Source organism: Patiria miniata, unplaced genomic scaffold (genome assembly GCF_015706575.1).
Source record: "Patiria miniata isolate m_02_andy unplaced genomic scaffold, ASM1570657v1 HiC_scaffold_24, whole genome shotgun sequence".
Lineage (NCBI taxonomy): Eukaryota > Metazoa > Echinodermata > Asteroidea > Valvatida > Asterinidae > Patiria > Patiria miniata.
In genome coordinates this window covers 5,108,156-5,217,278 of record NW_024037063.1, presented here as the reverse complement: position 1 = coordinate 5,217,278, position 109,123 = coordinate 5,108,156, and the positions used below count along the sequence as shown (strand labels likewise).

At 41.2% G+C, this 109,123-nt stretch overlaps 5 protein-coding genes across 6 annotated transcripts; all 5 read right to left on the bottom strand.

Annotated features, from left to right (window-relative positions):
- Positions 1–3,848: 3,848 nt before the first annotated feature.
- Positions 3,849–16,815, bottom strand: LOC119732094 (short transient receptor potential channel 4-like). The gene is made up of 14 exons (XM_038205482.1): positions 16,437–16,815; positions 14,867–14,985; positions 14,036–14,143; positions 13,502–13,789; positions 13,168–13,275; positions 12,646–12,833; positions 12,165–12,301; positions 11,522–11,661; positions 10,209–10,735; positions 9,444–9,639; positions 8,801–8,977; positions 8,483–8,536; positions 7,809–7,930; positions 3,849–7,490 (listed from the first exon to the last, which is right to left on the bottom strand). Exons 1-14 carry the CDS (start codon positions 16,756–16,758, stop codon positions 5,162–5,164), a joined length of 4,815 nt encoding a protein of 1,604 aa, XP_038061410.1. The 5' UTR covers positions 16,759–16,815; the 3' UTR covers positions 3,849–5,161.
- A 1,561-nt stretch (positions 16,816–18,376) lies between these two features.
- Positions 18,377–34,797, bottom strand: LOC119732093 (short transient receptor potential channel 4-like). Its single transcript, XM_038205480.1, has 15 exons — positions 34,366–34,797; positions 31,613–31,731; positions 31,070–31,177; positions 30,207–30,494; positions 29,138–29,245; positions 28,442–28,629; positions 26,960–27,096; positions 25,217–25,356; positions 24,398–24,939; positions 23,941–24,136; positions 22,804–22,983; positions 22,277–22,315; positions 21,151–21,272; positions 20,293–20,905; positions 18,377–19,883 (listed from the first exon to the last, which is right to left on the bottom strand). Exons 1-15 carry the CDS (start codon positions 34,670–34,672, stop codon positions 19,080–19,082), a joined length of 3,891 nt encoding a protein of 1,296 aa, XP_038061408.1. The 5' UTR covers positions 34,673–34,797; the 3' UTR covers positions 18,377–19,079.
- A 2,640-nt stretch (positions 34,798–37,437) lies between these two features.
- LOC119732092 (short transient receptor potential channel 6-like) lies at positions 37,438–51,543 on the bottom strand. The gene is made up of 15 exons (XM_038205479.1): positions 50,950–51,543; positions 47,450–47,568; positions 46,930–47,037; positions 46,167–46,454; positions 45,792–45,899; positions 45,096–45,283; positions 44,596–44,732; positions 44,101–44,240; positions 43,278–43,816; positions 42,138–42,333; positions 41,506–41,685; positions 40,733–40,771; positions 40,069–40,190; positions 39,169–39,781; positions 37,438–38,754 (listed from the first exon to the last, which is right to left on the bottom strand). The coding sequence occupies exons 1-15, from the start codon at positions 51,254–51,256 to the stop codon at positions 37,510–37,512; spliced, it is 4,329 nt and encodes a 1,442-aa protein (XP_038061407.1). The 5' UTR covers positions 51,257–51,543; the 3' UTR covers positions 37,438–37,509.
- Positions 51,544–53,719: 2,176 nt separating this feature from the next.
- Positions 53,720–67,229, bottom strand: LOC119732091 (short transient receptor potential channel 6-like). Its single transcript, XM_038205478.1, has 15 exons — positions 66,605–67,229; positions 63,752–63,870; positions 63,229–63,336; positions 62,455–62,742; positions 62,086–62,193; positions 61,390–61,577; positions 60,882–61,018; positions 60,386–60,525; positions 59,563–60,104; positions 58,442–58,637; positions 57,799–57,978; positions 56,997–57,035; positions 56,336–56,457; positions 55,439–56,051; positions 53,720–55,031 (listed from the first exon to the last, which is right to left on the bottom strand). Exons 1-15 carry the CDS (start codon positions 66,918–66,920, stop codon positions 53,799–53,801), a joined length of 4,329 nt encoding a protein of 1,442 aa, XP_038061406.1. The 5' UTR covers positions 66,921–67,229; the 3' UTR covers positions 53,720–53,798.
- Positions 67,230–68,693: 1,464 nt separating this feature from the next.
- LOC119732394 (transient receptor potential-gamma protein-like) lies at positions 68,694–82,763 on the bottom strand. 2 transcript variants are annotated; one of them, XM_038205879.1, is made up of 15 exons: positions 82,173–82,761; positions 81,455–81,573; positions 78,166–78,273; positions 76,546–76,707; positions 75,773–75,898; positions 75,275–75,382; positions 74,816–75,003; positions 74,292–74,428; positions 73,910–74,049; positions 72,968–73,536; positions 72,431–72,629; positions 71,767–71,946; positions 71,447–71,485; positions 70,831–70,952; positions 68,694–70,265 (listed from the first exon to the last, which is right to left on the bottom strand). In XM_038205879.1, exons 1-15 carry the CDS (start codon positions 82,414–82,416, stop codon positions 69,650–69,652), a joined length of 3,057 nt encoding a protein of 1,018 aa, XP_038061807.1. In that variant the 5' UTR covers positions 82,417–82,761; the 3' UTR covers positions 68,694–69,649. The 2 variants fall into 2 exon arrangements, with proteins under 2 accessions (XP_038061807.1, XP_038061808.1); XM_038205880.1 differs by lacking the exon at positions 75,773–75,898 and having other exon boundaries at positions 82,173–82,763.
- Between the last annotated feature and the right edge of the window lie 26,360 nt (positions 82,764–109,123).

Below are 109,123 nucleotides of genomic sequence, written 5' to 3'. Positions count from 1 at the left end.
TTGAGATTTTTTCCATCAATACCTAATTTTCTTAGCGGATATACTAAATGCGCAACAGACAAAACATTAATTCCTTTCGTCACAAAGCAATAAAAGGAGGATTCGATGTGTTACGATGTAATATGGGCCGAGAAAGACATCGATATCAGCAACAAATATCTAAACATGGCAGAATGCTCTGTGATCTACGCGTGATTGCAAGATACAGTATTATCTCAAACCACCTCTGCGTGTGCACGCCGTTGAACTGACAGCATTAAATGAATGGACGAACGATGGGTGTAGGCCTCCGTGTACAAAGGTTTAAATTTGCATTCAAAATCCTTTATAACAGCATTCCTGCCTCGCTAACCACCCTTTTTCATCAATGTAGAAAACACTCAATTGCCCTATTGATTGTAGAAATACTTCAATGTCTGAAACATTTTCACCAGAACGCACTCACAGAAAAAAAGAGGCACGCTTTCTGCTGTTTATCCTCCGTATTCTATACCCGATTATTTCTATTCATGCCCGACAATAGATGCTAGAGTAGCCGTAAGTATACAGTGAAAGGAAACTCATTTAGCAACGCTTGATGAAAGCATGAATCATGTACATGTACTATTATGCTTAATCATTTGACTAGGACAACGGGTACTGACCATCGTGAGGGATTTTTTTTTGGGGGGGGGGGGCGGGAGGGGGAAGCAGAACCACACAAATATATACATAAAACAGACTGTATTCTTTTTATTGCAATTTATTAGAATCTCATTCACATGTTATTCGTTTTGGAAAGCACTGTTATTAAATAATACCTTCAAATGGCAATCAAAAATAACAAGATGTAATACGACTCAAGAGGGCGCTATGCGCTACCACTGATCATTCTACATGTACATGTATTTAAAGGGAATATACAACATTTGCAAACATCGAAAAATAAAACTACCAAGTTTTTGCGAAATACCTTAACAGGATGTTGGTAAATGACAGTCTAAAGCATCCTGTAAAATTATGGCACCTGGTATACTGTCATTTTCAAGAAAAGAGGTATTTTTGTATCAATTTCCAACGCTGATCGGCCGATCAGCGTTGGAAACAACTGGCTTTTTTTCAAATACTGGCCCCAATTGACCATTGCACTTGTTTGCAATCGATTACAAACCTATGAACGGTTACGAGCCAGCTAGACTGGTTCCCTGACCTTACAATTCCCCAATGTATGTAAACTGCTCTGTTTCTTCTTATATGGAGTCAGGGAACCAGACTACAGGAAAATGATCGTTTTTCTTGGTTTTTATAGCATTTTCGAACCCAAAACCTCCAAAAAGTCAGTGTAACTATATTTGCTTTATATTTCCAACCCCCCAATTCCATCCATTTCTGAAAATTACAGCAAAAGCAAATGATATATATTCCCTTTAAATGACCTAAACATGCAACAGAATCTTGGCTCCAAATTCTTGATACATGTACATGTATGTTTTATTGTATTTGAAAATAAAGTCACGATGCAAAAGGTGCCAACACAAGCCCTATACATGCTAATTGCCACATTCCATTATGTTTCGTACCAAACATGCAAAAACAGTTCATCAGAAGAAGCAAGTAAATCATCTCTCATCTTCCAAATATGCGACTCGGGTTTGAATCCTAACCAGAATGACAAGCAGATTAAATGTTCAATCCTACCTAATTTTTTTTCCCAAGAATATTTTTCTGGGGTTTCCTCAATACTGAAATATTAAGCATTTCTTATCCTTACTTCACAGAATTCTTTCAACAACAAAGTACAGGGGGTATCAGGTTTTATCACTAGAATGAACTTAAAATTTGTCAGACCTCTGACCCCTGAAGCATCAGTATAAATGAGGTATATGTAGTTTTAATTTGAAGAACAGCAGGGAAGAAATATATAAGGTCTTTGATGGGAAATATTCTATGTGTACATGCAGAGTCCCTAGAAAATATGCAACCTAATTATATAAACCCCAGGCTAACCTGTTGGACTGCTGAGGACCAATAAAAAAAAATGAAACATAGCTTCATTTAAACAAAAGTGTCCTTTCAATCAGCTGATCTTACCCATTTTTGTAGCCATGACAACTGATACAAACTATACATACTTCACACTGTCTGGTAGCAGTCCACTGTCCAAGCATCCAATTCCAAACCCGAAGAAAGCAAAATCAAAACACAAACCTGCAAAGAAAAGGGAAGGAAAGATATATTTACAGTCTACGCAGAGAGCATATACTAAAATCATCTACAATTTAATACGCAATTTTTGTTAAAAACTTTTTTTAACCCTTAATTCACATGTATTCACGGTATTGGAATTTAGAGCCTTGAAACAATGAGCTAGCGAGAACTATTATCAAAAAATATACCAGTGGCAGTACTGTCCTAATCAAGCACCAATTTGTGAATTGCACCAGTGTGAATAGAATTCAAGGGAACAACTGATGGTTCTCAAAATATTGGCACCATGCAACTCTATTTTCCAGCTAAAGAGTGAAGTTGGCCTAAACAAAAATAACTAGCATGGTGCATAGTCTAGAGCAAGGAACAGCCTACAGATGCATGGTGGCAGATCAGGGCATTTTTACTGACGTCACCTAGGGGCCTATAATAGTTGCCATCATCACCAAAGGAATACCGAGTTTAAGTATTACCACATAATTATGAGTAATTACTAGCGGTACCAGGTACGGTCAATAGCACGGTGCAGCATGAAAATTGAAATGGTCAACTGTCACTGTCCTGACTGTGTAAAAATATGCACGGTTCTGTAGTCTGGTAGTGCACAACAGTCACTGACTGACTGTGTGGATGGCGTGCTTAGGGAATTTCAGATTTAAAATCACTACTTTGTACTTAGTTACAATTACATTAACAAAACGCTACATTTTGATAAATATTGAATATCCTTAACATACCTTGAAGTGCAATGTTACCCAAACCGTCCACGCCTCTAGGGAATGTCACAAATGCAGGGACAACACGGCATAAACACATAATTTAATGCACATCACGTCGAATATTTAGATCTGGCGGGTGTTTGGAAATAATAGTCAACATTAACAACGCCCTCAAGAGTTCGCGCGTCAACCAGCTGGCTGGCTTAATGACCCGTAAGGGAGGTGGGGCATCGGAAAAAATAAGGGGGAGGTTTCCAAGCACGCACACACGTACACTAGCATATATATCTACAAGTTAGTTGCATTTTCAGCACTGTTCGGGTGACTTAGAAATCTGACCTATACCAGTGCTGTCCCAACTTATGAATTATTAAATACGGGGAACAAGTGGGACGTTCAGGGGCGATCGACGATGTGGGTGGGTGGGTGGGTGGGTGGGGTGGGGGTTTGGGGGGGGGGGGGGAGGAGTAACCGCCCAATAATGGTTATCAACCGGCACAAAAATCTTGAACCTCCAATCGTTGAAGTTGTGGCGACTGGAGTCGCTATATATTTAAGCAAACAAGCCAAGCAATTCTCCTCAAGAAATTATTAATTATCACGATCATCGCCAGAAGGGTGTGTCGAGGTCCCAACCATGACCCAACATCTTTAATTATTAATTATCATTATGTATTAAAAAAAATAATGGTCTTTTTAGAATACTTTAATGTCGAACATTATGTATCAATGTTTTTTTTCAATGATTTCTGTTAATTGTAAATTGTAAACCATCGCAATTCAGTCTTCGGACAGCGAGAATGGTATGAACAATAAAAATACCTTCAATTCAATTCAATACGCTACATACCCATGCCATTTTCCAAAATTTTGATTTGTTTTGTAACCAAAACCTGGCATTTTATCTGCCTTACCTAGTCAGACTCATTAATAGACACCTAATGTAATGTAATAAAATGGTTATGTCTGGATGTAAAACACAATGCATTCTTTTTATTACTATGTGATTGAAAGGCGTGTAGATGTACAAAACACGGTTCTTTTTTTTTATCTAGTCTGGGTAGCATTTTAACATTTTTTAATCCACATGTTTGTATATGAGTCTTTTTAGAATATGTCTATGTTTTAACATTATGCATAAAAAAAATAATGGTCTTTTTAGAATACTTTAATCTCGAACATATGTATACATGTTTTTTTTTCAATGATTTCTGTTAATTGTAAATTGTAAACCATCACAATTCAGTCCTCGGACTGCGAGAATGGTACGAACAATAAAAAAAACCCTTCAATTCAAAATTCAATTCAATTCAAATTAATTGTTTTTGTCTTCCAAGTTATTCAATATCATGAAAAACGCAATATCAAATGGTGTCATCAAGTGCCGTCCGCATTGAAAAGCGCCCTCTGTTGTCACAAATTGTCCACCCCCCCACGCTGTTAACTTTTGAGTAGTCGATTAAAAATCCTCATTTTGTGTACATAAAACAAAAATTACAATATTTTTTTTTTGCAAAACCCATGACAAAACTGTCAGGCATTCCTTTAACCTTAGATTCTCTAATAATATATGGTGGAAAAATGAAAGAGTAAACATAAAAGCGCAAGAGAAAACTTAAACTGTAGTCGAAGTTTTGATTGGGGGGGGGGGGGAATGACGCAAAAGGTAGAAAACTTGAAGGACCGGTGTGTTTGCTATTCCCACGTGTCTCAAATGTCTCCCATTACTCCAAAAACTTATAAGCGACTTTCAATAAGCAGTATAGAGCCTATGGTAATTAAATTAATGACTTTTCAATATTGCCTTTTTTTTTACCCTTCACCCCGACGTATTTTTTTATTAACACTGTATACACAGTGCTGTCCCAAATGATTGTGGCAACAAAATCACTTGAGTGGGACTCGAACCCATCGACGACCTCCTGCTATAGTGCAGACGACTCAACCGCCGACCTTGCTGGGGTCGGTGATGTAAATTCGATTCAATCTTATTTCAAACCACATGTATATAGAAGGTTAATATTTCAATTCTACAAAGACTTGGTAGTTTTGTATCATTTTGTTATCCTTCATCAACCCTTCGTCTAGTACTTGATGTAGCCCAGTGTTCTATCATTTTATTCCATTAAATTTCTGACGGCAGAAAACAAAATTACGGACTATCCAAACATTGTCCTCTACCCTTGAACGAGGCTCAGCCTGAGGTGGGTGTTCTAAATTTAGGTTCTTGTGCAGTTTGAGCCGAATTAGTGGGGCTAGGGTCTCGGTGGTTGGGTACGTTTCAGTTTCCGGAGCTCCTCGCTAAGCTCACCAACCTGTCGTATAAGCTGGACCTTGTCTTCGTTGAGTGCGCTTCTGTCCTTCCGGAGTCCTTGGATAAGATCCTGTAACTGTGCTTCTTGTTTGTCTCTCGTTATGTCTTTGGACGAGTATTCCTTCTTGAGTTGGTCCAACTGTTGCAAGAGGTTGGCCTTGTCGTCGTTGAGTTCCCGAAGCCTGTTTGTAAGGTCAGTGTTGTCTTGTCTTAAGTCTCCGATGACACCTTGCAGCGATGCTTCCTGCTGGTCTCTTGTGGACTCCTTTGCCAAGTGTTCCTGTTTGAGTTCATCGATCTCTTGTTTGAAGTCAGCTTTCTCTTCCATGAGTCCCCGCATAGTGTCTTTGAGGACGAGCCTGTCTTGTCGGAATCCGCGGATATGATCTTGCAACTCTGCCTCCTGCTTGTCTCTCCTCGCTTCCTTTGCCAAGTGGTCCCGCTTGAGTTCACCTATTTGTTGTGAGAGATCTGCTTTGTCTTCCTTGAGACCCTGGATTTTCCCCATGAGGTCTGCCTTGGCTTGTTGGAGTTCTCGTATAGCGTCCTTTAACTCTTTCTTCTGCTGGTTTCTCGTCAACTCCTTGGCTGAGTGGTCCTTCTTCAGCTCGTTGAGCTCTCGTAAGAGCTCAGTTTTGTCTTCCTCTAGTCCCTGAAGTGTGTCTCTGAGGACATTCTTGTCTTGTCGAAGACCTTCTAAGACATCCTTCAACTCTTCCTCCTGCTTGTCTCTCATAAACTCCTTCGATGCGTGGTCCCTTTCTAGTTCGTCAATTTGATGTAATAGCTCAGCCTGGTCTTCCTCCAGTACCTGAAGTGTGTCTGTAAGAACTTTCTTGTCTTCCTCAAACCCTTTGATGACATCCTGTAACTCTGCCTCTTTCTGATCTCTCGTCATCTCCTTAGCCATGTGCTCATTCTTGAGTTCGTCCATCTTGCGTAAGATTTCTTCTTTGTCGTCACTGACTCCCTGAAGTGTGTCAGCGACGATAGTTTTGTCTCTTTGGAGGTCTTGGATTATGTCCTGCAAATCCGCCTCCTTCAGCTCTCTAACCAATTCCTTCGCTGAATGGTCCCTCTTTAGTTCTTCGATTTGTTTCAAGAGATCTGCTTTGTCTTCCTCCAGTCCCTGAAGTGTGGTTATCAGGGAGTCCCTCTCTACTCTGATTCCTCTTATGACATCCTGCAGCTCTTCCTCCTGCTGGTCTCTGGCCTTCTCTTTTGCTGAGTGGTCCTTTCCAAGTTCGTCAATTTCTCGTAGGAGCTCAGCTTGGTCTTCCTTGAGTCTCTGGAGTGTCTCTGTGAGGTCCGTCTTGTCTTGTTCCAGTCCATGGATGATGTCCAGCAACTCGTCCTCGTGCTGGTCTCTCGACATCTCCTTTGCCAAGTGCTCAGTCTTGAGTTCGTCCATCTGTCTTACGATATCGTCCTTATCATCACTTACTCCCTGAAGTGTGTCTTTGACGACAGTCTTGTCTCTTTTGAGATCTTGGATTATGTCCCGCAATTCAGCTTCAGTCTTCTCTCTCATCATCTCCTTCGCCGAATGGTCCCTCTTCAGCTCGTCTATCTGCTTCAGGAGGTCAGCTTTGTCTGCCTCCAGTCCCTGAAGTATTTTATTCAGGGAGTCTCTCTCTTCTCCGAGTCTTCGAATGACCTCCTGTAGCTCTTCCTCTTTCTCTGAGTGGTCGCTCTTGAGTTTGTCAAATTGTTGTAAGAGCTCAGCATGGTCTTTCTTGCGTCTCTGAAGTGTATCTGAGAGTGCAGCCTTGTCTTGTTGGAGTCCTTGGATGATTTCCTTTAACTCTTTTTCCTGCTGGTCACTCCTCATCTCCTTCGACGAGAGGTATCTTTTGAGTTGGTCATTCTCTTGTAAGAGATCGTCTTTGTCTTTACCGAGACTTTGCAGTTTGTCTGCGAGGGCAGTCTTGTCTTGTTCAAGTTCTCGGATCATTGCCTGCATTGCCTTTACCGATGCATCCCTCTTGAGTATTTCATTCTCAGCTCGGAGTGCAGCTACGATTTGTTCTAACTCCGAGGAGTGCTTCTCCCTGTGATTCAGTTCATCGGTCTGCTCCTTGTGAAGATCATCTGTTTGTTGATGAAGGATACCCAGAGTGTCTGTCAGCATAGACGATTCGTCGACAAGATTCATCGCCCTCTCTTTCACTGGATCCAGATCGTACAGTCTCGTGTTGATATGGTTTGACTTGTCGTTCGAAATGCCGATTGTCCGAATTATTGAGGCAAGTCGGTCCTGAACACCGAACCTAAATTGAAAAACCAAAGCATAACCATTTTGAAGATTTATTATTAACCATTATTAAGATTTATTTAAAAACGAACAGGATAATATTAATCCAGAAGGAAAGTTGCCTCTTTACCGTAAACGTCGATGGTTGGTAAGAGATCTTGAATAACCATGGGGATTGCAAAATAAAATAAAAGGGTACTGTTGTTTCGAGAAGAGGGCACAATTTTGTCAAAATGCTCTGACCGATTTCCAGAGCAATAGGATAGTCTAAGAACCCTTAGCAATTCAAAGCTTAATATTATTTAAACCTCAATTATATTTCTTCAAGACTTACTTAAAGGCAAGGATGTCATTCCTGAGTGTCTGCAAGTCTCGTGGCCGCACACCCTCCGAGTTCTGGGACTCAACCGACAGATGGGCCTGGATGTACCGACTGCGGACCAGCTTCAACACTCGCTGTGATTTTGAGGGTGACAAGTATACAAAAAAGAGATCAAGGATCAAGGAAAAACCCAGGATTGAACAAATAGTACAGCAGATTGGTGATAAGATTGTTCAGTTTGATGAAGAAGGCATGACATTTGACACACAGTCAGAGTATATCATGGGAAAGATATTTGGCTTGAGGGCCATCGCCGATTTGTCCGTTGGAAAAAAATATCATAGAATAACAAGACATTTTCAAACTTTTCAAAATGGCGGCCATTGCATGTTGTTCTATGCTATATTGTTAGGACAAGTCTGCGATGACTCATAGCAAAATATCTTGTCGATGACATACCGGTACTCTGACTGTGTGCCAAATTTCATGCTATTATCATCAAATGAACAATTCCATCCTATTGTGCACCAATCTGCCTGACTAAAACAGGACCGAGTAGTGCTGCCAAGCTAACAAATAAAGTGATGCAACCGACCTCAGCAGAATAAAATTCAGAAAAAGGTCTTGTTTAATTTGAAGATCCATTTTGATCACAAACTGATAAATTGGTAGCTTGTAATGATTACCTTGTAATCCTGAAGTTCGCTGTCCTGGTGCATTCTTTTCTGTAACGAAAAGGGCTACAAACGGTAAATGCAAATTAATGGATAAAATTGATGTGCACGACGAAATACCCTAATGTTGTAGGATTGTAACCCAACATTAGTATTTTTTTTGACTGTACGAACCCTGAATCTGAAATGTCGACAATAATTCGGAAATTTTATAATCGAGAATTCGGACCTCCCACGCTCCCATTCAGAAACGAGATGGTTTTGTTACTATGATGAAGACGTAGTTATGCACAGAGTTAGTAGGTTAATAAAAATAGTGATGACACTTACCCAACCACTGTCGCGTCGTCTGCCACATGTTGAGCATTTGCAGACGTATTTAAAGAGATGGCACAGCGTCTTGACTGACGGGATTAAGTTGAAGGGTGGCGGGAGGGTTCCCACGGGGCGCAGGTAGGATGCCCATACTGCAGCACGGTGAAACTTCCACTCCGTGTCGGCGTTTTCCTGCCGTCAGATAAAATAAAATTTAGTTTAAAAGAAGTTGTTGTCCAGATGGCTAACAGTTGAGAACATACTCCACCTGTGTTATTACTGTGTTACGGTTGAAGTCCTAAAGCAGTGTGTAGAGACACAGGTTTTTTTTAAGGATGCTCAATAGGGGAGTCAGGTTGGCGCCGTGGTTACTGTCTTCACCTTCTGGTCCACATGTGGATTGGGTTTTCAGTCTCTAACTGATTCCGTGGGGTTTTCCCCAGAATGTTCTTTGGTTTTCCTCCCACCTCTAAAACTGATATTTCTTTTCAATGTCTTTTCTCTATACAGGTTTCTTCAGGCTTTCGAACAATAGTGCCTAAGGCACTTTTAGAGAATCCTTGGTTTCATTCCCAGAAATAAATAAAATAAATACTACAAAGTTTCACAGATGATCGGTGCTCTTGAAATTCTTTACTTTTGATCAGATGCATCTTACCTCCGTAAGATTGTAGGTGTTGGACAGCATACCGATGAGGGCGTTCAGTAGGACCACAACGGCAAAGATCAAGTAGCAGACAAACAGAAAGGTTCCCACGGTCTCAGCAACCGAGTGCTTCCCAGTCAACTCAAGTCCCCTGGGCCCCACGAAACCATACAGGGCCCAGTACAGATCTTTCACGCTGACGAAGAATCTGTGACAAATCAAGATTATTATTCAGTCAAACTAACCGTTATGTTCAAAAGACTGAGAAAGGTAGATATACTGTATTAGTCAGAGTTTTGAACCCCTAGGAAATCATCTCATTGTGATCGTCAATCACAAGTCAATCACTTGTCAAAAGGCATGTCAAAATCCCCATCAAATCACAAGCTATTCAAGTTGCGATAATGGTTTTCTTTTGCCACTAGTTATTCGCTGGTAAGGGTACAGTAACCGTTATGAGAAAGAAGTTTGACTTGACTTTTGATTAACTTGTGATTTCACTTGTGGGGATTTTGACTATAACTCCATAAAGCATCTATCTCTAAGAGATCAAGAACTTCTTAGTGGGATTATATGAATGTAAGACATACAACTGCCAGGAACTCTATAGCTTTCTGTTCCCGAGTCAACAAGTACCTCCCTTTCACTGAAAGAAGCATCATTCAGTTAGAAAAATGGTTTATCTAGTTGTTAAGACCATCCTCCTATCTCCTGTTCAGGGATCCTTTATGGAAGCCCTCAAGCCTGTTATCAATAGAGAGTGCTAACTATACTTACGTTGAAAACCCCACAAGTAACTGGCAGCTTCCCGGCTCCTCCCCCTGCTGGATGCAAGCTCGCATAACCGACTGACCGGCAGAGTAGAAGTTCTGGAACAGACCGATGGCGAAGGCAAACCAAATGATCAAGAAGATGCCGCAGAACTTCAGGATGTCACCCATCATTTCACCCAGGGAGATACGCAAGTGGCCAACAGTGTCGCTGACTAGGAGGAGATTCAACAGGCGTAAGACTGACACCGTGATGGCGACGCCAAACAGTGTTCTGGCAACAACCAGCGGCTCGTACTGATCGTGCTCGATCGTCTCCTGCAACGAGAGCGGCAATATATCCAATCCTTGTATCGTAGAGTTCCGGAGTCGACAGTCATTAGATAGCACCTCCATGATGTCATCATTCACTCCTGCAAGGGTGGTATCATTTAACCTTCCCCTTAGAGAGTCAGTAGCCTCCATAACCTGATTTCGCAGGTTGGGGAGTGTGTTGTTGAGTGTTTTGTCGAGTTTAATGACATCGGGAGAGGTCTGGAAACAGATACCAAGAAAAGAGCGCTTTAAGAACATGATTACGATAGTAAGACAAGATAAAAACTACATAACAAAGAAAAGTATTATCATGCAGGCATTCAACTGGGAAGTAACAAAACAAAGACGGGAATTCCAAGCTTTACATGACTGTAGACAACGTTTTTCATTTGTTTTTAATGCCATAAGTGTAAAGTGACAAACGAGGAATTCAGCTGATTCGAGGAAAGATTATCTTTAACTTGCTTTAGTTCAAACCACAATTACCAATCATTGTAGCATGAAAGAGAGTGTAGCTCTTATATTCAGTCATATGTTTTAGGTAAGGGGAAATCAGATTGAGTTTGGAGCTTTTTTGTCACAGAGGATACCCCAGGGTTTGTATGACTTTAATATGCACTTTTTACTTGCTTGCCCTTAAATATGCACTTTGTAACTCATTGGACCACAACAACGTTAATTGTTCCTCGTTATGGGTAGTCAGTCATCAAAAACCTATCCATTTGCGTTGTTCACACAACGCATCGTTGATCCTTAGAAAAAAAATATTAACTCTGCCTTGCGTACAAGGACAACGACAGTTAACCTATACCAGGAAAAAAAAACATGTTGACACACATCATTCATTTAAAAAAAGTACGTAGACCCCACAGGTATGTGACATGGATGGGGGTTTCTAAAAACAACACAAAAGAGTCCTATTGGTGAAAAAAAAAGTGCAGAGAAAAGCTGTCATGCATTAGCAAGTAAAGCTTTTTTTCTGTTTTATAATTTCAGAAATCTTACTTCGACTCTGCCAGTCCAGTGCAGGCAGAATACCACGACACACAATGCTATGATGACAATCTCGTGGAGGTTCATGTTATCGGATAGGTACTTATTGCGTCCGTACCTCCGAAAGATCTTAAAATGCGACCATGCCAAACCTGAAATAAAACCAGTGGTACACTGATGTTAATAATTCATTCAGGCAAAAGCACGGTATTGCCCCTTCTCTAGTGTTGAAGCGAAGAGCAGTAAAACTACTTATACATAAGTCCTCAAAATTCATCCGAAGTCATCCAATGCATTTAGTATGTCCACTTCCCCAATGTTGAAGAAGAGTCCATCACAAGTACCCTCAAAGGTCCTCAAAAGTTCACCACAAGTCATTCAGTCCCTAGTCAATTGGAATGTGATAACGTCATTGCTTTATTTCTGTTGATCAATTGACAGGAATTGGGAATTTCACTTGTGACGGACTCGACTAAAATACAGTTTTTGAACATTTATTTCATGTTGGTAAAGATACATATTCACTGACAACCAGAAGGTCATAATAGTTGAATGATTAAGTTACATTTATCCTGCGTAAAATCTGCTATAGTTACCGATAAACCTCGATCCGCTCTTAATATCAGCATTTTAAGCGAAAAGTTCAACCACGTACCAACTATCCAAATCAAGATGAACCAATAAAGCACCTCCACACTCCGTGGGTAGCTGTGTCGATCTAACGCGTTGATCACTACGATAAAAACGAGGAACGTAAAGCCAGAGCCAGCCTTCATCATCATCATGACGTATCTGCCAAATAAGATTTAAATTGTCACGACACTTCAAGACAAAGTAACAAATACCTCGGGGTTCAAACTAAAAATCATCTAAACGTTGAATGCAAAGGGCCAGGGGTACATTATTTGTATACACGCGGTTATCGTCAGTGGGCTGCGCTCTATAAAATTTTACTCCGGTGATGATCACAAGACAAGAGCCAATAATTATGTGATACGCTCGCGCACGTCGCATGTCCATCTCCGAAGTTAGTGCTTTTGTTCAGGAGATTTAAAACAGAAAATTCGACACATGGCTGCCAGGAAACATGTTGTAGCATTGACGTTACACGTGACATAACATGACGTAACACTTACGGAAGCCTTGCAAAGGTAACGACTCTGCGCACGGGAACAAATAAGTACAGAAGGCATATGATTGGATAGCCCAAGACGACCAGAAACGTCAGTAGAACTTGATACCAAATCCCTCGCTCGTTCCAGTCAAGAAGATTTCTGTAGAACTGGACAATGATGGCCTTCTGGGAATGAGGGTGAGCTATGAACTGTGTTTTGAAAAAGAAAAGAGAAACTTAGACAATACATTATTGAGAGAAGTAGAACGAGACTATAGGCGTGCCTTCTAGAGCTGATCGAACCTAAAAGTCGTAGGTTAGGACATTAACATACAAAGTAACGGGGAGTCAGTCAGTCAGGCAGTCAGTCAGGGGCTCAGTAAATCAGACTGGCCCTTTGGGTTCAGCAAAAACAAAACACAAATGTCAAACTTTCACTCTCAATGAAAAATCCTTATGTAAAACAACTCAACGAATTTCCAAACGAAACAGGCGATTTGGGGGAAATGGAGGCTACCGTGCCTCTCTCGGTCGCGTTACACACCTCTTTCTGTTCATAATCGATGGCCTCGAACAGCTTTGCCAGTGGATGTTGCTTCCCGTCAACGTCTCTGTACTTGTCCGTGTCGTGATAGCGGAACAATGCCAGGATCTAGAACAAAAAACAAAGACATGACAAAGAAATAAATTAGATGCATGTCTTACTAAAATTTCGGTGAAACGAGGTTTTTGTTTAGTTGGGGGAGGGGTGTTGGTCAATTACTATAGGGCTAGCCTAAAGGTGTGCTAAACTTTCTGTCCATGATTTTAAAGGGCGCACTTCAAAATGAGGCAGTGAAGTTGTGTTGATAAAGTGGTCGAGATCAAATTGGTTTTACCTCTTCCGTCGAGGCGGACTCGCCCAACAATCCCCCGGCAAACACTTCCAACCCGCGCGCCATCTTGACGTACTCGGGCCCGAAGTCCTCCCACGTGTTGCTCAGCGTCTTGAGTTTGGCGCTCATCTGGAAGGCGTGGCCGAAGATGTCTGTCTGGGTGGCCAAGATGTAGGCAGGCTGGGAGATGGCGCGGTAGATGTGGAGGGTAGAGAGGGCCTGGGTCAGGGTCACATCGGCACCGTAGGATAGAGAAGGCTCAGTGATGCTGGAGCCCAGCTCTAACAGAACCTTGAAATCAGATGGAAACACAGTCTCAGAAGAAGCACGCATCGTTGTGATCAAATCAGCAAGTTATCTCCAAGCAGTCCTAAACCTAACAATAAGTATAATCTTGTTGGAATGTTGTTGTGTGACAGTTTGGGAATGCAAAACATCCCATAGCGGTTCAATATGTTTGTGTATATGTATACAGGATTTTGCTTCTTGATTTTCAGTAAGAACGGAAATAAATCAAACACGAAAAACCTTCACCACCTTGACTGCTTCAAAGTTGTTCTTCTGAGCAGCCAGTACCAGAGGCGTTATGACGGGGTGGAAGTCATCGTTGTCAGAGTGACCGTTCAGGATCGATTCCAAGATATCCTGGGTAACAGAGAAAGTTGTGATTAGGTCAAATCACAAGTCAACCGCAATTCAATCAGAACTCAATCACAAGTCAATCGCAAGTCAATCACAAGGCAAGTCAATCACAAGTCAACAACAAGTCAATCACAAGTCAATCACAAGTGAATCACAAGTGAATCACAAGTGAATCATAAGTGAATCACAAGTGAATCACAAGTGAATCACAAGTGGCATATCACCTAAACTAATGTCATTCTACTTGAGCCGGGAAGACTTGTGATTGAACAGGACTGACATGTCACTAATCTGTGATAGAATCGTGACACAAGCATATCTCTGGTAACTTAGATTAAAAAAGGAATGCAGCAAAGAACCTAAATAATTACTGCAAGAGGTGCCTGCATCTATAGTGTCGCACACTTAAAGATGCTAAATTTAGATTATCTTCTTTTTTTCTTGAAGTCTGAAACGTTTGTGAAGTTCCGTTGACTTAATAGGTCTAACACAAGACTGACGCGTGAAGCAGTTATCAATATATCATTTCAATATTCACTGTAGTCGGACACTATTTTCAACAAACCTTGAAATACACAAAAGTGCAATCAAGCTATTGAACTGGAAAGTGTGCCATTGTAAGTGAGATCTACAGACGGACGTGCATGAACCGTTTCGCTGACAGGCCTACGTGCGAGATATTTATAGCAGTGTATAGTTGAGAATAGGAATAGTGATTCAGCTTACTTCTCGTTCTTGAATATAGCAACATATCGACTTAGTTGCTACGCCACATTCCACGTCGATTGCTCGTATGAGAGCATCTCCTAGCGGTATGTCGTACTTGAGTAGAGCATTGATTATGTCTGTAGGTCAGAATGGAAATGATCGAAGATGAAGATATAAGCTAATAGACTTTGATGAATTCAGATTGTCTGTGGTTTCGTTTGTTTTTCGAATCGTAGGTATACTTTTAACGTGAAGTAAAATAAACCTTTAGGGCCTTAACATAAAAAAGTGTTTTGTCCTGAAGGCTTGTGTACTGGAATATGCCTATCAAGATAGCATGAATAATTTGAAAACCCCATGCGATGTTATTCCGCTTTCTGGAGCAAGTCCGAATAAGTTCAGTTAGTTGATTCAACAAAAGGTTGATGTAAATTTGATGACGCACTTTGCAGCTATGCACTAAACATCAAAGTGCCATGGAAGTAGGTCTTATCATCTTATGTCCTCACGAAACTTTAACGTACTGGCTCCAGTGGCGTAGCCACGGGGGGGGGGGGGGGCACACAGCCCCCCCCCCATGCGCATTGTGATAGGTACAGCTATTGGTAACCAGAGATGCGACTGACCTCGATAGGATGACCCCGAAGTTGAAAACGTATCTGAAAGAGCTCATTTGTTGAGGCTTTCTTTATCAACAAAGCAATCATTATTGCTCGCCATCACAAACTGGAATTGTCATGGGCAACCCTTGAGATACACCTACTAATCATTTCAAGGTGCAAGTGGTTACTTCCATTTTTCAATTTAATTAAATCTATTTTATATTTAAGCCAGCCAAGCTAGCTTTATATGACTGAGTTATTTATTTCACTGCTTTGGCAGTCACGGTCAATGATCAGATTATGTGTTCAGACTCAGCCGGCCTTTGCCAATGATTGAAGAAAAAAAACCTCAGGGACAATGAAGGAATCTAGTTCAAGTTTTGCCCTCAACCGAATAAAATATTCCAATTGTAGTAGGAACTCATTTCTTCAACTGTACAAACAGCTAGCGCAGGTAGCCTACCAAACATTAAGTTATCACGAACATATCCCTTGCGCCATTTTTAATGTACATATAGGCCTACCATTGATGAACACATACAAAATTACCATTAAATACTTGCTGGTTTTTCTTACGGCAAAAGCTGCAAACTCAAACAACATTGGAACAAGCAACAAACAAACGAAAAACAACAACAGTAGCGGCAGCTACATCTGAAGAAAAAAAAAACAGTACAACATCAACAGTAAAGATAGCAGTGACAGAGAGTGGCGTATCAAGAGGGAGGGGCAACTTGACCCCTGGCGGGCTTTGGAGGCATTTTTAAAGACGGTATTAAGACGGTTCAGCCGTCGATCAGTAAAGTCTTTATTTTGCCCCCCCCCCCCCCCCCCCGGCATAATAAGCTGGATACGCCACCGGTGACAGAGAAAAAAACAGCAACTTCAACTGCAGCAGCAACTAAAACAGCTGCAGCAGCAAATAGAAATGGCCATAAAATAAATCAAAAAAATATATCAAATCAAATCGAATCTGAAAATCTCACCTATATAGCCATCCGTAATGGCGTCAGCATACAGAGTGAGATTCTCCTCACTCCTCCAGTCCCGCAACCATCCTTCTTCTTTGAACTCCCCCAGTAAATCGTCCAACCTGCGTCCGTTCCCCGTCCCGGCCATCTCGCGCACCTGTTCGTACCTAGCCGCCTCTTCCGAATACTCGGCTTCAACAGGACACGGCGAGGAAACATCCCCGTCAAACGAGGTGACAGCCACCGCAGCAGGTTTGCTGATCGCCGTGCCATTATGCAAGTACAAATCGAATTCCTTCAACAGCCTTTCCAACTGAATTCTCTCATACGGCTCCATGACAGTTTCACTGCGTGTTTACACCAAGAGTCTGGACTTGCCAAATGACAAACTGAAACTGAAGCTCATGGCCCGCTGAGCATCTATGAACTTTTCAGAGTCTTTTCCACGTACGTGAAAATTTTGCTGGCTTCCGAGTACAAAAGCTTCGTGATAATACAGAGGGGGAAAAAATTAGGAAAAAGCCTTTTCCCCGCATGACTGATGAACGTGTCAATGAGGAATTTAAAGTGGTAGACACAGATTTCATTGAGTTCATATTCACATGTAAATGTTTTATTGTTACCATTTGACCTGAATCCAGATTTCTGGGCGATACTCGATCAAGTAAAATAATGTAGGCTACATGTCCTCCCCTCCCCCACTCGGATTACCCTAACCTTGGGGATTGTAACTTTCACAGTGATAATTCCCTACCCTGGGGATTGCTTGTACAAACGTATACATACAATGCGAGTCAAAAATAAAGTGACCGACTTAGAAAACAAATAATAAAAAATAGGCCTATGTGGCTCGCTCCATTTCATAAAAATAACATAGGGATAAAGTATTAAATGTTATTGACTAGTATTTGTGAAAATTTACGTCATTTTCATACAGTTACATATTCCCACGTTATGCCTATTTTAATATAAAAAAATTATTAAAATATCAGCGGTCTAAACCGTCCTACGAGTAAAAAAAAACACCATAATATACAATGAAACATGGCCGTTTTCGCATCTCAGAGAATGAACCAAATCTTGCAAAGGAAACCAGACAAAAATCGACATCAATCTTTTTCAGGGATACAAAAGTTGACTGCATGTTCTTCAAATTCAAATCACAAAATCTAGCCAGTAAAAATGAGTTTCATTATTAACTCAACTGCCTGTGTGTAACCTAAAATCCTCACTCAGCTATAAAAAAAATATGTTCTGTTAGTAAAAATTCTTTGAGTAACTTCTAAAAGCATATGGATCCATTTCAGTAATTCTTCTTTCTTCAGATGAGTGGACCAACATGCTCTTTTGAGACATCATCGTTGGTGCATCAAATTTGATTGCTTTTTAGGAAACAAATCATTAATCCCGGTCGCTTTCTTTATTAAATCATCCTGCTAGAACGATTTTTGTTTGCATTATTACTTAAAAAAGGACGACCAATTAGTATAGGGCTTTTGGCCTTAAAAACGTGGAGAAATAAGATCAGCTCAATGTTTCGGTAACATAAAGACACTGATTGTATATTAATAATAATAATTATTAATAATAATAATTATTATATTATAATGCTTATAATACGCTTTGTACCAAAGGTTTCAAAGCGGTTTCAGTTTGTATATAGCTACTATCTAGACGGAAAGTTGAAACTTACAGATATGTCATCTTTCAACATAATTTTGTCCATGTTAGAAATACTTAATAAAATATTATACCGAGTACATGTATATGTATTCATATTTGTTTTAATGATAATTAGAGGATAATTGATCCTTACTACATAACAGTTCTTTGCTATATAAAATTCAATTCATATTACTTATAATTAGTATAAGTATTGTTAGCGAATTCAAGCACAATAAAAAGGACGACATGAGACAATACATGTACATTGTGAGGAGTCGAAAACACATATTGGCTGACAATACTGGCATATGTAATCTCAATTTGTTAGTTTTATCTTAGGATAAACTATTTGTTAATTATAGCAGAAAGCGGTATAACAAGTATCATATCTTAACAGTTATAAAGGACACAGACCCCACTGTGTGGTATAAACAATTAAAAAACTTTCACACCAAAATACATCACTTCATTCAAAGACAGTATACAAATACGTCTATGGATTTTGGCACAGCCAACAATTGCCGAGGTATATTGCAACAACAACAAAAACCTATCGTCCGCAATGAGATTTTATAATGAGAGTGATTCGATCATCCCGTTTGCCAAAGACGAAAGCGTGGGTTTACAATAGGGTCGAGGAATTACAACTGCCAAATCACTGGTTCTTCTTCAGTATCTTGTTCTTTTGATTTCGTCTCGAGATCCTCTTGAACTTGTATATCTTCAGTCTTCTCGATTTCTCCAATAGCACCTGCCTCTTCTGCTGGATTTGATTCTGGAGTTATTGGCAGATCTATTTCGACGAAGGAAAACCCAGCTTCACTACTTGTCGATATGTCAGGAACCTGCTCTGATCGGTACTCTCTTTCTCTTGTGTCTTGAGACTTGTGTCCAACTCTTGTTCTTGATTTGATTGAACCTCCTGTTTTTTGGTTACTCTACTTGTTTGGCCGGGGCTGTGTCTGGAACTGTTGGCAGATCTGCCGCTTCTGCCTAGTGAAGGTCTTGGGATGGTGGCAAATCTATATCTTCGAAGGGTGATGATCTTAGATCATCCGTGGTAGCATATTTGCTTTGCTCGGACGGTGGTGGTGCTGCCTTTCCAACTTCGACATCAACATCTAGATCTGGAACTGATTCAGCCTGGTGTTTCTGTATCTCGGCTTGTTCGGGCAGGGCTTCTGCCTCTAAAGGCGTTTCCTTGGCTTCCAGGTTTTGCCCTGCATCCTCATCTGTTGTTTTCTCTGGACTTTGTTCCGATACACTTTGTAACTCTGCCTCGGTTCCTTTGAAATGATCAATCACTTCTAAATCTGCCACCGAATCTGGCTCTTCTTTGGGTGCCTCGGCACGTGCGGACTCGGTTTCTGGATCGGGTAGGAAGGCAGGTGCTTCGACTGAAGTGGTAGGCTCTGTCTCAGCGCTTGATCTTTGCTCTTGTTCTACCTTGGGTTCTGGTTCTTCTTTTCCCACTTGTTCCTTTGTATCTAGGGCTGGATCCTCAATCATTTCACGCTGTTGACGCGGAATCTTGACATCCTTTGGTTCTAGAGGCATTTGATCAGATTTAGAATCTACCTGCTGAGCTGGACTTGCCATTTGTTGCTCGCTTGATTCCTTTTGTACCTCGATTTCTTTCTTTGACGTCTCTGGAACTCTCGCCGCTTCAACATCTGCTTCTGGTTCTGCCCGTAACTCTTTTTCTTTCTCTCGTTCTAGAGGGCTAGGATCTTGTTTTTCTCTTCCTGTCTGTGGTTGCTCACTTTCCCTTGTCAAGTTGTCTTCATATTTTCCACCCTGGAAATAATTGAATTGGAACAAATATTACTTCTTATCACAAAAGCACGAGAATAAAATAGACGGGAAAATCTAGACGGAGAATATTTCATAAAATTGATATACATGTACATGTATTTTAGAGTTTCAAGGGAACGTTTTTATTAAGTTACTAGAGTGTGACCAAACATCCTCAAATAAGGCTATACAGTCACAAGAAAGCTTCTGTGAATGTTATTATTTGTGAACTTATGCTCGCACCAATAGATATTTATTTTAGCATACACATTTTTTTCTTTGATCACTGTTCAGGTCTCAAAGACAGCTCATTTAGTGACCAAAATGCTACCAGAGAAAGTAAACATTTTAGCCGTATTATAAGTGTAGTAATGTCAAATAGAATGAATAAGCTTCTGGATTATAAACCAACCGCTGTCAACCCCTCTCCGAGGTCAGTAATTTTCTTCTCGACCACGTTAGCGATCCGTCGGAAGAAACCAAGGCGTTCCTGCTCCGGTTCATCAGGAACCTCTACGGTGGGTGCAGGTATCTGTTGTTTGAGTGTGGCCACCTGGAGTTGCAGTTTGTCCCTCTCTTCCATCACCCTCCCCACATTGTTGATTAGCTCAGCTTTGTCTATTCGAAGGAGTTCAAGCTCGTCCTTCTGGCTGGATTTATCCCTCTCCAGTCCGCTGATGAGATCGCCAAGATGCGCCTCTTGGCGGTCCCTCTTGGCCAATTCAGTGGAGTGACTGGCCATGAGCTGTTGTATCTTGGCCTGGAGGGCGGCGTTCTTGTCCCGTAGGTCTTCAGCCTCCTGGTCCCTGTCAGTAATCTCCGTCGTCTGTTCCTCTCTCAACCCGTCTACCTCTCGGGACAGCTCGTCGATGTTCTCGGTCAGCTGGATAGCCTCGTTGACCACCTCGATACTCAAGCCTTTCAGCGGGTCCAAGTCATCCAGCTTTCGGCGCAACTCGGACGACTTTTCGTTGGACAGGATGAGATTATTTTGGAGTGCCTCCAAGCGGTCTTGGGCAAAGAACCTGAATGGTGAAGGACATCAGGCGTCAACTGGTCTATCTGAAACCCTCTGACACTTCAGTTTCTCAAAAGACTATACGGTAGTTTTACCAAAAAAGGAGAGCACAAATCCTTTCAAATTTCGTAGGGTAATTAACATGGAACAGCTGTTTAACACGTTGTTGGGAAGTGAGTATAAAAGGCATCAATGATTGGTCACTGTAGTTTAATAATAAGTCTATCACGTGGTGTAAAGTTGCCAGGTTACCTGAATGAAGTGACGTCATTCCTCAGTGATTGTACATCACGTGTTCGTGCTGCTTCGGAGTTCGTGGAGGTCGATGACAAGTGATCCTGAACGTAGCGGTCACGTGTCAGTTTCAAGGCCCGCTACACGTGGGCGAGAAAGGAAACCATATAAACTCACCATTGATAAACGTTCTTTTTCTTTATCCCTGTTACCACACTACATTACAATAGACTTTATCTAAAGCCCATATTAGATTGAAAACGATTTAAACTCTTCAAGTTCTGGAACTGGCGAGTTGAAAGAAAAACTAAGAATTCAGGTCATTATAATTGAAAATTTGCAATAAAACATACCCTATTATTTGTGGCTAATTTTGAAAAATTGGAAGCGACGCTTGGAACGCACTCCAAAATAGTCTGGCACTATCCCAATCATCAGTTACAACTTATGAAACGGATTCAGGGAACACCATCGAAAGTAGCTTCCTCGTGAATAAGGTTTATGTATATTCTGATACAGGCCTTTCTTTCAGCATTGGCGCCATTTTATATGGGCCGCCGCAAGCGCACAAATGGCTGGCATCATATTTTCCCAAAAATTCCTCATAATGCCCTCAATACATAGTAAAAAGGCATGTGTAGGAATTGTGCTGTAGCTTTTTTGGCAATGTTGTAATTCAAACAATCAACTACTTTGTTGGTTATCTGTAATAACTCTTCTTCATTTTTGCATTGTTGGACCTTCCATAGTTTTGCAACCCGCGTTTGGCAAAATGTGCAGTTTGCCAACCAAGCGCAGAAAGATCTATTAAAGTGCTGTCTAATGGTACACCCATGGAGGAATTATGTACACCTATAACACTAAAGCCCGGTTTATACTCGAAAGCGAAAGTGAACGCGAATTTGTGACGTCATGGCAATTATTCGCGCTGCGAATACGTAAAATTGAACATGATTTCAACTCGTGCGCGAGTTTCGCAGCGAATTAATGCTTCATGACGTCAAATTCACATGAAGTATTTTAAGACTTTACGGAAATTAGAATATTGACAAATGTATAGTACCTGCGACTCATCGCCAATATGTTTTGATTCAATACTTTCCTGAGATGTTAAAATATAAGTACAAGTGACGTTTATAATTACCATGTACCCGGCAAGTTCTGCTTTGGAGTATTTGTCTTTCTGGGGAAAAAAAATGCAATGTAATTTAGTAACATTCTGCAAACAGACATACGTGGAAGTTTACTAAGTCTGTACATTTTTTTTAATGTGTTCATTACAGAGCTATTATTCAGAGCAAAGTTTCAAAAGAAAAACAAAAACTTCTGGCAACATTTTATGACTGTATATATTTATTTAATTAATATGCTTACTGCTGTTCACACTTATATAATTAAGTATATTCAAAATGATAACACCATATTATATAACCTATGGTTCTTACATACATTTATATACATGTAGTACATCAAAACTAATGTCGTGTATATCATTTATGATTGTTATATATGTGATTTCTAAACATTGTCATAACTAGATTTGCAATATTGTAATTAATGGAAATAAATTTTGAAGAAGAAAAAAAGTCTGTACAGCAGCTGTCTTAACAGCCGGTATAGTTCTGTTCATTTCCAGGTTAGATGAAATGGTTAAACAAAAAAAACACTTACCCGGTCGACTTGTTTTCGTCGTGCGCATTTGAGCCAAATTCCTACAATGTATCCGCAGAAGCGGAACAAACTCTTAAGGGACGGGATCAGGTTGAAGGGAGGCGGGAGTGTTCCCACGGGGCGCAGGTAGGAGGTCCAGACAGCGGCACGGTGGAACTTCCACTCTGTGTCGGAGTGCTCCTAAGCCGTGGTCAGATAAAAAAAAAATACAGGGTGAGGAAAACAAAAACGAAACCCAAATGTCAGGACTATCGTTTTAGTAAAATGCTACATGTAGCACATTCAAAATTGAGGATATGAAAGTCCAATCTTTCTTGAAGTACAAGAATCACTCAAATCACTCAATAATTTTCAAGTTTATACGGAATTTTAAACACAATCACCGTTTAAAAGTTTTGTCCATGTATCACAAAAAGGTAAGTGTTAATTCAGCAAAACTAAAACAAATCACATATAGATGTGTGTGAATTGTTTTCGTTTTTCTAAAAGAACACACACTTTTTTTGGGTGATCCATGGACAGGACTTTAAAGGGTGGTTGTTGTTTTTTTAAATTCCGAGAAGAGTATAATGAGTGATTTGAATGATTCTTGTGCTAAAATAAAACGATATGAATTTGGCTTTCATATCCTAAGATTTTGAAAGTGTTGCATGCCGAACTTCACTAACACAACGGTCCCAATATTTGGGTTTTGTGGTTTAAAAAAAAAAAACTCATCCCATTGCAAATCAAGATATATTCACGTCAAACAGATCTTGTGTCTAATTTGAAAGTCAACTCGGATTTCAACTCTCTTACAGGCCCCACTCTCACGGCACTGATTACAGTAACAACCCCCTCCCCTCCCAACTACTGCATCAATTTCACTCTTGGGGTTGGAGTATGCCACAGGCTATAGCAAGGATGCTTTAAGTTTAACAGTGCTTTATGGAGATAACATTTCGTTGTTAGCAAAGCCATTATATAATTTTCGAGGTACGGCGAAACACAAAGAGGGCGCTGTTTTGGTTACTTACAAATATGGGGGGGGGGGAGGTTTGAAATAAATATACAAGAGTTTAACCAAATCAAAGAGCGCCGGGATATTCTTAAAACTGCTGACGACATCAGACATTGTGTTTTTGCTTTCCACTTTACCTCTGTTAAGTTGTACGTGTTGGACAGCATACCGATGAGGGCGTTCAGTAGGACCAACACGGCAACGATGTGGTAGACGAGGAACAGGAACGTGCCGACAAACTCGGCCACGGAATACTGGGCATGCAGCACAAGGACGTTGAGGCTTATCTTCCCGAACAAAGCCCAGTACAGTTTACCAATAGCATCTGTAGGTCTGCGAATTGTAAAATCAAACATATACAAGGCTTGTTTTGTAAATGTGGGAAACTTCTAGAACCTATTTTCTTTTAACCTTCTATACCAATGCAGTAGTAGTATAATTGAGTTAAGCGAAAATTGAACGCGGATATCTTTTGTTGGTGCGATTTTTTGGTCCTTCTCCGGTTTGTCTAAGTTTGTATCCCCTTGCTTGAGTGAGAATTATGTGAGGGCGATACCCATTAAAAAAATGTAAGACAGTGCGCAATTTACTCACGTTGAGAAGCCGGTCAAGAATGCGCAGTCTTCCCAACTGCCACCTTCTGCAAAGCACGGGCGTGATGCCGACTGCCCGGCAGAGTAGTAGTTGCTGTACAGACCGATTGCGAAGGCCATCCAGATCACCACAAAGATGGCGCAGAACTTGAGGATGTCCCCCACCATGGCGCCGAGAGAGATGCGCAGCGGGCCGACCGTCTCGCTGACCAACAAAATATTCGTCAAGCGAATGAAGGACATCACAATGGTGACCGCAAAAAGGGTCTGGGCCACGATGACAGGCTCGAACTGGTCATAGTCGACTACTACTTGTTGAAGGGGTGTCAGGGATGGCCTTTCAGCCACGTTGTTCATTACACCTGTTAAGGGGTGGCAGTTGGAGAGAACCCCCGTGAGTATCCCGTCGACACCCTCGGCTAGAGTGTCGTTGAGGCGGCCTTGGAAACCCGACAGGACTGTCGACACATGGTCCTGTAGATCCGTGAAGTTACTGCTGTCGATGTGACGGGCGGAGCGACGAAGCACGGTATTTGATAAAATCTGTAAGCGAATTTGAACACAAGTTTGATGTTGATTTTGACACCTGATCACAAAGTGTTTCTAGGAGTTAGGCCAATATTTGATGTATGCATGGAACATGTCATTTGTTAAGGAAATACAGTGCAGTTAGACGAGCTTTCGATTTTGAAACGTTCTGTGCAAAGCTAAAACGTAATATCTTTCAATGAGGTGAAACCCGCCGTCTTAGATGTCTCTGCAACACACAACTCTTGGAGAACAAATAAAAAAGCTTCATTAATTATTTTGATGAACTTACATTGATCTGTCCATTCCACTGAAGGACGAAGACCGTGACGTACAAGGCTATGATGATAGCTTCTACGATGCGGATACTATCAGACAGATATTCTTTCAGGCCATGCTTCATTAGCTTCTTCATGTGTTGCCACATCATTCCTGATGAGTGAACCAGTCAGGCTATTAATTGACGTTGTGGACTTTAAAGACAAATATACTGCATAACCAAACGTTCCAATGTAACTTTATTTGCCAGTTAATCATTTAAAGTTGGGTATTCCTTTACTAACCCTCCTTTGCAAACATTCATTCAGTGCCAATTTGTCCTTTCAGTCAAAATTAATCAAGTGACTGTTTTCAACAGTTAAGAGCTCCCAGCTAACGGAAAGGAGGTTTGACTGGTTGTGACTGTTTATGCCACTTGATACAGCTATGTTTTTACTATGGGTGATTGATAAGCCAGCTGTGCCTACTTCCTGCCTATTTTTACCTGTTGAATGAATTAATTGACTAGCCTGTGTAAAAGGCATGGCAGGGTAGATGATCGATTTTTTTTTTACTGTGACTGTTCAAACAGCAAGATGGTTAAAAGAAAGGTTGTGTCAGGGTGTCCAAACATTTCTGGTAAGAAATCGGAAAATAAATAGGTATCCCATTCTTGAATGGTTTCGGGGTATCCGTGTAGCCGTCACAGCCCTACACTCTGGGAAGACCTTAGTCAAATTAGACCCAAGAAAAGTCCAACTGGTACCCAGCTGTAATCAGATGGGTTCCAGTTTGACAAAATATATGCACTGTCAAAACTAGGCTCAAATTGTTCAGCAATGCCATTTGCCAAACATTGGTTTGCAATTACTTCAACTCTTGGTCAATTTGGATAGAGAATTTGCCCAATTTAGAATGTAGTCAGTTGGTATGCTGACCAACATTGGGCTACATACCAACCCATTCGCTAAACAGGGTTACTATTGTTTAAGCGTTCTTAAGAATCCCGGGACATACCGTTATTTTGTTTTACCGTTTTGGATTTCCTCAAAAACAAAAGCCGTGAACGAACCATTGACCGTTTTGTCGTTTTACAGTTTTGTAAAACGGTCAAACGGTATTAAGTCACACACAAAAATACTTTTTGTTGTTGTTTTTAATTGTAGAAAGCGTTAAACGGTTAGTTGCTTTATTTTTAGCTATTGAAGAGCCGCGTCGACTTGAACTCCAATTTCCTTCAAAATATCTGCAACTCCATCAAACGTCTTACCATCCTGTATCCATTGTGTAAAGGAATGCCCTCCCTTGCAGTTTTCCAGCGCCATTTTTGCTTGCAACTCTTTAAGCCCCATCAACTGAATCGCATGAGAAGGGGGTCATGGTCCGCGCCAGGAATCACACCACGCATTAATTATGCCGAGCCAACACTCGTGTAAAGCATGGTCCCCCTCCACCCCCCTTGTCAAGCGCCACAAAATGCCCCACGGACTGTTAACTATGACACTAAAATAAAAACAACAGTCTGTATTCAATACTGACCGTTTTGCTGTTTTTCAAAGTTATTTGTGTAAAACTGTAAAACAAAAATAATCGATCGTTACGCTATAATGAATTTTACTAAACTTATAAAACGGAGAAACCGTATTTATCTTAATACCGTTTGTCGTTTTATAAAACTGTAAAACGACAAAACGGTCAATGGTTCGTTTATGTTTCTGTTTTTGAGGAAATCCAAAACGGTAAAACGAAATAACGGTATGTCCCGGGCAGCGCTCACCGAGTATCCAAACCAGAAGCAGTGCATACATCCCCTCCGCTACCTGATAGTTGTTGACCTTATCGATCACAGTCAAAGCAATGATGAGGGTGAGGAAGGTGATTCCTGAACCCGAGGCCATCAGGAACATCACGTACCTACAAATGAAACCACAAATAAAGTCTAATGAAATAATAATTGTTTTGGGTTGTAACTCTTCGTAATCTGGGCTTTTAATAACAAACACAATTTATTAACAGAGTTATTGTTGTTAACGCTTTGAAGGCTCAGAAAGTTCAAAATAGTTATATCATCAATATTATGTGTCACAGTTTCTAATATGCATTCGTTAATCTTAAAGTAGGCCTTTGATTTTTGGTTTCGATTTTAGGGTGGGAGGCCTTTGAACTATGTTTAGCACCCCAGTAATCTTTCCTAGTGGTATCATTCGCAAGCGAATTGAAAATTTAAATTACTGAGCAGTTCTTCAAGCACAAAATCTTTTAACCTGAAAAAAAAACGGTTCACATGTATATATTGTAACGGACAGCTTTTATTTACACTTTTGTTATCGCTTTGGTTCCTAGCTGGCGCCGGGGGGCTCCGACTGCGGATTGTTTGGCGTGTTGGGCCGCAGGTGTGCAGACCCAACCTCGTCCCCGGTGCTTACTTTATTTCCAACCTCACTTCCAAAAGTAAGCCCTGGATACGCAACTTTCTTCCTGTATCCTGATTCGATACCGCAATTTGCTAGTAATGGATTTCTATCGTGTAGTTGGTGTTGTTAAATTGCAACGTGTTTTCACGATCATTGTAATTATAACGTCCACGCCTTCTCAATAATACTCCTTTCCTCTCCAGTTTGCTCATATTAATATGAAATGCGAAACTGCACATTGGCGGGCCAGATTGTAACATTTTAACTACAAAAATATCGTGCTTTCATAACTCACGGCGCGACGAATTGATGCTGTTTTTACCCCAGACACCGCATACAAAAACATACGCTAATGTAACGTTCTTGAAGACACCAGACTACTCCTCATTTGCATACGTGTTCAAAAAACTTGCACATGCAAATGATCCAATACCAGTGTGAGAGAGCAGGCGGTGGTGGGCGCGTACTGCTCGACACCCCGGGGACGAGGTTGGTGCTGACCTTGTTTTGGGTCTGGCAAGAGCGCGCTCCGGAAATAGGTTCTATGAATAGGTTGCTTATGCGGGGTTCTATTGTTCACTTACGCGGGTGGGGCTTGGCTATAGTTTCCAGGGTTTGGTAAAGTTGTAACATTGTAAAATATTTTGTGAAGCTATGCTTGTCTATGCTGGGAATCGATCAGTTGCAGTTCTGATGGCAGAGCGGCGAGTTGCCCGCAAAGTCCGCTTAGCAAAATAAATGGAATTTGCCTACCAAGTTAGAAATCCCGACTGTATGTCCCCTTTTCTTGCGTTTTGCTCGACTTGGCGGACACGAGTCCAATAGATTCCCGCTACAATACTTACGGGTTCCTGGCGAATCTAACCACTTTTGGGACTGGAAAGAAAATGTACAACAGACAGATGACGGGATAGCCCAGCATGACAAGGAGCATCAGGAGAATTTGGTTCATAAATCCTTGCTCGTTCCAACCAAGGAGGTTTCTGTAGAACTGCCCGATGATGGCCTTCTGGGAATGAGGGTGAGCTATGAACTGCAAGGGAAAAAAAGAAGTTTCACCTCGTGTCGTGTAAAGTTGTGCCATTGCCACCGCATGTCATGTCATGTTGTGCAAAACTGCTTTATCTTCATTGCATATTACGTAGTGCGATGTAATTGCCATTGGATGTCATGTCGAGTCATGTCAAGTCTTGGTATTGTCATTTGTGTAATGCCATGCCAACTGACTAACAACACAATCCAATTTGAAACTAATTTGCACAAAATCTGGCTCTGGTACATGAAAAAACACGTCCTCCATGACAAGATGTCATGTTGTGTTTAATATGCAAAATTGTTTGATCTCCGTTGCATATCATGTAGTGCAATGTCATTGTTATTGGACGTCATGTCATGTCAAGTCTCGGCATTGTCATTAGATGTCACATCACGGCAAGTATAGTAAAAACTGACACCTACTTCAAACTTGCTTGATATTCATATTCACAATATAATCGGGTTGGTGAAAATATGACTTAGAGGAGAAAACTGTAATGTCTTACCTCTGCTTGCTTGTACATGATCCCCTCAAACACCTTGGACAGTGGATGTTGCCTGCCGATCTTATCTCGGTACTTGTCATTGTTGTGGTATCCAAACAGGGCTAAGATCTATCACATACAAAACATGAATGAAAAACATGTGGATATAATGTCACACGATTGACACATAATCGCTTACATTCGTGGTCGCATGATTAAGCTTTGTCACAAAAACTGATTGGCAATCCAAAGAGAATCTTCAACAAACAGTGCAAACGGGCCCCGGCGAGGCAATAATTATTTCTGTGATTGTATCATGAACTTCGTCATGAACTTCGTCATGACTCTTCCGAATTCAAATTTGAACTTTTCTGAAAGTTACTGTGGATTCATCACAAACTTGAAGTGATTATGTAAAGTTAAATAGGGAACATTGTCAGAAAGTACCTAGCTCAGCGCTTGATGCGCTCAGCTCAGAAAACGTTATAACACTATCCATCGACGGAGTGTTTTAGACCCGTTTTCGCATTTCCGATGTTGCGAGCCGTAAAAAACCTAATTACACCCAAATTTACCTTAATTTTACGTATTATGTGCGACATTGACGAGATGTAAGAACACTCAGCCCCTTATTGATACATGTATACAGATATATTTATGATATATATAGTGTTTTTAAGCTAAGTCTGTTAAATTGGCATGATTTTGTCATGAAGTTATTGATCTAATCTGATGAAAATATAATTGTTATCAAACATAGTGCATTTGTGAATACGTGATGCGTTGGCCTTGCGTCATTGCAGTAGGTACGTTTTAGTAAATTCATAAGTAAGTGGTTTATATTTCTTTATTTTCCAGAACCACAGGGACACAGGCATTCCCGTTGAACCGTACATATTCCCGATTGTATCACAAGCTATCCTGCTGTCTTCTTCACCTGTAATCATCTACCCGAGTATTTGTATCCTGATTTGAACCAATTAAATAGTCAGTGTTGCTTGCCCAAGAACAGTTTGACCACTGTGTGTAACCTTCGACCCAACTGCGCCTTCCCTGTCCGGTGTATCCTACACTATTTCACAAGAGTTACCTCTTCACTTGATGCCGACTTGCCCAAAATGTCGCCGGCAAAGACCTCGACTCCCCGGGCAAGCTCCTCCAACTCAGCGCCGAAGTCAGTCCATGCCCGGCTGAGGGACTGGAGCTTAGCGGTCATAGCGAAGGCGTAGCCGAAGATGTCTGTCTGAGTGGCCAAGATGTAGGTGGGCTGTGAGATGGCGCGGTAGATGTGGAGGGTGGCGACGGCTTGGGTCAGGGTCACCTCGCCACCCAGAGAGATGGAAGGCTCAGTGATCTCAGCGCCAAGATCCAGCAGCAACTGTTATATTTGGAGAAATTACATCGAATAAATCGGGTGGATTTTTTTCTGAATACTAGGATTCCGGATTCTAGTTGAATAATGTAGTGCAGTCCTTCATGCACTGTGGGGGAAGGGAATTCTGTTATGGAATTACAGCAACAGCGGTGTTGCAGTAAATAGCATAGTCTTTTATGTGGTGAAGAAAAGTGCATTTAAAAGAATAAATAAATGAATATATAAGTTAATAAATAAATAAATGAATAAATAAATACAAAAACACCTGTTACATTCAAACAAAATAGTTGAGATGTTGGGGAAAAAATCATAGCTCGTTTTTAGCTGTTACAGTTCTGAACCAATAATAAGTTAAACAAAGAAAATGCATGGAGCGGGGCTTGAACCTGCGACCTCCCGTTCCGGATACTTCCAGGCCCGTTCCGGTGCTCTACCAGCTGAGCTATCTAATCCTTTGTTGGCGGTTCCCTAATTTGTTCAAGTTCTGGATCCTCCACTCGATTTAGACTGGATTAAGACTTAATTCCATCCTTTTTCCGCGAATGACCGCGAAAGAGGTCAAGAATGCCAAGTCTTACCATCGCAGTACCGTAGCTGTTCCGCTGGGCAGCGAGAACCAGAGGAGTCAAGGCGGGATGGAAGTCACCATTGTCGCAAGGAGATGACAGCACCTCATCGCAAATATCCTGCTCAGTAAAAACAAATCAAGCATGTTAGTGGGGTTTTTTCCAGTCTGGCTATTGTATATAAACGTTCGCGAAAATTACTAAAGTACAAAAAGACAAACAAAATTATAGGATATCTTGACCAATTTTCAATGCTTACATATTTTAAAATTTGAAAGTCTAAAAAAATTGAACCTTCACGTATAGCATGCCCTTGTGGTCTTTTAGACTAATTTAAGATTGGGAAAGTTGGCTTTCGTTTAGCTCGGGTGTTTATTTCTTATGGCCCACAATTTCCTCCGACATTTTTGTTAAGTAATTTTAAGAAAACTTGGGTCACTTGGATGATCTTTTAAGAGCAATACATGTACTTCGATTAAACCTTCATAACTGTCCCAAGGAGCCCCCCTCCACTGTCTCCGTTAGCCCTTCCCCTCGCACAGACATCATCCGTACCTCATGCACTGACAAATACTGGCAGATAGCCTTGATGGCATCTTCGAAGTCAACGTCGATAGCACGAATGAGCGCATCCCCTAGCGGTATGTCGTACTGGAGCAACACATTGATGATATCTGAGAAGAAAGACACAGGATCCCGGTCCAATTTGATTAATAACAACATTTCATGAAACTACGGAGGTTTCATTTACTCACCAACAAGAATTTGTTTATCACAACCATGATTAAAATACATGTATAGTGGCACAAAACCTCACATTTGGCATGCGTACACTGACATCAGATTGACAAGCTATCTTTTGAAAAGACTAACGATTTCATCTACTGATTGAGGTATATTTTACAATTGAATACAACCACTCATCCACACTTGATAAAATCACACTGCAGCTCCGAGTCGTCCCTCGTCCCTCTGTTTAGTTGAATTCAATGGAATTAAGACCAAATAAGAAAAATAGCCGGGTCGGGGTGCCATTTTGGAGGGGGAAATGCCTCCTCCTTCCTTTCCACCCCCCTTTTTTACTTGGCCTAATCAGGCAGACTATTGATTCTCTCTCACAAAAGACTTTTCTCAACCCGAGATTTCTGCTGTAATGGTGCACAACAAAAACGCCACTATTATGTTGAAAGCCAGTTCTTGAGTTTACAATAAATCTAAAGGCTCCAGCTAAGGCAGCATTATTTCATTCATTAAGTTGCAGTAAGAATGTCGGATAAAAAAAACTACACCATTTTGATGATGAACACATACTATTGCAAGGAGCACGTTAGGCCTATGCATATACACCACTTATCCGCCTACGCATATGTGCCAAAGCGATTGGCCCTTCAGATTTTCTTTAACAACGCGATTCTGAAGATGGCCGCACTTTCCCATAAAATCTAAGACAATGGCAAAGTGCGCATTCAACAAGAATTGAATTATGTCGATTATTTCGCAAAAGATGAACAGCACTCTTTAGTTTCTAGGTTAATTTTTAACTGAAAAAAAAGCAACAAAAACAAAAACAAATCCTCTTGACAAATCAACCTACTTTAATAAATATCTAAAAATTAATGTGGCCTGACGTTGCGAACTTAGCAAGTTCTTCTTCAGAGGCTAAAACAGAAATGACAGAGGTACATACATTAACATGGGGGTGTACACAAACATGCAGGGCTGAACGAAGAAACACAAAAGGAGGATTAGGTGTGAAAGGTGTGGAAAGATGCAGGGGAGGGTGGATGAGAGAACAAAGAAACAAAGGGAGATGGCAAACCACAAGGGGTCTGGTGTGAACAGGGAGGGACTAGAAAGGGGAAAGATCAAAGGTCACAGGGAGTGGGAACGGACAAAAGAGTGAAGGGGGGTGATGCGGGGGGGGGAACAGTATGGAGGTGGAAAGGGATGAAAGATGGGGGAAGATGGGTGAACACAAACAAGGAAGACCAGGTGGATTATCTGTAACAGAAGACAATGGAGGAAGAAAAGGATTAATCATTTCCAAGTTGGATGTTGAGACCATGTGGTTGAATAGTTCGAAGACGATTCATCCACACTTTCTCTCTGCTGAGGCGAACTGAGTCCTTGCGATGGCCAAGAGATTCAATGCCCTGCAAAATCATATCAGAAATGGAGTGGTTAGGCAGGTTGAAGTGATGACCAACAGGGGTGTCTAGTTTCTTGGTGTTGACCGTTGACCGGTGGGCATAGAAACGCTTCTTGAGCGTATTCTTAGTCTCACCTACATACTGCACTCCACAGACCCTGCAAGAAATGAGATATATGACATTAGAGGTGTTACAAGTGATGTTACCAATGGTTCTGTGGGTAGTGACAGAAGAGTGGCCAGAAAAGGAGTCAGACTCCTGGATATGAATCTGGCAGACAACACATCTAGAACTGCACTTGAAAGTACCATGCTGGGTGGGAGGGGATGCATCTAAGGATGGGACTTCAGCTCGAACAATCAAGTCCCGTATATTTCGAGGACGTCTGTAAGCTAATGTGGGGCCGTTGGGGATGGCGCGGGCAAGGCGATCTGAAGTATGGAGGATATGATGATTGTCATTAGTGATTTTACGAAGGGGAGGGAGATTGGGGTGAAACGAGGTAACCAAGGGAATCATGGGTTTGGCCATGGCATCGGGGGCCTTTCCCGTGAGAGCTAGATTTCTGGGGATAGCTTTAGCTCTGGCAATGGCACGATGAACTTGGCGAGAGCGAGATTTATTTTTAATAAATATCCTTTATTTAAATGACTACGCATAATAACCTTTCAAAATAGGGTCACAAATGAAGGCACATTGCGCACAAAATCCCATATATTTTTGTGATATGTATTTGTTTACATTCTATAGCAGAAACAAAAATACAAAAGTCTTATTCATCATAATTTGGTGCTACTTTTTGTGGATACAGAGATTGGCTGGCTTGACAAAGTAAAAACTGCTAGCCAACAAAGATAAATATAATCTTACCAAAATATTGTTTCTGACAGGGGCTTATTTTGCTTCAATTAAAATGAATCTGTTGAGTTGTACGGCTCAGGTTTCATGAAATTGCGCTCTTCTCCACAAAGTGCCCAAATAGACATTTTACTTTCCGACTCGAAGCATGGAGGTCGACTCAACAGTCGAGTTGGTTCAAACCGGGTTGGCAAACGGTCAGGTTGTCTAACACACTCACTTAATTACCTCCTACACCGAACATGCGCATAGACGACCCAATCAGCTCGTATCAGTCTTGTGTAACAGTTATTAACTTACCAAGAAAAGAATCCGTAATGGCGTCGGCATACAGCGTCAGGTTCTCCTCGTTCCTCCAGTCCCGCAACCATCCTTGTTCCCGCCACTCCCCCAGCAAAGTATCCAGTCTCCGCCCATTACCCTTCCCCGCTATTCTCTTAATCTCCTCATAACGAGCCATCTCCTCAGCCATACGAGCCTCGCCAACCGCTGGGGCCAAACCCCCTGGTTCCCCGTTGGTTTTACCACACAACGCGCTCCCATTCCTCTTCACTCGTCCCTTTTCCATCTCCTCAGTCTCCTCCATCTCATATGCTTCGTTATCCATCTTTCCAGAATTTTCTTACCGATCCACAGTCTTGAGTCGACTCAGAAATCCCAGTTAGACTGAGAAATAAACTCATTAGTAATCCGTTACCCTCAGTAACAGCCACTTCCGCAAAACGCGCGAAAGAAAACCATCAAATTCATCCAAAATGAAAGTACATGTACTTGTCTTTCAATTCTGTTATATATATGGTATCGCAACACGTACCGTACCTCGGGAGATTGCGTATGCTGTTATGTTGCCTCATTTGTTGCTGCCGCCCGTAGCTAGCTAGCTACGCCTGGATGCTTCTATGAAAGCAAATGGATTCGGAGCACACAAAAAGGCAGTACGGGTCTCAAGGAACTCTACTTGCATGATAAAGAGATTTGCACAACACCAACTTGTGTGGCTCCTCGAATCTTTTCTCGAATCTCTTCAATGTGTGGGCGCCTAATTCTAAGACTTTGGTGCCTACTTCAAAACGAGGACTGGAGCACAAACGATACTAAACGAAGTCAGTGGCCATCATAATGTCTCGTGGCCAGCCTGATAGAGGGGGAATAATTAAAAAGCGCTTTGGGATTGTTGTACGATGGAAAGCGCTGTATATGCATTACGATTTACTTTATTTGTGACGAAGAGCCTGATGACAAAGGCTATTTGAGTGCACTGCAGTTCGCTTTAAGGCACAGACACGGCGCATGGGAATTACATGGCAATGGCTGGAAATAACGCACTGGTCTATGTGAAGTGGCTGCAGCCGTGTCCATAGGCGCGTGTTTAATTTCCAGCCTTATAGCAAACTAATTCGGATACGACTTATGATTAGCCTTTTACGTGGGGTTTGTAATTGTTTCCAGAAATTCCAGTTCCACATTTAATACAACGTATTTATCAACATTGTTGTAGGAAGACCATTGACCTCATCAGCCACAAAAATGGCGGACGACTGACATCCAGTTAAAACCATAATTATTTGGAAGGCATGCCAATATGTACATGTACATGGGTTCATATTTATTTTCTTCGTCAGCACAGGGGCTTTTCTAGCTAGCTTTCAGCTAGCAGCCTTTACAACTGAATTATCTCCTACGGCTCCATGACAGTTTCACTGCGTGTTTACACCAAAGTTGGGACTTATTAATGCTAAACTGAGCATACAGCTCGTGGCCCGCTGAACATCTACATGTACGAGCTTTTCACAGTCTTTTACGTTTAAGTATACTGGTTTCCGAGTACAAAATCTTCGTGACAACTGGAGGGAAACAAGGGCATGACTTGGTGAGCGTGTCAATAAGGAATTTAAAGCCGTGGGCAGAGATATCATGGAGTCCAATTTATATGAAACTAATGTTTTATTGTGACCATTGAATCCACATTTCTGGGCGACACTCGTTTCAAGTAAATGTACGTGTCCTCCCTACCCCACTCGGAATACCCACACATACGGGGTCACTTTCACAGTGATAATTCCCTAGCCCTGGGGAAGCTTGTACAAAAACGCAAAAATGTATACAGTGCGAGACAAAAAGAAGTGACCGAATCCTAAAAACAAAATTATACAATGTAGGTGGCTCGTACCATGTCATGAAAATAACAGTTTCGATAACAAAAAGACACTGAAACCAATAAGAAGAGCATTATTAATACAGCATCCTGCTTATAACAAGGGACATTTGAAGTCCCAGGTCTTTGTTTCTAATACAGGTACTGGTTATACAAGGTAAGTGCTTCAGCAAGGTAATTTCTGAAGTCCCAAGACATTGTTATAAGGTGATCTACTGTTCATGTACATTACTCCTAAGCATGAAGAAGATAATTATTTTGGGAGGAAGACAACTGCACGTAATTGCTGTAGTTTTCATGTTTAGGTATTTTTTGTATGGGCAAAGTGTTGACAGTGTGTCTATAGAATGCGATAAATAGGAAACCACCAACACAAAAACACGATGAAAAAAAAAAGGAAGTGTGACATTAACATAATATTTTTCTTGTGAGCGCCATACCTGTACTTGTATCCACTGTATATACTGATATTACATAAAGATGAGAAGGAAAAACAGTTTTTAAATCAATATTAATTAATAATACACTTTTTTAAAGATATTGCTTAAAAAATACCAGGCACTTCAGTTTTTATAGCTATTATTTAGACGGGAAGTTGAAACTTACATTCATCTTTCAACATAAATACCCGACTTTCCAGTAAAGGATTAAGGCATTCTGTCCATGCTCAAAATATTTAATGAAATTATACCGCGTACATTTGTTTTAAATGATAATGATCATCATTATAACGACTCTTTTTTATATCATTTTAGTTAATCCTAAGTAAAGTGTACATTGTATAATCATTGTATCGTGGGGTCGTCCAATGGTTACGCTGTTCGACTCGTGTGCCATGGGTTCGATTCCTGACCGTGGGAACATAGTGCTTGTGCTCTTGAGCAAGGCACTTTACCATTACATGTACATGTATTGCTTCGTCACTAGGAAGGGACGTAAAGCCGTAGGTCCCGTGTGTTGTGTAATGCAATGCACGTAAAAGAACCCGGTGTTTCTGGCAGTGCCTGCTTAATGCGCCCCAGCATCTTGTATAAACCATTATAAAGGTGCTACATAATTTCCCATTCCGTTGTGCTCTTTGGTAAAAAAAATTGAGGAGGTGCGGAAATAGAGGGCGCTGTTGGAGCTACCGCGGAACATTTTGGGGAAAAAAAAGATCGACGCGCATGATTAAAATCGACGCGCGCGCTGACCAGAGACCGACTTATTATTTTTTGTTGGCCTTAAATGAGAGTGATTCGAACATCCCTTTTGCCAAAAAAAAACTGGGTTTACTAAGCGGTGAGGAATTACAACTGCCATATCACCGGTTCTTCTTCTGTATCTTGCTCTTCTGATTTCGTCTCGAGATCCTCTTCATGTTGTGTATCTTCCGTCTTCTTGGTTTCTCCAATATCACCTGCCTCTTCTGCTTGCTTTGATGCTGGAGTTGATGGCAGATCTATTTCCACGAAGGAAGACCCAGCTTCACTTGTCGATATGTCAGGAACCTGCTCTAAATTACTCTCTTTCTCGGGTGTCTTGAGACTTGTATCCAACTCTGGTTCTTGAATTAGTTGAGCATGCTGTTTTTGTTCCTCTACTTGCTTGGCTGGGGCGTCTCGAACTGCATCTGTCGTTTGAAAATCTTGCTCTTGTTTAGGTTCACTCTCTTTGTCTGGTGATGCAAGATCTACCTGTACCATTTGATCTTGAAATGATTCTTCTGACTGTTTCGGTTCCTTTACTGGAAGGGGTGGGGTGTCTGGGGACGGTGGCAAATCTATGTCTTCAAAGGGTGATGATCTTAGATCATCCGTGGTAACATACTTCCTTTGCTCGGACTGTGGTGCTGCCTTTTCAACTTCGACATCAACATCTAGATCTTGAACTGCTTCAGCCTGGTGTTTCTGTATCTTAGCTTGTTTGGGCAGGGTGTCTGCCTCTAAAGGCGTTTCCTCGGCTTCCAGGGTTTGCCCTGCTTCCTCATATGTTGTTTTCTCTAGACTTTGCTCCGGTTCACTTTGTAACTCTGCCTCGATTCCTTTGAAATAATCAGTCACTTCTAAATCTGCCACCGAATCTAGCTCTTCTTTGGGTGCCTCGGCACGTGCGGACTCGGTTTCTGGATCGGGTAGGAAGGCAGGTGCTTCGACTGAAGTAGAAAGCTTTGTCTCAGCGCTTGATCTTTGCTCTTGTTCTCTCTCGGGTTCTGGTTCTTCTTTTCCCACTTGTTCCTTTGTATCTGGGGCTGGATCCTCAATCATTTCACGCTGTTGACGCGGACTCTTGACATCCTTTGGTTCTAGAGGCATTTGATCAGATTTAGAATCTACCTGCTGAGCTGGACTTGCCATTTGTTGCTCGCTTGATTCATTTTGTACCTCGATTTCTTTCTTTGACGTCTCTGGAACTCTCGCCGCTTCAACATCTGCTTCTGGTTCTGCCCGTAACTCTTTTTCTTTCTCTCGTTCTAGAGGGCTAGGATCTTGTTTGTCTCTTCCTGTCTGTGGTTGCTCACTTTCCCCTGTCAAATTTTCTTCATATTTTCCACCCTGAAAATAATTGAATTGGAACAAATATTACTTCTTATCACAAAAGCACGAGAATAAAATAGACGGGAAAATCTAGACGGAGAATATTTCATAAAATTGATATACATGTACATGTATTTTAGAGTTTCAAGGGAACGTTTTTATTAAGTTACTAGAGTGTGACCAAACATCCTCAAATAAGGCTAGCCTATACAGTCACAAGAAAGCTTCTGTGAATGTTATTATTTGTGAACTTATGCTCGCACTAATAGATAATTATTTTAGCATACACATTTTTTTCTTTGATCACTGTTAAGGTCTCAAAGACAGCTCATTTGATGATCAAAATGCTACCAGAGAAAGTAAACATTTTAGCCGTATTATAAGTGTAGTAATGTTAAATAGAATGACTAAGCTTCTGGATTATAAACCAACCGCTGTCAACCCCTCTCCGAGGTCAGTAATTTTCTTCTCGACCACGTTAGCAATCCGTCGGAAGAAACCAAGGCGTTCCTGCTCCGGTTCATCAGGAACCTCTTCGGTGGGTGCAGGTATCTGTTGTTTGAGTTTGGCCACCTGGAGTTGCAGTTTGCCCATCTCTTCCAGCAACCTCCCCACATTGTTGATTAGCTCAGCTTTGTCTATTCGAAGGAGTTCCAGCTCGTCATTCTGGCTGGATTTATCCCTCTCCAGTCCGCTGATGAGATCACTGAGATGCGCCTCTTGGCCGTCCCTCTTGGCCAATTCAGTGGAGTGACTGGCCATGAGCTGTTGTATCTTGGCCTGGAGAGCGGCGATCTTGTCCCGTAGGTCTGCAGCCTCCTGGTCCCTGTTAGTAATCTCCGTCGTCTGTTCCTCTCTCAACCCGTCTGCCTCTCGGGACAGCTCGTCGATGTTCTCGGTCAGTTGGGTAGCCTCCCCGACTACGTCGATACTCAAGCCTTTCAGCGGGTCCAAGTCATCCAGCTTTTGGCGCAACTCGGATGACTTTTCGTTGGACAGGATGAGATTTTTGTTGAGAGCCTCCAAGCGGTCTTGGGCAAAGAATCTGAACGGTGGAGGAAATCAGGCGTCAACTGGTCTATCTGAAACACTTTGACACTTTTTTTTGCAAAAGACTACACAATAGTTTTACCAAAAAAGGAGAGCACAAATTCTTTCAAATTTCGTAGAGTAATTAACATGGGTATAGCTGTTTAAAAAGTTGTACGAAAGTGAAACAAACGCGTGGAGGTACTTGTAACTCTTTTATTTTATAGAGTATAAAAGGCATCAATGATGGTTCACTATAGTTTAATAATAAGTCTATCACGTGGTGTAAAGTTGCCAGGTTACCTGAATGAAGTGACGTCATTCCTCAGTGATTGTACATCACGTGTTCGTGCTGCTTCGGAGTTCGTGGAGGTCGATGACAAGTGATCCTGAACGTAGCGGTCACGTGTCAGTTTCAAGGCCCGCTACACGTGGGCGAGAAAGGAAACCATATATAAACCACACATTGATAAACCTTCTTTTTTCTTTATCCCTGGCACCACAGTATATTTCAATAATCGGTCATATTAGATTGAAAGCGAAGTAAACTCTTCCTTTTTGGAACTTGCGAGTTGACATAAAATCAACGAATTATAGTTCATTATAGAGTAATATCCGTCTGCTCTGATTGATAATTGAAAATTTGCAATTAAACATACCCTGATGTTTTTGCACCTTTTTTAAAAATTGGAAGTGAGGCTTGGACCCACTCCAATCATAAAATAGTCTGGCAACATCCCATTCATAAGTTTACAACTCCTGAAACAGATTCAGGGAACGCGATCTATTTTCCTCGTGAACAAGGTCTATTGTGATATTAAAGTGCTGTCTAATTGTTAGCCTAACACTAAGACTGTACGGAAATTAAAATCTTGAAAATTGGTAGTACCTGCGACTCATCGCCAATATATTTTAATTCAATATTTTCCTGAGATGTTAAAAATGTACAAATGACATTTCCATTTACCGTGTACCCAGCAAGCTCTTCTTTGGAGTATTTGTCTTTCTGAAAAAGAAAGAAAGATGCAATTTCATTTTGTAACGTTCTGCAAAGTGACATGGGCGGAAGTTTACTAAGACTGTGCAAGTGTCTTAACAGCCGGCAGTTCTGTTCATTTTCCACGTTAGATAAAATGGTTAACCCTCCTACTGTTGAACAGTCACAGGTAGTCCATCCGCTTCCCCTGTCATGCCTGTTACACATGCTAGCATGGGCGTCGCGAGGAGGGGGGGCAAAGGGGGGGGGGCACTCCCCCCCGGAAAATCCCCCCCCAAAAAAAAGAGAAAAAAGAAAAGAAAAAGAGGCGCGAAGTCATAGTGGTGTAAATGTAATGGTGGGGGAGGGGGGGGGCAAAATGTCCCTGCCCCCCTCTAAAACTGATAAATCGAAAAAGTGTTGAGAAATACAGGCATTTTTGGCAAAAATATGTTTTGCCCCCCTCTAGAAAAAATCCTGGCGACGCCCATGCAGGCTTATCAGACTATAAGTCACCAACAGTCATCCTATTTCAAGCAAGCACTCTGACTAGTCAAATTCAGTCAACAGACAAAAGCAGGCAACTGGTAGCCATAGTTGTCTCATCAATTGCCTACAGTCAAAGCACAGTCGTATCAAGTTACATAAACATGTAGGCTGGGAGCTCTGAACTGTTGAAAACAGTCACTTGATTGATTTTGACTGAATGGACAACTTAGCACAGAATGTATGTTTGCATAGGAGTTAAAAGAAGAAACCCTTACCCGGTTGACTTGTTTTCGTCGTGCGCATTTGAGCCAAATTCCTACAATGTATCTGCACAAGCGGAACAAACTCTTAACGGACGGGATCAGGTTGAAGGGAGACGGGAGTGTTCCCACGGGGCGCAGGAAGGAGGTCCAGACAGCGGCACGGTGAAACTTCCACTCCGTGTCAGCGTGCTCCTGTAAGTGGTCAGATAAGAAATATAGACATCCGATTGCAATGGGAGGTACATTCACCAGTCAAGATCTTGTCTAATTTGAAAGTCAACTCGGATTTCAACTCTCTTACAGACAACTGTGGCAGGTTCTCAGGCCCTAATCTCACGTCTCTGCTTAAACGTAACAATCCAACCCCCCCCTGCATACAATTTCATTCCTAGGGTTGAAGTATGTCACAGGCTAGCAAGAATGCTAACAGCTTTACAGTGCTTTATGGAGATGAAATTTCGTTGTTAGCAAAGCCATTATATAATTTACGGCGAAACACAGAGAGGGCACTGTTTTGGTTACTTACAAATTGGGGAAAACGTTTAATACAAACACATGGGAGTTTACCCAAATCAAAGAGCGCCACCGTTTCTCAAACGGCTGACGACATTAATAGGCACAGGTGATTTTACGTCCCACTTTACCTCTGTTAAGTTGTACGTGTTGGACAGCATACCGATGAGGGCGTTCAGAAGGACCAACACGGCAACGATGTGGTAGGCGAGGAACAGGAACGTGCCGACAAACTCGGCCACGGAGTAGTGGGCAGTCAGCTCAAGAACGTCGAGATCTATCATCCCGAACAAAGACCAGTACAGGCTCGCAATAGTATCCAAAGGTCTGCGAATTGGAAGGTCAAACATATACCAATGTCTATCAATGAATTAATAAACTTGTTTTGTAAATAACACTGAAAAGTTATGTACCGTACGCAGTGCATGATGTGACGGTAATGTTGCAGAAAATGGCGGCCAAGTCCACGCAAGTCGAAACACAAGTTCCATCACATGACAGACCGAACTTGACAGGAGGGGGGGGGGGGGGACCTGGTACCATATTTCAATGGGGGGCGCGGTTCAAATTGGACGATTATTAACACTAGATTACAGAATGGTGTACCGTATTTTGAACAGGCGGACATTATACCAGTATAATTCTTTTGGGGGTGTCACACAGGGGGGGGGGGGGGGGGGGGGTTCGACTTATTATTTTAGGAATTTGTATGATAATTTTTTTTTTGGGGGGGGGGACAGAGCTGGGGGTTTTTTGACCCCCAAAATTCCCCCCCCCCCCCTGGATACGCGCCTGGACGAGCATGCAGTCACAAAGAATGCCCTTGTCACATTTCTTTGAATGGGTTATCAATCACTTTCGTTTAAGCTAGATACGACTTGTGATTTACTTGTGATAGACATGACAACAGTTTTGGCAGCAAAGCCTGTGCTACATAAATTCAAGAGATCTGGAGTTAGTAAGCTCAAATTGAGCATTCTACTCACTATACTCTCTAGTCAAATCTATTTACTGTTACATTTCCGGAGGCTAGGCATTCGTCAAGTTTTGTTTCGCCTCTCTCCTCTTGCCTCTCTCTCTGGAACTCCTTCAACATAAAAACCTTTTCCCTTCTATACCAATGCCCTGTAATTTGGGTCAAGCGAAATTTTAACGATATCTTTTGTTAGTTCGATTTCGGGGTTCTTTCCTGGTTTGTCTAGTTTGTATCCCCTGCTTCTGTGAGGGCGATACCCATTAAAAACTTGTAAGACAGTGCGCAATTTACTCACGTTGAGAAGCCGGTCAAGAATGCGCAGTCTTCCCAACTGCCACCATCTGCAAAGCACGGGCGTGATGCCGACTGCCCGGCAGAGTAGTAGTTGCTGTACAGACCGATTGCGAAGGCTATCCAGATCACCACAAAGATGGCGCAGAACTTGAGGATGTCCCCCACCATGGCGCCGAGAGAGATGCGCAGCGGGCCGACCGTCTCGCTGACCAACAAAATATTCGTCAAGCGAATGAAGGACATCACAATGGTGACCGCAAAGAGAGTCTGGGCCACGATGACAGGCTCGAACTGGTCATAGTCGACTACTACTTGTTGAAGGGTTGTCAGGGATGGCCTTTCAGCCGCGTTGTTCACACCTGTCATGGGGTGGCAGTTGGAGAGAACCCCCGTGAGTATCCCGTCGACACCCTTGGCTAGAGTGTCGTTCAGTCGGCCTTGGAAACCCGACAGGACTGTCGACACATGGTCTTGCAGATCCGTGAAGTTGCTGCTGTCGATGTGACGTGCGGAGCGACGAAGCACGACATTCGAGATAATCTGTAAGCAAAATTGGACCACACATTTGATGCCGATTTTGACACCTGATCACAAAGTGTTTTTACGTGTTAGGCCAATATTTGATGTCTCTTTAAAAAAAAAAATGCCGTGTTTCAAGGAATTACAGTTCAGTAAAACGGGCTTTGGATTTTGAAATGTTCTGAGGAAAGCTAAAAAGTAATATCTTTCAATGAGGGGATAACCACGGACTAAGATTCTCTACAACACACAACTCTTGGAGAACAAATAAAAACGTATCATCATTTATATTTTGATGAACTTACATTGATCTGTCCATTCCACTGAAGGACGAAGACCGTGACGTACAATGCTATGATGATAGCTTCTACGATGCGCATACTATCAGACAGATATTCCTTCAGGCCATGCTTCATTAGTTTCTTCATGTGTTGCCACATCATACCTGATGAGGAAACCAGTCAGACAATAAATTGACGGAGTGTACTCTGGGAAAAATGTGGTAAAATTAGACTCAAGAACAGTCCAACTTGTACCCAGCTGTAATCAGATGGGTTCCAGTTTGACAAATTACAAGTACATTTTTAAAACTAGGGTCAAATTGTTCAGCAATGCCATTTGCCAAACATTGGTTTGAAATTACCGCAACTCAATGTCAATTTGGATAGAGAATTTGCCCAAGAATGCAGACAGTTGGTATACTGACCAACGTTGGGTTACATATGTTAAACATTGATTAAGTGTAAAATGTATTTGGTTTAGTATTGTTTTAGTGTCCTTATAGACATGGCAGCGCTCACCGAGTATCCAAACCAGAAGCAGTGCATACATCCCCTCCGCTGCCTGATAGTTGTTGACCTTATCGATCACAGTCAAAGCAATGATGAGGGTGAGGAAGGTGATTCCTGAACCTGAGTACATCAGGAACATCACGTACCTACAAATGAAACCACATTAAAACAACCAAGTTTGATACTTTTGGTATAAAAGTAATAATTGTTTTAAGATGTAACTTTTCGTAATTTGTGCTTGTAATACTAAACACATTTTTCTCTTTTAAAACTTATTGTTGTTGACGCTTTGAAGGCTGAGAAAGTTTAAAATAGTTATATAATCAATGTTATCTGTCACACTTTCAAATATGAATTTCTTTAATCTTAAAGTAAGCCTTTGATTTTTGGTTTCGATTTCAGGGTGGGAGGCCTTTGAACTCTATCCTGGTAATCTGTCCAAGTGGTATCATTTCCAAGCAAATTAAAAACTAAAATTACACGATTTACATGTACATGTATATACTTACGGATTCCTGGCGAATCTAACCACTTTTGGGACTGGAAAGAAAATGTACAGCAGACAGATGACGGGATAGCCCAGCATGACAAGGAGCATCAGGAGAATCTGATACATAAAGCCTTGCTCGTTCCAACTCAGGAGGTTCCTGTAGAACTGCCCGATGATGGCCTTCTGGGAATGAGGGTGAGCTATGAACTGCAAGGCGAAAAAAGAAGTGTCCCCCATCACCTCGCGTCGTGTAAAGTTGTGCCATTGCCACCGCATGCCATGTCATGTCGTGCACAATTGTTTTATCTTCATTGCATATTACGTAATTTGATCCAATTACCATTGGACGTCATGTCATGTCATGTCAAGTCTGGGCATTGTCATTTAATGTCATGTCATGCCAACTGACTATCCCATTTGAAAATAATTACCACAAAACTATCATTCCCTTGTACATGAAAAAGCACGACCTCCATGACATGACGTATTGTGTCATGCAAAATTGTTTGATCTCCGTTGCATATCATGTAATTCAACGTCAGTGTCATTGGATGTCATGTCATATCATGTCATGTCAAGTCTCCGCATTGTCATAAGATGTCACGTCACGTCAAGTAAAAACCGACACCTATTCTAACCTCGCTTGATATTCATATGCATAAGATAATTGGGTTGGTGAAAATATGACTCAAAGGAGAAAATTGTAATCTCGTACCTCCTTCTGTTCGTACATGATCCCCTCAAACACCTTGGACAGTGGATGTTGCCTGCCGATCTTATCTCGGTACTTGTCATTGTTGTGGTATCCAAACAGGGCTAAGATCTATCACACACAAAAACATGAATTAATAAAAACATGTGGACATAATGCCCCAAGATTTACAACTTACTCACCTACATCTGTGGTCGCATGATTAAGCTTTGTTACAAAAAAAAAGATTGGCCATCCCAAGAGAATCTTCAACAAACATTGCTTACGGTGAAACAATAATTTCTGGAATTCTGTGACTGTGGATCATGAAGGTTGTCATACCACTCTCCTAAAAGTTACTGAGTGATAAAATTAAATTTAGATATGGACCAGAGTTACCTCTCCACTTGATGCTGACTTGCCCAAAATGTCACCGGCAAAGACCTCAACTCGCCGGGCAAGCTCCTCCAACTCAGCGCCGAAGTCAGTCCAAGCCCGGCTGAGGGACTGGAGCTTAGCGGTCATAGCGAAGGCGTAGCCGAAGATGTCTGTCTGGGTGGCCAAGATGTAGGCGGGCTGGGAGATGGCACGGTAAACGTGGAGGGTGGAGATTGCTTGGGTCAGGGTCACCTCGCCACCCAGAGAGATGGAAGGCTCGTTAATCTCAGCGCCGAGATCCAGCAGCAACTGTTAGATTTGGAGAAATTACATCGAAGAAATCGGGTGGACATATGGTGGAAATCGTTCCTACTTGTTTTTAGATGTACAACGCAGGTGCGTATCCAGGTTTGGATCAGCAAGTGCAAGAGATAAGTAGTCACCAGTATCCCTAGGCAGGGGGGGGGGATTTGTTATGGAATTACAGCGACAGCAGTGTTGCAGGAAATAGCATAGGCCTAGACATTTTAAATGGTGTTGAAAAGTGCAATCAAAAGAAAAAAAATAATTAAATGAAGAAAAAAATATAAAAACACCCGTTACATTCAAACAATTGAGATGTTGGGGGAAATCATATCCTCTTTTTTTAGCTGTTACATTTCTGGATCCTCCAGTTTTCTTAACCTTTTTGTACATTTCCCAAGTAATTAGGAATAAGACTAAATTCCATCCCTTTTCCACAAATTGGGCTTGATATCAATGTACATGTAATGTCAAGTCTTACCATCGCAGTACCGTAGCTGTTCCGCTGAGCAGCAAGAACCAGAGGAGTCAAGGCGGGATGGAAGTCACCATTATCGCAAGGAGATGACAGCACCTCGTTGCAAATATCCTGCTCCGTAAAAACAGAGAAAAATAATCAAGTCATTTTAGGTTTTTATTTTGATTCAGTGTAGCTAACATTGTTTATACGTTCGCGAAACAAATGAAATACATAAACAAAGTTATAGGATAACACCAATTTTCAATGCTTACAATTTTATAACTTAAAAGTTAAACAAAACTGAACCTAGTCTGTACATGTAGGCCTATGCCCTTGTGGTCTATGTGACTACTTTGGAATTGGGAAAGTTGGCTTTCTTTTGTCTATATTTTTGCTAATTTCCTCAAACTTTTTTGTTTATTAGCTTCAAGAAAACTTGCCATTGCATGACCTTTAGAATCAATGGCGATAAAACCTTTGACATTCGTCCCATGGAGCCCCCTCCTGCCCCGCCCCCTCTTCGCACAGACATCATCCATACCTCATTTACTGACAAATACTTGCAGATAGCCTTGATGGCGTCTTCGAAGTCAACGTCGATAGCACGAATGAGCGCATCCCCTAGCGGTATGTCGTACTGGAGCAACACATTGATGATATCTGGGAAGAAAGACACAGGATCCCGGTCCAAGTTTATTAATAACAACATTTCATGAAACTGCGGAGGTTTCATTTACTCACCAAGAAAAAAAAATAAATAAACTCACCCCATCCCACCCCTCCAGATAAAATATTTATCACAACCATTATTAAAATACGTGTATATTGACACAAAACCTCACATTTTGGCGTTTACTGAAAATCCCAGCCCAGAAAACTGTCAGCAATTTTGACAAATTGACAAGCTATCTTTTTAAAAAAGACTAACAATTCCATTTGTATTCTGATCGAGGTCAATTTAGTGGTGCGGCATAGCCACAATATGCTTAAGTATTGTGCAAATTGTGATAAAAGCATGACATTTCGCAAGTTGGTTCTTCATGCCATGACAAAAATTTTCAGATATAGAGGCATTTCATATTTGACCTCTGGTGACCTTTATAGGTCAATGAATTTTGCATACACTATTCATTACTTTTGTTCTTCAAAAATTCACTTTCCAATGACCCAAGTCTATGTCATAGGTCTTCATACAATGAAAATAACAATTAGAAGTGAAAAAATTCATATCTGACCTCTGGTCACCTTTGAGAGGTCGATGACCTTTGTAAACCCGTTTATAGCTATTTGTAAGATTTATTCTTTAAACTGCATCTTTTTTCACGATTCATGTCTAAATGAAAGGTGTTCATACTGTAAAGAGAATTTTCATATATAGGTCATTTCAAATTCAACCTCTGGTGACCTTACGAGAGGTCATGACCTTTGTAAAACCATAGCCTACATATGGATATTAATAACATTTTCATAATTGTAAATGCCACTTTTTTTTCCATGACCCAAGTCTAAATAAAGCTTGACTCTTGGTACCATGAAAAGAATTTTCAGATGTGGGAACATCATGTTTGACGTACAGATACCCTTGGAGAGGTCAATGAACTTTGTATATCTTAGTTGCCGTTATGTATCATATTTATTCGCCAAAATGCCGTTTTTTCGGTTACCTAAGCGCCAATAGTGCAAAGAACGGCATTGCACCTTTAAGTTTACAGTCATGTTATAAATTCAGACCCCACAAATAATTTTGAGGTGACCTCTCACCTCGTTTCTCCTTGTTTTATTGGCAGACGCAATATGCTGGAGATTGGAGTAGAAATCTGTGGTTCTGTTTTATAATGTAAAGTGTACATATGTCAAGTAATATTCACTCTTCTGTACTTATATACACCCTGCTGTATCGAGATGGACTTGGATAGCCATGGTTTTTAACTTTTTTACCAAGCCTAATGGTCACTGTAAGAGAGTGATGCTTGTCCGATGTGTCGCTTATATTCTTTCACGTTTGCGTCTGCCCTTATAAATAGGCAAATTGAGATTGGAGGTCATGCAAAAAAATTCGTTGGGGTCTGACTTCATGACACGTTGTAGAATAATTATGAAAATACATTCCTTTTGCTCTAATTAGACTTCAGTCATGAAAAATGGCATTTAGAAGATTAAACATGATAAATAAAGGCAATCAGAGTACACAAAGTTCATTGATCTCGCAAAGGTCATCAGAGGTCAAATATGAAATGTCTACATGTCTGAAAATTCATATCACGGCAAGAATACCCAAAATGTTGATATGGGTTATAAAAAAATGGTGTTTTGAATAGTTAATCTTCTTAATATCTATACATAGGATACGCAAAGTTCATTGACCCCTTGAAGGCCATTAGAGGTCAGATATGAGATTCCCTACATATGAAATTCTTTTCATAGTATGAGCCACTTAACATTATGACTTGGGGCTTGAAAAAAGGGGTTTAAAAGGGTATTTCGTATAAATAACTATGAATAGAGTTAGTGCAGTTAATACAAAGGTCGTTGACTTCTGGAAGGTCATCAAAGGTCAATTGTGATTTTTTTTTTCGCATTTGGTCGTTATTTACATTGTATGAAGACTATACAAAGACTTAGGTCATAGGAAAGTGATATTTTCAAGCACAATAGGCATAAATACAGTATTCAAAGGTCAGTGTCCCCTCAAAGGTCACCAGGGGTCAAATATGAAATGCCTCCATATCTGAAAAATTTTGTCATGGCATGAAGAACCAACATGCGAAGTTTCTTGCTTTTATCACAAAATGCACAATTCTGTCCCTATGCCGCACCACTATTTTTTTTTTTAGATCTGAATACAATCGCTCATCCGCACTTCAGTGAATAATAACACTACTGCTCTTTCCCCCTCTACTGCTTTCAATGGAATCCAATGGAATTAATCAGGCAGAATATTGAATATCTCGCACAAAAGACTTTTCTCAACGCAAGATTTCTGCTGTAATGGTGCACAACAAAAACACCACTATACTTTGAACGCCAGTTCTTAAGTTTACACTTTAACGGCTCCAGCTAAGGCCAAACAAAAAAGTCTCCGGTTTCTAGTATGCGCGCACGTCGCCGTAGCCATGCGCGTCGGCAAAATGAAAAAGTTTTTTTCAATGAAAGATGATGTCTCAAACTGCCAAACTCACTGGTTTGACTGGAATCCGGCTGCTGAACAATTTTAACGTGTTTATTTAGATTGGGTTCAGTGGTCGAGAATAAGCTTTATGTGGCCTCTCTGGACTCCCATATATTTGCACTAAGTTTAGTCGGGCACCATTTGCAGTCATCAGCCGACATTTGAAGCAAAACAATCAGGTAAAAAAAAAAATCCGCATCGCCGCACCACTTTTTGGGCAAGCTCCATACCAGAAACCGGAGACTTTTTGGGGGGCCTAAGGCACACTGTAGTACATTCATCAAGTCGCTATAGGAATGTCGGATTAAAAACAAAAATCTGGAGGATGTATTCAGGAGGATGTACCTAATTTTGATGACGAACACATACTATTGCAACCAGTACGTTAGGCCTTTACGTACATGGACACCATTAATCCACCTACGCGTATATTCCATATACGTACGCCACTATTTTTCCCTGCAATGACTCTTTAAACATCAGAGAGGGATAATATGTCCTAGAAAGTGAAATTTAGCAGGGAAAATATTGAAGTTTTCAGTTGGAAAACACAATTTTTTTAGACCAGTCTCATAGGGTGTGTCAAGTGGCATACATATATATATATGGAATTCTTTCCATTACCAATCCAATGATCAAAGCCGAACACCGGTACTATCCCAGGCCGGCCAGGCCCAAAAACATGCGAGTCGACTTGTCTCAACGCCACGGCCGACTTGTCTCAACGGACATAATCATGGTCGATTTGTCTCAACGGTCGAGTTGTCCCAAATCGAATTGTCTCAAGGGTCAAGTTGTCTGACCCCCACACAAGACATGCGAATAGACAATCCAATCAGCTTGCATCAGTCCCGTAACAGTTATTAACTTACCAAGAAAAGAGTCCGTAATGGCGTCGGCATACAGCGTCATGTTCTCCTCGTTCCTCCAGTCCCGGAGCCATCCTTGTTCCTGCCACTCCCCCAGCAAGGTGTCCAGTTTCCGCCCATTACCCGTCTGTGCTACTCCCTTTACCTCCTCATAACGAGCCATCTCCTCAGCCATACGAGCCTCGCCAACCGCCGGGGCCAAACCCCCTGGTTCCCCGTTGGTTTTACCGCTCAACGCGCTCCCATTCCTCTTCACTCGTCCCTTTTCCATCTCCTCAACCTCCTCCATCTCATATGCTTCGTTATCCATCTTTCCAGAATTTTCTTACCGATCCACAGTCTTGAGTCGACTAAGAAATCCCAGTTAGACTGAGAAGTAAAATCATTAGTAATCCGTTACCCTCAGTAACAGTTACTTCCGCAAAACTCGCGAAAGGAAACGATCAAATTCATCCAAAATGAAAGTACATGTACTTGTCCTGCAATACTTTTATGGTATCGCAACACGTACCGTGCCTCGGGAGATTGCGTATGCCGTTATTTTGCCTCATTTGTTGCCGCCGCCCGTAGCTAGCTAGCTACGCCTGGATGCTTCTATGAAAGAGCACACAAAAAGGCAGTACGGGTCTCAAGGAACTCTATGCATGATAAAGAGATTTGCACAACACCAACTTGTTTGGCTCCTCGAATCTTTTCTCGAGTTTGTTCAATGTGTGGGCGCCTAATTCTAAGACTTTGAGGGGCCTATTTCAAAACGAGTACTGCTGGAGCACAAACGATACTAAACGAAGTCAGTGGCCATCATAGTGTCTCGTGGCCAGCCTGATAGAGGGGGAATAATTAAAAAGCGCTTTGGGATTGTTGTACGATGGAAAGAGCTGTATATGCCTTACGATTTACTTTATTTGTGACGGAGAGCCTGACGACAAAGGCTATTTCAGTGCACTGCAGTTCGCTTTAAGGCACAGACACGGCGTGTGGGAATTACGTACATGGCTATGGCCGGAAATAACGCACTGGTCTATGGAAGTGGTTGCAGCCGTGTCCATAGCCGCGTGGTTAATTTCCAGCCTTATAGCAAAGTAATTCGGATACGACTTATGATGAGCCTTTTACGTGGGGTTTGTAATTGTTTCCAGAAATTCCAGTTCCACATACAAGATACAACGTATTTATCAACATTGTTTTAGGAAGACCATTGACCTCATCAGCCACAAAAATGGCGGCGGACGACTGACATCCAGTTACAACCATGATTATTTGGAAGGCATGCCAATATGTACATGTACATGTATTCATATTTATTTTCTTCGTCAGCACAGGGGCTTTTCTAGTTAGCTGTACGTGTATATACTGATATTACATAAAGATGAGAAGGAGAAAAAGCTTTTAAATCAATATTAATTAATATTACACTTTTTAAAAGATATTGCTTAAAAAATACCAGGCACTACAGTTTTTATATCTATTATTTAGACGGGAAGTTGACACTTACATTCATCTTTCAACATAAATACCCGACTTTCCATTAATAGATTCAGGCATTTTGTCCACGCTCAAAATATTTAATGAAATTATACCGAGTGCATTTGTTAAAATGATAATGATCATTAATGTAACGACTCTTTTTTATATCATTAAGTTACCCCTTAGTACAGTGTATAATCATTGTATCGTGGGGTGCTGTGGTCCAATGGTTACGCTGTTCGACTCGTGTGCCATGGGTTCGATTCCTGACCATGGAAACATAGTGCTTGTGCTCTTGAGCAAGGCACTTTACCATTATTGCTTCGTCATTCGGAAGGGACGTAAAGCCGTAGGTCCCGTGTGTTGTGTTGTGTTGTGTAATGCAATGCACGTAAAAGAACCCGGTGTTTCTGGCAGTGCCTGTTTAATGCGCCACAGCATCTTGTATAAACCATTATAAAGGTGCTACATAATGGTTGTCGTATTTCTCATGTACTTCATTTACCTGTCTTCCTAGACATAATTTCCAGCGCCTTGATACCTAATTGTTGGTAGATACGTGCGCTAAATAAGACTTCGGCATTATTAAGTCGCATATATTACTCATTAATTAATTAAATTACCATACAAAAGGGGGCCTAAGCGTGGATTATAGACGAGTACGATTTCTTCCATGGTTATAAATAGGAAATATAGCAACACATTGTAAATAAGTCGAAAACACAATTGCCGATAATACAGGTACATGTACATATAATCATCGTTTTATCTGAGGATAATCCGTTCGTTAATTATAGCAGAGAGAGGTACAATGTACATTTATAACAAGTCTGACAACTAAATTATGTATGTCACGGACCCCACTCGGGTATCAACAATTTTATAACTTTACCACACACACAACATCCGTCATTTCATTCAAAGACAGTGCGTACAAATACGTCCATGGTTTTCAACACATTATTGCCGGGATATAATACGTTGCCAAAAAAACCCTTATTGTCCAGAATAAGAAATTGTGTATTTTAGGCCCAAAAAAAAATATTCGGTCTCTGGCCACGCGGCTTTTTTTTTTTTTTCTTCTTCTTCAAGCTTGGATTGTACAGACAAGGTGGGGTACTATTTTGCTTTTTTGGTGTCCTCATGTACATTGGTGTCCTCCATAATTTGCCTTGGTGCTCTTTGGTAAAAAAAATTGAGGTGCGGAAATAGAGGGCGCTGTTGGAGCTACCGCGGAACATTTTGGAAAAAAAAGATCGACGCGCATGATTAAAATTGACGCGCACGCTGACCAGAGACCGACTTATTTTTTTTTGGCCTTAAATGAGAGTGATTCGAACATCCCTTTTGCCAAACAAAAATTGGGTTTACTAAGCGGTGAGGAATTACAACTGCCATATCACCGGTTCTTCCTCAGTATCTTGCTCTTCTGATTTCGTCTCGAGATCCTCTTCATGTTGTGTATCTTCCGTCTTCTCGGTTTCTCCAATATCACCTGCCTCTTCTGCTGGCCTCGATGCTGGAGTTGATGGCAGATCTATTTCCACGAAGGAAGACCCAGCTTCACTTGTCGATATGTCAGGAGCCTGCTCTAAATTACTCTCTTTCTCGGGTGTCTTGAGACTTGTATCCAACTCTGGTTCTTGAATTAGTTGAGCATGCTGTTTTTGTTCCTCTACTTGCTTGGCTGGGGCGTCTCGAACTGCATCTGTCGTTTGAAAATCTTGCTCTTGTTTAGGTTCATTCTCTTTGTCTGGTGATGCAAAATCTACATGTACCATTTGATCTTGAAATGATGCTTCTGACTGTTTCGGTTCCTTTACTGGAAGGGGTGGGGTGTCTGGGGACGGTGGCAAATCTATATCTTCAAAGGGTGATGATCTTAGATCATCCGTGGTAACATACATCCTTTGCTCGGACTGTGGTGCTGCCTTTTCAACTTCGACATCAACATCTAGATCTTGAACTGCTTCAGCCCGGTGTTTCTGTATCTTAGCTTGTTTGGGCAGGGTGTCTGCCTCTAAAGGCGTTTCCTCGGCTTCCAGGGTTTGCCCTGCTTCCTCATATGTTGTTTTCTCTAGACTTTGCTCCGGTTTACTTTGTAACTCTGCCTCGGTTCCTTTGAAATAATCAGTCACTTCTAAATCTGCCACCGAATCTAGCTCTTCTTTGGGTGCCTCGGCACGTGCGGACTCGGTTTCTGGATCGGGTAGGAAGGCAGGTGCTTCGACTGAAGTAGAAATCTTTGTCTCAGCACTTGATCTTTGCTCTTGTTCTCTCTCGGGTTCTGGTTCTTCTTTTCCCACTTGTTCCTTTGTATCTGGGGCTGGATCCTCAATCATTTCACGCTGTGGGCGTGGACTCTTGACATCCTTTTGTTCTAGAGGCATTTGATCGGATCTAGAATCTACCTGCTGAGCTGGACTTGCCATTTGTTGCTCGCTTGATTCCTTTTGTACCTCGATTTCTTTCTTCGACGTCTCTGGAACTCTTGCCGCTTCAACATCTGCTTCTGGTTCTTTCTCTTTCTCTCGTTCTGGAGGGCTAGGATCTTGTTTTTCTCTTCCTGTCTGTGATTGCTCACTTTCACATGTCAAGTTGTCTTCATATTTTCCACCCTGAAAATAATTGAATTGGAACAAATATTACTCTTATCACAAAAGCACGAGAATGAAATAGACGGGAAAATCTAGACGGAGAATATTTTCTAAAATTGATATACATGTAAATGTATTTTAGAGTTTCAAGGGAACGTTTTTATTAAGTTACTAGAGTGTGACCAAACATCCTCAAATAAGGCTATACAGTCACAAGAAAGCTTCTGTGAATGTTATTATTTGTGAACTGATGCTTGCACTAATAGATATTTATTTTAGCATACACATTTTTTCTTTGATCACTGTTAAGGTCTCAAAGACAGCTCATTTAGTGATCAAAATGCTACCAGAGAAAGTAAACATTTTAGCCGTATTATAAGTGTAGTAATGTCAAAAAGAATCACTAATCTTCTGGATTATAAACCAACCGCTGTCAACCCCTCTCCGAGGTCAGTAATTTTCTTCTCGACCACGTTAGCGATCCGTCGGAAGAAACCAAGGCGTTCCTGCTCCGGTTCATCAGGAACCTCTTCGGTGGGTGCAGGTATCTGTTGTTTGAGTTTGGCCACCTGGAGTTGCAGTTTGCCTATCTCTTCCAGCAACCTCCCCACATTGTTGATTAGCTCAGCTTTGTCTAGTCGAAGGCGTTCCAACTCGTCCTTCTGGCTGGATTTATCCCTCTCCAGTCCGCTGATGAGATCGCTGAGATGCGCCTCTTGGCCGTCCCTCTTGGCCAATTCAGTGGAGTGACTGGCCATGAGCTGTTGTATCTTGGCCTGGAGAGCGGCGATCTTGTCCCGTAGGTCTGCAGCCTCCTGGTCCCTGTCAGTAATCTCCGTCGTCTGTTCCTCTCTCAACCCGTCTGCCTCTCGGGACAGCTCGTCGATGTTCTCGGTCAGTTGGGTAGCCTCCCCGACTACGTCGATACTCAAGCCTTTCAGCGGGTCCAAGTCATCCAGCTTGCGGCGCAACTCGGATGACTTTTCGTTGGACAGGATGAGATTTTTGTTGAGAGCCTCCAAGCGGTCTTGGGCAAAGAATCTGAACGGTGGAGGAAATCAGGCGTCAACTGGTCTATCTGAAACACTTTGACACTTTTTTTGCAAGACTACACGGTAGTTTTACCAAAAAAGAAGAGCACAAATTCTTTCAAATTTCGTAGGGTAATTAACATGGGTATAGCTGTTTAAAAAGTTGTACGAAAATGAAACAAATGCGTGGAGGTACTTGTAACTCGTTTATGTTATAGAGTATAAAAGGCATCAATGACGGTTCACTATAGTTTAATAATACGTCTATCACGTGGTGTAAAGTTGTTAGGTTACCTGAATGAAGTGACGTCATTCCTCAGTAATTGTACATCACGTGTTCGTGCTGCTTCGGAGTTCGTGGAGGTCGATGACAAGTGATCCTGAACGTAGCGGTCACGTGTCAGTTTCAAGGCCCGCTACACGTGGGCGAGAAAGGAAACCATATAACCCAACATTGATAAACCTCCTTTTTTCTTTATCCCTGGCACCACAGTATATTTCAATAGTCGGTCATATTAGATTGAAAGCGAAGTAAACTCTTCATTTTTGGAACTTGCGAGTTGACATAAAATCAACGAATTATAATTCATTATAGAGTAATATCCGTCTGCTCTGATTGATAATTGAAAATTTGCAATTAAACATACCCTGATGTTTTTGCACCTTTTTAAAAATTGGAAGCGAGGCTTGGACCCACTCCAATCATAAAATTGTCTGGCACCATCCCATTCATAAGTTTACAACTCCTAAAACAGATTCAGGGAACGCGATCTCTTTTTCCTCGTGAACAAGGTCTATTGTGATATTAAAGTGCTGTCTAATTGTTAGCCTAACACTAAGACTGTACGGAAATTAAAATCTTGAAAATTGGTAGTACCTGCGACTCATCGCCAATTTATTTTAATTCAATATTTTCCTTAGATGTTAAAAAAGTACAAATGACGTTTCTATTTACCGTGTACCCAGCAAGCTCTTCTTTGGAGTATTTGTCTTTCTGAAAAAGAAAGAAAGATGCAATTTCATTTTGTAACGTTAACGTTCTGCAAAGTGACATGCGCGGAAGTTTACTAAGACTGTGCAAGTGTCTTAACAGCCGGCAGTTCTGTTCATTTTCCACGTTAGATAAAATGGTTACCCCTCCTACTGTTGAACAGTCACAGGTAGACCATCCGCTTCCCCTGTCATGCCTGTTACACAGGCTAGCATGGGCGTCGCGAGGAGGGGGGGGGGGGGCGAGGGTCAAAGGGGGGGGGGGGCACTCCCCCCCCCTGGAAAATCCCCCCCCCCAAAAAAAAGAGAAAACAAGAAAGAAAAAGAGGCGCGAAGTCATAGTGGTGTAAATTTAATGGGGGGGGAGGGGGGGCCAAAATGTCCCTGCCCCCCTCTAAAACCGATAAATCGAAAAATGTGTTGAGAAATATACAGGCATTTTTGGCAAAAATATGTTTTGCCCCCCTCTAGAAAAAAATCCTGGCGACGCCCATGCAGGCTAGTCAGACTAGTAGTCACCAACAGTCATCCTATTTCAAGCAAGCACTCTGACTAGTCAAATTCAGTCAACAGACAAAAGCAGGCAACTGGTAGCCATATTTGTCTCATCAATTGCCTACAGTCAAAGCACAGTCGTATCAACTTACATAAACATGTAGGCTGGGAGCTCTGAACTGTTGAAAACAGTCACTTGATTGATTTTGACTGAAGGGACAACTTGGCACAGAATGTATGTTTGCATAGGAGTTAAAAGAAGAAACCCTTACCCGGTTGACTTGTTTTCGTCGTGCGCATTTGAGCCAAATTCCTACAATGTATCTGCAGAAGCCGAACAAACTCTTAACGGACGGGATCAGGTTGAAGGGGGGCGGGAGTGTTCCCACGGGGCGCAGGAAGGAGGTCCAGGCAGCGGCACGGTGAAACTTCCACTCCGTGTCAGCGTGCTCCTGTAAGTGGTCAGATAAGAAATATAGACATCCGATTGCAATGGGAGGTACATTCACCAGTCAAGATCTTGTCTAATTTGAAAGTCAACTCGGATTTCAACTCTCTTACAGACAACTGTGGCAGGTTCTGAGGCCCTAATCTCATGTCTCTGCTTAAACGTAACAATCCAACTCCCCCCCCCCCCCTGCATAAAATTTCATTCCTAGGGTTGAAGTATGTCACAGGCTAGCATGCTAACAGCTTTACAGTGCTTTATGGAGATGAAATTTCGTTGTTAGCAAAGCCATTATATAATTTTCGAGATACGGCGAAACACAGAGAGGGCACTGTTTTGGTTACTTACAAATTGGGGGAAACGTTTAATACAAACACATGGGAGTTTACCCAAATCAAAGAGCGCCACCGTTTCTCATAACGGCTGACGACATTAATAGGCACAGGTGATTTTACGTCCCACTTTACCTCTGTTAAGTTGTACGTGTTGGACAGCATACCGATGAGGGCGTTCAGAAGGACCAACACGGCAACGATGTGGTAGGCGAGGAACAGGAACGTGCCGACAAACTCGGCCACGGAGTAGTGGGCAGTCAGCTCAAGAACGTCGAGATCTATCATCCCGAATAAAGACCAGTACAGGCTCGCAATAGTATCCAAAGGTCTGCGAATTGGAAGGTCAAACATATACCAATGTCTATCAATGAATTAATAAACTTGTTTTGTAAATAGCACTGAAAAGTTATGTACCGTACGCAGTGCATGATATGACAGTAATGTTGCAGAAAATGGCGGCCAAGTCCACGCAAGTCGAAACACAAGTTCCATCACATGACAGACCGAACTTGACAGGAGGGGGGGGGGCCGGGACCTGGTACCATATTTCAATGGGGGGCGCGGTTCAAATTGGACGATTTTTAACACTAGATTACAGAATGGTGTACCGTATTTTGAACAGGCGGACATTATACCAGTATAAATCTTTTGGGGTTGTCACAAGGGGGGGGGGGGGGGTTCGACTTATTTTTTTATGATAATTTTTTTTTGGGGGGGGACAGAGCTGGGGGGGTTTTGACCCCCAAAATCCCCCCCACCCCCCTGGATCCGCGCCTGGACGAGCATGCAGTCACAAAGAATGCCCTTGTCACATTTCTTTGAATGGGTTATCAATCACTTTCGTTTAAGCTAGATACGACTTGTGATTTACTTGTGATAGACATGACAACAGTTTTGGCAGCAAAGCCTGTGCTACATAAATTCAAGAGATCTGGAGTTAGTAAGCTCAAATTGAGCATTCTACTCGCTATACTCTCTAGTCAAATCCATTTACTGTTACATTTCCGGAGGCTAGGCATTCATCAAGTTTTGTTTCGCCTCTCTCCTCTTGCCTCTCTCTCTGGAACTCCTTGAACCCAAAACCTTTTCCCTTCTATACCAATGCCCTGTAATTTGGGTCAAGCGAAATTTTAACGATATCTTTTGTTAGTTCGATTTCGGGGTTCTTTTTCTGGTTTTTCTAGTTTGTATCCCCTGCTTCTGTGAGGGCGATACCCATTAAAAACTTGTAAGACAGTGCGCAATTTACTCACGTTGAGAAGCCGGTCAAGAATGCGCAGTCTTCCCAACTGCCACCATCTGCAAAGCACGGGCGTGATGCCGCCTGCCCGGCAGAGTAGTAGTTGCTGTACAGACCGATTGCGAAGGCTATCCAGATCACCACAAAGATGGCGCAGAACTTGAGAATGTCCCCCACCATGGCGCCGAGAGAGATGCGCAGCGGGCCGACCGTCTCGCTGACCAACAAAATATTCGTCAAGCGAATGAAGGACATCACAATGGTGACCGCAAAGAGAGTCTGGGCCACGATGACAGGCTCGAACTGGTCATAGTCGACTACTACTTGTTGAAGGGGTGTCAGGGATTGCCTTTCAGCCGCGTTGTTCATTGCACCTGTCATGGGGTGGCAGTTGGAGAGAACCCCCGTGAGTATCCCGTCGACACCCTCGGCTAGAGTGTCGTTCAGTCGGCCTTGGAAACCCGACAGGACTGTCGACACATGGTCTTGCAGATCCGTGAAGTTGCTGCTGTCGATGTGACGTGCGGAGCGACGAAGCACGACATTCGAGATAATCTGTAAGCAAAATTGGACCACACGTTTGATGCCGATTTTGACACCTGATCACAAAGTGTTTTTACGTGTTAGGCCAATATTTGATGTCTCTTTAAAAAAAATGCCGTGTTTCAAGGAATTACAGTTCAGTAAAACGGGCTTTGGATTTTGAAATGTTCTGTGGAAAGCTAAAAAGTAATATCTTTCAATGAGGGGATAACCACGGACTAAGATTCTCTACAACACACAACTCTTGGAGAACAAATAAAAACGTATCATCATTTATATTTTGATGAACTTACATTGATCTGTCCATTCCACTGAAGGACGAAGACCGTGACGTACAAGGCTATGATGATAGCTTCTACGATGCGCATACTATCAGACAGATATTCCTTCAGGCCATGCATCATTAGTTTCTTCATGTGTTGCCACATCATACCTGATGAGGAAACCAGTCAGACAATAAATTGGACGGAGTGTACTCTGGGAAAAATGTGGTAAAATTAGACTCAAGAACAGTCCAACTTGTACCCAGCTGTAATCAGATGGGTTCCAGTTTGACAAATTACTAGTACACTTTCAAAACTAGGGTCAAATTGTTCAGCAATGTCATTTGCCAAACATTGGTTTGAAATTACCTCAACTCAATGTCAATTTGGATAGAGAATTTGCCCAAGAATGCAGACAGTTGGTATACTGACCAACGTTGGGTTACATATGTTAAACATTGATTAAGTGTAAAATGTATTTGGTTTAGTATTGTTTTAGTGTCCTTATAGACATGGCAGCGCTCACCGAGTATCCAAACCAGAAGCAGTGCATACATCCCCTCCGCTACCTGATAGTTGTTGACCTTATCGATCACAGTCAAAGCAATGATGAGGGTGAGGAAGGTGATTCCTGAACCAGAGTACATCAGGAACATCACGTACCTACAAATGAAACCACATTAAAACAACCAAGTGTGATACTTTTGGTATAAAAGTAATAATTGTTTTAAGATGTAACTTTTCGTAATTTGTGCTTGTAATAATAAACACATTTTTCTCTTTTAAAACTTATTGTTGTTGACGCTTTGAAGGCTGAGAAAGTTTAAAATAGTTATATAATTAATGTTATCTGTCACAGTTTCAAATATGATTTTCTTTAATCTTAAAGTAAGCCTTTGATTTTTGGTTTCGATTTCAGGGTGGGAGGCCTTTGAACTGTGTTTAATATCCTGGTAATCTGTCCAAGTGGTATCATTTCCAAGCAAATTAAAAACTAAAAATTACACGATTTACATGTACATGTATATACTTACGGATTCCTGGCGAATCTAACCACTTTTGGGACTGGAAAGAAAATGTACAACAGACAGATGACGGGATAGCCCAGCATGACAAGGAGCATCAGGAGAATCTGATACATAAAGCCTTGCTCGTTCCAACTCAGGAGGTTCCTGTAGAACTGCCCGATGATGGCCTTCTGGGAATGAGGGTGAGCTATGAACTGCAAGGCGAAAAAAGAAGTGTCCCCCATCACCTCGTGTCGTGTAAAGTTGTGCCATTGCCACCGCATGCCATGTCATGTCGTGCACAATTGTTTTATCTTCATTGCATATTACGTAATTTGATCCAATTGCCATTGGACGTCATGTCATGTCATGTCAAGTCTGGGCATTGTCATTTAATGTCATGTCATGACAACTGACTATCCCATTTGAAATTAATTACCACAAAACTATCATGCCCTTGTTCATGAAAAAGCACGACCTCCATGACATGTCGTATTGTGTCATGCAAAATTGTTTGATCTCCGTTGCATATCATGTAATTCAACGTCAGTGTCATTGGATGTCATGTCATATCATGTCATGTCAAGTCTCTGCAATGTCATAAGATGTCACGTCACGTCAAGTAAAAACCGACACCTATTCTAACCTCGCTTGATATTCATATGCATAAGATAATTGGGTTGGTGAAAATATGACTCAAAGGAGAAAATTGTAATCTCGTACCTCCTTCTGTTCGTACATGATCCCCTCAAACACCTTGGACAGTGGATGTTGCCTGCCGATCTTATCTCGGTACTTGTCATTGTTGTGGTATCCAAACAGGGCTAAGATCTATCATACACAAAACATGAATGAAAAACATGTGAATTTAATGTCACACGATTGACACATAATCGCTTACATTCGTGGTCGCATGATTAAGCTTTGTTACAAAAAAATGATTGGCCATCCCAAGAGAATCTTCAACAAACATTGCTTACGGTGAAACAATAATTTCTGGAATTCTGTGACTGTGGATCATGAATATTGTCATAACACTCTCCTGAAAGTTACTGAGTGATAAAATTAAATTTAGATATGGACCAGAGTTACCTCTCCACTTGATGCTGACTTGCCCAAAATGTCACCGGCAAAGACCTCAACTCGCTGGGCAAGCTCCTCCAACTCAGCGCCGAAGTCAGTCCAAGCCCGGCTGAGGGACTGGAGCTTAGCGGTCATAGCGAAGGCGTAGCCGAAGATGTCTGTCTGGGTGGCCAAGATGTAGGCGGGCTGGGAGATGGCACGGTAAACGTGGAGGGTGGAGATTGCTTGGGTCAGGGTCACCTCGCCACCCAGAGAGATGGAAGGCTCGTTGATCTCAGCGCCGAGATCCAGCAGCAACTGTTAGATTTGGAGAAATTACATCGAAGAAATCGGGTGGACATATGGTGGAAAGCGTTCCTACTTGTTTTTAGATGTACAACGCAGGTGCGTATCCAGGTTTGGATCAGCAAGTGCAAGAGATAAGTAGTCACCAGCATCCCTAAGCGGGGGGGGGGGGGGGGGGGGATTTTGTTATGGAATTACAGCGACAGCAGTGTTGCAGGAAATAGCATAGGCCTAGACATTTTAAATGGTGATGAAAAGTGCAATCAAAAGGAAAAAAAATAATTAAATGAAAAAAAAATATAAAAACACCCGTTACATTCAAACAATTGAGATGTTGGGGGGAAATCATATCCTTTTTATTTAGCTGTTACATTTCTGGATCCTCCAGTTTTCTTAACCTTTTTGTACATTTCCTAAGTAATTAGGAATAAGACTAAATTCCATCCCTTTTCCACAAATTGGGCTTGAGATCAATATACATGTAATGTCAAGTCTTACCATCGCAGTACCGTAGCTGTTCCGCTGAGCAGCAAGAACCAGAGGAGTCAAGGCGGGATGGAAGTCGCCATTATCGCAAGGAGATGACAGCACCTCATCGCAAATATCCTGCTCCGTAAAAACAGAGACAAATAATCAAGTCATTTTAGGTTTTTATTTTGATTCAGTGTGGCTAACATTGTATATACGTTCGCGAAACAAATGAAATACATAAACAAAGCTATAGGATAACAACAATTTTCAATGCTTACAATTTTATAACTTAAAAGTTAAACAAAACTGAACCTAGTCTGTACATGTAGGCCTATGCCCTTGTGGTCTATGTGACTACTTTGGAATTGGGAAAGTTGGCTTTCTTTTGTCTATGTTTTTGCTTATTTCCTCCAACATTTTTGTTTATTAGCTTCAAGAAAACTTGTCATTGTATGAGCTTTAGAATCAATGGCGATAAAACCTTTGACATTCGTCCCATGGAGCCCCCTCCTGCCCCGCCCCCCCCTCTTCGCACAGACATCATCCATACCTCATTTACTGACAAATACTGGCAGATAGCCTTGATGGCATCTTCGAAGTCAACGTCGATAGCACGAATGAGCGCATCCCCTAGCGGTATGTCGTATTGGAGTAACACATTGATGATATCTGAGAAGAAAGACACAGGATCCCGGTCCAAGTTTATTAATAACAACATTTTATGAAACTGCGGAGGTTTCATTTACTCACCAAGAAGAAAAAATAATAAACTCACCCCATCCCACCCCCTCCAGATAAAATATATTTATCACAACCATTATTAAAATACGTGTATATTGACACAAAACCTCACATTGTGGCGTTTACTGAAAACCCCAGCCCAGAAAACTGTCAGCAATTTTGAAAAATTGACAAGCTATCTTTTTAAAAAAGACTAACAATTCCATTTGTATTCTGATCGAGGTCAATTTAGTGGTGCAGCATAGCCACAATATGCTTAAGTATTGTGCAAATTGTGATAAAAGCATGAAATTTCGCAAGTTGGTTCTTGGCACCTATTAGTTTACAGTCATGTTATAAATTCAGACCCCACAAATAATTTTGAGGTGACCTGTCACCTCGTTTCTCCTTATTTTATTGGCAGACGCAATATGATGGAGATTGGAGTAGAAATCTGTGGTTCTGTTTCACAATGTAAAGCGTACATATGTCAAGTAATATTCACTCTTCTGTACTTATATACACCCTGCTGTATCGAGATGGACTTGGATAGCCATGGTTTTTAACTTTTTTACCAAGACCAATGGTCACTGTAAGAGAGTGATACTTGTCCGATGTGTCGCTTATATTCTTTCACGTTTGCGTCTGCCCTTATAAATAGGCAAATTGAGATTGGAGGTCATGCAAAAAAATTCTTTGGGGTCTGACTTCATGACACGTTGTAGAATAATTATGAAAATACATTCCTTTTGCTCTAATTAGACTTCAGTCATGAAAAATGGCATTTAGAAGATTAAACATGATAAATAAAGGCAATCAGAGTACACAAAGTTCATTGATCTCGCAAAGGTCATCAGAGGTCAAATATGAAATGGCTACATATCTGAAAATTCATATCACGGCAAGAATACCCAAAATATTGATATGGGTTATAAAAAAATGGTGTTTTGAATAGTTAATCCTCTTAATATCTATACATAGGATACGCAAAGTTAATTGACCCTTGAAGGCCATTAGAGGTCAGATATGAGATTCCCTACATATGAAATTCTTTTCATAGTATGAGCCACTTAACATTATGACTTGGGGCTTGAAAAAAAGGGGTTTAAAAGGGTATTTCGTATAAATAACTATGAATAGAGTTAGTGCAGTTAATACAAAGGTCGTTGACCTCTGGAAGGTCATCAAAGGTCAATTGTGATTTTTTTTCGCATTTGGTCGTTATTTACATTGTATGAAGACTATACAAAGACTTAGGTCATAGGAAAGTGATATTTTCAAGCACAATAGGCATAAATACAGTATTCAAAGGTCATTGTCCCCTCAAAGGTCACCAGGGGTCAAATATGAAATGCCTCCATATCTGAAAAATTTTGTCATGGTATGAAGAACCAACATGCGAAGTTTCTTGCTTTTATCACAAAATGCACAATTCTGTCCCTATGCCGCACCACTATTTTTTTTTAGATCTGAATACAATCGCTCATCCGCACTTCCGTGAATAATAACACTACTGCTCTGAGTCGTCTTTCCCACTCTACTGCTTTCAATGGAATCCAATGGAATTAATCAGGCAGAATATTTATTATCTCGCACAAAAGACTTTTCTCAACGCAAGATTTCTGCTGTAATGGTGCACAACAAAAACACCACTATACTTTGAACGCCAGTTCTTAAGTTTACACTTTAACGGCTCCAGCTAAGGCCAAAAAAAGTCTCCGGTTTCTAGTATGCGCGCACGTCGCCGAAGCCATGCGCGTCGGCAAAATGAAAAAGTTTTTTTCAATGAAAGATGATGTCTCAAACTGCCAAACTCACTGGTTTGACTGGAATCCGGCTGCTGAACAATTTTAACGTGTTTATTTAGATTGGGTTCAGTGGTCGAGAATAAGCTTTATGTGGCCTCTCTGGACTCCCATATATTTGCACTAAGTTTAGTCGGGCACCATTTGCAGTCATCAGCCGACATTTGAAGCAAAAAAATCAGGTAAAAAAAAAAAATCCGCATCGCCGCACCACTTTTTGGGCAAGCTCCATACCAGAAACCGGAGACTTTTTTGGGGGCCTAAGGCACACTGTAGTACATTCATCAAGTCGCTATAGGAATGTCGGATTAAAAACAAAAATCAGGAGGATGTATTCAGGAGGATGTACCTAATTTTGATGACGAACACATACTATTGCAACCAGTACGTTAGGCCTTTACGTACATGGACACCATTAATCCACCTACGCGTATATTCCATATACGTACGCCACTATTTTTCCCTGCAATGACTCTTTAAACATCAGAGAGGGATAATATGTCCTAGAAAGTGAAATTTAGCAGGGAAAATATTGAAGTTTTCAGTTGGAAAACACAATTTTTTTAGACCAGTCTCATAGGGTGTGTCAAGTGGCATACATACATATATATATGGAATTCTTTCCATTACCAATCCAATGATCAAAGCCGAACACCGGTACTATCCCAGGCCGGCCAGGCCCAAAAACATGCGAGTCGACTTGTCTCAACGCCACGGCCGACTTGTCTCAACGGACATAATCATGGTCGATTTGTCTCAACGGTCGAGTTGTCCCAAATCGAATTGTCTCAAGGGTCAAGTTGTCTGACCCCCACACACGACATGCGAATAGACAATCCAATCAGCTTGCATCAGTCCCGTAACAGTTATTAACTTACCAAGAAAAGAGTCCGTAATGGCGTCGGCATACAGCGTCATGTTCTCCTCGTTCCTCCAGTCCCGGAGCCATCCTTGTTCCTGCCACTCCCCCAGCAAGGTGTCCAGTTTCCGCCCATTACCCGTCTGTGCTACTCCCTTTACCTCCTCATAACGAGCCATCTCCTCAGCCATACGAGCCTCGCCAACCGCCGGCGCCAAAACCCCTGGTTCCCCGTTGGTTTTACCGCTCAACGCGCTCCCATTCCTCTTCACTCGTCCTTTTTCCATCTCCTCAATCTCCTCAATCTCCTCCATCTCATATGCTTCGTTATCCATCTTTCCAAAATTTTCTTACCGATCCACAGTCTTGAGTCGACTCAGAAATCCCAGTTAGACTGAGAAGTAAACTCATTAGTAATCCGTTACCCTCAGTAACAGTCACTTCCGCAAAACACGCGAAAGAAAACGATCAAATTAATCCAAAATGAAAGTACATGTACATGTACTTGTCTTTCAATTCTGTTATGGTATCACAACACGTACCGTACCTCGGGAGATTGCGTACCGGTATGCTGTTATTTTGCCTCATTTGTTGCTGCCGTCCGTAGCTAACTAGCTACGCCTGGGTGCTTCCATGAAAGCAAATGGAATTCGGAGCACACAAATCAAAAGTACGGGTCCCAAGGATAGCTACTTGCATGATAAAGAGATTTGCACAACACCAACTTGTGTGGCTCCTCGAATCTTTTCTCGAATCTCTTCAATGTGTGGGCGCCTAATTCTAAGACTTTGGTGCCTACTTCAAAACGAGGACTGGAGCACAAACGATACTAAACGAAGGTTTGCATAATACCAACTTTTGTGGTTTCTCGAATCTTTTCAATGTTTGGGCGCCTAATTCTAAGGCTTCGGCGCTTTCTTTGAAACGAGTACTGATGGAGCACAAACGGCATTAAAGCCAGGTTAGTGGTCAACCACCCGTGGCCTGAGGAACGGGAATTATATTATTGTAAAGCGCTTTGAGGTCGTTCATTCGATGGAAAGCGCTGTATTACAATCATATTTTTTTTATGACTGCTGATGACATTGCATCCAGTGGCGCACCCAGAAGGTGCACGATGAGTAGCATTTTTGTACAGGTTGTTTGTATTACAAAAACGCGGCATTGAAATTGACCAATCACCATCTTAGTCCTGATTCCGGAAGAAATGACGTCACACATGCTTAGATACATCAGACGTTAGATAGGAGACTGGGCTCCGTGAATAACGGGTGATACTCAGACTACCCCCCCTCCCCTCCGCCCCATGCTTTCTCTTGCATTCCAAGGCAATTTGAGAATAAATTAAAGAATTTTAGCATCCATTAATTATTTTTGGCCCCATTACACTTGTGTCATAATATAAGTCTGCAGCGGCTGAACGCGGGGGGCGGGGGTTTGACCCCGCTTCCCCCTCCCCCCCCCCCCCCCACCCCAGATCCGCCACTGGTGTAGAAATCAGTCCGAAAAGCATTGCTTAATCGAAAAATACAATTAAAAAAATTCTGGTTTTACCATTACATATTTCAAATATAAACTTGTTAGTATTTTGGCTTCATGTCAATAAGTTCTGAAGCAGGATATATCAAGGACTGGCCAGACAAACACGCCAGATAATGGTCTCCAGTTTAATCACAAGAACATGCAAGGACTTTCTTTTCAATTGCAATTGTGAGATGGAGAACTGTTTACTGTTGTAGTTTGAGTGAGATGGCCTTGGGTGTTGTCTGATGTATAAATGATGCCCAACCTTGCTTTAAAAAAAAAAGCAACAGACGGTTACTAACGTCGACCGTACATAATCACAGTAAAAAGAACCTGCAAAACAATGTTCTGGATTAAGTACGAAGGATGAAAACATGTAGGCCTTGACGCTTTTGACGCAGTTTTGGACCATTGAATTTCTCAACCCGAAATATGCTCGTGGTATTTTTCATACAATCTCAGAATGGATGAAGTTTTCCGTTAATTCGCCGTTCCCTGTTAACGAGAAATTAATGTACATGTACGTGTGTATACTTCATCGTGCACGGCGAGGCAAATAAAGACGAATTCAGTTTCCTTTCTGATTTTCCGAAACGTATTGCAGCGATTTGGCTGACACCAACACTTTATTAAATAATCGTTATTGCATTGCATTCATCAAAGACAGTGGTCCCACCTTTTCCTACTGCTATCCAATTGTTCAAAACTTCGCAATAATGACAGCAAATGCATGCCCATATCATAACAATCATTCTTAACCCCACATCATTTATTTTTCCCAAGGTCAGCGAAAGGGGCCGCTATAACACCCCTACACCTTCAGCCAAAAGCTGTGCAAAATTAGTTTATTTATACCGAATCCATGGACCAAAACTTAAGGGAAAACTTAAGCAAAACATTCGATTTCTTATTGCAACTCCGCGAAATTAGGCATGATAAGATTGTAAGCTTGGTCTTGCTGCAGTTCTTAGGAGATAGAGCAAATGAGTTGCAGTCAAAATATACTTTAATCAAAATTCTAAAATGTAGATGCTGCACACTGCATTACTACTAAGTGTTTATACACGAATGAATTAAGCCAACTGCGAGTCAGGTTATAGAGAATAAATTATAACAATCGTATAAATAATACAGTTATTTTAACTTCAATGATGCTCGGAGTGTTCTTCTTCTTCTAAATCTAAAACGCTTTGACACTCCAAGGTCTTAGTTTCCAATTTCAGCCAAAATTTAAAATACAACAAGAGGTGGCACATATGCTTCCAAAATTTTCGTATCAATTTTGTTTAATTAAATTTTAATTATCCAACACACTTTTATTAATCAAGTGTAATCATTCAAGAGTAGAATTGCCAACTGGCATTTCATTCATGCTCGACTACAGTGTCCAACCAACATACTCTTTGAAAACACTAACACCACTTAGGTCTTAATTGGTATTTGAAGATGACAATCATGATCTCTTTTATTAAATCATAGTTTCCGCTTGTTATGATAAGTAAACAGAATACATTCTTTGAACAAAGAAATGAACGAAGAACTACTCCTTTGGTTCCAGTCTATGGGGCTGAGTTCCAGAGTGACGTAAATCGACGCGTCTGCTTGCCTCTGCCAACTCTCGTCGAATCTGGCGATCATCGCCCCACACTATGTCATGTTCGACCATAGTAGCAAGGCGACGAATAAGACTGCTAGTTCCTGGGAGAACTGCAGGGTTCGGTTCTGGTTCCGGCTCAGGCTCTGGTTCAGGCTCCGGTTCAGGCTCCGGTTCAGGCTCCGGTTCTGGTTCTGTTTCTGGTTCCGGTTCTGGTTCTGGTTCTGGTTCCGGTTCCGGTTCTGGTTCCGATTCCGGTTCTGGTTCCGATTCCGGTTCCGGTTCCGGTTCAGGTTCAGGTTCTGGTTCAGGATCTGCTTCTGGCGCCCCTCCTCGTTCCGCCAGAAGCTTTTGGAGTCGCTCTACCTCTGCGTTCAAAGAATTGATCGTGTCTTTAAGTTCCTCAGTTTGATCTGTGAGTTCGAAGGACTGCGTGTTTAGACCTTCAGCGCGCACATCCATCGGAGCCAAATCATGAAGTTTCTGGTGAACACCTTGACACTTTGTCCCGGTGTTCAGCAACGTCTTGTTGAAACGTCTCAATCGGTCTTTGGTGAAATATCTGCCCGTGAGAAAATACAGACTCATGAATTATTCAAAGCTCTGTCAACCAAACCCCTAGCTACCACCAAGAGAAACTCATTAAATTGAGACCGAAAATTGTGGGGCGCTATCCATGTTATTGTTAAAAAATATATCACAGTATGCAATCAATGTTTTCATGGGAAAAAAAGTTCACTGAACTGCTAACGAAATACAGAGTGTATCCAAAAATGCAAACAAAATTTAACGGAATGCAGACGTACAATGTGTAACCAACATAATAAAAAATTATAGGTATGGTTTAAAAGACAAAGTTATGAGTAATTTCCAAGAGACGTCAAATTGACCAGGGGACCAAGTTTTCAATTTTAGGCAGGGGGACAAAGGTTGCCTGGCCTACAAAAAATGTCTTTAGCGAGTAAACACAATTCTAAACACTTTCTTGCTATCAGTTTGTAAACATGTTTACATGCTAAACATTTTTGCAATTTGAAAGATTACTTTTCGGGGTGCCGCGCCCTTAAACGATTGACATTGTAACTTTAAAACCTGATATTAAACACGAGATAGAAATGTGGTCTTACCTCAAAGATAACAGGTCGTTCTTAAGTTGTCTAATGTCTCTGACGCTTGCTCCTTCTGCATTCTGTGATTCAGCCGAGAGATTCTGCTGTATGTAACGGCTGCTTATCAGCTTGATAACCCTCTTCAAAGTAAAACAGAAAAGAGAAGTTGAACTGTACTTGAAATTCGAGGATTTATCAAGTGAAGCGATTATCTCTAAAAAAAAAAAAAACCAGAGGCTTTTTATTCGACCTATCAGTCAGCATGCTCTGACCGTCATACGCAGAATGCTTAAGCTTCCAGAAAAATCAGTGGTGTTGGGAATCAAAACAATTCAGTATTGGTTTTGCCCTATACCAAATTTTGTTATTAAAAAAAATGTACACTCGGTGTTGTCCCAAGTGATTGTGAGACAACAAAAAATCACTACTAGGTGGGACTTGAGCCCACGACCTCCTGCTTACTAGTGCAGACGTCTTACCACTGGATCACCGAGCTTTCCAGGGTCGGCTGGCTAGTTCAAATCTGATTTAGCAGTGGGTATCGTGATCAAATTATTCATGACTAATAATCAAAACAAGTTGTCCAGTGTTTTGAAACAAGAAATAAAAATGCAGATGTCTGCCGTTTGCTTACCGAGTAATCGTCAAGTTCGTTCTTGGCGTGGATGTGTTTCTAAAATGAAATCGGATTGTGAAGACGAATTATAAACACTAAAACATCAACAATTGATTCAGTTCGGCAGACTTATCACACTTCTGCTCAGAAATTTAACACTGAAACTAAAAAAAAGGACTAAAAAAACACTAACGGCAATGGTGACACACTTATTCTCAACGAGACGTAATTCACACTGACATTTGGCAGAACTCTCATTTCTTTTTTTGTGGCAAAATCAACCACCTCAAAACGGCTTGGTACATTTTGCCTTTAGTAATAGAGAGTCGTAAACTCACTTTGTTCTTGCGTTTTCGCCGGACGCACTCGATATAGTTGCCGATAACAGCGCGCAGGAATCGCCAGATGCTCTTGAGGGACGGGATGAGATTGAAGGGAGGCGGTAAGGTGCCGACGGGATGCAGGTAGATGTCCCAGATGATAGCTCGGTGAAACTTCCACTCCGTGTCAGAATCTTCCTGTTGAGGCAGGAGGAATGGAAGGATGGATTGATCAATGAGAAGTCTGAAGTTAGAGCTTTTCTTGTGATGGACCTTTTCATCTGTGTCTAATGATCTTCTTGCATCCTCAAAATCCAGCAAAGCGCACGAACCTAATTAATGACACATTAGTTCTGGGTAGAACATGTTCCAGGTACAGGGTAAACATAAATTGGATTGACTTTCCTTAATTAGGCAAAGTCCTCCAAAACTTCCTTGTGATTTATAAAAGATCTGGGAATGGTAATAGGGGTAACTGTAGGGTTTTGCCCTTCATCGACGTGATGCTATTACGTGGACATAGCACTCAGGTAAGAGAGTCATAAGCTCATATGAGGGACTCCAACCAGCGACTTTCTGCTTATATACCGCTTGATGAAGGTTTGATGAAAAAGAAAGGTTAAGAAGAGTTCTTGAATATAGCTGCTATCAGCTGAAACATCTTTCGTATTTCAGTGCCTACCTCCACTATATTGTAGGTGTTGGACAGCATGCCGATGAGGGCGTTCAGCAGAATCAAGACACCAACCACCAGGTAGGTGGCGTACAGAAACGTGCCAATCATCTCAGCCAGGACATGGTTTGACGACGACAACTGTAAGGTGTCCAGCTCGGTGAAGCCGAAGAGTGTCCAGAACAATTCCACCAGCGTGTCGGGGAATCTGGGGGCAATTAGATAGGAGTTTGTTAATGAATTACACGCAGAATAACCATAAGTCAATCACAAGTACAAATTACCATTGGCACATTCTTATAGCATTATAACTTTGGACATTAAGTCAAAGCAATAGTTGTTTCAGCTGAGCTTAATTTTGTGTCCCTCAAATGGATGCATAACCTTTGTGTGGATATCAAAATGAATATTGAAGGATACTAGATTCAGGGTGGTTTGGTTTATTTTTCCAAGTGAAATTAACACAGATAGTTAAGGAAATTCTTTAAGGCCTCTACTCTGCAAAACAAAAATCTTAGATTAGGAAAAGTTCAACTTGTAACTTACTCAGCAAACTTGACGACATTACAGGAGGCTTCATCACCCCCTTCTCTCAGGCAGGCCAGACTCTCCGATTTGCCAGCCGAGAAGTAATTCTGCGTCATTCCCACAGCAAAGGCGAACCACACGATGATGAAGATGACGATGAACTTGATGAAGTCACCGCCCATGGAGCCCAAGGAGATGCGTAAGGGACCCAGTGAGGCGCTGACCATCAGCATGTTGGTCAATCGCATCAGGGAAATCATCATTGCTATCCCGTAGAGAGCCTCAGAGACTAGGATCGGATCGTAGGTATCAGCTGCAATGTGTATCAGATAGTAGTCTGGTAAAACGCTTCCGTTAGTTGCAGCCACTGGAGCGTTGACTGTAGCTGCCGGGGAACCGTACCGGCAGGCCAGACCAGAGAGCGCCCGTACCAGAACCGAGTCCGTATCGTCCCGGAACGAGGATGTAAGGTTCTGTTGAAAGGTGCTCATGACTGAGGTCACGTGAGTGAGGATATCACGTGATTGGTCAGGGGTGAGGTCGTCGACTGCCCGGGCACTCCGGCTAGACGAGATATTGGGAGACAGCTTTTGGGAAGAAATCAAAACAACTTTTTATTTTTTTTTAGTTATCTAAACAAGTGTATGGTCATCGCAAATTAAATTGACAATTTTGACAACGTAACAATATCGGGGCATCATGCAGGGCAACAAAGCGATTAAGTCTGCTCAAGATGAAAACCCTATGAGGAGAACCCAACCTCATTTTTAGGACACTAAAAAGGTTAAACTTGGGTATGATGACGGGTACTTTGTGGTGTCCTGGTTTCTGCAACACATGACCCACAGCTTGGGTCCCCTCCAAGTACTAACATATCAGTCAACGATGCCAACCAAGATTATGCACTTACTCTACCTTTCACAGGGCAAATCGTTGCACTGCTAAAAATGTCCAACTTACGTTGATTTCCCAGTCCCACTGCAGGAAGAAGATGGTAATATACAAAGCGACGATGATAGCTTCTTGGATGTTGGTGGAGTAGTTGATGAATCGTCTCCCACCTTGCTTCCAAATGATCTTGATGTGCATCCAAAATACACCTGTAAAGTTGAAGATGGGGACATGTTTTTTTTTTCAAGAATGAGAAAGTACCCCTTAACTGTTTAATCCCTTGGTTGCACGGCATTCTAGTCCCCCCCCAGAGCCTCCAGAACAAAGATACTTACAAAATATAGACCGCGTTATATAGGTAGTCAGATCTGTATTAAGCTTTCATTTGTCACTTTACTGGGACAAAGAAATTTTAATTGTAGGAGTTTTCTCAGGAAAGATGCCAACCTACCGGTGTTCCACAGGAGAATGGTGAGCCGTAGTACCCCGCTCAGTGTAGGATCGGTCGCTCGCTCCGTCACACCCAGGGCTATGATCAGACCAATAAAGGTCAGACTCGAACCCAGACTCAAAAGCATCATCACATACCTGAGGTACAAAAAGTAAACGAACAGTGTGGTTTAGGCGTGGCTTTTTTGGTCCTATTTATGGCCGATTAATTGGTCTTCGTGATAACAACTTCAAACATCGCAAGTAACAAGTTCGTTTTAGATTGTGAAAGCCACAAAGTAAACATAACGCACGGCTCACTTTAAACAAGATAAAGTTTCTTAACGTTGATGCGTGCTTGTTGCAAAAAGTCCATCTTTGACTTTCTATCCTATCAGTAGAGGTTTTGAATTTTTGGTCTTAAACTTAGCTCTGAATGATGAAGATGACTTATCCTCAATTACATCAATGTAAGTACATGTACATTTTAGCCAGCTTTAGAGATATAAACAATGTTTGTTTTTCGGAGACATTTTAAATACTTACGGGACACGAACGAAGCGGACGACGGGCGGTATAGGAAACAGAATATATACGAGGCAAATGATTGGGTAGAAGATGATGACGAAAAGGGCCAGGAATACTCGATGGAGGGCGCCCTTGGCATTCCAAGACAGCAGATTCCGAAAGAAATGCGCCACCAGCACCTTCTGTGAATGGGGATGCGCTATGAACTGAAAGTATGGATAATAGTTGAGGCTCTGTGAATTATTTGTTTCCAAAGACGTTCTTAATGCACTTTCCAAGATTACTGCTTCCGTTCAAAGACTGCCTGAGAAGTCCTATATTGAAACAAACTTAAAGTTACCTTTGCCAAGTCCGGCACAATGAGTTTTCTTGCAATTTACATTGAAAGTATAGTCCACAGTCCAAGGATTTTGGAAAAATGGCATGTCTGGCAAAGTACAGCAAGACTGCTCACCGAGAAGAAAATGAGATACTTACGTTTTTCTGTCGGTAGCGGATGGCTTCGGATACCTTGGCTAAGGAATGTTGCCTCCCTTCACGGTCTCTGTATTGATCGGTCTTGTGGTATCTGAACAACCCAAGAACCTGTTAATACACAACATCCAAAATACCACGTCAATATTTAATGAGCCACCGGTTCAATGGGTACACTTCACCTTGCAGCAAGGTCATACTGTTTTCTGCGGAGAAGCGTTTGTTGCCATTTTTTATTATGATTGTCGCCTTTGACGAGTAAAGACCTTTGGAAAGCCATTCAAGTGAGGGCCACAAAAAAAGAGAGCAAAACGAGGCTCAGAAAGACAAGGTCAAAGATGGAGTTTATGATAATGAAGCGTAATATTACCATGATGAAATATATAGCATTGAAGAATAAAAATTAACCACGATTGTGGGACATAGTGGTACAAGAGAATCTAATAGCAGATACACCTGATACAGAAGGGTTTGACTTAACAAGCAGGATTGAAATCGTACCTCTTCGGTTGACGCCGACTGGCCCAAAAGCTCCGCAGCAAATTTTTCCACGCTTTCGGCGAGGGCGTCAAACTCTGCGCCGAAATCTTGCCACGCGTTACCCAACAGCCGTAGCCTCTTACTCATCTGGGGGGGGGGGGGATGGAGACTTATTCAAACTTTGTGAAAGTACAAACAAATAATTATTTTAAAATCACTTAGATTTTTAATAATATAAGTCACTCGCAACTTACTGTAGGTCTAAGTCAGAGCTGGATGTACTTACTCGATTATTAGCACGAATGTGGCATCATCAAAAAGTGGTATTAAAATAATGTCTTGGTTACATCACATTTTCAGAGTGTACCTAATTTCTGTCCAACCCCTAACCCCCTAGGCATTTTTGCTAGGATGCAACCTCAATCTTGAAGAATATTCCAACTACCTCCATGTTTACATTGCATACAGCTTCAATCCTCCAAGATCATCCATTATTTCTTGAATGTGGTCCTTGGAGGGGTGACCACTGCCTCAATCCTGCAAAATCCTCCAGCAATCACTGTCAATATGTTGAGGCAGAGCCAGTGACATCCTGGAGCAGTGAGGATGATTTCAAGTATAATCTAGGCCTATAAACAACACAAGGTCCGGCCTAAGACTTTGACACAGTGCATCCTCAAAAATCTGCCACAGAATTGTTTTTGCCAAAAAAGCCTCCATCCTTCAAAATCCCTCACTTATGCAAGGAGGAGTTTTGAGGATTTCGGAAGGTTAGACACTGTAATGTCACACACCTTGAAAGCATGACCCAGAACATCAAACTGTGTCGTCATCATGTACGCGGGCTGTGACAGGGCGCGGTAGATGTGAAGCGTGGAGACGGCTTGAGTCAAGGTCACATCCACCCCCATTGAGATCTTCGGGATCTCTATGATCGCTCCAAGATCAACTAGCATCTGTTGATGAAAGGTGTTGTGATGATCAGAATGATGGTGACGAATGGATAAACTCTTCTGTCACTCAGATCAAATTTGACCCGCGATCCGGATTTTATTTGACCCGGCACTTTTCTGGGTCAAAATTGACACTTGTTTGGGTCAGAATGACACTTTTGCCACGGTCTCACAGAAGTGTTATTTTGACCTGGAACAGTGTCAATTTTGACCCTGGCCAGGTTTTGATGCTAATGCAAATTTCCATATTCATGAACAAAAGTGTGATGTATTTTCAGGCAGAAACCTCAATATGTCACAGCTATTTCAACACTAAAAGTTGCCAGAATTTCGGATAATTCTCTGTATAGTATTAAAATGTTCTTTTCTTTGGTGATTGGTTGTATCAGTACACGGCAGGAAGCCAATAAGCAAACATTTCTCGAAAAAATATTTTCCAAAAGCAACTTTTTGGGTTCCCAATTCTAACAGAAAACCCCTAAACTGAACATTGTCTTTATGAAATGACATCACAGCAACAGCGCCCTCAGATGTCCCGAAAAGCATGGAAATGTTCAATAAATGTTCAATGTTCAATAAAATTCACCAAAAAGGAGTGTCACATATTTTTCATACATCAAAGAGGAGTAGAAAATGCACAAAATATGTTTCTAAGAAAAATTCACTTCATGGACCCTGAAAGAATTATGGTTCCTTCATATCCAAAGGTAGGCCCCTCTTTCGTAATCCGACCTCCTCAGACTATTTGTTTCGGTTCCTCATCCATGAAGGATGAAAGAAGACATTCAACACAGCTGATTTACAGCAGATCAGACTTGTCTGTGATGAGCAAAGAACATCACACGCAAGAGTTGTTGTGTGATAAGTCTTCCTTAAGAAGACTCCAAAGAAACCACCATCGATTTCACTATGCTCATGATTTTGATGTTACCCTGAATGAGGAAAGGCATCATTAAGGGTTGAATTTAGGAACTTAAACAATAACGGTCTTAGGCCCAAAAAAAGTCTCCGGGTTTTTTTTTCAATGAAAGATGATGTCTCAAAACCGCCAAACTCACTGGTTTGACTGGAATCCTGCTGCTGCATAATTTTAACGTGTTTTTAGATCGAGTATAAGCTTTATGTGGCCTCTCTGGACTCCCATATATTTCCACTAAGTTTAGTCGGGCACCATTTGCAGTTATCAGCCGACATTTGAAGAAGAAAAAAACGGTAAAAAAAAACCCGCGTCGCCGCACAACTTTTGGGGCAAGCTCCTTACCAGAAACCGGAGACTTTTTTTGCCCTACCCTGTCGTGTTGATCAGCCAGTATCGTATGGAATTTGGATATTACAAATGTACAGTGCAGTATGAAATGCGGATTTTTACTGCCACATGTTCCCAATGTTTTGTGAACTGACATGCGCAATTGGACCTAAGGGACTTTTTTCATGGGGAACTATTTCCTACCACACACTTACCTTCACGACCTCGAAGTTGTTGTGTTGGGCGGCGAGAACGATGGGCGTAAGCGCCGGGTGAAAATCGTCATTATCGCAGGATGCATTCAAGACAACTTTACAGACTTCCTATTGATAAAGGGTGGAAGGGTTGACAAAAGGAAAACTGCATATAGAGACATGCTCCTCTCCCATCACGTGTTTTAAATGTTTAAATAAGTTTTACCGAGATGCGCATGCGTAAGGCTGGTTTTGGTACAAGTGTTAAAGAATAGGTGGTATTTTTTTCAGGCTGGAGTTCACGTTTAACTTTTCAACTGACGAGAATATGATTACATGGCTGTGACATTAATCTAAAGTAACATGAGTTGTCATATTTAGTAATTGAAAGTTAACAGTTTCATTTTGTGTATTTCTCTTGTTGATAATGTTTACTCTGTATGTAAGGCTATGTGAATAAAGGAAAACCAAATTGACTTTTTTTCTGAGTTTTTGACATCCGTGACTGGAGGTTAATTGGCTTCAACTTCAGCTTTCAAAGTCAACTCAATCAAGCGGTTTTAAACAAATCCCGCTGAAATCAGTCTGTCGGTACATATTTTCAACAACCATGCTTCGGCAAGGAAAGCAACATGGCGTCCATGAGCCGTTCTAAAGTTCTGAACACACACGGCGACTTCAGTGGATCCCTAACAAAGAGCTGCCATATGCTTTCACGCCAGTCTGGCTCCGCTACACAATCCGATTCATGTTTTCAGAAGTAATCCCTCTTTGTGAGATCATTTCAATGCCCTCGCAGTGTGTTGCGTAAATGCCTATAGTGCTTTTTGAGGACAATAACCCGTAATGCCATACAATTCATTTTTCCAGGTGTTTTGGCGCTCTGCAGTTTACAAAAAAACGTTGGTTTCGTCCCTGGACTTCCGTGAAGCGTCCAAAGACTTTCAAAACACAACCATTGCTCGCGGTCAGTTCCACTCGAGGAAACAATCGCTTTTGATTCCCAGGATTTTTTACCAGGTCAATTTATTGGACAGAAAATGTTAAATAATAAGCAGAAACCTTTATAACAAAAGTAAACTCCAGAGGCCAAGTTGGACTTTCTGTTTTGCGTTCACCACAAAGGCTACAACAAAAAAGTCCTTAAGGCTTATTTTTTAGGGTATTTCAACGGTTCAACGGCGGTAAGGCATTTTAACAAACTTTACCGTTAACGATCATCTCATAAGCTGGGAGAGATTTCAATGCCTTTCGCCCGTACTATAGGATCGTGACAGGCCTTACAAAAAGTTGGAACAGACAATTGTCAAAATGCAAGGCCAAGTGCACTATTTTGGTCAGTATGAAAAGACCGTAGGCCTACACGTTATTGTTAGCTCAGAAAAAAGTATTTCTTGAACGAATCAATTCAACACTCAAAATTGTCTCTTATATAGTGTACATGTGTTACCATTAGGCATTAAGCATCAAGTATTGCCAGCCTGATAACTTGGAGCGATTGGGCCCTTCAGTTGCGTAATTATAGGGACGTTCTCCCCGCATATAAGCTTCTGTCACCCCCTAGAAAACGGGGCCTGTAGTCCCCTACCCCCGTAAGTTGAACCCCAGCTATTCACTTGGGCTTATCTTCCACACGTTTACAAAACTATTTTGGTTGAAACTGGCCCATTTTGCCCGCAGGTATTCAACTTTTTCTTTACATAAGGCTGGGTTGAAAAAAAAATGGGTGATGAATATTTTTTTTACAGAACAAGCGGCCACGGTAACCGTTTGCGTAGGTGAGGCGGGTAGTTCCTGGTACCGTGGGCCGTGTTTTCGTCGCTCTTGTCCGTATCGCAGCAGGCTGGTGTTGGTTAACCAAGAACGAACAACTGTGCGAGCAAAGTTCACTCTAAAACAACTTGAAAATAAAACACCGCTCAATGACGTCAATGGGTGTGTTGTGGAACTTTCTGGAAGTCGATGAGTAACTTGATATTTCAAAATTCCTCACGAGCTTGCCTCCGTTTTGTCAAGGTGTTAGAACTGGTTTGCATTTGAACACCGACGCCGTTCCACTGTGTGAACTTCACAAACGAACCGTTTATTTCTCATTTTCATTTTTGCAGGTGTATGCCCACTTAATCAATGGACCAAGTCTTATGGGTTTTTGTCTTTCTGATTATATCCATCAACTACAAGTTTGGTTGTCTTATTTTTCTGTATCAGTTAGCTCCCGCCTAAAGCAACACACCTATATACTTTATTCACGATAGACCATTTAAATTGAAGCGAGGTAAACTCTTAATTTTGGAGTAGAAACTTGTAGTAGTACTTGCGAGTAGAAATGAAAGCGCTGAAATAAAAGTTCATAACAAGTAAATACCAATCTGCTCTGATGAACAATTTAAAATTTGTGATTAAACATATTCTATTTAAGCCACATTAAAATAAAATTAAAGTGAGGCTTGGAATGCACTCCGATCCTAAAATAGTCTGGCACCATCCCATTCCACAGTTTACAATTTGTAAAATTGATTCAGGGAACACGATTGAAAATGGCTTCCCTCGTGAATAAGGTGTATAGTTTTTAATACTGATCTACGTTTTGTTATTTTACCTGCATAGGTCTATTGTAAATGTAGCTCTTGTGAAACAACATGAAGAGTTCATCCTTACGATAACTCGACTTCGTTTAAATATTTCTTTTTTCGGGAGCTCATGGAATACAATTTTTTAAAAAATGTCATGCGAGTTGATAGGGAATAATAGGTCATGTTTTTGTCAAAATTGGAATGAATTAAGATATTGAACAGCATTTTAAAATGCATCCCTTCTATCTGATGCCACATGTGGGACATGTCTATGTTCCTTTATAGTGGGCAGCAGTAGATACTGACACTGAATTTTAGATAACTAATCCTGCCCTCAATGAGGGCGTGCTGGTCGGCCTTGGGAAGGGTCGATTAATTATATCGAATATTAAAAAAACCCATTGGTGCATTTGTTACAAATATAATGAAGGTTTGGAAAGAATGTAGTATCCAGACGCCACTTCTTTGGGTGTGTACAAAGTCCATGGAGAGTCAAGTGCAGTTTTTTAAAGTATTTTCTAACAACATTGGAAATGTTTCTCAGTCCCAGTTTCATGTCTTTTCAACATTTTTGCAATGAATGGCCTTCATTGAGATAAAATATGATGAACAAAATGTGGCATCAGGATGCTTCCGAAGCTGTTTATTTACCAAAAGTTACCAATAACCAACACATTTGGGGACTAGACAATGACACTGTAGCTGACGAGAACTTACGAGGATTTGCGAGAACTTACCGGGTTGGAAGCCAAGTGCCGACATATGGTACGGATGGCGTCCTCAAAATTCTCCTCAATGCAGCGAATGAGCGCGTCACCCAGCGGAATATTGTGATTCAGAAGAGTGGCGATTGCATCTGGAAAATAACAATAACTAAATAATGACTACCCGAGAGATTGAAAGTTCAAGGTTATATATTATTGACGCTATGTAAATTGACCATTATTTGGAATATATCAGATTTTACAAGTGGTTTAACAAGAGGTTTTCTAGTAGGTTGAAGGTCACTGCACAATACTTGGAAAAACACACACTAATGTTCTGTATGATGGTAAATTATAGAGCACTGTGTACCTCATGGGGGTTGTGTACAAAGTAAAATGGCGAGTCGTGATTTTGTTTTTGCGGCTTTCAGTATTACAAAACAAAATCGAAATTTTCGTAAGTCTTAAATTTGTCCACTTTATCACTGAGGTTATTATACGATGTAAGTGTGCCGCCAGGATACAACATTAAACCGATATCTGGTAGTTATTCAAAAATATGAACTAAGGCAATATGGCACAAACAATTTGCGGTGATCAATTTGTAAAAATAGTAGTAATAATAATAATTAATTTGTTTTGCAATTATGTCTACATCAAAGTGGGTCCAAAATCTTTATATATGAATGAAAGATACATTTCCAGCATCTTATAAGACTTGAATTTTTGGAGACGTAAAAAAAAGCTTTACCTAGAAACCCTTCTTCGATAGCCGTGACGTAGAGCGACAACCCACGAAAGTCCCTACAAGCCGCTGCGTCCCATCCGCTATCCTGCCACTGAGTCAGCAACTCATCCAACCGGTAAGCATCTCCAGTCTTGATGACTTCAAGAATCTCCTCCACCCGGCTGTCTCGGACCTCACTGGGCTCGCCAATCGAACCGTCGCTATCGAGGTCCTCCCCGTCCAGCACGAGCCGTCCCGGGTCGCCCATGGTGCGCCGTGAGACACCGCCGAGGACGTCCGGGAAACTGGCTGCTGACACTCCTCGGTTCGTACACGAACTATTGTCTCCTCAAAGTATACCTATATTCCTCACAAACAGATAAATTTCCCTACACCAGCTGCACAGAGCAACCTGGAATGCCTCCAGTTATTCTGTTCCAGAGGGTTTACTTCAAACTTGCTGAATAAAACTATGAAACTCAGAAAGTTCAAACGAGTTTCATGCATGCGTTTGCTAAGTGCTAGAATGGTGTATTTCAATGTTGCATTACGCACTACCGTGCCTTTTCTCGCTTTGAAGGTTTGTGATTCATTCAACCGGCAATTTGACCCTTTGACCAAATCCACACAGAGACGTGTTTTCAAAGCAAATAGTTTTTTCTGCGGTGTTAAACAGGTCCCCCTGCGTTCCATTGTCTACGTACAGCTATTCGTCACACCAAATACCATTTCACAGACAACTTCATTTTTATTCCGCGTGAGCAGATGTCTGGCGTTCATCCAAGCATGTCGTGGCTCCAGATGGTACAAAAGTCGACCATCAATTTCCCTCCCCGAGTCTAGATTACCGCAGTCAGTAATCCAACTATTCCATGGATGATATATATCATAAACTTGAAACTAACGACTAATCAACAGCCAAATGTTTCAAAGAAATATGGAGTATATAATAGTTTAATAGCTCTCAGGTTTAGTTTTTTCATATCTGCCACGCCATCGTCACTTGATTAATAGTATGCAAATAATGAAAGTTTATGAGTGCAATCCATGGATGATATATATCATAAACTTGAAACTAACGACTAATCAACAGCCAAATGTTTCAATGAAATATGGAGTATATAATAGTTTAATAGCTCTCAGGTTTAGTTTTTACATATCTGCCACGCCATCGTCACTTGATTAATGGTATACAAATAATGAATGTTTATGAGTGCAATGGTTACAATACTTGAATAAGGTGATTGATGGATGTTCGCCTCGTGGAGCGATACATTCCCTCTGTCACCGAATGAACTTATTCTTTCCATTTTCACGAATGTGAAACATTCATTATGCGTTTTATACAACACCTGAATAAAATAGAGCTCGTCATCTGATTGGTCAGCCACTAATAGTGTTACCATAGAATAGAACTTCCATTATTTCTCTGCTGCCGGGCCGTGAGGTGAGACGAATAATTCTACGACAGGTCCTTTTCTTTCAGAGGACCTAAATGTGTATATATTTCGACATTGGGGAGGGGGAATTTAACCCCCTCACAAGAAAATCGAACAAAAGAGGACAAAACAGAACTAATAAGGTAAAAGAAAAGGATAAAAGAAAAGAAAAGACTCGAAGTTAATATTTTACTGCACATTAAATGCATATTATAAGATTGGAAACCCTCGGAAAGGGCTATAAAACGCGGCGATATGTACATAAATACGTACATGTATACGAATGGTTTCAACAGCGCCCAAGCGTCCAATGATGTCCCCCACCCCCTCTACCCCCCCCCCCCCCTTCCCCCTCGCCCCTTTGCAATATTTCCACGGCCGGGGATTTTTCTATGTGGCCCAAAAATTATTTCTTTGCCCCTCACTTGGCCTCCCTCAAAAAATAAATTAATAAATAAATTACCAAAAAAATTGATCCTGGAGCCGCCATTCGCTGAACTCTTCCCCCGTTGGATCCTGCACGGACGGTTAGTCAAGACAGACAAAGCTCTCCAACTCTTGGTTGATTCCAAAAACTTAGTCTGTTTACTGCTTGCGATCCCTAATTCATATGTCCTTGATTTTTTTAAAAGCAACCTTTTTTATTCCCAGAAGACAGTGCAGATTATTTGGGACACCAAGGACACGCAACACGAGGACAGAGGGCCATAAGCCTTCAGCAGGCAACCAAATGACAAGAATCACCAAGAAAATTTGTCTGACAAAAAAAACTGCACAATGGTAGATGGTTGTTATCGGCATGCCCCCTTTCCCCAGTGTCCATCAGCAGGTGAAAGAGTTTACTGCTTTTTATCTCCTTGTAGAAGAAACTATTTTCTTTTTGTAAAATGCGTTACAGAAAACAACGTTATGCAAAAAATAAAACATTTTTTTTTCAAAGGTTTAACTGGTTCCTCTACAAAGTCCTTCGATGATTGCTTCCCCCACTCTTGCGAGAGTATACTGTCTGAGCGCCCTCTACGCTATCTATGTCGGTAATAATGAGCGTGTCTAGCGCCACCAAGCTCAAAATCAAAAGTGGTCCTGAAAACTACCACGAGATGGCGCTGTTACCTTTCAGTGCCCAACAGTACGGATTCAGCCAACCAGACACTGCGCATGCCCGGCTAACGGAAAGTTACAGCTGTGTCTCTGATTGTGTATTCGATTCGCGGGGGATCTTTGCTCGCTCGCTGGACGACACGAAACGCGTTTCAAATCCTACAGATGATGACTCGTCAGACCAACGCGTACGCATAGAATTACGCATTACAAAACAGCCGGTGGTGATTCACCTTCGTCGATGGTTGAAACCCAGACAACGGAGGATATGTGAAAGTTTATTTCTTTGGAGCAAAGTGACATTAAAGGTAACAATATTGGGAACGGAAGTGCCATCTGCTTCGGTAACAGTTTGGTAATGTAGTGTGTACGGTTGGAAGAAAAGACGAATGATATTCCTTCGCATCACTTGGAGTTCTGAACTTTGGAGATACGCCAATGGATAGAGGTGGAATTGTGTGATAAGGAAAACATGGAACTGCACTGAACTGCTGTAAACTAATTGCAGTATTTTGAGATATTGTCGTCACTCTGATAAACTTTTATTGAGGGCTTGCTAAGATGTAGATCGTAAACAGAAATGAAAAGGAAACGGTTATACGGAAGGAAAAGTACTGACAAAATGAACCGTGCTAATAGCCTGTGCATTATAAAACAGGACTGAAACTTGAACCGAGAATAAGCAGTTGGAGTATCACATCCTAATAATTCTTCGTCACAGCATCTCTGATTGAATTCCAAGTCGACCTTTCCAGCCACCTTCGGGCTTCTCAGCCTGTTATTGGTAATATTATCCCCGTCAGCATTCCCCAGGAAGATTCGGGAGAGGGGGTGATGCGCTTGGTCAGATAGAGAGGGGAACGAAGGGGAGACAGACGGCCAAAGATAACAAGCGTAGATGGCGTGCGACGCAGCGCGAAATAAACTTTAGAGCTTGGGAGATGTGAACGGGCTTGGCAAAGTACGTCACAGCCCGTAACCGCGCGTCGATCTGATGAAATAATCATTTTTTTCTCCATCTTCTTTGGAACAATCGACAGCGAATCATCATTCATCAACCGCTGTCGCTTTATTGCTAGCGTGAGGAGCGTCGTCCATGTTTGAATTTCAGCAGAAGCTTTGGCACCCAATGGATCGATTCGCTACGGGAAGGGGAATATTGTGTTGATTTTGACGTTATCTCAGAAGTGGAAGTTTTTTGTTGTTGCCTTATTGGCGCACTGAAGCGACGAATTGCAGACAACTCATCGAATTTTTAAAGTTCCTCTTTTTTGTTCAACGACATTGGGATGTAAATGAGCGCCACTCTATCCAAATTACCATATAGAGGCATTGCACACATCTTCGGTAGAGAAGAGTAACCTTCCGCAGTCTAGGGTTGAGCACATTTGATGTTCATGGATGATGAACCAGCATGTGATAACGTGTCCTGGATGGTCTTCAGAAGCACATCGTGCTAAAATTGACTGGATGGAACCAATAATCAAATCTTAAGTTATCCGCAAAAGGAAGACAACATTTTGGTTGTGTATCGCCATTGGGGAATGAAGAAGTAGCTCCAGAGCGTCAGCGGGGGAAAAAAACGGGTGTTTGGGAAAACAACGGTCTAAACTTGTTTGGTATAGCGATAATTATTTCCTTGTGGAAAGGGATGATAACCAGTGACGTAATCATGACGTCGTGTCCGTGGAAAATACGAAGGAAAAGTGGATCTTGGTGGTGTTTCTGGGTGTTTGTAGCGGTGCTAATACTCCTACGTAAGGAAGGTAAGCATCTAATTTCGCCGTGGGTTAGAAACTGAGCTTTAGAACGGAAGGAGTAATCTTCTTTGAATGGGCTGTTGGATGTTTTATAGTAAAACATTCCGTGAATAAGAATTTTAATCCTTGTAATCGACTGCTCTTTTTCTACGGCTTTTGGTTGACTGAAAAGTAGTTGTTTTAATTAATTCATGAACAAGTCGCAATGGTTTTCAAGGCAAAACAAATTGAGAAATGTTTTCAGGGATGGAAAGTAAACCCCAAGTTTAATACTACCATGACCAAAAAGGTCACAGTGTAGCCATGGATTAAAAATACAAAGAAGAGTCAATGGATGTTATTATTATTAATATTATTATTAACTATTTCTGGTAATGAAACCAAGGATTCCTCAAAAGCGCCCTAGGCACTGTAGTTCGCAAGCCTGAAGAAACCTGTGGAGAGAAGACAATGAGAAGAAATTCTAGTTTTAGAGGTGAGAGGAAAACCCCAGAAGAATATTCTGGGGAAACTCCATGGAATCAGGTAGGGACTGAAAACTCAATCCACATGATCCGGGCAGGAATCGAACCCGGCCGGGCCATAGGGTGGAGAGCAAGGAAATAACCGTTATGCCAACCTTATTCATCATTTCTTAAAGAGTAAAGAAATCCGAAAGTTGCTCATATATGTTAATGACAACTTGGAGTGTTGTGTCATTACCCCAAGGATCCAGGAACTGCCCTCAATAGAATATCTCAATCTCAGGGGGATAAAATCGAAATACTCTGAAACGGGAGGGAGGGGGTCGTGGTCGATCTAATTGCTACCGAAGTTCGCAGGGTAAACACTGCACTCCGCATTATTAAATCTGAATATAGTTTCGCCGGTGGCAGCTAAATCAAATTTGGAATTTTGGTCTATCACTCTGCTGTGGTTTGATTCAGATACCTTGACAGAATGAGAACGACGGTGTTAACCACGGGAGATGTACGGAATGGAAAGAACCATCGACAATTGTGATTTTAATATGTTTTTTTTTGTCGTGAACGAACGAAGTTTTAAAATTGCTCCGGTTACACAAAGCGAAGAATTCAACGTTTTTCATCGGTACATTTCACTGCTGAATTAGTATTCTATGACCGGCCTCGGCAAACAAGCGTATAAATAAAACGCTTCAATGTAGGCTACTGTAAATTTACATAATTTCAGATTGAAATAATTCGCAACGTAAATTAAGTCAATTTGCTTCTGACAGTTTTGAGATACGTTAAAGTTGACCTTGAAGTGAAAAAGAAAACTAATTTCATTAAAGTCTCCTGGCCTTGGTACGAGGTAAGACATGGAGCAATACGCACTCCTCTCGTTATTTATTTATTGATCATTATTACATTAGATTCAGTGGCACAAATCGCAGATTAGCTTTAAAAGGACGTTCTTGAAATCCAAGATTCTAAGGGTGGGGGAAACACGTTTTGAATAAATGCCATTTGGGAAAATTGTCGCATATGTATAGTAAACGAAGCGTAAATGGTAAATATAAATTCGGAGAGGTACTTGCCATTGTCACCCTTAAACATATCGGTGTTTCGGAGCATGTTAAGGTAGAGTAAATAACACAATTATACCTTGGAGTAAATAGCACAATTATACGTTAGGAAAATCTTCTTCTTTTCTAACACATTCTGTCCCGTCAAAATATTCGACGAATGTGGACCAAAAATCTAGATTAACTTTAAGAATTACAAAGTGACCTTCTTTAGTTTGTATTAGCAATGTCGGTTTTCCAACTGCGCATGTGCATATCAAAGCTTTGACGATTTAACTTCCGGGACGCAAAAAAGCCGACAATGAGCCCAAACTAGTTAGAGATGGTAACGAAATCTGCAATTAGTAACTTAACATGCAATATAAAAGAAGAAGATTTATTTTCCACATAAGATGGAGAACCAATATACAATCAATATGGCGCAGTCCAAACATTTTGTGGTTGCTTTTCAGCGACACATTTTCTTCAATGCGATAGTTCTCAAATAGTATAAAGTGGAATGTGAGGGCAAACATCTCATGTGTGCCAAGTCATGTGATGAACCGTGATGTGAGGCAACTGTCACTTTGTTCTTGGAGGCAGTGACGTCTTGGCGATCAATGCTCACGTGAGGCGGGGCATTAGCCTATACCCAAGCTGCCTGATCGATGGCTGGTGAGGACGAACGGGGCTATCACACGGCAATCGCAGGTCTCAGATTGTGCGCTCGGCCAGGGGCTGTTGACGCACCGAGGCAAAATGTGGGATAATTACGTTACGCCAATTCCTCTCGTATCGCCTAAACTCGATAGCAAAAATAGCTGGAGAAAATGATAACATAAGAGCTTTCATGGCGCTCAAATTTGTGATTATACGTTTGCTCGAAATATCACACTTTACTTCGTAATGCTCGACGCGGACTGAAAGCAAATGTGGCAACTTCAAGACAGTGTTGTGTTCAAACATAGAGCACGGAACAGTTCAAACCGCATCATACTGTGTCTTTGTTGTTAAGGAACAAAATTAATTTGAGATGATTTAAAATGTTCCAGGCGTTTGAGACTCAGAAAAGAAACATTAGGTTGCAACTCAACGTTTCGAGCAGTTAGCAAGGATCGTCTTCAGAAGAACATGTAGCATACCACAATGCAAATCTTATGTATTACATTACTTTTGTAAATAGTAACACTTTACCTTTGGTAACGCTTTATCTTTAGTTCAATCAAAAATAGATGTAAGAATTTTTAAACAATGTTGGACCAATACACCTGAAAGTTAGACACTGAAAAAGGTCTGAAATTTAAGACTGCGTATCGACCAGAGTTTTGGCCTGAAGTGGGCCAGAGTGCTGAGGGTTAGGCACCGTTGGTCACTTGGCGACTCTCTCCTCGACCCATGATGTGATTAGCATTGACTAACCACGTAGATTGCCTTAGTGCCAAGTGCTTGGTCACTTCTGGACACACACGAACTTATTGACCGTCACTAAGTCAATCATTACACCGGAAGTGCAGTGACCGTGGTTGTAGTGTGAACATATCACACAGAGTCTCGCGCGGGGTCAACTTAATTTACATATTTGAACGCGCACACATAGACACTGCGTTTCGCGTGTAGGCGTGCTTCGCAACTCAACAGATCAATCAGATTTTAGGAAAGGCATCATCTGCTATACCTGTCAATAGCAACAAGAGCATGTTAGAAGCTTAAATTACGTAGTTTTTACGCGCCAATTACGTGTGATATAAGGTCAGCCTGCAATTAAAGTCAATTATCAAAATTATGGGCAAATAGTTTTTCACATTTTCAACTTAAACGCACATTAAATTTAAAACAGATATTATTTGTTATGTATATCAACTTATACTTAAAGTTCCGTTTTCACTGGTTAGAAGCAAAAGGGACAAAAAAGTAATTTCAGACGATCCTCTGGTAAAACAACAGAACTAAACACTGACCAATCTGTCAGTGGAAGTACTTGCCCTCCGCGGACCAAATTAAATCATGATGATCGGAGTGCGAAAACAGGTACCCCCAACTACCAGGCGGTTGTTTCATTCAGATGCGCGTTAAGCATGTAATTAAAATTATTTGAGTTTATTTACGGTTCTTATTCTTGGCGCGAAAACGTTAAAGAGGCTAAGCACTTTATTGTGATACATCCTTTCACTTGTGTAGAATTTCTATTTGTTTTCTTTTTCGGTCCAAGAAAGCTTAAAGATAAACGATTCCTTAAGGTCGACGACAATTTCTAGTATAGATACTTGGATTAAACATCCCGTCTTAAGCACAATTAATATTCTGCTAAAATTAAAATTGCTATTGTACTCCGCCATATGGCGGAACACGAAAGAGCCGTCGAGTGCATCCAATCCATCGCCACTCGCGGGTACAGTGTTTTTGGGACTTAATTTGATACCTAATTTGGAGTAGTGTTTCATAAAAAGGGACAAAGAAAACGGATCAGCGCCGTCTTGGGCGTCATGGCAGATGCACTGTGGGTGAAAGGATGCTTTCGTTCCTCTGAGGTTTTCCATGAAGAATGGAAGTCCGCATTGGACTTTACGAAAGCGTCTAACGCATTGCTATCAACTTGAGTCAAAAGGTACACGGATTGGGGCATTTAGTTAATGGCAAGAACCTCAATTTATCTGAGCAGACGGGTAAAAAAGGCGCGTGACAGTAGACAGTGGTTCAATTATTGGTTCATGGTCTTCAGTTGAGGATTCTAATAAAATGTGGCGGCGGCAAGGTTGGGCTTCCGTAAGAGGGAAGTGACAGGATAAGCTCCACACGATACAAACGGAATAGCTGGGACTTCTGAAGTGAAGCGATCGCCTAAGGCTATCAAATGTACTATGTGAAATACCATATAAATTAGGCAACTCTTAAAACGTGCAATTTCTTGTACCAGCACGACCAAATCTTCGATGAGATTTTTTCCTTGAATGTTGGAGTACTGCTCGAATAAAAGAAACTCGATTACTCGATGGTAATATATGATTCAGGATCGATATTGAGGATCGTGTTACCTCTAGATGGGCACGATAATGCTACATCTTAGAAACTGTGTTTCTGTGTCGCTACTCTGGTAATTCGTCAAGACAATTCCAAGACAGCTAGAATCATATTTCATCAATAGAGCTTTTATCCAATTGACCTGAATAAATCCATAATGAGTTAATATTTTCAGGCCGTCCAGCCGAGTCATGCGCTCGTCATTACGATCCGTGATTATTCTAGAACAAAAGCCGGGAGCGCGCAAACATTATGATACCGCTTCAGAAGTATCAGAAATACATTAAAGGTATCATTGGACGGTGCCGATAGCGATGCACATGAGTGTATCACTTATACCACAACACCCTTGAGTCCTTCCAGCGTTTCGTTTTCATCATGGTCGCTGGGAAAGCTTGATACAGTGTCAGTAGAGTAAACACGCCTAATGGAATCATTTGAAACAACACGTTAATTGAAGAGCGCGTGTAAATGCGACCAGCGTGCCTAGAGTTGTGTTGACTCTCTGAGGTCGCCAAACGCACGCAAACGGATCATGAAGCCAATTATACCACAGCAAAATTGCATTACAACGAGTTCGGATGACATGTGTATATCCAATGGTGGTGCCGGTGGAATATTACCACGACTACGGAAATTAGATCAGTACGACCAATAGCAGAGCAATAAGAATATTACGTACAGTGATGTCGTCTTTATTTGTTAATGGCCGGCCATTCGGAGCAATTATACGGATTTCATTCGCGCGTTGTGTAAACCTGTCAATCTATTCCGTGAGTTTGACGTTCTTCCGGCTCCAGTGCTAGTCTTCTGCTACAGCCGTGTTAACGCCCATCTTCTATTCTCCCGATATATGGCGCTCTGGGTTTTGCATTGGTGTCGATATGACGTCATACTTACGTATGAAACTACGTGAGCCAGTGGAGGAATCGAATGCACGCGGCCGTATGCAAGGAATCACTGAATTTGAATCTTACCTCGACAGACCACTTATACGTCATGGTTACGTCAATCTTCATCGCACATCAGCCACCTTGTTTATTCATAGGCCATCTTTACAAGAGCGTTCTTGTAGTGCTTGTGTAACGCCAGACCCTGCAAGGGAAATTGATATATTTCTTAAAACTAAATACAAAGAAGAAAACCAACCCTAATGATACCAATGGTCCTTAAAGTTTTACCGTCGCCTCAAACAATATTAGCAGCCGTCTCGTGTTATATGCACCCTGCTAACTTTTTTTTTCAAGAGACACATATTGAGTGATATCAGAAATAAAACATCTCTTGTTCTGATAAACAGGAACAACAAATAGCATCTAATTTATGACAAACAAAAAAATATGTACATGCATTTCAAGAAATGTTTCACAAAATTTCCACACTTTCCCCTAGTTTCGAAATATTTTCTGGCCAGATATTGTCGGGTCATTTTCAAGGAAGGAAGGAAAAGTCATCCCGCTTCAAAATGGCTTGCAGCATCTGTGGTTCTTATTCTGTCTCCATTGGTAACCGGTATTTTAAATAACGTTTCTCCCCGCCAATAATTCATTGCATTCAACGTTGCCATAACGACGAGGAAATTGCGTAGAATATGCCGCCGGTTTTCCTCCCAATTACATGATTTGATTCGCCTACGGACCAAAAATACATGTTGCGATTTTGAAATTGTATTGAAAACGTTTCTTCTTTTTCCCCAACAAATAAATTTAATTCAAAGTTGTCACAGCAACCACAAAATTGCATGAAATATGCAGACGGTCTTCATCCAATTAGTGGATTGCGATACGCCTCGGAACGGACGGGGACGAAAATGCATCGTAAATGGTTTTATGTGGAGATTCCCCCACTGCAGTTTGAGTACGGAAATACACTGCAGCGTGCTGTGTGGATATGAATTTGAGTCTTATGGGGCAGGGTCTTATGAGTGAAATTGATGGGGATGATATAGATCATTAACTGTTTTAAAACAGAACAAAATAACGATAAGCATTTACTGACTGATTGTTTCCAACTGTTTTTACCCAAGACACTCTTTTATTACTAGAAAATATTCCCTAAAATTCCGAGACATATTAATTATATCCAATACAATCTTGATGACCTCGCTGGCCGTTAACTCAGCGAAGGCCACACGGTAATTTAATTTACGACTGCCCCGTACTGGCACCTAAGTGACCATTTAACAAAATATCGACAAACTGACAAAATGGACAGAGCAATGACAAGCTGGCTTGGTCTTGAGGCGTACATGTTATCAAGCACCGGGCTGTCACCTCTCCTCTGCCGGCGATGTGACGTCTCCTTGCCCGCCTGCCTGCCTCCCGTCCACCGCGCCAAACTACTCCGGACCGCACCTCCAGCTCAAGTGTAAATTATCACCAAAGCACACCGGCCATGGACTCGACAGAGTCGAAGGCCCTTTCTTTCTCTCCCCGGAGTAATTGAAATCGATCGATTGTTATCTCCAAGTTTTTTCTTCTTGACCTATTTCTCTTATTTTGTTTTAGTGCAATGCTAGCTCTTTGCAAGCAACCACCATAATTAAACCAAAGCGAGGCTCTATATGCATAACAAAGTCTTCAGCGTTGATACCTTGACGTGAAAATCAGACATAAAACATAATGACGTCACGATTTGTTTACAACAATGGGGACCTGGAGGGGACGAGGGCCACAAGCTTCCACAAGATAACACACATGTAAACAAAGTGTGACGTCATTTCGTCTCAGCTCCTTCAAGTTACCGTCGCTTGCAGCATCTTTTTAAACTCAACCATGCAAGAGGAACTACACCTGGTAATGCTGCAACTATGAACTTCACAACAGTTTGTACCAAAATGAAAGAGTAATCTTATTTTGCTTTCTCGAGTACAAACTGAGAAGTGAATATTTATACGCACATATATGCGTGTATCACCTTTAAATAACGTGCGTGATCGTTCTATATTTTTCGAAATTTACTGCGTGCACCGCAAAATTGAAATGTTTATGTTTGCATACATATCGTTTATACTCAGTTATGCTGGAGCATACCTGCATATGACGGGAACTGCATGTACTATACAGGGAAGGCTACGTCTATTCTAAGTGATATTTTTTGCAATAAACATCCCACGAAACGTCATTCCCTCATGTTCTCTCTCCTATTATTTTAATATGCCTTCTTAGTTATTTCATTTTAAGCTTCATAAATCCTGTTTCGCTGATATGAAATGCATTACAGAAATCAATCACATATTCCTAGATATGAAATAATAAATGCACCTGAAAAATAAAATATAAAGAGAAAAAGTAGCACTGTTATGTAAAATGAATTGTTGAAATTACACAATAAGAAAAATGTTGTTTGAAAATAGGATAGTTTTATTCCACAGAAAGAATTACGCATTGAACATTGGACGTACGGGAAAATTCCACTAATTTTTAATTAAATTTCACCACAAAGTGTCAACAGTAGTATATAGTAAATTTACATGATTGCAAAGCAAACCATGTGATATGTATTCAGTGACGTCAAGCATTGATTCTGGACCGCTTGCCACATACGCTAAATTTATTTTTGAAAATGTACGCAATCTGACATTCTCGTGAATATCTTGCCCCTTCTGATTCGAAGGCAGTACCTTATACCGAATGCTATCTTTGAAGATGTTTTTGGATGTGCTCTCTTACAATAACATATTGCTTGACAACGTTCCGGGAAATGCAGACGCCTAGGCATAATATTTTTGTTTGACAAGAACTTCTTCAGTCAACGGGCATCGATCGTGAAGCTTCCAAAAAGTCTTACAAATCACAGAACTAGTCAGTACATTTAGACCATTTGTGTTAAGAGTGTGAAAACTCTTTTCGCTGCAAAATACCGGAAATAAAATTGGTATGAAGTGGCCTATGAATCATTGTCCTCACCCACTTCTGGTCTAACAACCACGCCCCTACCAGTTCGGTTCATTACACTATCATCCATTTAGTTCGTTTTTGTATAAACTGGAGCAAAAATGCTATTTTCATGACAACATCGGTTGCGACCGAAAAAAGTGCGACGTAAATGAATATGAGTTGAACAGATGTTGCGAATGTCAAACGAAATCGAAGAACTCGTTCGGGCGTTATGAGAGAAAAGTCTAACGTACTTTACGGGGGAAATGTAACCGAAAGTAATCACCTTCTCAAACCGGTGGGGAAAAAGTATCGATTTCGAAACATGCCAATCTCAGATGATAGAGGTGTTATAATTAAAAAGGAAATCAGTTAAGAGTGGAATTTAATATATCTTCATCATTGGTGGCGATTTGAGAATATTTGGAATGGTAAGCACTTTTATGCAAGTTACAATTTTTCAAACTCTACGGCAGTAAAGAATAAGTAACGCTTCCGTGTCAGCGTACTTTTCACTGACAAATGGTTGTTTCGATAATTTCAGAAGTAATTAAAATCTGGTGTTTGATGAATATCCTACTTCACGTGCCACAGAATGTCTAAGAATGTCAGTAATTCGTTTACATTGTATTTCGTCTAATTACACTTGTATTTATTTTGGCAACTCTAAATTCACTTCAGTAACACTGGCAGAAAATGATGGAGCATGTCCTGATTGTGCAATTTGAGTTCCGCAGAAAGTCTGTTTGATTACAACCCTAGATGAGATCTCCGACAACATTAACGAGCAAGAATGTCAGCAATTCGTCTTCATATTTTCGTGCTATTTATCTGCGTGCTAATAATTAATAGTGACTCGAGTTTCAATTAGGTAAACGCCGTCACCACTCGCAAGTAGGAAAGTTATCCCCAAAAGTGTACTCGTCTCTTTTGGCATTCGTTTTGGTATGTTATTTGTTTGGTCTCGAAAGAAGTAACGATTACATCGAGTCTGGTTTATTATAGAAACTTAATTGCATACTGGATGATCGTTCTTGTATCTCATAACAAAACAAATCGGTGCTAATGATATATATTTTATTTGGAGCATTCAATAAATAAACCTACAGGCTCAGTCGTTTGACAAATAAACAAGACGGGCAGCAATTTGGAATTAGTCTAGATTCCTCGCGGTCGTGTATGAAATGAAAACAAACGTGTCCTCTGGCGGACACTTCAATCAAGTGTTCCCAGAAAATTGGAATTATCGATCCAATTCGACCGATAACGGGGGTTTGTTGGTAATGTGATTGCACCTTCAAGGGAAAATTGGTGGTTTGAATGATCAACCCGTTATTGGTATTAAATTCCAAAGATATCGCGTTGAAGAGAAATTTGCAAATTGGCAAAATGCCAAGTCGTTCCAATGAAAATGTACTCGACAATGAACTCTATAGCATTCAAGTCACGACACAACTTGGCCATTATTTTGACATTCGAATTAAGGATTGTCCAACACTGGCCATACAAGTATGACAAATTGCACATAATACTTTTACAAGGTACAGATTATGGTAATGTCAAGTCTATATGTTTAATAGTCGTACGGTCGAATATAATAAGCTATTTTATTCAATATCACTCAAATGAAAGTCCAGACACCTGTTCGACAGGTGGATAAACATCGGAGCCGCCCATTATTGGTAATTGGTAGCAAAGTACAAAAACCTCATACTGGGACACTGCGAATTCACTCGAAATTGCCACCGGCATTCTTTTAAACTCTGCTAAAGTATAATTCAGGAGTAATTTTCTGTATTGATTGTTAAATTGAACTCATTAGTCTACATAAACAAAACCTGAAAGCCACATCAAAATTTACATCACAAATTGCTTTTAACAGGTGTCTGCAATACGCGGTCTGTTTTCAAATCAAAACGAATGTCGAGTATGGGCATCCGTACACGGAGCTATCAACTCCGCCTTGCCAAATTGATTAGACAGAAGTTGTCTCCGTCAGGTTTGTCGTAATGAGAATCAAATACTTCACGCTGTTGGGTAACCTTACCCTAAGTGTGTCCTCCGTGATTGGGGGCAAACATTAAAGGGCGAAGACATGAATTTGAGAACTCACTTATAAGTGAATTAAAACAAGGAGAAAGTTGCTTCGGGTTGGATTTTTTGTTCAGTGCACTTTCCCGTGCGTTGTGTAATGCACGTTAAAGAACCCAGTAACACTTATCGCTAAGAGAAGGGGTTTGCCCCAGTGTTTCTGGCAGTGGCTGCAATATGCGCCGCAGCACCTTGTAAACCCTTATAAGGTGCTACATAATGGGTCTCATATTTCTCATATACTTTGTTTACCTTTCTTTAATAATACACTGTATACATAATTTACAGCGCCTTGAGTGCCTAATTGTTGGTAGATACGTGCGTTATATAAGACTCCGTCATTATTTCTTTACTATTTAAAATGCCATTCTATTCCCTGTCACTTGGGAGTGCTGTCGTCATGACGTCACCTGGGGCTGTAACCTTTTTAATTATTATAGAAGCACATGCATATGCAAATTTAAACATTGAATCTTCTGCTTTACTGCCTAAATCATCGTCACTGTATTGTTCATGAATATGAAACTTAATATGAGCATGATCAAAACGGCCCTAAGGTACGCTTACAATTGGCAATGCACTGACTGATGTGTAGGGTAAATGGGTGATTTGAACAATTTATGAAGAGTTTAAATTACATGCCCTTTATTTAAGAGGAATTATGTGTGAAGAATTGCACTGAATATGACCTGGAGAGTGAGATAGAGGGGGTGGGGCCTCGCCTTTGGCCGAGAGTGCTTCCCAGCAGGGTAATTGCACCGAGTGAGTGATGAAATAAAGGAAAGGAGACCGCAGCAAATCCATTGACTTGGGTTCAGTTTCAACTGGGTCTCGATCTATAACAGTTTCCAGTGAATGTCGGATAATAACCCCGACGAGTCATCGATACAGTGCGGACCTGCAGTTGGTTGTCTCCAATCTTTGAGGATTTGTGTTGCAGATGTTCCATGAAGTTCATTTTTGTTTACCTCTTTTGGACTTATTGGCTTCTCATGCCATTTTTCCATTCCTTATTTTTATTTTATTATAAAAAGCTTGCATGGGAGAGGATATATCTATTATTAATAGTTAAAATGTTTCAGTGTAACTATAAATGCATTTTCTGAAAAGATACACATGGATTTAGTCTGTTTCGTAATTTAGGAAAACGGATCGAGACGCAATAAATATATACAATTGCCACTAATTCACATTGAATATGCCTGTGTTTGCTTTTTAAAAAAATACAATTTACGAAAAACTGACATTACTGATATTTGTTTCTCGTACACTGAATTTCTTGTGGAGAGAAAACCTTCTTCTTTTCATTCTGTGACATACGGGTTAGTGTAAAAGGATCTCTGAATGCCTGGAGGACTCGTCATGAGACGATCTTCATTCAAAAGAAATTGAATAACCATACAGACTAGCACGAACGAAGTAAGTCACGAACAGAAACTATTGGGGTGAAAGAAAGTACAAAAGAAAGTAATTATGTTCATTTCACGGAAGTTCCAAAGCCCGAAGCGAACTCGGCATAGCCGTCCTACAGTTATTATTGTGTATGTGTGTGTGTGATTCTGGGAAAATTCCAGGCGAGTTAACTCTAATAAAATTTACAAACTCACTTAAAAAAAAATTTCTGTACTCTGATCATTGTCCAACATTGGACAACCGTAAATACATTTAGTTTTATTTTGATATGAAATTATGGGGAAATTATTGCTTTAAAAATAACGCGTATAGTGAAAAATGGAATGACCATTTCGTTCTTGAAACATCAAATAAACACACGGCATAGTTTGATACAAAATTTAATTAATTAGGTTACATGGCGACACCCTCAAACAGATGCGTTGCAATCGACCTTGATGTTAATGACTTACAAACTGGGTCTTCAAACAGAGGCCAATTGGGCATGAACGTCGCCAGGATTTTTTTCTGAAGGGGGACAAATGCAAATTATTTCCAAAAATCCTTGTATTTCTCCAGCATATTCTCCATTTGTCATTTTTTTCTAGGGTGGGCGGGGAGACATTTTCCCACTGTACCCCATGACACCCCTGTGGACGCCCATGTTGTTAAATGTGCATTAACTTAACAGCAATTATGACTTCGCCCCTCATCTTCTTTTTTTTTTTTTTCTTCCTTTTTTTTGGGGGGGGGGGGGGCTTTCCAGGGGGAGCCCCGGCCCCCTTAGGCCCCCCCCCCACCCTCGCGAAGCCCATGCACTTGGGCCATTTTCTTTATTCAGTTTGGAGTCAAATTGAACACCAAGATGACTTCCGCATATGAACAAGGAATCGCTTCAGGACTGAGGTTGGCATTAGCATGAAGATGCATATCTAGACGCCTTCAAGATAGATGGCAGAGGACACTAGTTCGAGGCATCGATTGTGAAGATGCTCTTATCAATCACGTATCTATTCCCGTTGGGCTGTCGTAAGCAGAAAACCTTTGCATTTGCAGACACTTTATAAGGGTCATTCGTTTTTACCCCTGTGATCCATTAAGAGACACGGGGACCGTGTTCAAGAATGTCTTAGTTTGGGGAAAATCAAACAAGATGTCGGATGCGGCAGTGTAGGCTTTCTTGCTAGATACGTGCCCGCTGACGGGAATATTTGTTTGCGTCTGACGCCCACGTGTCGTGAAACGCATGCGCAAAACGACAACTTGTCGTTCTGAACACTACCCGTGCACTATTTTCTGCTTGTTAAAGCCTGACATTTTTATGAAGTAATACCCATGCAGCAAAATCTTTATTTTAACGATGCATCATTTAACGCGCATTTTCTACTTATATCGAAATACGCGTGAAATCGCAGTATCTTTCCTCACTGCATAATGTGTGCCGCAGTTAGGGGCGGATCCACCGTTGGCTCAAAAGGTAGCTGTACGTCAAAGGGGAGGGGTGTTTAGTAGGCATGTGCATGCTCCTGCTGCATGATTTTCCTATTTTTTTTGTTATCTAACGGATGGGTAGACTCCTCCCCCCCCCCCCAAGATCTGCCTAACACGTTTGCTAACCACTCAACTCCGTTCTTAAACTCATCATCTCATATTTCACTTCAATTGAGTAGACCACATTCCTTATGTTGTACGTCTGCCATTCAAACATGAGTACTTCGACGTTTTCGATGATAAATACCGACTTCCATTTTGAATTCTGATTGAAGTCTCTCAGCGTCAGCGTGTACGAATCACGCGCACTTGAAAATTTTGAAATCTCTCGCGTCGAGAACACAAAGCGTGCACTGCGCTTTGCACTTTGGCTATGAAAGCCTCATTTATTTGGCGCGAACGGCATCATTAAGTGTTTTTCAGACGCTGTCGTGTACGACATGAAGTCCATTACGTCCGGTTGGATTGGAAGGCGTAGAGACACTTTGTCTAATGTCATGAAATGTTGACGCCGTGGTGAGGGGCTCGCTGGGAAAAACGAGCAATTAAGAGCCCATCAGTATGCAATTGGGCACTTACAAATTTCACTCAGATATGCAAGGGAACAAATGAAAAATGGATTTTCAAAGGTCTGCTTGTACAACTCTCTCTCTTGTCGCTCGTTAGTTGAAATGTGATTGACAACTCTACCAAAATAACATCAATATAATGCTGAACAAATTAACTGATTGATGCAGGGTTAGGATCCGCGACCTCTTGGACACCGCGCTGGTGCTCTATCAACTGATCGGGTGTATGCACATACTAAGTTTGGTCTAACGAGCACCCCAAGGAAACACATGCTGAAACAATGGGTAACCATAAGGTCGGATAGCTCATTTGGCAGGGCGCTGGTGTGGTTTTCCAGAGGTCACAGGTTGATAAACAGCCCTTGTTTAGATTTACATTGATTACAAGTGATCAGTTGTTCATTTGAGGAAAAGAACGACACGTGGACGCAAACATTTTAACTGTAAAGAAGACATCAACGAAAACAGTGCAGAGCAACTGCCGATGGTAGAACGAGATACCAAGCGTTAGCATGGCATTGGTCGGAATGCAAATTGAATTAATCAAGTACTTGATCTTGTCCGCTATTGAGCGGTCATTTGGGCGGCTCGCGCGTTCAACATTTCGAGGGTGATAGCTACACAGCCGAACGACAGGCAATGTGATAGATTACCTCTTGAGCAAATGCCAAAGGTTTCCGCAGAATAACAAATGGGTTTTACAGCTCCAACCAGGTATATGACACCTATCGCAACGATACTATTTTAATTCGGAGAGCGGCAAAGTCTGTCTCACTTAATGAGGTATATTTTGTCATGATTGTTTATGCAGAGGTTCTTCTATACCGGTGCCTTATCCCGTCTGAAAGAGATCGCGTTTAGAATTCTTTGCATTCATTTTGTTGTGATAGTATATCTCTAGAAAAAAAAGTCTGTGCAAATCTGTTTGAACCAAATGCCTGTGCTGAGATTCAAATGAAGCAATGCTATACCGTCTGTGTTTATGATACCGCGGGTGAATGTCGCTGATTTCTTTTCCCCTTCCGGGTCTAAGCCTGTCTGAAATTCTAATTCATGCGAAATTACCGACACGAGTTATCACGCAGGTCACGGAACCGATTCAGGAGCAAGCACTGAGGCTAGTCTCTCTCCCAATAATGTTTGCTTTTCTCACTTCATCGGGACACGCGTGCACTCGATATCAAACCAAAAAAATATTGCAACTGAAGCTCATTTTTTTTATTTTATTGCAAACATGGAAACGGGAAGCCGGATATTCACAATTAAAGAGTGATATTTTCAAGTATAGGATTGGGGAGCGGTCCGGTTCTGAGATAACACTCGCTTCCCTTGAAGAAGCCGCTTTTGTCGGCGGGTAGAAATCGCCTCAGGACGGTCAGACATTATCGTCTTGGCCGTAACGGTACGTGTAGGGACTTGAAGGTGTGCACGGAACACCCTGAAGACATTTACGATAAAGGCTCTCTCGTGGGGAATGTGTTTTTTGCCTTCCTCTTGAGAAAAAGGTGTGTGGACATGTTTTCACCGCTGACAGTAATGTACCGCATGGTCCAGCTACATTGGTGTAGCCGGATTATCAAATTGCTTAGGCTTTGGTTTTGGCGTAACTGTACGCTGATGAAAATTCAAGTAGTAAACCTCAAACTTATTTGTTATTTGTGTTTTTTATTTATGGAAATTTCAAAACTTATATAATGCTAAAAGTAATTCAATATGAAAATTTAGTTTTCACTAAAAGCACGAATCTTTTGGATATAGCTTTTATAATTCTTCAGCTTTTAAAACAAGTTTGATTCTTTGACACCCGTGGTACCTCATTATTTTGTTTGGAGGGAAATATTAATTTGCTTATAATAATTCTGCCCCAAAGCGTCTGGAACTGCTTGTCCATATCGCAGTATGTCTGATTGTGAAAGCTCAGTCCAATTTACCACACATGGTGATTGCCTTGTGTCCACCACCCTCGCACCTGATCAGATCGATAATGAATTTGTGATGATTATTGATCGTAACGCCCCATCCCGGTGTAGCGTGAATATCCGACTCCATGAAATGTGGACTCATTGGTAGTACTGCGCACGCGTGAGTACGATACTATGCTATTTTTAGGATCGTTTCGGGAGAGTGACCTGTCACGTGCGAGGGATCAACCAATAATAGGGAAATAGGGAAATAGGGAAATAGGGGTCCGATTTTCATAGGAGTCGGATTTTTATGTGACACCGGCAACCACTCTACCCTTCACATGGAAACATGTACAAGATGTATATGATCGCCATCCATACAGTAGGCCTATACCTACCTGGCACTTTGCAATGCATAGACCTATTGTAAAAAGAGTCCATATATAGGTTTAACAAAGTGTACCTTAAAACTTCAATCTCACACTGTTACAATAAGGTTCACATCGAGATTAAAAATAGTGCCGAATAGTTAGGGGAGAATGTGAAATTAAACTGGCGGTACACTCCAGGTTTACCTCGAGTTTTTAACGATATTTTATGATTTATGTCAGGGTTTAATCTGGAGTTATCGCTTGTTTTATGGTATCCACAAAACGATAACAAGTGGTACTTTTAACTCCGATACTATTATATAAGGTTCCCATAGATAAATCGAACTGCATCTTATGGTACAATACCAAACTTATATATGGTTTAACATGGTGATAATAGTGCTATGTGAATTTCGTGTATTCCTGACGTTATCAAGGAATATCTAGCAAAATATATCGTTTCGTCCCTGAACATGAAAATTCAGCAGAAACATTATAATGCAAAATTGTACACGCAATAAATAAACGACACTATTTTCCCTGATTTTATTTTCACAGTGGTCCACGCAGACACCAGGTTACTAATCGAGGCGATATTAAAGGATTATAATCGACTTGTTCGTCCAGTCATCAACGAGTCGGTCACAGTAACGGTCCACCATGAATTATTGCCAGTTAACGTCATCTCATTCGTGAGTATTCCTTTCCATTTTCCACGGTGTATTACATTCTTGTTTTGTAAATTTTTCATCCAGAACTTATTGAATTGACCTCAACCATTGACCAAAGTAGAATATCGACAAAATGATGACAAAAGTAAACAATGACTGACCGGTATTCATAATTGATTGGACACCTGACATCATTGATTTGGCAAAAGCAACAGCTGCATAGCTTCTGAGATTTCATTGGTTGCTGTGCGCTGTGGCGATTCTTCCTCCATGCAATGTGATTGGCTTGGCTTAGTAAGCGTGGGCGCGCCGGGCGTGCGTGCGTTAATATTTAAATCAACTAGACCCTGCGTCAGATTTCGTCAAATCAGAAAGCTACCTGACGCGCTGGCCCGTGTAAAGGTTCAAATCCGGATATGAAAGCGGTGTCCTTAATAAATATTCTGATTAAAGCTCTATTTAACATTCTAAGTATGTCAAGTGCTGTGCACAGTATAGAAACAACGCAAGGGTGACATAATTATTGGTGACAAATCTCACACGCAACTTACTTTCATCCGTCACAAGGCAAATAATTACAGATTTTTTTCAAGGCCACTTGTCTAAGCACAGGTGGATACCAACTATATCAAGTGTAATAGGCCTACATCGATGAACTGTGAAAAAAAGTAACCCCTTAACGAACAAGACAGAATGGCAAGGGCGCGTACGATGTCCACTTCTTTTGTGCAAGATTTTGACATTTAGAGATATATGTCAAATTTTAATAACTTTAATTTTCATTTTTGTTTAATGTATGTATTTTGCAAGTAAAAAGACACACAAAATCACAAGACTTACATATACATAAAACTACAATCGAACAACAACAGAATTACAAACAAATTGCACATTAACCCTAAAGGGGCCGGGGGGGCGGAATCCGCCCCCCCCCCTCGACTTTTTCCGCGATAGCCTTTACAAAAAAAATGTCGCGCTACGCGCCGTGAAAACTTAATTTTCCCATATACATCGTGTGCACAGACCAGAATTACCAGTCGTACATATGAATAATTAATTGGCCATAATTCCAAAACCCTTCGACCTATAGTCATGAAATTTCTTGGATATGTTCATGAAGAGTTGCTCTATGCATGTACTAAGTTTCACATATTTTCATTACTCGATGGCCGAGATCTTACGGGGGGGGGGGGCGGAATCCACCCGGCCCTTTTAGGGTTAAAGGACACAATTGCAGGAATAAACCACTAACAGGAGTCACGAGAAAAAATATATATACTGTTAATAAAAATTAAAAAAATACGAAAACAATAGTAACACAAGAACACAAGTACCACCCTTGCAGGATAACAAAAAAAGTAAACTAAATTACTGTCAATGGCATTTCTAGAGCACCGTACTATACTTTCCTCCGTGTTATTACCACTCGTATAAGGGCGTTCAATTTAAAGTATTTACCAGCGTTCCTTGTGAAAAGCTTTTTTCCTTAAAGAAATGACATTAATTTCCTCCAAGGGCAAAGAGAAAAATATGAATGCATCTTTTTTAACCAACCAAGCGCGGCACAGGTCGTATTGCGTATTATGTACAAAGCTTTAGGGCCGCTAGTTCTATTTTCCCGCTTGCATTTAATCGAATTTGCTGTCAATACAGGTATAAAAATTGGACGGCCGGTCGAGCTATTATGCCCGACCTAGAGCTCTTTGTGGCTATCTCATCTGACCGAAAGTCGGTCTCTTTTATTCAATTTTGTTAATTTTCCTAAGTGTACAGCCAGTGGGATACCATTGTACCAAGACCATACGCTGAATATTACAGAATTGCTAACAGCAAGGCACGGAAGACGAGAGCAGACACTGAGTTAGTTCATGCACATGAATATTTTAGTTTATAAATATATTTGGAAAACGAAGTGTTCTTGTTAAAATTTGTCTATTGATTCTTTTTATTATGATCTATTGAACAATAGGAATATCTGTACCTTGTATTAAACATTCTTACACAATTTTTCTTTCTTTTTTACAAAAAACAAAGGTTCAACACATATGAAATGCAAAGCAGACGACTGCCAAGCAGAACATAATTATTGCATAGACAATTATATTTTCCCGCCACACTTCAGCTGACAGTCGGTCACATGGCTGGACATTTTGGCTCTTGACTTTAAGAGTTTATCGAATGCATACAGCTTTAGAAAATTGGCTTCTGATATTTTACAATCTGCACAACAAATGCGACGATACCTGTTTCTTGTTCAGATATTCTTGTGTTTTTTATCATCGGGTTTCAAATAGTATGGACATCTACTTCCCTCGGAATTGTCACCGGTTGGCGCAAGAACGGAAATTGATTGGCCCCTTGGAAAATACACCTGTCGTGCGCAAAAGATGCGTAATTAATTTGATTTCGATTCTTTCTTTTTTTTCCCCAAGTTGGGAATCCCGATGAATTTTGTTTAACTTTACACCGAGCTGGTCACCGATTCGGCCTTGGGTCGAGGGCAAGGACGGTTGCAGCACGGACCATGGTCCGTAGTTGAAGTCCTGGAGCCAATTCCATAGAGCTGCTTAAGCACAAAATTTGCTTAAGCACAACAAAATCTTGCTCAATAAAATATGTTACCGGCCAAAACTCCACTCAATTATCATGCTAAGCAAACAACTGCTAAATACTAGTAACAAGCAATGTACATCGCATGGAGTTTTGGCCGGTAACCTGATTTTACTAAGCAATGTTTTTTCGTGCTTAAGCAAATTTTGTGCTCTATGAAATTGGTCAGTTCCGGGTCTACCCAAGCGGGTGTATGCAGGGATCCCTTTCATACCTTGTTTGTCACGAAACTGTCGCATCCGAAGTCACAAGCAGATGAGAATTAAGGATACGTAGGTGAGGCAGTGGGGGACACTGTGCCAAGCCCATTGCTATTTCAAACAAATTGTAAGAAATCTTAGACATTCCCTTTTGTGGAGGGTCGTGCCTGCGTGAGAGGAAATCCTCTGGATGCAGCAGTAATATTATTTGTATCCTTAGTTAGGGATTGTAGGCACGCGCTTAATCGAAATCCAGCATCGTTAGCATAACATTTCTTCGCGTGTAGTTAATAGCAGAACCGTGAAACGGACCCAGGACCGTGAAATTGGGCTTTCAGAAGATCAATTATGCTAATTTATTCACACAATATATTTGAGCGTGCGACCTGCGCGCAATTACCGTGCGGCACACAGTAATAATTTTCTCATTGTGGGCGCCGGATTATGCCCTTTTAAAAGACGTTGTAGCAAATCGAGGACTACACGGACTGCGCAATGTTGTTAATAAATCAAAGATATCACACGCATGCACTGATGTTATCAATTATAACTAAGTGATGTAATGGTGTATGATTGGAATAATAGCTACAATGTCTTAGCCTGACTTGATGTAAGCACATATACCTATACCTGACAGCCCATCAACCTGTCCGCGTGTCTCAATTAATTGTCCTGCAAAACAGGTGTCACACGGCCATTACAAAGAGACCGGATGCAATAATATTGCAATTCCGCGGTGCTGCACTGATATTGGTTTATTATTGACACAACCGGCCACTTGGATGAGTCGGTAGGATATTTTGGCAGGACGACATGAAATTCCTAAAATGGTTTTTTAATTTCGTTTCACATGTAGCGGCTCAAGAGGTGAAATATAAGCCGTTAGAGGGTATAATTTAGTTTTAGCTGATTGTTTTGTTTTTTTTTCAAAGTAAAATTGTTAAAACGGGTTTAATAGAACCGTATCCAACCGTATTATCTTCTCAGGATATGAAGAAATATGCGTCGGTAATTTATAGGTGACATCGCACCTTACTGTTTTTTTATGAGAGGAACAAATAGTTTCATTAATACTGAGTTCGTACTTGAAGACCAAAGGGGCATGTAAACCATTCACAGTAGGATTTCATTTTTTTAATGACTTTTTTTAAAATGTGACGTCTTCATCAAAACGAATTCTGACTTCTTTCGTCTTGTTAAACCATCTGGTATTATATGAGTTTAAATAAAGCGCGCCCTCTGTGGGGACAATAATGAAATCGTGAAGTCCGAACGGTCGGTAAGTAGAAACGCACTTGTCTCAATAGAGCTACAGGTGCAGATAGTTCAAAGAAAATTATACCCGCTTGGCGAAGCAGCAAATCGGAAAAATATTCGGCTGTTTGCATGTTGCCGCGTTTGTTGGGCCGACAAAGACAGAGGTGTGATAGATAGAGTGTTGGTTATTAGATCATTGGGACATCATTAACGCCCGGGAAACATCAAGGCGAATCAACTGGGTTGTCACTCAGCTAGGTTCACTCACCGTCTAGCAGCATGCTGCATAGATCTAGATCAACCATGTGCTGAAACCAGTACCCAGCTTTTATCAGCGCTTGATTGTCATCCGCCATGTTGGAACCAGAGCGAGACTGCGTCATTATGCAGGCTGCTTATCCAATGTACAAAGCAACCAATTCAAGAGGCTTGCCGTCACTATTGCAGCCTCTAGTTCAGCCCCCAGCCGACGGGGAAAAAAATTAAAAAATACACCCACGTCAGCAATTTTTTGAAATGCACAGTTTTGGTCACATAGGAATTTGATAACTTCCTCCCGCGAACACGAGCAAAAAGAACATGGCTACCCATAGTGTCTTCTTACGCCCGATTCTATAGATCTACACGCTACCTATTTTCACTATATACTGCATATATAGTGGAACGATATAGGTTGAGCAGTATGCATGCCTTATACATTGTTACATTTTGTTACATTTGATAGGCCCACTTCTAAATTTCCAGAAACATCATCCGTTTTCATTCTTTTCTCCACATTTTAACCATCTCCCGTTACCTTGCCGGTGTTTATCCATATTTCACCCGCTGATGACTTTTCTGTCTCTTTTGGCTCAGTTTCCTTAACTTTTTTAAAGCCAAGTTTGCCAGGCAATTTGGGTAACTAAGACCTTGGCTTTACTGCGTCCGATGTTGCTCTTTCTTAGCATGGATCCGGGGGATGGTAAATGCTTGATTGGAGAAAAGTACGCTGTATCGGGTTCCGAAAGGTTTTTGTCAGCTTTGCTCAAAACATGGCTTCAAGAAGCACGTACGATATGTTGATCTGGGTTTAATGCCGGAGCTCTGAATATACCCTTATCTTGTGATCAGAAAGTGAACGTGCTTAAACGGCAAGTGGAACAAAAGTACAATCGAAAGAACATAACTGCCTGCACATTTTGTTGAAATTGCACCATTTGAGAAATGTTGTCTATAAAATGTCCAGTACTATAGGCAGGGCGTATACAGAACTTAAGATCGAATCAAGATGTTGTAATGTTATTATTTGATTTTATCTACGTTTTTGCATCCTACTCATTACAGTTGGCCAACTGGGTTACGGACTGAAGTTGTTTGGGAAGTTTTTGATATCTGAAGTTCTGTTATCGATGTTACTAACAGAAAAGAGACGATAACCATAAGGTGGCGTGGTTTTGAGTAAAACATCTCTGTGGAAACAGAAAGAGAATTTGTTCATTCGCTAATAACTTTATGCCAAACAAACGCACACTATGTTGTAATTCATTTACAACTCAAATGGACCAGAAACTGGGGAGTTTCAACAAAATTCTAATGAAATGTCAGTTGGAATATCGGTATTGGCTTAACCTGACTAGCGCGGGGAGTGTTGAAATCGTTAGCCCGTCGCCCAAATACACCTGTTTTCCAATTCCGCGTCGATTCCATCACAGTTCTCAACTGCGGCCGGGCGCTATC

Excerpts from the sequence above, each read along its gene's own strand:
- LOC119732094 (XM_038205482.1), bottom strand. The coding sequence starts at position 16,758 with ATGGAGCCGTATGAGAGAATTCAGTTGGAAAGGCTGTTGAAGGAATTC. Across the intron at positions 8,978-9,443 it reads ACACCTACAATCTTACGGAG|GAAAACGCCGACACGGAGTG; the intron begins GTAAGATGCATC and ends ATCTGACGGCAG. Across the intron at positions 8,537-8,800 it reads GACGACGCGACAGTGGTTGG|CCCTTTTCGTTACAGAAAAG; the intron begins GTAAGTGTCATC and ends TACCGTTTGTAG.
- LOC119732093 (XM_038205480.1), bottom strand. The coding sequence starts at position 34,672 with ATGGATAACGAAGCATATGAGATGGAGGAGACTGAGGAGATGGAAAAG. Across the intron at positions 30,495-31,069 it reads ACAGCTACGGTACTGCGATG|TTGCTGCTGGATCTTGGCGC; the intron begins GTAAGACTTGGC and ends CAAATATAACAG. Across the intron at positions 27,097-28,441 it reads GTTAGATTCGCCAGGAACCC|GTACGTGATGTTCCTGATGG; the intron begins GTAAGTATTGTA and ends TTTCATTTGTAG.
- LOC119732092 (XM_038205479.1), bottom strand. The coding sequence starts at position 51,256 with ATGGATAACGAAGCATATGAGATGGAGGAGGTTGAGGAGATGGAAAAG. Across the intron at positions 46,455-46,929 it reads ACAGCTACGGTACTGCGATG|TTGCTGCTGGATCTCGGCGC; the intron begins GTAAGACTTGAC and ends CAAATCTAACAG. Across the intron at positions 42,334-43,277 it reads TTCTTGACCGGCTTCTCAAC|ACCTTTGGATACTATTGCGA; the intron begins GTGAGTAAATTG and ends TCCAATTCGCAG.
- LOC119732091 (XM_038205478.1), bottom strand. The coding sequence starts at position 66,920 with ATGGATAACGAAGCATATGAGATGGAGGAGATTGAGGAGATTGAGGAG. Across the intron at positions 63,337-63,751 it reads AGTATTTGTCAGTAAATGAG|GATATTTGCGATGAGGTGCT; the intron begins GTATGGATGATG and ends TTTACGGAGCAG. Across the intron at positions 55,032-55,438 it reads TCGGAGAGGGGTTGACAGCG|GGTGGAAAATATGAAGACAA; the intron begins GTTGGTTTATAA and ends AATTATTTTCAG.
- LOC119732394 (XM_038205879.1), bottom strand. The coding sequence starts at position 82,416 with ATGGGCGACCCGGGACGGCTCGTGCTGGACGGGGAGGACCTCGATAGC. Across the intron at positions 74,429-74,815 it reads GTCCGCTTCGTTCGTGTCCC|GTATGTGATGATGCTTTTGA; the intron begins GTAAGTATTTAA and ends TTTGTACCTCAG. Across the intron at positions 74,050-74,291 it reads CATTCTCCTGTGGAACACCG|GTGTATTTTGGATGCACATC; the intron begins GTAGGTTGGCAT and ends TCAACTTTACAG.